Source organism: Corvus cornix, chromosome 3 (assembly GCF_000738735.6).
Source record: "Corvus cornix cornix isolate S_Up_H32 chromosome 3, ASM73873v5, whole genome shotgun sequence".
Classification (NCBI taxonomy): domain Eukaryota; kingdom Metazoa; phylum Chordata; class Aves; order Passeriformes; family Corvidae; genus Corvus; species Corvus cornix.
In genome coordinates, this window is record NC_047056.1 from 80,246,946 (window position 1) to 80,384,148 (window position 137,203).

A 137,203-nucleotide genomic window follows, 5' to 3' on the forward strand; every position below is an offset into this window, starting at 1 on the left:
ACACCAGCAGGTCAGGGGACTATCAGGCTGGTGAGCTGCAGGAGACTGATGACCCTAATGGCAAGGCTCCAGACAACAGGTAATAGCACAAAGTGAGTTGAGAAAGGCCTTGACCTCACATGTGGCCCAAAATGTCTATTTTCTAATCTCCTTGGTATGCCTGCAACAGGCAATGAGAGAAGCCTCCAAAGCTAGTGAAGAGAGTCTGCCCCAAGCCTTCTGTACCATTGCTCAACCCTGTCACCTCTTCCCTAGAGATCCCATGCCCTTGCTTCTTTCCTTTCCTGTTTACTCCTTACTCGTCCCTCCCCCAGCCTTACCTGACTCCTGCCCTCCAGATGGCCTCATCAAGCTGATGTCTTTATAAGCCCTTTACCCAGTCCATTATGCTCTAGCCCCAATGGCTGATGGATATTTTGTAGGGACACAAGGAGGGAAAATCTCTAGGCATATCTTCAGGGTATGAAAGTGAAGGAGAGAAGAGAAAACATCTTTCTCCTAAGCCTGAGACCCTGTGGCTGCAAGTTACACTGTCTAATGGTGGGAAGCTCTGTTGAGCAGGAGATACTTGGGAGGGAGAAGAGCTATTTAAACTAGAACACAAAGTTGATAGAGACATGAAAAAGAAAAACATGACCACAAATTAATTTGGGCTGGAAATTAAAAACTTTCTAAGTTTCAGAGAGGCACAGGAGAAACACAGGTAACACATCCAGGTAACTATTGTTGGAATAAAAACCAGTAATCAGGTTTTAAGATACAGCTTCATCATTTTATGAATAGGATTACTTCACCTAATTGCATGAAAATGTAAAAATTAGGCTTCATGGCATACAACCCTATGCAAAAACCTATTCAGACTGCTAGGTCTTCAAAGTAGCACTGGTCCCATCCCACGCTTTTTCAAAGTGTCAACATTCTTTATCCATGACTGTGGTAGGACCTTCTATATGCTGCTGCATTTAAAAAGGAATAACCTGAGGGTAGGGAGGAGAATTAAACAGTAAAAAATAAATGTGTCACTCAGAAAGGTTATTTGATTTGGGGGGATATACAGAATCGTGTCTTGGAAGAAGCTGTGACATTTCTGGCACCTCATGGCAGGCAGTCTGTTCGCTCGGGCTGCCCCAGCTGCAGCCTCAGCCGGCTGCTCCATCTGTAAGAAGGGATTGCTCCGCTCGTGGTTGTTTGGTGCCATCTATGGCCAGAGACTGGCTCCCACACCCCAGGATCATTTTAGGAAGACGAGCGTGCATATATGGATGAGTTTAAGGAGATCAGCAATGAAACTGATGTACAATACACTTTATATCTGTCTATGGATATTAATGTGTCGCTTCTCTGCCAGCTTTTTGATGCTGCAGGTGAGCTCCTAAAGGCTGTTAGTACCTTCTGGAGCAGCTAAATACTTCTCAGATTGGCCTTTGTATACAAAGCACAGAGTATTAATTTGGGGCATGGAGTAAGGAAACTTCATAGGAAGTTAGGAAGTTAGTTTCTTCTTTACTGAAGAAAAGGAAGCACGGTGCTAGAGAAGATGCAGCATTTGTTTTTCGACACAAATGTTATGTTCATTATAGACATCAGTTGCTGTGTCATCCCCTTTTTCCTCCCATGCATCCTCAAGGACAGCCAGCCTTCAGTGCCACAGCCAGAGATCGCTGTGTTGTTTTAGGAGTGCTGTCTGGCCATGCCCATGGCTTTGAAAAGACAGCTCTCAGATGTAAAAATCACTGAGTGGACAAGCACATCCCCAGCTGTGCTGCAGTGTGTCTGTGGTCTGTGTGTTCATCTCTTGGCAAGCACTGCTGGCAGTGCTGCCTATGGGATCCTGCCCCAGCAGCAGCTCCTCTGGGGGGAGCAGTCAGTGGTGCTGGCAAGGGCATGTGCACAAATCCAACACCGCCTGGAGAGCTTGCCCAGCCCAAGGCACAGGTCTGTGTCTTCTCTCTCTTCCCTCTTGGTTCAGGGTCTGACTCTGAATTTGTGGACAGCTGTGAGACCTCCCAAAGTATTCATGGAGAAATGTGCTCTGTAGAGCACATGAAAGCTAGGACCAGCCCTAGGTATGTCTAAACAACCTCTTGAAATGAATCTCTCTCCCTCAGTGGCATACAGGGAAGGATGCAAACACCTGCAGATAGATGTCTGCATATCAAAGTCTACATGTGAGACAATTGTCCAAACTCCCACAGCCATGGAGAGAGAGCAGGAGTGGGATGTAGCACCCACACACCAGCACCTTGTGCTTTTCAAGATACCCCTGTGTATCTCACTCGTCAGACAGAGCTGCCACATGCAACAGCAATGACAGTCTCTGCAGGAGACCCAAACCCTTCTACAGCAGGAGCTGAGGGCCCAGCAGGATGCCCAAGGGATGTTCAAAAGGCTCTAGATGCTTGTGTGTGGGCAACAGTATGTGCTTGAATTCAGATGTATTGTCCTGAGCTGGATCCCACTGACTGCATTGCCATCTTCTCTGAGCTACTGACAACCCACAAACAGCTGGTGCAGTCTACGCTAAACAGATTTCAGAATTTCCTCCAGTTACTCATAATATTGCACCAATAATTTCTACTGATATGATTAATGGCTGCAATGATGGTTAGTCAGTTTAGGTTGTGGGAACTGCTACTGAATTTAAAAGAAGGGTATTTTAACTGGGTATTTAAATGGCCAAATTATTAAAAAATTGTCTACAGATCCATATCTATAGTTTCAGTCACCTGATGCTTACCCATGCAGCACATCTCCTGGCATCAGTGGGGTTTCTAATGAAATACTCAAGTGAAGGTGTTGTGCATCTGCATATATTATGTGTGAGCCAGAGAAAGGGGATGTGTTGCAGTGGGACTCCTGGTTTGATATATGCGTGTTGCAGGATCCCCAGGGATGTGAGATGCCTTCCTGTGTTTTGAGTAGGACCAGCTGTGTCACATTGATAGTAACACTGCTTTAGACTGCACATGAGCCAGAATATTACTAGTCAGGAGCTTCAAGGTTCAGAATTTGAAAGCCCCTCACTGTTTGTGACATTTGCTTTGCAAATAAGTCCTAAATTACTTTTCTGTATTTTAGAAAATGATGATACTTAGAGATATGGCTCCCTAGTACTCCAGGATCAGTAGGAACCAAATGCAATGAAACAATGCTAGTTGCCTAAACTGTTTAAGAGATATACATGTAATAGAAAACAATAAATGTAGCTGGGGAGTAGGAATTTAAAAAAAAAAAAAAAAAAGAAAAAAAAAAGAAAAAAAAAAGAGATGTGTATCCACAACACACAAAATATACAAGAATATTAAAGAGAAATAAAAGCCAACTGTGAATACACGAAAAGTGGGTGCAGGGACACTGGAAGAGAGGGTTTAATATGATGAAGCTGTCAAATGACAAAAAACATTGTGGTATTGGGACCTTTTCTTCTCAAGGGGAGTAGATGTAACATTACAGCAGCGCCTATAAGGACTTTTGATTGCTTTTGTAATATCAAAAATACAGAAAATAGGATTGGGTATGGTGCTGTCATGAGTGTCTGAATTTGGTCAGTGATGGTAAAACTATCCCCTAATAGTCTAGCAATCACAGAAATTTCTTAAGAAGACTTTTACTCAAGTATCCTCTTATTGTCCAGTTTAGCCCAGAGGTAGAAGTACAGCTGGACAAGCCAGACATGCTGTCATTCTCCTACCACCTGACAGAAAAGGAAAAAAAAAGCAGAAGGGGGAAAAGCAAGGGGCAAGGAACTTTAAAAATACAAATATTTCCATTGAAGTGACTCTTGGTGTGGTTCAACTGGCGTTGTTTGTGGTTTTAGTGTTGTGTATAGATGTCTTGAAAAGATGTCTGGCTTTTGAAAATGAAACTGATCAACACATAGAGAAACATTTTAAGAGCAATTATTGTAAGGGTAGTAAACATTGCAGCCAGCCTGAGCAACTTACAGCTGGAATAATAGGTTTGGTCTTCAAATGACAGGATTGTAATATTTGGCAATTACAAGTCCATTTACTTCAACAGGAGGAAAAACCTTTTTTGGTTTTGGATAAGGAGATGATGAAGCACTGAGAGTAAGTGAATCCTTTAAAATGTAGGTCATGCCAGAAAAGAGCAATGCAAAATTCGTATGTCCCAGTTCCAACTATCATGAAAAAACAGTGCAACTCAATGCAAATAAAATGTGGTGCAAATAAGCCAGTTTCTGAAGTTGAAGCAATAGTCAACCCTGCTGAAGCAGAAGAATTTATCTTTTCTCTTGGCTCTTTGACAGAGATGCAGTCATCTCCAGAGTCCAGAATTATCCACTGCCGTTAATCCTGCTTCTCTTCACTGAGAACGCAGTTGACCTTCAATTTGACCCATCTTTGACAACCTCCCTCGCCTTCAATTACCAAAATTGCATCCATTCTTTTTGCAAAATCTGGATCACTAGGATCTCCCCCTCTCATCTGCTGCTTTTCAAAGTCTGCGATGCAGCTCTGGTTCCAACTGGATGCAGGGTTATGTCCCAGAAGTGTTCTATAATTAGAACTGACCACACAGATGTGCTTCAAGAGACTATGCAGCTGAAATGCAGAAAATACTCACTAAAAAAAAAAAAATAGTTGGTTTCAATTTGCATCATTGCTGCTTTCTGTTGGCAGCTTTTCTTCATGGTATTGCACATCACTCTGACTCCTTTCATTTGGGCAGAGGTAATTAATACCTTTTCTATTATTAAAGCCTCGGGAACAGAAGATGAAATCCTGCCTTCTTTAAAGTCAGTGGCAGAACTCCTGTGAACTTCAGTTCCTTGAGTGTCAGGCCAAAAGGGATCATTAGATTGTCCTGTATATCATTGATATTGATGTTTTTGTCTTGGACTACTGCCTATCCTCCAGATGGCATCCAAGCTGTGACTCCTAAAGGACAAAAAATCCACCACTATCCTTGGTGGTGACATAGTCCCATGATTAGTTACCAGCCCCCTAAAAACCCCCTGAATTTTACCCTATTAAGCTTGCCTAGTTTAAAATTCCAGGCACTGGCTTGTTATAGCTTTCCTTCCCAATTGAAGAGACTTATCCCACCTATCATATTTTCTCCAGAAAGATACCAATTTAGAGTAATTTAATCTCTTTACAAAATTCTAACATCAACTCCAACAACTGTGATTTCTGACCCTTTGCCAGAAATTATTTTGTTTCTGTGCCTTTTGCTTGCATTCTCCCCTATGTTCTAAAATGATCAAAGGACTCTGTGGTATTTCGATATCCATCTCACCAGCTCCACCTACAGCATTATCTTCTCACACTTCTGCTGCTTGCAACCCCATTCAAGCACATCCTGTGTGGTGCTGGGTTCTCCCGGAGAGCTGCTTGTCTGCTTGTCCCAGACACATAGCCCTCATAAAGACACAGCTTGAGTACTTTGTTCTCAAGCTTGGGTACTTTTGTTCCTTGTATAAGATTGTTTTAGGCTACATCAAAATATATTTTGGTGCAGGTAACCAAGTAGTTCAGATTAATGTGTAGGACAGCCCAGTCCCACACGTGTATTTACTTCTTGTTCCTGGTAGTACAGCTCTGAAGCCAGGCAGTGATGCTGCACATTTTATATTTGCCATCAGGGCCTTGGTACCAGATCATCATGCTCAGGCCAAGGAAAAATAGTGATATTAATAAAGAAATCTTGCACAAACAATTTTTAAAGGCTTATCTCCTGATACAATTATGCCATTGTTAGTATTTCATAACAACACTTTGTGTTTGACACTTCTGTTGCAGCATGCTGTTGCATAATACTTCACACTTTCATAGCACATTCCACCCTGAGAATCTGACCCTCTACCAACAATAATGAGTTGAGCTCCACAAAACTACCCTGAAGCAGCCCTTGTGCTAGTCCAAACCTCAAGATGATGAAAGGGAATGACAGCAAGGATAAGGAGTGCCCAAGGTCACTAAGAAAGACTATGGCAGAAATGATTCTGGAAATAAATTTCCTAATTTATTGCCTTAGGCTTTCACCACACGACCATTCTTCTCCGGAACATAGCAGTGATAAGAAATTAAAAAAAAAAAAAAAAAAAGGGTCCTTTTATTAAGAAATTATTTCAATATTTTGCATGGAGATATTCCTGTTGATGTACTAGAGAAGGCAGACTTTGCAAAGTGAGGCTCTTAATAGGTGGGAAATGCATGTGCAACCTGCTCTGTTTGCATTACAGTGTTTTTCTGAAGATGGTTCTTTCTCTGCACTGAATAAGCTGGGAAAAAATTATCTGCAATCAAATAATTAAAGAGGGTTTCAGGGTCATGTGTCTGTTCTAGCTGCTGTCAGCATGACTCCTGCTTCACAAGCTCCAGAAGTTATAAAATGTGCAGAAAATGAGGCAGGGGACTGTGGGCAATTGAATGCTGCCCTCGAGAGATTGATGCTATCCCTGCCTCTGTAATTTTACATTTTCTTGCGGCCCAATTGGAGACATCTGGGTCTAAATTAGAAAAAGGCTGAACATTCACAGCTGCACTTAAAATTGCTAGCTGCAATTTGAACAGAAAAAAAATCAGGCTCTGAATTTCTAAAATTGGGCACTCAAATTTAGATAATACTTGATAATTCTGGGTTTGACATCTGTTCCTCAGGTCTCTCTGTCTCTGGTCCCTGGACATAAAATTAAGCGAAGCATAACCTCAAAGCAGAGCTGTAAGAATACATTAAATAGTGTTGATAAACAGTGATAATATTGCAAAGAGATCATCACAGTAAATCTCATGAGGAGATTAGTATTTCAATAGAGGATTTGAATAATTGTGTTAAAAATGTGTAAGTAATACTTGAGCTTACTGGAAGTGGAATATTTGATTACTTTCCCCTCAGTGAGGTCTGTCCATCCTCCAGACAAACGAGGCAGGAGCACTGTGGGAACGGGGTGTGACTGTGCCATTAGGTATATTACCAACTGTACTCACAAGTGAGCTAAATTCCAGTTGCTCTTCTAATTTTGGCACTCCCTAACTTTTAAGAGCCTGAATAGCTCTTTAAAAACATCCTTTTATTACATGCCTCTGCAAACTAAATTCTATGTATACTAATTTTTCAGTGCAATTTGGGTGTAATTGCCATATACCCAATGGTAAATTGCAGCTTCCATGAACTTTCAATTTATGTGACAAGTAGAGGGAATTATGTTTAGAGAAGATAAGGCAGATTGCTGTTGCAAGCAGACTGAAATACCATGTACAGATAATAATGAATAACTCCCCTTTGTTTTAAAGAAGTATATTTTTGCTGCCTTTCTCTGCTTGGGCTTATTTACTATGAAAATCACATATTCCTGCTGCTCCTGAGAGGCAGGTATAGTTTCCATAGAGAAAAGAATCTTTGGTCTCGTGGTGGGAGCACAGGCTCTTGTTAGACACGACATACAAACCACTGCCTTCAGTTCCACAAGTGCCGCCTTGTGACACTGCATTACAGAGCAAGCTGTAAGGTCCTGGACATCCCACTGGTGGGGTTTGGCAGACCCCATCCCAGGAGTGCCCTAACAGGCAAAACCAGAACCTGCTAATTTACAAGGGATTTTTGCAAAATGATGCATGGATGTTGTGTTTCAAGGTGCACGTGGTGGGCGGATGCTGCCAACTGCTCACAACCTCTGTGCTGCTGTTCCTCCACCCCAGGAAAAGCCCTTGTAAGGCTTTGCCACCACCAGCCTGATTTTGTCTCTCCTACAGTACCTTCCCATCGCCAGAGGGAATTCCCTGGCAGCTTAATGTTGAAGAAACACTGTCCCACTGTCAGAAAGCACTGATATAACAAGGGTGGAACTTTTTTCACTGATAGTCATCAACTTACCTATTGCACTGCCCTCCAACTGCTGCTGGAAAATCAGGCTATGCAGACCTGTGGCCACAACAGACCATGGCGTAATATATAAAAGGGATGATGTGGCTTGATGAAACACAGCATTTTGGGTTAATCTTCAAAGAATCCAAGCTCCAGTTGAGTCTTCTGAGACCACCAGCTGTCTCTCTTCAACTGTTTTCAGGTATTGGCAGCCCCAGCTTCATTTTGGAGTCAGACCTTGCAAGACCAACTTCCACATCACTAGGAAATAGTGCTGGTACTTTTAAAAGTTTACAGCTATCCAAATAAAACCAGAACTTTTTCTTTTAAAAAACAGGGTTTTATCAATATACAAAATTAGACAATCTCAAAAGCTAGAATCCTGTTATCTATTCCAACACCAATCCAGACACATAATGCAGCCTAATTCTAGTGTAATGAAAGAATCTGTTTTATATTATTTCTAGTGTAACTTCACACAACAGATTTTAATAGTTTGGCATTTTTTACAGTATGTGTTTTAATTTGGAGAGGAAGGACTTTTCTTCTAGCTTCAGAGAACTTCTAAGGCAGTCAGCCAATATAGAAGGTGTATTTGGGAAATTTCTCTTTGTTCAATTAAGACAGCTGGGAGCAATCCAGATTCAATGCAATGCTTTCTTTAACCAGCTCTCATCGAATTTATTATTCATTTTTTTTAGCCTAGCTTACAAGTAAAACGGATGAGGATATTAAACTATGAAAAAACCATTCAGATGAAGGGCTGACTTCATCTCTCAAAAAGCAGGAGAGCCAAGGTTAAAATTGTCACTGCTAGGAGACCTCTACAATATTAAAGAGACACAATGGGAGCAAGCTGAAAATGGTATTTCAGGATTAACTCAATTTTTTGGTGTGTGTTTGCAGATTTATTACAGAACCAACTCCTACTTATGTGAGGTGACTAATCTCATTGCAATGTAGTAACTCACATAAGCAGGAAAATAAGACTTAGCCTTTACTGATTGCTAGCTTGCTGAATTAAATTATAGCTTATTTTAATAACTCTTGAAATATATTATACCCTTAGCTACCTTAACTACCGCACTGGTTTATATTTTTGATATTGTTCCTACCAATGACAGAATGAGCTGGATTTTAGAGAAAAAAATAGGAACATGTGAATCATGTTAAACAAGTATTGCCTGGCATGCCCTGAGCACTGCTATCCTGAGTGAGCAAGAGAGCAAGAATGTAAAATCAATGTCATATTTAACTCTGTTCCTTGGTCTTACAGTTTTTTAATTTAAAAAAAAAAAAAGAGAAAAAAAAAGATTAGCCTCTCCCACATGTGTGCAGATTGGGCTGAGTTAAGGTTTAGAGTGGTGAATTGTTCCATAATTGGTTTTGATAGTAGAATTAGTATTGTGTCTGGTTGGGGCTTCAAAATCTGTGGCAAGAATGTTGGCTAGCTGGTAATCAAATACCAGTTAGTTTTATTATAGAAACATGGCATGGTAATCTGGAATGAAATATTTACCTTATCAGTCAACTGTTAGAATTTAAAAAAAAAGTCAGAAGGTAGAATATTTATTAAAGTTTATTCCCTGACAGTGAAAACATTGGTTTTTCTTAAGCTAAAGAACTAAATGCAAGAAATATGTCTATTTTCCAGCAATCAGACGCATCTTGAAGTCACAGAAGGTGCTGAATCATAGAGAGAAACATTAAATGAAATGACTGTTTTCAGTTCTGAAAGATTTTGTATTGGCTCTTGATTGCAAGAGAGCTGGAGCAGTCTATGTTGTGATGATCTATGTCTGGCACTTCTAGACAAGTTCAAAAACTGGGGAAGGGAAATCTAAACATATTCAGGATGCTCTCTTAGGTTCAAATTCTAAAACTTTTATTCATGTCAAAGAATAGCTTATTACCTTTATTACCAGTGCTCACGTTCCACAAGGAGGGACTTGTCAGTAGATATAAACAATGACCTGTGTCTTTCCTACCCATTGTTTCCCTGGTGCCTACATATAAGAAAATTAATTCTATTTTACATCAAGGAAAGATTTTTTTTTTCCATTTTTCTAAGCTAAGAAACAGCACTGAGGGCTGGGATGTGAGCACATCTTCATACACTTCCTAGGTTCTGTGGCGCCTTCTTGGTTTGTGCAGTTGTGACCTCTAAAATTTCTCGAACATTACATGTGCTTGTCTGCACATTTATGTTCATGCACACACACAGTCTCTCACTGTGTCTCTTCTGCCAGCCTTGCCAGCTGACAGACACAGAAATGCCACTGGATCTAAGTGTCACAAAACTGGGTACAACAGCACAGAGTGACTTCCTTAAATTTTGCAGACAGTTTCTTCTCCTGAGGTAAAACAACCCTGATTTAGGCTGGATGAAGATCTTAGTGTTGTATTTCTAGAAAAACCTGTCATGTTAAAGTCTACTTGCTGGAATGGGATGCTGATATTAAGGTAAAACTCTTTTACCCGTCCTACAGTGTTGCATGGGCAGGGGGGCATCTGCCTGTGTGATGCGGAGCTGTGTGAGTGGGAAGTCCCTGAAACAGGTACGCAGACAGTACATCATAACTTTCTCTGCTCTGGTAATACTGGGTCATGTAAATAGCAGGAGATAAAAGCACATGGCACAAATAGGTCAGAAACCCTCCTGACGGTCTCTTCCATGGAAGCAGCCACTACTTCAGCCCGCTGGAGAAGCAGATGTCCTGTTCCTTCTCCATCTGCGTCTACGAAACAGAAGGAATTTCCTTTCCCTTGTCTTTCCCCACCTCTCCCACTCAGTTTCAAGGCAGAATATTAAAGCCTATTTACTCAGGATTTGTGGAGAGCTCTAAATTCACCCTCTCTAAAACCGTTTTTTCCCCATAAAAGAGGGCTGCAAAGGAGGATGTTCTGAAGTATTTACAGCAGCTCAGCAGGTCTCAGGTTTTTTGACCTTTGATACAGCCCGGAGCCTTTATTATTGCTGAAGACCAGGTGTTCATCCTGCGCTTGAGCAGCCTTTGAAACTGTCAGCTATAAGGAATTACTGACACTCTTGAAATCCCTGGTAGATGGATACAAAAACACTGGACAAAGACACCGTCCAGATTCCTGTATGTTATGTGTTTTGCACAGCTAATACTTTTCAAGTGCCCTATCCCATTGTCTCTGCTTTGCAGGATTCATTCAGCAAAAAACCCCCAGTGTTAATGGGGAAGTAAAGGCCACAGAATTTAAATTCAATTGGTAAAGCTAGGACTAACATTTGTCTTAGGTCATTTTAGGTGCCCACACCACGGATATTTGTGTGTGAACTCATTACCTGGCTTTCCTTTATTGTCAGGGGAGAAATTTCTGCAGGATTTGTCTGATCTTTATGAAGACATCTGTTTTACAGTAAGATAGAGTGTAGCTCGGAATTGCCACTTCTTGGCTGGAAAGCAGATAAATAGCTTAGCTTAGTGTCCAAATTTCAACAAACTATTGCATTCTTAGAGGTAAATCTCCATCTCTTCGCACTTTTGGCATTGCTAGCACAATGTTCTCTGTTGTAATAGTGACATGTGTAAAAATGAGAACTAAAACCACATGTAGCTTTGAAGAAGTTTATGGAATACAGGAAATACAGCCAAAGACAAGGACTTCACCCTTCTGAGTAAGAGCTGGAGAACAATGGTTCTGCAATGATCTCGTGTTTCACCAGTTGCAGTGGGACATTTTTTACCCTTTTTTCCCCCAGTGATTATTTTTCTAATTTTTTACTATTTCAAGACAGTACTTACAAGTTAGGTACTGTAAAAAGCATCACAGTCTTGTCTATTTAGGAAACCTCCTCTTAAAATACAATCCCCAAAGCACCTTCCACTGATTTCAAGCTGAGTATATGTCAACACATCATTTTTAGATCATCAAATGTTAAGTAACTGGTTCACTTGTTCCTCGAGTGGGTGCTTAAAGCAGATTCACTGCAGTTTTCATTATTGTTTTAAGTGGGTGCTTGAAGCAGGTTGACTGCAGTTTTTGTTATTGCTTTAAGAAAATGCTGTTTTATTTTCTTTGCTATGAATCTTATGTTATTTAGTCTTGTCCTTTTGGGAAAACAGAAATATAATGACCTAAGCTGAAATATATCTAAATCCACTCAGAAATATTACCTAATTCTTTATTTGCTATGTATGTTACATGGAGAAACAAAGTTTAGTTACCCTTGCTTAAAAACCCGAACAAACCACAACCTGAAGATGCATATGCACTTGAACAGATACCTCAACTATATAATTTTCCTGGAAAAGACTAAAACAATTTTATTGTTGCTGTGGATTGAACATGAACCAGAACCAAGTTGACAGACTCACAGTGCTGAGAGATCATGAAGAATCCACCTCATCCAATTGTTCAAAATCAGCAAACCCAGTGCCAAAATTAAAGATGTCTTGGTGAGTTTCAGAGGGAATTTTTATTTGTTTACACCTTTGTGTGTGTCGGGACTGACAGCAAAGGTTATAATGAAACCTGACTTCCAGATCTGTGAATAGAGGCATTTCTGAAAATCTCCACAAACCCCTAAACAATGCAAACGACAAAACAGTAATAACCACCCCCGCAACATTACTGTACCCAGTTTATTTGGATTCCTGCACTTATACTTGATTTTCCTGGAGAGTTCTGCCTTTCTTAACCCCACGCTCTCAGAAGAATCCTGCCATTCTTATAGAGCCTTTGTGCAAGCTCTTACTGTAATGAAGCCTGTAAGACCCAGGTTCTTCTTTTACATCTGCATCAAACACATGGGGAGAATCTGTCAAATGTGAATGATTTCTATTCTGTACTTTTATATACTCTTCTCTTATATTCTATGCTCTCATAAAGCATCTATATAAAAACTATCTACATGAATAGTGAACCAGAACATGGCTGAATTGTAAAACAATGCACTCAGACATTAACCCTCCAAGGTAACTAGAGGGAAGGTAAGTGTGTGAGGGATGCATGGGGCAAGACTGGCTGCATCTGATTTATTTGGGCAAAAATGTGTTACCTCGTTATCCTTTTCTGGCACTGCACAATGGAAAAGAAAGTTTAAAGAGTTCTGATTTTGTTTTTTCCAGTTTGTGAGCAGTGATACAGAAGAAACCTTTTTTTCCCCTTCAGACTGTTTTTGAGGCAGTTCAATAACATTTCAAGGACTTCTGAGCGCAGCAAACAACCAACACACCAAAAATCAGAGCATGCAGGGACATTCCTGCATTGCCTTGTATCATCCAAACAGTCTAAACACTGAGGTAATCTCTAAAGTTTGAATTAACTCTACAGACTGCTCTACCATTTTAAATAAAGGCTTACCACATAATTTAGGCCTAACTTCAACACTACAGCTGAGCTAGGGTCTATTTGATGCATTGCAGTGACCACTAAAATTCTCTCTGGCTGATGCAGGTGATGAAAAACCATGTTGAAGGGCTGCAGCATCCCCATTACTGTTACTCATGATTGAGATTAGCCATCTTTTCTGATGAGGGGCTGGAAAGAGACAGCATGCTATCCATATGTCATTTTTATTCCACTAAAAATACTTGTGGGATGATCCTGGTAGGTTTTCAGATCATTTATGGGGCAGGAGTGGCATGAAAGGGCATTGGCAGCTCCATTATTCTGCTCAGTTATTCGTTTGCCAATCCAGATCCTCAAAAACTACTTTTAATCTTCAAAAATCGATGGTTTAAATCAATAATGATGTTGACAAGATGCAATGTAAATGAGTTATTCCACTTCATTACATCTGTTCCAATGTCAATATTGGTAATTAGAATGACTATCAAGCATTCTGGATATGAAACCTTCATAATTGATTCAGTGAACTCCCCAATGTCAGTATGGAGAGAGAAAGACCAGTTTACCTCACTGAAAAATTAATTTATTTAATGATGACTCTACTATTACTGTACCTAACATGTACACATGATCTAAATGAAAAGTATGCACATTCTGTCTTTTCATGAGTAGTTATCAAACAGCTTTATAATCCAGGTGAAATTCTGTGTAAGTAAAAAGCAGTGTCTTCATGTTATAGAGAAAAACCTGTTTATTCTATGAATGCTTACTAAAAGGACATATATGCATATGATCTATTATTTGGAAAGACATGTAAATATGTTAGCATTATGCAGTGAGCTAGCCTCCCTCTACAGTAGTCCCACTCACACTCATCAAGATGAAACACCCACAAATACTGAGTGTTCTGCCCTGATCTGCCAAGTCTGACACTGTAAATGCAAAAAAAAAAAAAGAAAAAAAGATGCAAAAGGATGAACTTCCATACTCTCAATTGCAAAGTACAGCGGTAAGGCTTACTGACTGCAATTTACACCTGAAAGCCACATGTATGTTTGTCCATGTGCTTATCAATAATGTTTGTGCACCAAAATATAAATGGAGCATAACACAATATACATATTTTCTCTATCACACCCTTGCTGCATCTTTTTTAAAATTTATTTCACTCAGCTGCATTTTCCTGACCACTTTTAGACTTAGTGCCTAGAGATTTATTACCAGAATTGTTTTGTGTGGAGCAAAGATAGTCTTTTATTGGTTCTGCTCCTTAGGTGTCTAGTGCTGCAAACAGCTTATTATGGAAGGTCTGTAGCACCACCAGCAATGTGGTGAGCACTTCCTTGACACAAAGAGAAGGCAGTCCCTGGGGGTAATAATACTTACTTTCCATGCAGAGAAGCTGGGAGGTTAAATTAGCATTTGTGAAACACTTGGAGTTCTTTGAGTGGAAAACACCATAGAAATGAAGGCTAAAGCAAATTACATTGTCAAGCAAAACTGTCAACAATCAGTATTATTCAGTAATGGCCGTAATTTTTCTATTAACAACATGTAGAAATGAGGCTCCTGTTAGATGTGGATCAGTTATTATTTTAGACTGAAATTTTCCTTATAGGTACTTAATTGTATACACAGGGATATAAATAAGTAGCCCAGTAGACGTGATCAGTTAGCAATGTCTGTCTACATAGCGATCTCAATCCATGTTTGCTTCTAGAGGATTTTCCTCCCTTTCAAGCATAAAAATTCGTAATCATCTTTAACCTCTTGCTCTTGCAGGCTCTGCTATGCTTCTTTTTATGTGGCCCCACTCAGGAAGTACTGGATTATCACTTCCTTTATCACAGTTCCTTCTGGAGATCGTTTTCACTGTTCTGCCCACTGGAAGCAGCATTTCTTGATCAAACCATGCAGGCTACATATACAAGTGTGCATGCTAAAAGAGCATTGCATTTTTCTAGTTATAGCCTTGAATTCTCTAAGTCACCCCAAATTTAGCACATTATTAGCTCTCACACATGTAATTTCTAATCTGAGGTAGGGTCAATAACTTGCTCCTGTCAATCTTTGAATCTTAAAAAAACCAACACTTTCCAGAGCTGTGAGATACCCATAATACCATCACTTTCAAGGAGAGTGCTGGCAATCAGGGCTTCTAGAGAACTCTCTCATCAGATACCTAAATAAAGATTGGAAAATGTCAATAATATTGGGCTTATTCTTCTCACAGGATAAACCCAACTTGGCATCAGGAAATACTTGTCTCTCTTTCTGAACTCAAAGTAATTAACAGGTAATTGTTTTCCTCCTACACTGAGCATTCCACAGCAGCAGGATAAATGCAGTCTGGCTTTGTTAAGGATGATGCTTAAGCACTCCTTACTGTAATTAGTATTTTTTTTATATTTTGAGGACTCCACAATGTGCTTACCCAATTGCACTAAACTCGAGAAGAAATCAACTTTGATGCATATTCTTTAAGTAGTAATTTGGTTCACTAAGGTCAGGTGCTGCACCTCCTGTAGAAATTATGCTTTCTTGTGTGTCACCTAACTGTGTAGCATGCGAGGAAACATTCCTACCACAGTCTAAAGAATAAAATGAGCTCACCTCCTCAATGCCAAAACAATGAACCTGTTTTTTATAGTTGAAATTTTCAAGTTGAGGATGGCTTTTCTGGATTTCTTTTCAAGTATAAGCAGTTTTGATGAAACAAGAAAATCATTGCACAAGAAGATGCAAGGAGAGAAATAAGGAATACCCCATGGGAAAGAAAGCAGGGTCTCATTATAAGGAGGACAGAAAGAGCCTTCTAACACTCTAATGCATTTTCTCAAAATTCCATTAAGAGGACATGAAAATAGGAGTTTAAGCAGTCTTGTAGTGCCAGTGTTATTCCAGTCCTAAATAGAAATGGAAATGACACTCCAGTGCTGTTGGGGGTATCTGATTACAAAGTCTTAAGTCGGACAAGGTCTTTCCACGCAGCATCACACTGAAAGTTCAAATATGTTGTTTGCCTGCAATGACCCCTAATCCTTTTTCAGAGTAAAAGCTTTCCAGCAAGTAATCTTATAGGATTTGCTTCTAGATGTATGCACTTGACTGCATTAAAGTATTGTTAGTGACCCTAGTTTATGAAGCAATCCAAAATCAGAAGGGCTTAGTCTTTTATATACTTGTGACACAGTCAGTATTGTGCAAGAAGGACCAATTAAATGTGAGAGTCATAAAGTCAAGCAGGAGGAGTGAAGGTTTGATTGACTACATCCCACCACCAAAATGGTTCTTAGGTTGCCACTGGAGGCCAGTGCAATCAAAAGTGTCCTTCTGTGGGTGTACAGATTCAGTTAAAGAGCAGCTTCAAGCCTGGAAGAGTAGGAAGTGAGAACTCACTAAGCCATACCAGTCACACTACCACTTCAAACGCATAATAGCTGAAGAATTTGATCTTACATTAGCAGACTGAGTTTTAGGCTCACAGCCCTTAGCAAAATTATAATGTGCACTGAAAATACCAAACTATTAAAAGATTATGGATTAAGTATTGCTAAAAACAGGAAAAAATCACTATGGTATACATATTTGCATATATAAGTTTTAGCATACATTCATATATCTAATTGCCTAAACCAGCTTTTTTTCAAATGAACAGAGGTCATATTTGGTCATAACGTATCACAATTCATAATCTCCCTTTCCTATTAAATACATACTTATCTATTTTTGCTTAAAATTTATTTTACCCTCTGGGTTGAAAGTTGTACTCTTATTTGACATATATCTGGCATCTATTGAACTTCTGCTGAACAAATCTGTCACTGAAATTATAACTTCAGAAATTTCCTAGAAGGCTTTGACTGTCACTTTACTATACAGCTGGGAATTTCTGAGCCTAGAGCAGCAGCACACAGGGCAGGGAGTGTGTGCTTGAAAGCTCAGTCCTGAACTTTGGGTGGTACCACACTTCCACAGACCGAGAGGAAAATTATTATCATTGTACTGAATTCCTACAGCCTCCTTCTTTTGGTCAGCTTATTTCTATGACACACCAAGTTCTTCTTTGGTTAAAATCTGCTTCTAGGATGTCAAAAAGCTCAAATAAACAGTTCACATCACTTGGCAGAGCTCTTAAGGAGAAGGTAGGTCACCCTTCCCGGACCTGGCTGAAGGCCCACTGTCTTAATAGCTTTTGCCTAACTCTGTGTCTATCACAACATTTACTGTAAATTACGTGTAAAATTAAAAAATGCTGTAAATGCACATAATTTGCAAAGTACTCATCATGTTAAAAGTTACTGTTTAAAAGCAGCACCTCTTTTGCAGAAATTGGGGATTTGCCAAGAGGCAGAGAAGCATGTGAGAGACAAGGCTTTGGCTTCAGGATGGCAGCCTTTACTGATTTAGCAGAGCAAAGAAATGGAATTTCCTTCTCTTTACAACCTTTTCTTTTTGGAAGAATGTAGAGAAGTTTTCTCCTTTGCAAATCATTTCTAGCTGCTTCTCAGGCAGAGTTTGTACCACTTGTTCTCAATGTAAGAGACAGCATTTAATGCTTCTGCTGGTAGAGCAGACAGAAATCAGTGAAGCATCCCTGGTTCTATACATGATGGTCATAGTCAGGATACAACCACTGTTGTATTAAAATACAATTATTACAGCTATACAATTATTACTGTAATTAATACAACAATTTACCATTTACAGCAAAGTGCTGCCACTTTGTCAGTATGAATAACAAAATAATACACCTTTACCAAAAAAAAAGGGGTTTTGCTTGAAAAGAAAAATTGAATGTCCAAGGTAGCTTAAAAGTCTGTTGTTCCATGGATCAAAATTTCAATGGTAGATGAAATTTAGATTTTATTTCAGGCCGCATCCTTCTGTCTTTGAGGAAATGATACAGTTGGGATCAATGCCTTCAGAGTTACTTTGTATTCAAAGACAGGACTGTCAATTAGTCAATGAGTAATACATTTAAAATGTCAATTAGTACTAAATTATCTGTTTCTTTATACTCCTGCAAATCTGTTTCATGATGTCTGTGAAGCTCAGTATGACTCCACCTAAATTTTTTGATAAACGTTCCCCTTTCCAATATCAACAGCTTCAATGGAATACAAAATATTTGTATTGAGTTGACTTGCAATTTTCTTAAATTAATTCTCCCCTCTGTCTTATATCAATAGAAAGCTGCTATTTCCACATTATTAGAATACATATTACCTATAGAAGCAGTAAGTTAGGTAGCTTTTGGTACACAGACTTGTTTAAATAAATCTGTAAAAGATTAGTGCTCAATGTAAAAGAAAAGGTTAAAAAAAACCAAAAAGACAAATTTAAGCCTCGCCAGAATCTGTTGTGTGGAAGTGCAATATACTTCATACCTCCAGACTTTTGCATTGGAAGCTCTATCAGGACTACAAAATTAATGACCAAAATCAATACTAAACAGTGAGGAGTTTCACAGGTACTGACTTTCATGATTACAGGACTTTTTGCTTCGTTTCTGATAAATGTGTCCATCTGTCCCCTTTCTGGTCTGTTAGCCTCAGTGTTATTGCCAGACATAAGCCAAAAGCCACTCCAGCAGCTAAAGCTATCCTTGTGATGTGGATGATGGGGTCCATTAATACATCAGTCAAAAGAGGTCTCTAAGATAATACAGATTTTAAGATTGTCCTTGCGGGAACCAGCATGCAGGATAAGGGGAAGGAACACACCTTTTTCCTCTGTACAGAACATGCCAATTACCACCTTTCTATAACCATCAACTCTGTAATATGCAGTCACTCCATATTCTGCAGAACATGACCTCACTCTGACATGGCTTAACGAGCAGTAAGAGAGCTCGTTAGCTATTCTTTGTGTAACTTTTCTCTTCTATTAATTCTCTCTCTTATCTAAATTAACTTTTTAATTTTCAAAGTCCTTCAAAGACACAAAAAAGGCATTTTCTATGGGGTGTAGAGTATATACTCACACCTCCAAGCCTGTACCCTTACCACTGTGTATTGCTATTCTCTTAGATTCAGTAGCTCAAGTGGTTTTCCACCACTAAGTAATGAACCTTCTACCTGGGATGTACAAACACATTGAGGCTACATCCTTCTCAGACCATCATTCTGACTGGAAAATTGACAACCTGCTTGAATTTCTTATTGCTGCGTTATACCACAGCAACCGAAGGAACTACTGGAACAATTGCCATTAAAGGAAGGTGAGTACAGAGGCTGAATGAACTGTTGTGGACAGAACCCACACAAGACCAAGCAAAGAGGTTATATTTAACAGCAGAAGCACAGGAACTCCTGAGTATTGCATGATTTGAGTACCAACTGTTGTTTTGCAACTTCTGTTGCATGTGCTGTAGAGGGAGCATAATGCAAACTACCTGGCTCCATCAGCCTGATACAAAGTCAGGAGGATGCTTCTCCTTCAAAAGGTCTTTTTTTTCCCCTCCCCAGAGCTAAACAGATCTGTTCAGGACTGCTGGTATCACTATGGTTACAGCCAGCCTCTCCAGGAGCTCTGTTTGTACCACTGGCCCTAAGAGTAAGAGGGAGAAGCAGAACAACAGCATTGGGCCTGAATGCAGGCTCAGGCACAGGCAGGGTGGGGTCCAAACTTCTGCCTGGCCTCTGGGCAGGAGGAAAGGGCATCAAAGCTGGCTGAAGAACTGGAAGACTTGACAAGAGAAACCAGGAAACAAATGGAAAAAAAGGAGGATTGTGGTGAGAAACCCCCAGCTTTCAAGTGCACCTTAGTGCATGAAAATAGTCTACATGCTTTACATCATCCAAGACATGAGCACATCTGGTGCAGAATTCAGGTGTGAGGTGTGATGAATCAGCCCTTCGACATGCCTCCTTCCCTCCATATGTGTCCTTGAATGTGAGATTAACACAGGCCAATTCTATTTTTCTCAATTCAGATTCAATTAAGAATGATCTTTGTGTCTCAAAATGACTGTTCAGTTTGTCATTAATATATCTGCTCTTCTTTAAGGTTTTCATTATGAAGTTGAAAGCACAGTTACAGTAAAGAAAAAAATCACTGATTCTGTGTTATTTTTAACAGCAAGAACCCTTTCCAGCTGTTTATGTGGCCCTCATCTAGACCTCCAGTGCATTCCACCAGCCGAGCTGTGAACCTGGGTTTCACAGAGCCAGCACACCAGGCAACTTCTTGGGACTTCATCTAAAGCTCTCCTGTGAAATGGTAACCCCAACTCTGCATCTATTAAGTCCCGGGCAGCTCCCTCCATGGTGCATCCTTATTCAAGATGGTTCCTACTTCCTGCACAGCTTTTACTACAAACATGAACTCCTGTTTTGTGGGGTGGGGTTATTGTTGGGGAGATGGTGGTTGGTTTTAAATCCAAGAGCAATACAGCTTCAGTAGATCACATCCCCTCACTCAGAATTTAAAGAGTACTAATGTTGTCTTGTCTTACCTTCTTAAAGCACCTTAGGTTTTCATTGAGATAATCATGCACCAAAAGTTCAGATAACATGCTTGTCAAGAATGAGATTTGCCTGAAATACCTCAAGAAACTTTCAGGTCAAGTGGTCTTGGTTTGGCTCAACAAAATCTTTGTATGCAGTCAATGGAAGTCCATCCATTGACTTTAAGAAGAAATAGGGGAGTCCTATGTAGAGCAGTACTGAGCAAATGCAACACAGATGTAAATAAGACAAATTTTCACAGTGTTTTTTATTCATTACCTTCATTACTTGTTGAAGAATATGCAAGTAGTGGCAGATAAATTAAAATCTTAAAGGGCTTCTGTAATTGCACTCTGGTGATTTGTTCCTTTGGGTGCTTGAGACCGTGACTTGCTGCCTTATAACCAAAATACTGGAAGGCTTCTTTATTACTTGCATTTAAATTCAGCTTGCGCTGCATAAATTTTAAGGCAATAGTACAGATTATCTGACTTATATTTTGGTTCAATATTTTGACAACGTGAAGATATAAAATTAGCTGAGTATTAACAATCACATTTTTTTGTGACACAGATGAGAATCTCAGTGACAGTAACTGTTGATAACAACACGGACTAGTTCAGAAAGTATCCAGACCTTCACACTGAAGATGTACACTAGACATTAATAAAAGTTGCATCACTAATTAAATACTTTGCCTAGCATAAAGTTGAAAACTATCTTGCTTGCAGGAAATAAAACCATTCTAAATTTCTGCTGTGTAGATTCAACAAATTATCAGTAGATCCCAACTGTTTTTTTCCTCTGAAATCAATTGGGAGTATGACCCCAATAACTGATTGTGAAGTACAGAGGAAAAATTGTTTGTGTACCTCTGCTAAGACATGCTTCTAGCTGCCACAAATCACTCCATTAATGACAAATTCCTAGGCACTGAAGTTAACATTTCTGTGGTAACAGGAACAAATTCCAAGTATTACTAAAATTTGTCTGTACTTGAACGTGTACTACAGTAATGCTAAAGAATAGAGTATTATCTTTCTGTGCAGCTCCAGGGTTTATTTATTTGCTACTCATTACTGAATAGAGCTGAGGATCACGGACACATTCTTGCTATTGGAATATGAGAGTCTCTCTTACAGGAACATTCAAAGTTTGCAGACTCCTAATGCTGACTGCTAACAGCAATATACACTTTAACATCTTTTTTTTTTAAATTAAATCCCTCTCTATATTCAAGCACTGCCTTTGAGAAAAATTTTGAATCTTGAAATCCAAAAATCTCTATCTGCTCTGCAAAAATGAAGGAGATTTAACCAATACCGAAAATGTGAAAATCCTAACACCTTTCTTCAGTGGTCCAAGGCACCCCATTTTACAGCTATTTTGGAAGAGATTTCCCACAGAAAAGATAACTTGAACTTTTGAACATTATTTTAACAGCATTCCCAAGCTTTCAGGCTACCTAGGATTTTTAAAGCTCTGTGTTGTTAGGGAAAAAAAAAAAAAAAAGGAATGAAGTAGTGAAAAAGCTGCTGTTTCATACTGTCACAGACCATCCCTTGTCAGTGTTCTGCTCCTAGTGTAACAAATGAAAATGGTGCCATATGTCTTTGTATGCAACACAACCCAATTATCACTTGGTGTGCACAACTCTTCAATACTGACTGTACATAATGTTTTCTCCAGCTAATTAATAACATGCACTGACATTGTCTTCTGAAATTTGTTCTTCCGGCAGCTCGAAGTAATTGCTACCAGTGCCATTTCGTTTAGACCCCACCCACTTAAATCACTTTACTCCAAAACTAAGTTCAGCCAATTTATGGTAATATATGTACGCCACATTTCCCAATACTCCACGGATCACTCTGGTATGCTTCAATTACACAATAAATTTGTAGCAATATATCCTCCCGAGTGCAGCTGGGTTGTAACCAAGACCTTTAGGGTATCTTAGATAACAGACAGAAAACCCTTCTGGTGACATATTTCAGATGTTTTTGATAGCAATAACATCATAACAATATTCTGGAGAAATCTCGTCTATGTGCAGTTTTGGGATCCCTCAAGGCACTATTTTAAGCGTTCACGACAGGACCATGATGCAGACGGGGGAAGCATCAGAGGCTTCGGCTCCCCCCAGCCGCGGATCCACACCGGGACAGCCCCCGCGTGGGAGCAACTCCCGCCGGCCGTCCCCGCCGCCACCTCCGGGAAGCGGGATGCGGGTGGGGGAACGGGGTCACCTGACTGCGCCGGGCCACCGATCTGCGGCGGCAGCGGCAGCGCCGCTCGGCTCCGCTCCGTCCCGCCCTCTGCACCGGGGTAGGGGGCGGCGCTGCTGCGGCAGTAGCGCGGGGATTAGGCTGCGGGAGGATTAAGCCGCCGGCTGGAAATAGCAGCGTTGGCTCCCGGGCGTGGACGCCCAGCGCATCCCCGGCGGCGGCGGCGGGAGGGGACAGCCCGCCCGGCACCTGGGGCTACCGGGGCCGGGGGGACGGGGGGGGGTGCTGCGCCGCGGGGCTCCTCGCCAGCGGGCCGGGCCGGGCCGGACAGCGGTCGCGGCGGGGGCCGGCAGTGCCCTCCCCGGAGCGGCGGCAGGAGGACGGGAGGGAAGGACGCGCTGACAGGTCGGCCGCTGGCGCTCGGTCCATCCTGGTGTCCCCCCGCGCCGAGATGCTGCATGGCGCTGGGCGCCGCCGCCGCCGCATCCAGCGGCGCCCCGCTTCCCGGCGCAGGGGGGGTCTCTGTCGGGGCCGGGGGTGGCGGTGGGGGAGGCACCGGGAGGGCAGAACATGGCGCAACGGTGCCATAATCTCCCACCGGGGAGGCGGCGGCGCGGGCGCTGCAGCGGGGCCGGGGCGCGGCGGCGGCTCCTCCGCGGGTCGGCTCGTGGGGCGGGCGCTGCCGAGGCAGGTGCGGGAGGGCTGCCTTCCCCCATCCCGGGGGCTCGCACCGTGTTTGTGTGCAGCCTCCTTCAGCTGCTGTCATTATTTCTCCTTCATGCGTTCCTTGCAACGCCTAAAATACCCTTCTTTCTGCCCCAGGCGGCTTCTAGCGAGGCAGAGGCTTACACAACGGGCGGGGGGGCTGCGCCTCGGGAGGGGCCGGGCTGCCCGAGGGACCATTGTGCGTGTGGCGGGGCTGTGTGAGTGCCCGTGTGCGTGTGCCCCTGCCTGTGCGCGTCCCTGCCGTGCCTTCCCCCCGGCCACAAACCCGGCATCTCCCCTTCCCCTCCCGTGTCTTTCGCCCCTGCAGAGCAGGCAGCAGCCAGCACGCCGTTCGAAGATGTCGGGTCAGACGCTGACAGATCGCATCGCAGCTGCTCAGTACAGCGTTACGGGATCGGCCGTAGCCAGAGCCGTCTGCAAAGCCACCACGCATGAAGTGATGGGGCCCAAGAAAAAGCACCTGGACTGTGAGCATCGCTTTTTGTTTCCCCAGTGAAGGCCCGGGGCTGAGGAGCCTGCCCGCAGGGCGCTCTAGTGGGCCTTTGAGCCGGCTGGCTGTCACGCTTGCTCTAATCCAGCTTGCAGAGCGTAAGGGTGATGGGAAATCTCCAGGAGAGGATGAGTTATTATTGCATTTCTTCTCTTATTGCATAATACTGCTCTTTCGGCCATTTTTTTTTTCTCATGACCTCTTGCCTTTTATCCAGTAAGAAAGTGGAAAGAGCACCTTATGGAGCAGGGGCTTGGGAAGAGGGGAAGGAATTGGACACAGGGAAAAATGGACGCACACTTGTCAGTGCCTACTTCTGTCAGGATTAAGCTAGGATGAGACATACATAAATGATATTCCCAGAGCTGGCCAAGCACCAGTGGGGCTTGAGTGGGGCCATCTCCACAACCTTCTGAAGAGGTTCGGATGATGGTGTGCTTAAATGGCAAGGCACTGGGATAACGCTGTGCTGTAGATTGGGACAACCTTTGGAGAGTTTAAGGGCTGTTGCTGAGGTCCCAAATATCTGACAGCAACTTTGTGAGCTATCCACTAGTTTGCATCCTGTTTTATTAAAGATGTCTGTTGGCTTTATCTCAGATTTATGATGTATTCTGGAGTGACATAAGCTAGTTAAGGCATGAAACAAGGTTGAGGCAAAACATTTATTGGAAAACAATGAGCTAGTCATGTTTCGTCCTGACGATTTCGTTTCAACTGTCAGTCCCTGCTTGGAGACAGCAAGTAGTAGAATGGTGAAAGAATTTTGTCATATGATATTAATTGGCCTTGTTTACCACTCTTATCTCTGTCCAGCATTGAAGTTGGCAGATCAACAGCAGGTGTTAATATCTAAAACTAAGTGGGTTTCCCGTGGTTTTTTTGGACATGGTAAGACGTACTTTCAAGTGAAGATCAGCAGGTTTTACACCAGGCAGTCTCTTGGCTGCTGGCCATTACTAAATATTGCTGGTGCAGGTGTTTGTGGGTACAGTTCTGATGATGCAGTGTTTGTTAAAAGGAGGTAGCATTACTTCTGGAAAATAATTCCAGATTTCACTTTTAATGACTTCGTAGCTTACCCTCCAAGGGCCAAAGGGTGGGCTGGTCTTTCAGTATATCTAGATACTCTTGCATATATGTCCAAGAAATGCTGATGTAAGCAGCGTTGACTGAAGACTCACTGGAGTCTAAACTGTTGTTTAAATAGATAATTGGTCATGATATCATGTATTCTGTCATGTTTTCTTGTATATTTTAAAAAATCATCTTGGTTATTGATGTCTGTCCTATGTTGTGTGGTAGCTGTCAACACTCTTTAATCTGTAGGCTCTGTCTGGACTGTCCTATACAGACCGTATCTGTTACTAGAAGCTTTAGCTTAAAAAAAGCATAGCTCATGTATTTAAAAGCATGCTGTGCCTCTGTGTTTCTGTGTGTATGTACATATATATAAATAAAAGTACTATCTGGAATAGGCAGGATTAAAGTGAGGTAGAAATAATCTACCGGTGTTATATTAAGGACTGTAAAGGGTCTGTGTTTGGATATTGGTGCTAATATTACTACTTAAGAAAGTGGTTGTAGTGGAGACAGAAGCCAGTAGAATTCCACACAATTTCATACCTACCCGCATGTCACACATACAAGAGGAAGAAAAGTTATAATTTCTTGGGAAGACATATGCCTGCTCATTTTTCTTTCTATTTTACAAGCTGTAAATAACAGTTCAGAGTTTAACTGGCTGGGTGCATTTCAAGTTGGATAAGTAGCATTTGAAGATGTGAAGGATGAAAGGTAAAAACTTCCCAGTGCCTTACAGTAAGTTTTATGTCAAGGTATGAAGGATTTAGATGATTAAAAATTCAGGTTCATCACAGAGAGTGATGGTTGGAGTGGTACTTCATGAAGAGCTCTAATTCTGGTATTAATGTTGGGATTCTGTGTCCTTAGGGAACTCCATAATTTTATTTAGTGTCTTAGTGGCCAGGTGTCAAGTCACACAACCTCTCTTCCACTGCCCTACTTAACAACTGGGCTTTGTAAATGAAATTGAGAGATCAACTATTTCACATGGGTTAAGTAGTCCTGTAAGGATAGGACACAATGATGCCTGTCCTCATATGTTTTCTGCAGAAGATACTAATTCCAGAGGGTTATAGGGAGATAATAGGTGACAAGGTGAGAGGTGGTATGTAAGGAAGGGAGAAAAGAACAGAATTAATGTCTTCAGTGTAGAAAAGCTGAGCTGCTAAGTGTTTACTTTTGTGTGGTTTTCTGTACTTGCTGTAGATTTCAAATACAGACTGTAATATAGATGCTGCTGTCCTTTGGTGTGGGCTCTGGGTGCTGGACAGGCTTGTCTTGTAAAGAAGTACTAAAGTATCATTTGGTTGCTATCATATGCTTATTAACAGGATTTACCTTTTGCTTGAACTCCAGATCTCCTACTAGTGAATTTGCAGCAACTGCTGGAAGTAGTGCCAGATGGCATTAAATGAGTTTCTCAAGTCCCTGTGGGGGGAAAAGGAATGTAAAGCTAGGATGCTCTGATGGTTTGGGACAGTTGAGCTCTGACCATTTTGGACTTATAAAACTGTTGGCATCCAAAAGTTGTCTTAAAATCACCACAATGCTATGGATTCCTATCCCTCAGCTAACCAATGTTTGTTAGCTAAATTATTATTCCTGTGAAGAAGTGGGGAATTAAGAACTTTATTTTGATGCAGTGAGAAGGGCCATTGCAGAGTGGGTGAATGAGGCATATGGGCTACATTAAGGATATATAAACTTATAATTCAAGTGGGAAGGCAATCCTTGTGCACAGCATAGGAGTTTGATTCTTAGAATTGTTCTGAAAGATGTGTTAAGGCTTCACCAAGGGTTTAATTGTGTGGGACAAGACTGCTTCCAGCCTCAAATGGGAATGACTCTGATGGTATCAAGAGGGAGATGCTTTTGGAGAAAGGAAATAACATGACTTCCAAATGTGAAAACACATGATAGATGAGGGGAAAGTAGTTGATCTCAACTCAGCTCTTTTTATAGAATCTCACTCAGAAACAGACCTTCAAGTTTTCATTTAGGGAAGTGAACTGAAAACTAGTGAGGCTGTTGCATCTGCAGGTGGTTGTAACAAGTTCCTGTTTGTGAAAATGATAAAAATGGCTGGGATTTTCCTTGACTTATTTTGCTGAGTGAATTGCTTTGCAGCAGGAGGAAGTTCTGCAGTGTGTATTCTGAGAAGACCACATGTGTCTCCTGACTTCTTCAAAATAATTCTCATAAGGTAGAAGACCCTCCCAGAAGCCTGATCAAGAGCTGGGAGATGTTTGTGAAAAGTGGAAGCAAAGCAGATGAAGATCAGGATTTGATTTTCTGTGGCTGTGGAGATGACCTGTGTATCTGCTGTAATTTATTTTCATCCCAAGTTTAGTTTTGCATATTTGCATGTACCTGGCAAGGAGAGGCTCTAAAAAGAAGTTTATGGTTTAATTCATGGTGGTAACTGAACTTGCAGGGTGGTGTCTGTATTTTGCTTATACAGACACTTCTTTCCTGCAGTGTTCTACCTTCTGCAATCTCTACGGCTGACCTAACAAGTTTGAGTCACTGTGGTCTTCAGTGTTGAAATAGAAGTGTCTGTTGACCAAAAGCAGTGCATCAAACTTTTTTGCCTAGGCTTGTAAAGATGAAGTTGCTAGGTCCCACAGGTTAGCCTTAGAAACCTCTGTCTTATTCGTGATGAATATCTGTCTTTGTTTTTGGGAAAGGTGGGGGTCACTGGAACTGCCTTGAGTCCCTAGACTTCAGTGTCTGTTGACTCGGTGGGTTAAAGGATAAGGTTGACCAGGGTGTGTATATTTCAGAAGTAGTTTGCTGTTGAAGTGATTTGGGGAGTGTTCCAAGTGTGTTGGCACTTGTGGCCCTTTCCTAGCGGGAGGAGTGCAGATGTACTGCATTGCTCTGCAGTCCAGGTGACACTCGGTCTTTACGGCTGTGGGAGAATCGTCAAGAAAATTGCCAAGCACGGAGTCCCTGCACACAATGGGCTTAATCCTTCACACTTTACTAATGCAACTGCTTTTATGTCTCACTGTATCTTGTACTGCAGTAATTTGTCACAGTTTCTGTGTGTGAGAAAACTGACTTTGTTTAAATGTTACCATTGAAGATCAGCTGGAATACTCTGTCTTGGCTTTTGTTGTCATAGCTGGTGTGGATGTTATAGTGTGAGCTCCTCTGTCACCCCAATGAATTGCTCTCACACCTGAAAAGAAAAAAATCCAAGCAAGCAGTTTTTTTCTTTAATTCTTTATTGGATGTTGGATTAGCACATTTATTGTGTGTAAGGAGTCATCATCAATTTTTGTGTTGAATGGCTGTTTCTGTGGGCTTCTACCATGTCCTTTCCCAAAAGGGTATTGAAAACACACTTCATTTGGAGGCATGTAGATCTCTGAATAGGAGTAGAAATGTCTGTCATGGGTAAGGGGAGGTAATAAGAAGGCTTTTTAGATTAGGTGTTCTTGAGTATTTAAGTGGCATTAACTTTCAATTCCTCCCCCAGCCTCATACTGTTTTTAAGGCATGTGTAATTCCAAGAGAAGACTGCCCTTTTAATCAAGCTAAGACTTAGCTAATTTTTCAAAATATGCTTGAATCAGAGTAGAAGTTTGAATTCATGTTAAGATCCAGATGTTGAAATATGGGCAGGATCACTTGATCCTGTGGATCTCAACTGTTCTGTGTGCAAATTGCCTTATGGTGCAATGCCTAAGAAAAGGAAGAGGGAAGATGAGGGAACAGAAAAGTGAGTAGGCACTGTAATGTTAAACTTTTTTCATCTAAGCAGTGTAACTTGATAAAGATTGACTAGTCCTGAGGGCATGTATTCTTAGTCTTTTTCAATAGTAAGAAAGATCTTTCTGTTAAACATGCTTTGTCAAGGTCATGGATGACAAATTCTGGGACAAGTCAGGTCTTTCTATTGTATTGACTTCCACTGTAGACCTTGATGGAGTAGCTGTTTATGAGATGGTCAGGATCCCAGTGACCAGAGACTTCTATTTAGTAGTTGAGTGTGTTTCATAATAATCTCATAGTGTTGCTCTCTTAGATCTGAGGTGGCAGCAGTTGAACATCTTCTAAATGACAATAACAAAAATATGCGGATTTGATTGATTTTCTGTGTTTTGATTTCATCTATGTCTCTGATTTCCCAGCCTCACTCTTAAACCCTGTATCTTCTGTGCATGCCATACATGGGCCTGTCACTCTAGTGAGGAGTTCTGTGAAGTCTCCAGGAAAATGCTCAGTAAGTGTGGTCAGCCCATGCTTCTGTGTCTCTGCCGTGTGAAGGATCCCCTGAAGCGCTTAAAAGTAGATGACAGCATAGTTTTGAAGGGCATAAAGCATTTTGAAGGCTACTCATTTTCTCTGCTTCTTGCTGGATTGAGAAATTGGTAGCCAAAGAGGAGAATTTCCTGCATCACAGTTCCTACTTTTGAAGAAATGGTAGTATAGTAGAGGCACACTGCTTCTAGTATTTTTCTACTGCTGCTCAAGATTCTTGTGACTCCTTTGCTCTTCCTGCCCTGCTTACCTTCCCCAGTGCTGGGTGTCTGTGACAAATTGTTGGCTGCAGGGCTGGCCTCTATGAGAAGAGACCAGGACCTGCTCTGTGCCAGACACAGCCAGCTCCATGGTGGATCTGCTGAAATACCCAGCTAAGCCCATCCACCAAGTTTGTGGCATCGTGAGGAAAACAAACCCACGAAAAAGCAGAAAATACTTGACAGACAGAGGAAGTGGGAAAAGGAAATGGCAAAGGGTACACCAAGGTTAGAGGTAGAGCAGAAGGTACAGGATGCACTCCATGGTGCTGAAGCAGATATCCTCTGAGACCTGTGGAAGAGACCCCTGTTGTCAGAAGTCACAGCTCCAGCATTTCCCAGTGCTACCAAAACCTTGCCTTGTACATTGAGTTCATTCCCTGTCACCGAAGAAAATAAAGGGATAGACCTTCCTCAGTCAGCTGTGGACATACAGTATTGCTGAAGGAGCTGGCTCCAGTATTTCTGAGGATGGGGAAAAATTGGGGCTGGAGTGATGACATTACATCCCTTCCCTCAGCCTTACTGTAGCCTAAAGGTGAGTCCAAACAGTACCAAACAGTATCCTTAAGTTACCATGCCCTGTTCCTTTTTTGGAGCACAGATCAGGATGCTGGTAAGGGTGGAAAAGCACAATTTCTATTGTGTGCCTAGCGTAAGTACAGGGGTCTCACCAGTGAGTGATAAACCTTGCATCTCCACGCTTCAACACATGGCATGCAGATTAGGAATAGTATCCTGCCTGGTTTGGAGAGAGGGGTTTCAAATACCCTAAAAACTAAACAGCAAGGAGTAAAGCAAGGCAGGAAATCAGGGTCTGAATCTCAGGGCAGGACATATAAAGGAAAGGATGGGTCACCTGGCACAGGACTGAACCCTGAACTCAGACTAAATGAGATGATAGAAGAAGCCTTCTTGGTAGCCTTGCGGACAGTGGTCTGTAGCGCAGGGTTTGCAGCAGTGCTTCTGTTCCTCTGAGTCAGCAGTACCAGCAAGATTGCAGTGTGAAGCCTCACTGGTAAGCTGATATTAGAGTATCACACCCCATCAGATTCAGCACGGATGCTTGGTTTTCCTTCTGTCCAAAATTTTGCTTGAATGAGAGCTGGTGGCTTAAATTAACCTGAATAAACCAGATGTTGGAAATTGCTGGAAGACAACTGGAATACTTGGCACAGGCTAGCTTGTCACTTTGCAGAGTATGGTAAGGTCTGCTTTTTCTGGAATCTTGCAAATAATATGCTAGACCCTTAAAACAGTTTTTAATGCTTTTAATTTTGCTATTTTGATCCTGTTTACTTCAGAGCTGGCTGAAAATACTCAAAATCAATACAAAACATGTTTTGCTTGTGCTCATAAAGTCTTCTCTTTAGATTGTGAAACATTTACTGAAGCAGTTGAGAGCTGTAGTTCAGTAAGAGAGGGAATATACTATACTATCCATCTGCACTAGCATCACAAGTGATATTGGACATCAGCCTTGAAATGAATGTAGGTGGAATACTAGAACAGCATTTTCTAGGCTGCTGGCAAATGGGGCATTCACTGGGCATCTGAGGCTCACAGTTTAGTTGTAGGCACAGGAAATGACAGTGCACAATATTTGCGCTTCCTTCTGGACCAGCCACGTCTAAATGCCCTCCTGTTTCTCTTTTCTGCCCAGGATAATGTGATGTCATGCTTTGTTGTAGGTTATATCTCTATCTTAATTAGTTTAATGAAAGGGATTGGATGCTAAAAGGTCCTGATGTTATGCTAATGTTGTGTGTTTATGTAATTTTTACTCTGGCCATCTGAGCTGAGGCAGCATGTCAGTCAGTTGCCTTTCCTAGAGTCTATTTTTTCTAGCTATTGATAAAACTCAAATGTGTTACGATGGTTTTTGTAGAGGGGATTTTGTGAGTAGATAGACATGATCATGCTTGAAGACCACCAAACCTTGCCACCCATGTGTACTGAGAACTGCAGGTTGCTGACAGGACATGTCTGCTTGGGTGTGACTTGTGGCAATCAACTCCTTTTGGTCGTAAGCCAATATGCAAAATTACCACAGGTAAAAAGCAAATTGGCAGGAACTCCTGTGTTGCAATTGGACCACAGAGCTCTAACAAAACAGTTAAGCCATATGCTTTGACAAGGTTGCTCTACTGACTCAGAGAAGGAATTGAAAAAGAAAACAATGTTCTTTGCTCATTGTTTCTAAGTGTTTAGGAGACTAGGTTATGGCTGAGATGCAAAACACTGATAAGGGTAGATTGGAGAGTTTGGTGTCTACTTGAGCTAAGATTGTTGTACCATACAAATAAAGGACCAAAGGACATGTCTTTTCAAGAAAGTGTCTTAAACTTTTCTGTCCTAAGAAGTGATACAAGGCTGTGGCTTGACTACTGACAGTACAGTACATCACTTCAAACTGACTCTTGGCTTGCCACGAGCGCTGATGACACGATGGCAGCAGGTGCTTCCTTAGCAGATGGTCAGGGGTTAGCCTGCAGAGCCTGGCAGGCTCCTGGTGCCTCTGGCATAGTTTTGTTATATATCTTAAATCACTCTGATAGTTTACAGAATGTTCTGAAATGGTCGTCCACAGAAGTGAGAGAAAGACATGACTGCTCAAAGCATGAATAAAACATGCTGACTTGTCGCCCACCTTGTTTAAATGTATGCAAGTTGACAAGTTTAGAGGAAGGTCCTCAGAAGAAGGCAGTGATCGGGGATCCTGCCACAGTGCAGGACAGCACTAGGAGGGTGCACGTCTTAAGCATTATTGAGGAGCCGACGTAGATGCACTTCAGTGTGAGTTCAAGCTGATTTTAACGGGACTCTTCCTTTCACTTCTTCCTCCAGGAAGTGTAGGACTTGTGTGAAAGGGACAAGCCAGCTGGTCTGTTTCCTGCCTCTGAAGGCTGCTGTTTCTCATTACATATAGGTCAAATATAGATGAAGACGTTAACCTGTCATTGCATCAGTCCTTTAGCAACCCTGAAGTTTTCAAATCCAACCTTTTCAAATGGAGACTTGGGTTTGGATCCTGTTGTATGACTCTGGAATCCAAAGTATGTTTATTGTGCCTGTAGCTCTTAATTTAAATTTTACAGTTTCATCTAAATGCATTTATAGGAAAATGTACATTCTGTTAAGAGACAGCAAGCCAGAAGGAACTCAGCATATTTAGTGTGCCAGTGTTTAGAAAACATTTACATTTTATCATGAGTTGTGTTTTGTTGTGAGCAAGTGAAACAATGGTATTTTCATGTGTGAGCCTTGCCTGTGGCTTTCTGATCTGATCTTTCATTCTATGAAATGACTATGAAAGACTACATTAGAGTTTTTCTGGTTTTGCTAAGTTGATTTAAATTTCAGATTGCTTTTTTGTTTGTGAATGGCAAGAGTGTTAACAGGCAAGGTTTGCTGTGTTTGTAATAGGTGAGTTTAAAGAGCTGCTTCTTGTTAATCCAAAAGCTGGAAATTGCTTAGACAGTATTATGAGAAACTACCTTTCAAATATCATGCTCTATATCATGCTTAGAAATTAAATTGGCACTTCTGGGTATTCCAATCCAGAGATCTGACTCGGCAAAAAGCTTCACTGCCTGGGTGTGAGCCTGTGTGATGGATTCCAACTTCCTCACTCATCAATAGCTTGATAGGAGACTTCTACTGCCAGTGGCAAATGCATCATCCAGAGGCATTGGTGACTTCCAACTGTTGATAGCTACTTAATACTGTCAGGTTTTTTTAAATGTTAGTAGTCCTCACTGTATCTTCTACCTCTCAGGTGGATGTTCCATTGAATTTAGCAGATTTTGGGTTTTTTTGCAACATCAGGAAATCTGCAGTATGTGAAAGGCTGCTGGCTCATGTTGAAGAGTCAAGTCTATTGGAAGTAGAATTTAGTTTTTTGAGAATTTTTGAGACTTAAACTCACCTGTGTGGCAGAAGCAAAGGATTATTGTTTAGCTGATGTAGTACAAGGGAATGGACATCAAGGAGTTGCACGGTTTCATATTTTACCTTTTTTTCTTAACTACGAAGGATCAGTCATTTCGTTAAAAAGACTGTTTTAAGGCACAACATTCACATATGAGGCAGCCATCTGGTTTTAGGAACTCTTCTGCTTCATGGTAGATACCATGGATACAAGACAATGGATTGAAATGATAGCAACCGTGTTAGAAAGTACTTGCTTCTTAGTTGGAGCTGCTTCAGTGTGCTTCCAGGAGGTCATACTGTTGCACTGGCTTGTGCAGAGGTTTGCATGACTCTTGGTTTCTTTTTCCTACATGTATGTTCATGTTTTCAACAGGGCTGCCTGCATGGTTGTGGGCATTTCATTCCTGGTGAAGAATTTCAGGTTGTGTCATTCTGTGGCATCCACTGATGAACAAACTGACAACTCTGAGAATAATCCTGCTGAGGGAGTAGGAAAAGCATGGACCATGGTCTGGGTATTGAGTAAGATGTGTCATCTTCTGAGGCTGCCTACCCAACTGATCTCTTTCTAGCATAAAGTCTGTAGCTAATTACCATGGCACTGAAGTTGCTTGCACATTTTCTCATCCCCACCCAATTTTTTTTGTTTTGTTAATGTATTCCCAACATGTAACAGCTAAGTACTGGAGCTGGAACATCAGGCTTCTTGCAATATATTTTCAGTCTTGTTCAGCTTTTTAGGGGATTACAAATTGCTGTTCTGGGCAGAGTTGATAGGCTAGTGATAGTTTCATTTCTACAAGTTTATTAAAAACAAATGGTCTTCTGAGGAAAGGAGATAATTTGGGTGTAGAATTCTTCTCAGATTCCAGCATGGCAACTGAAAGAGCTCTGCTACCATGCCTCAGCTGATTACCACTTTCTGACAGATATGCTTGGAGTGTAAGATCAGCCCAGCATGTAAAGGCTGATTAGAAAATGCCATAGTGCAGAGATTACAGTAAATGGCCCAGTGCAACTGAGGCAAACATGAAATCCTTGTGTTTCTAGTGTAGCTGTACTCTCCGCTAAAAGGTGAAGTTGATCCTGTTACTGCTATTCCAGCAAGCACCCAAGTGACAAGAGTTATGAGTTGATACAACCAACAGGTAATGTTAGGGGTTGGTCACTTTCATGGAAGGATAATCATAGGCCACAGCTGGAATCCTGATATCAGGTTGTGGATGTCCCTAATGTCAGTAGGCAATTGACAGTAGTCGTTTCAGTAGATTTTATTGACTGTTATCCTTCTAAGCAATAATCTTGTGACTCTACAATGCCTTTAAAATTGCTTTGTTGTTTGCAGCAAGAGCTAGGATGCAAGAGAACTGTCACTTTAATGCTTGCATGGAGGGAGAGAACAATTCCCTTAGAGGAAATTGAATAAATGATTTGAAGGCTTGGCAGAAGATTGGCTGGTGGTTGCAGTTTCGTCTCTAAATTAATGTGTATTTGGTTAAGGCTTCCAGGTTTGAAGTGTTGAAGGAAATGTCTTGTAGAATGCGGTCTGAGATTTGCCATGCAGGATGAATGTTCCTTTTCATGCAAAGTTATTGGTCAAAAGCTATTTGTAATGTTAGCACGGTTTTTCCATGTCTCTTCTCCCCCTAGAGTTTGGCATCTAAGATGCCATATTACAATAGGATGGGAAGTAGCATTTCTCCAAGACAATTGCTATTGTATTTTAACTTTATAACCTTTGGTTGGTGTCCACCAAATGGAATTTTGCATATCCTAAATTATTAAGGGCTATACAAAAAAGGTAGTGCAACGATGATTTGTGGCTCAGCTCTTACTTCCAGTAAATCAATAAAATAGAGAAGTGGCACATTTAGCTCCAGAATTACTTGGTGTTTCATATCAACTTAAGCAGAAATGCTTAATTCTTGTATTTGAGCAGAAAAATGCATGTTTCTGTTGAGCTACTTGTGGAGCAGGATTTGTATGGAAGGAGGATTGGAAGTGGGTTCTGTGGGTTAGAGGAAAAGATCATTAAAGCTGTGATTTCTCATCTTTCCTCCACTTTGCTGAACTTGTATTTTTGCCTGAGACAGATTCTTTGGTATTCAAAGTGAGTGAATTCTGTACAAACGAGGTTCAAGATTGAGCTTCTTATGACTTTGGACAGGGAAAAGTTTCCATGCTTAATAGCTAATACTTTTCCTACAGTGATGATGCTTAAAAAAGCTGTGATAGCTGTAGTTGGGAAGAAAGCAGGCAGAATTCTTGGACCATGGGGCTTCTTCCCCTTTGTTTAGTGTTCTGGCTTCATATGTGTGAGGTTAAAAAGGTGCTTTCCATAGCATGTTTATAGTAGAAAGTTTGTGTAGCCTATCTGCTGTTACTCCAGATATGTAATTCCTGAGTAAAAATGAAACTTCTATTCTTCTGACTGGTTGGGTCATGGGTGTCAGCAAGGTCTCAGACTTTATTCATAAAATATATTAATCGCTAATTAATTAGCAGTCTTAATGACTATACTTAAAACCTCAGTGACATCTCCTTAAAACTGAGCTTCTGCAGGTGGCCTGAATGTCTCCTTTCAGTTGTACTACTCCCCTTGTAAACATTAAAGGTCATGTGTGCTGTTCTCCCCCAGAGGCAGTGGAGCTCTGAGTTCTGGGAACTTCTCTTTTACGTAAAAAATATTCATAGTTCATGAAACTTGAAGGAATTGCTTAAAGCAAGATCTATATTTTTAATCACGCCTTGCCCCCATTATTAAGTACTTAGAGAGACAGCTGCTGTGGTTGCACCCTTTTAGATCCAGCAGAAGACCATCTGGTGATTGGCTTTTGTTTCCTGTTTCCAAGAGAGCTGAACCTGAACCTCTCAGGAGGAAAAGCCATACATATAAATAATTAAGGACCAGAGGGAACACAAGTGCAGCATAACTGAGGTAACACTGCTAATCAGCTAGGGTGATTTTTGCAGGTGACTTAAAGCCAAATAACTTGCCTTGATATGTTGGTTAAGGAGGGGTGCAAACCATATGGAAGTATGTTGGAATAAAATCCAGCAATGTGTATGGGCAGTAGATTTTTCACTTTGTTTCAAAATAGGTATTTGATACTATAGGAGGTGGTGCAACGTTGTATTTAAAAAGGAGTAGTGAGATAGTAAGATGATTCTAAGGCTAATTAAACTCTCAGGCAGAGAAATTGGAGGATGCTTCAAGAGAAATTTGCTCGTACTCAGTCATTTACCCTGTCTGCAGACCCTTCATGTGATTGATAGGTTCTGCAAAACACTTAATACTATGGGTAGTAAAATATGCCTGTGAGTAGGCAGAAAGGAAGAAATTGTATATAAAAACTTGGTGTGGGGTGCTGTTGTGTGGTTCCAAGATTGATTTTTGTGACCTCTCAAACTTCAGGATCTGCAGCAAGTATTTGTCCTCACAAGAGTCTGAGATATATTTTGGAAGGAGGAGATCTTTGAAGTAAGGCTGGAGAGAGGAGGTAGCAGTCCCCCGAGGGCTACAGCTGCATTATTGGGAGTCTATAGTACCTGGAGAGCACGTGCTCAGTGGAAGATTGTGTTTAGGTTTGTTGAGTTGTCATAGGCATGGAGGTTCCAAGGCAATATCTAAAAGATGCTGGACTTTGATAAAGGGTAGGCTTGCTGGCATCAAGGTGAGATGCAGCAACCCTTGAGGCAGACTTTTGGGGAGGAAGGAGGAGACAGCATGGACTGCTGTTCTGCTTGGGGTGATTGTTACAAGCCAGATCAACTTGTGTGTTTGTGTAGACAGGGCAAGCTGGAAGTGAAAAGAATAAATGATAAATTATATTCTCAGAAATGAATTCCAAACTCTTTTCTGTGGAATTGCCTGATAGTCAAAGCCAACAACATTCAAATTATCTAATGTTCTTATGAGCAACTGTTGTAGAAGCAGAAACTGGTAACTTTGTTCTGCTTTCCAGTACTGTTTTATGGTCAGGTGTCTGTAGATATGGAAGTTCAGCTCTTGCGCTGGTTAGCACCATGCGGTAGTAGCTTCCTGATACAGTTCTGTCTTGCAGGGGAGGAACTGTACTCTTACTTGCCTATTTAACTTTCTTAGTTGATGCTTGAAAACTCTTACTCTGAGCTACTTCTTTCTGTTCTTGGCTAGCCTGAATTTGGAACAATCCTGCATTTCCTTTTCAATGGGTTCAAGGCATTATTTAAATACTTACAAGTGAGAAAAAAACATCCTGAAGACTATTTGCAGCATTTGAGTAATAGCTAGGAAGGTCTGTAAGGGGGTTACTGTTGGAGAGATTTGGCAAAGTTTGGGAACTGAATGTATGACACAGCTCAGATGCTGAGGCAGCTTGTGTGTTAATTCAGTCTGGAATGACAGCTGCTCTTAAGCTGGCACTGATATTCCTCTGAACAGGGAGGTCTTGTGCGCTGCTGCTGTTTCTCTGCATACTGAAATGTAAATTGTGAATAATTAATCATGAACTGGAAATCCCAGGTCTGCTTATTAAAGAATTGGGGGGCGGGGGGGAAGGCTGAAACAAACCAGGAAAAATCCCTGCCCAGATCCAGAATACAATCTGGAAAGGAAGAGGACTAAGAGAGATTGTTTAAAGTATTGTATAATCTCTCTCTTTAAGAAAACAAAAAACTAGAAACTAGTTTTTAATGAGACTGAAAGAGTCTGGAATTCTGAAATCTTTGAAATGTTCTTACTGTTCCCTTTTTTTACCTTATGGGCTTAATAAACACTAAGCTGGTCCCATCTTTTAGTGGGCTCTTCAAAATGCCATGAAGAGAGAGCTTAACTTACTTCAGTCTGCCTCACTGAAGCCTCTCCCATTCTTCCTCTATTAGGCAGGTTCGTCTTTTTATTAATGGAGGTGTTAATTAGGGAAGAGAAGTAAACCTAGAGTATGATTAAATTTCAGTTGTCTTAAGTCTGGGTGTAAAAATTGGCCTGTCCAAGAGCTTAAAGATTGTTGTTTAGATTTAAGTTATGGTGTCAGAGAATTGACAACCATTTATTTCTTCTGTGGGCATTGATTTTCCATCTCAAAACTTAACTAGAAAAAGTATATCAAAGTAAAATTATAATTTAAAAAGGTATCTTTAATTGAAGAAGTCTTTAAAATAACAACTATGAAAATGTGAGGAGAGGGAATAGGAGAAGTCATGTGCTGTGATTTGGCAATTGTAATTTAGTCCCACAGTAAACTAATGGATTCAAATAAAGCATATATAGGTCTTCATTCTCCAATCACTTCTGTGAAAGTTGTGATAAAAGCACTTGCTGCTACTGCAGTACAATTCCTGATTTCTTACTGTGCTTGGAATTGGTATTTGAGCTCGGTGTCTGGGTTTGGGAATTAGGTGTCAGTGTACTGGATGCCTGCAGTAGCAGAAACTGCTTCAGGAAGGTACCTTTAATCCTTGTTTGCCCTACTTGTGTGTGCCCCAAATGGAATCAATTTTGCAAGATTGCTTCATATGGCTTCTGTTGAGTTGTTCTTCATCTGTTACTTCTTAATATTCCCTATTTTGTATTAACAAATGTACCTGTGACTTCCTTGGAAAACTAAGCTTTATTGTCTCTTTGTAAACTGTCCAACCCATAAATGTCTGAATCTGTGTGTTTTGAAGATGTAGTTTCTAGACTTTTTTCCCTGTATATGCTTTCTTTTTCCTTGTGTCTGTTCTTCCTTACCATGTTAAAGTAAATTAATTTTTCTGACTCTTATTTTAAAATTTAGCTTAGCCACCGAACTCTGCTGCTCAGTTTGTTAAAGTTAGCTGTGCTGGTGCTTCACTCCAGATGCTGATGGTTGCTGGTTAAGCTGAGACGCTGTGGTATTCGGGAAAGAAATCCAGGAAACTTGGATACCTTATCTTTGTGGTGTGACTAAACGGGAAACAGTTCTGCAAGAATTATCCCCCCACCCTCAATCTTCTTTTTCTGGCCTCAGATGACAAGTGACATCTTCATGCATGGTTTAATTCTTTTCTGTGCACTGAAAGTAGTAGATTTAATTTTAATCATGCCTCTCTATTTTGTACACTATAATTACTCATGTCCTAAAACATTCAGGGCTGCAGTCTGAGATGCTGTACCCTCCAGCATTTTGGAGAGGAGACAGGAATGACTGAGTGACTTCAGAAGCAGTGCTGTGGCATCATACAGCAGTGCCTTGTTGCCTCCATTGCCAAAATTTCTGTGGGTGAATTCCTCTGAGGTTTCATTATCTAAAGTGCACCGATGGAATACACAATTTATAGTGTCCCTCTTTCACAGAAATCTACATACTGAAGCCCAAGACAGAAAGCTTACAAATTTGATGCATTTCCTTATATTAATAAGACAAATGCTGTCACTTGCAGTAAAATCTCTGAGCAGGGTAAACAGTGAGCAAGCCACTTGTGACTTGCTTCTAGGTTTTTACAAACCACTGTCTTCTGTAATGCATTAATCAGCAGTACAGAGTGAAAGATCATTGGCCTGTTTGTACAACAAGCTCAAGGAGAATTCTTAGAGCTCTGTGATCTTGAACTGTTGTCATTCAATAGCATGGCTTTACTACTATAATACTTGGTCTGCAGAATTTCCTCCTTCAAGGGTAGTATTGCTGAGGTTATAGTAATAAACACATTTCAGAAGGTGTTCTGCAAAAAACTCAAACCCAACATCCATAACCAAGACAACAAAATGCCATGACAACAAACATCTTCAATTCAAACTTAGCAAAAAGATCATAAAATTTTTTTCTCCTGTCTCATCCCAGAAAATCATTCCCCTGGCCTAAAACTGAAGGCAACTTGCAGCTTTTATGCCCATGCAATAGACAGTTTTATGTGCAAGCAAGCACTGTGTTTTTCCCAAGCTTGTGACTCTGAGCTAGAGATTTCTTAGTAAGAAGTAAGTAAGTCTGTGTAATAGAAGGAAAAAACCCCATAAAGATTACGTGCTAGGATTTTAAAAAACACCCAAACCAACCAAACAAAACCTGAACTTTGGAATGCTTCTGCTGCAGCAGTGTGGGTTCTTTTACACACCAGGTGGGTCTCCGTATCTGATGTGACTCATTGATCTGTTTAGACAGACTTGTCCTCTGGGCTTCTCCTGTCCTGCAAAGGCAGAATCAGTAGTTTAATGTTGAGCCTTGACTTTCCACTCTTGGCAGTATTAATGCTCTCCATTGCATGGGATTATGTAGGGGAGGGAAAGGAAGTCTGCAAAGTGGTGACCCTGCTGTCCTAGTGGATTGAACTCCTCTTGTAGACTCACATAGTTTAGGTGTGCATGGATCAGTCATAAAATACCCTGTCTGCTTTTGAGGTAGAATATCTGTAATCACTGAAAGACTTGAATAGTTGGAGGAAAATTTCTAGTCTGGGGGTGGGGAAGAAATCATTAACAATGATTCCTCTGAGGAAAAGTAAAAGACGAGTATTTTCATTTCAGATAATGCTTAGTCTAGTAGTTAAACTTTTAAATTTTTCCTGCTTAGGCCTTCAAACTTTAAGCCTCGGCCCTACAATTAGATCTGTGTTTGGTGCTCTTGTTGTTGCATAAAGTTGTCTCCTGAAGTCTTCCTAGGGCTGTATGTGGCATCACACGGGTTTTGGTCATGCAGTTGCAGTATGCAGTATGCAGTTTCCAGCTGTGTCTCAAAAATAGGTGATAGCTTGTAGAAGGTAATTGCTGGCTGCCTAACTGGAGTCGGTAGATGACAGGTGATGTAGTAAATCACAGACCCTATCAGTAGATGTGGGATATAGAGGATAGTGGAAAGCTTACTGCCCTACTGTTTATGATTTAACTGCTTACCTTAATTTCATGCACTCTTCTGTGCAAGTTTACATCTTCTTAATGTCCAGGACACCAAGCTGTATGTTACTGTTCCCTAAGACAGTCTAATGCCTTATTTCTTCTACGTAAGGTGCAGTTGCTTCAGTATAAACTAATGTCATTCCTGGTGTTCTTTCTCACTGTTGAGGAGGTCTTAATGCATGCCTGAATGCACTCTTCTGCTTTCTGGGTCTGTAGAAACTCTAGGAGGTGTGCTGGAGCTTGCTGATTAAAACAACCTCTGGGTGACGACTAGAGTATCTGTTTCTGGAGATACCTCTTTTTGCTGATGTGACTGGGTTCAGTGTGCTTGACATGTTACCTGTAAGTGAAGAATTCAGTTGTACTTATTCCTCTAACCCAGAGGTAACAAACTGTGACAATTAACTTAAAAACCTGCAAACAGTAAAGTCATACGATGATGTGCGCCCTAACTTCATCTGGGATAAAGATGGAGAAACGTTTGGTCATAGCTCAGGACAGAATTGTTGGATGAAAGAATTAGACCACTGTTGCTGTCAGCATGTACTAATATAATTTCAGTTTGGGTTTTTTTTGGTTTTGTTTCTTTTCTTTAAATGTGGAATGTAGTCACTGAACTTCCTATTGTCACAACCACGGCCTGCAGCCTGGTGGGCTGAGAACTGGTCCATGCTGCAGACTTTCTGTCATATTTTTAGCACCTAATGCCTTCCTTTTCTCTCTCCTACAGACTTGATCCAAGCAACTAACGAAACAAATGTGAATATCCCTCAGATGGCTGATACGCTTTTTGAGCGAGCAACGAACAGTAGCTGGGTGGTCGTATTCAAAGCCTTAGTCACCACACATCATCTAATGGTCCATGGCAATGAGGTATGTGTTAACAGCTCTCGCAAGGCCACATTGACACTGAACACACTCCAAGCCAAAAGTGTTAGTAGTGCAGAGGCATCTTGTCTGAACCAGTAAGGACCTGAGAACAAAGGGCAAGAATGACTCTTGATGAAAACTTACCTTCAGCAACAGAGTTGGACTGGTTTTCTGTCTCTCCATTTATAAAACCATAACATAAGACCAAGATGCAGCCTGTGCCAGGATGCTGACAATTTTTGCACTGAATGTGAAAACAGAGCTAAACAGGATTAAACACTACCTGTGATTTTTTGACTGAGGTCAGAGTTGGTGTTCTGGCACGTGTATACTGCCATCCAAATAGTTGTTTTTTCTGCATAAATGTTAAAATCTTTCTAGAGCTGTAAATTCAACTTTAGCCTTTTGGATCAAGTTCTCCTTATCCTTGCTTTTCATTGACCTGAATGGGCACATATGTTTGCATAAAAGGAGACAGCATGTTTAAAGAATTTCAGTATGACTGTGAAATAATTCCTCCCTGCTGTATATAAAGTGTTTTCATGCAATGAACTTCTCACAGTGTAAGTTTTTACTCCTATTTTTCCATTCCAAGTTTTGGTCAACATTCTTATCTGATTTCTCTGTTTCAGGCTGTTAGTCCCTGTATTTGATGGGGGGCCTTGCTTGTTATTAAAACAGGCCTTCAGCTTGGCTGAAACAGAGGGCTGATGGATTGAGAAGTCTGGGACTAGCCTGGATATGTGCTTTGTAAGCAGATAAATTTTTGCTCCCTCAAATCCCTGAGCATTAAACATTTCTATTGCTCCTTTTGCAATGTATTTTGTATTTTGCACATAATCTATTTTTTATATATACAGTAGAACATTTACTAGAGATTCTAACTAAAAGTAGTTAATGTGAATGGACAAAAAAAAGTTTTGAGGAAGGTATTGCAGGCTAAGACAAAAATCAGTGATTTCATGTTGTATGCTGAAAGTAATCATGCTTCTAGAAGGTACAAAACCTTCAGATGCAGCATGTGATAAGAAAAATGACTTTGTGTTGCAGAGATTTATTCAGTACCTGGCATCTAGAAACACATTGTTCAATCTCAGCAATTTTCTGGACAAAAGTGGATCTCATGGTAAGCCTACTTATGTCTGTAATCTCAACAAGATTTTAAATAAGATACTATTGTTAATTTGCTCCTTTGTTCTTAAGATGTAAATAATATTAAAATGTGCTACTGCAGACTTTTTATGAGTACTTAATAAATACAGGAGCACAAGTGAACTGCTGAACAAATTCAGAACAATATTTCTCATCTCCTGCAATATTTTTACTCAAAAGGTGAAACTGTACAAATCCTTCAAGTGCTGGTTGAAATCTGGGCTGGGTCAGCTATCTCCTTAGCTCTTATGGGTGTTAAAAGTTGAAATGGATAATTTTCCATTTAGTTTTTTGGGTTTTACTCAGTCTTAAATAGTGATTCAGTTGCTTGGGGACACTGTGCTTTTTAGGCATTATCTGTAACTGCTTAGTGGTAGGGCAGTTGGCACCAGAAGAACTGTTGGTTTTGATTTGATTTGAGTCATGAATTTAGAAAGGTCTAGGCAGAAATTAAGGACTTGTTCCCTCTGAATCTTACAAAGCCTGCTTTTCTACTTTTCATGCTGGAATTATTAGTGAATTTTCCTGTGCCTCCAATTAACAGAGGAAAAGCTTGTTTCATGGTAGCTCTACCAGAAAAGAGGGAAAATATAATTCTTCAGCTGTCAGAGAATATTTGTAGATTGTATGCATACTACAGGAATGCTACAATAATGGGAAAATTCAAAGCAATGCCACATTACTTCATCTCTTGATGTAGACATGTGATGCCAAAAAAACTTTAGCATCTTTTAGACATGGTAACAGGGCAGGAACAAAGCTAAACAAATACTAAGAGTGTGTTCATCTAAGCAAAACATGATATATGTGTGTATATATATATATATATATATATGCTCAAAGACACTGGTATTTGGCAGCAATTAATTCTGTTAAATTCATGCATTTGTGTTCTTCACTACTTTCTTTAAACTTGAATTGCCATTTCATAGATAATACATGGTATGTCATAGATAATGAGGCATCAGATTTGGTAGTGTTTTGCCTGAGTTGGCAGGGTTACTTAATGGTGAGAGATATTAAGGGAGAATATAGTCAATGACTGAATTGAGAGGTTTGGATTTTTAGAAAGGTAACAAAAAGGGACCTGAATCGAAGAGGAAGATGAGTTGCCTTCTGCACACATCTCTGTGGCTTAGAGGAAGAAACACTGCTGGACAGGCTGTAAAACTAACTGCTCAGATATCATAGGTTTAAAGGGCACTGAAGCTTGAGGTGCCTTGTACGGTATTATGTGCCTTGAGGATTTCTGATTTAACAGTTCAAGGAAGGCACTAGTCTCTGTGGATTCCATCATAATTTCTTTGTTCTGGTAAACCTAGTCAGGGGAATTTTGAAGGTCCATGTAAGAGTCAGAGTGACTAATATACATAAAATAAAAAGTGTTTAAGTTGAACTTGAGCTTTATCTTGGAAGTCCAAGAACTGTACCGGTTCAGTACAAACTTTTGCTAAATTGGTATTTTTCCCTGTTAATAGAGGGGTAACTTTTTTGCCATGAAGTAATATTACCCCATAACTATGTAGAGACCTCTATCAGGTTTCCCCAGGAACCATGCCACTGGTGCATTGCATGAATCTGTTGGAAGTAGAGGACAGTGGTTGTTTGTTTTGGTGAACCACTACTGGTTTTTCTTCAGAAGCTGAAAGATGTCTTGTGCTGCCTGTTCTGTATGTGAAGCTGCATAGTGTAACAGAAATCACACAATCTTGGGGTCTGGCAGCTGTGTATTATAATTTACTAAAGAACTTCCAAACAAGCATGACAATCAAATGTAAAATTCGTAACTGTTTTTTGCAGGTTATGACATGTCCACCTTTATAAGGCGTTATAGTAGATACTTGAATGAAAAAGCATTTTCCTACAGACAAATGGCGTTTGACTTTGCAAGAGTGAAGAAAGGGTAAGCGAAGTTTAGATACATAAATTAATAGGGTTGCCTGACCCATGAAAATCTTATTTGTGGCATTACACTTAATTTTAGTTTCTCAGTGACTTTGTTGTTATATGCTTTGTGTAGCTACAACAAAAAAACCTGATTTTTGAAGTACTTGTAATTGGTTAAAAATTGCCCAAAGAGGATAGGAAGTACTGGCTGGTAAGGCAAATACGGAAGACTAAAGTAGGTGCCTTGCCGAACTGGGAGCTTTTAGTGCTAGCTTTAAATCTGACCCTAATTAAATTTTGCAGCAGTGAGGCTGTGTTTAGGATTTGGAGAAGGAAACACTCTAAAACTATGTTTAGGATGTTTCATTACTCTCCAGACACTTGCCCTAAGAAAGGTGGCTGATTGCAAACAAAGCCTGAAGTGAACTCCTGAAGTTCTTAGCAGGCAACAGAGGAAACAGTTACAAACTGAACAAAATAACATTGCAAACTGCTTGCTTTATTTCCCACAAGAACTGTGTTAAAAAAAAAAAAAAAAAAGGTTAACCCAGCCCAGAGTAGTATGTTGGTATTTATGAGAACATTTTTCTGGTCTCTGACTCTGCTAGCTGGGACTTTATGGGCTCTAGATTGTCTCTTGAAGCACAGATGACACAGCAAGTGGCTTAACACTCACTGAAGGTGCAGCTTAATTGACTGCATATTAAAGATGCTCCTGCTAATCATGAGTTGCATACAGGATCCTTCTGGCAGTTCTGGTGTGTTCTGCAGCTTGGGATTCTGACCTGTTGATGCAGGCATCAGTACCAGGCTGCTCTCTCCTGCTTCTCAAACAGCCAGAAAGTGTAAGGCCTACTGTGGCAGCTTTGCTGTGTAGGTGGATGCCATTCCCTTAGTGGGGATCATATGAGTTTGCTCTTGCACACTTGATGTTAAATAAAGGTAAGTTTGGGCTGCTGGGGATCCTACTGTTCCTGTCTTTCTGTAAATTCCTGGAAAGGCTTTCTATGCCTGTTATTTCTGGTGCTCAGAACAAGGTGCTGCTTCAGAGTATAGCATAAAATAAGTAAGAGTATGTATGCATTTCCAGTCTGCATATGTACACCTGTCTGCAGCCAGAACAGGGCAATACATAACCATGGTTTTGCAGGTTTGTCATAATCAGAGGTAAAAATGACCATGCTTGAAGTCTGCTATGAGACTATGGATGACTCTTAAGAAATGCTACACATCCATGGACTGGTCAGCAATGAGTTGTCATTAGTTACTCATAATAAACTTTGTGCACAAAGTGTATCAGTCTAAGTACTTCTGTGGTAGTATTTCTAGTTAGCAATTTAAGCTCCCAGTGTCATCTTTCCATAAAGAGATCAATCTCTTGTGTTCATTACTCTAACACAAAACCTTTCCTCACCTGCTGTCAGAAAGGGTGGCTGGATGAAGTATGCTCTCATGATGACATGAGAAGAAGGAGAATCAGACTGTGCTTTTGAAATGGTTTAAAATGAGTTATAGGTGCTTCAAGCATAAATTTTAGACAACAGATCAGTTTTGGGGAAGGGAGAGAGGAAACAGCATGGTTTCTAATCTGTATTCCCTCTTGCAGAGCGGAAGGTGTAATGAGAACAATGGCTCCTGAAAAGCTGCTGAAGAGTATGCCAATATTACAGGAACAAATTGATGCACTACTTGAATTTGATGTATGTATTGAAGCTGACCTAGCATTAACACTGGGCAGTTACTTATAAATGATTCATTATAATGAGCACATTTCACCTTGTAGGTAATGCTTTACTCATCATCCCTTATGGAGGGCCAAAAAAATCCCCTTTTCAGTGTTCCACTGAGGTATTGTGGCCAAAGAATGGCCCTTGCCCATATGTATGAAATGTAAAGATTGCACTTTTGGTTTTGTAGAGAGGGAACTTGGAGTTTCATCTTCTGCATAAGTGAGGGGGAAGAAATGGACAAAACAAGGAGACCGAAAACTCTCTTTTCTGTCTTTGGCAACCAGCTTCTTTTGGGGGGAGGGAAAAGCCCATTACAATACCACATGAACACTGTTTGACTTCCTCAAAATCTTCATCTTGTTTTCAGCTGTGAACTAAATTGGCTAAAGTTTCATCTAGGCTGTTCATATAAATAAGTGTATGCAATATATTTATCATGTCATGAATGCTGATGGGATTGTTTATTTGACCTAAGGATAAAAACAGAAATCATTTGTTGGGGGAGGCACAGTGTGACATTTCAAAGAGGTTTTTGAAGGAATTGCTTCTTCTGTTGGTGGGCAGCAAGATACACTTTGAGGTGGAAGGCAGAGCCTACTCCAGCTCTCAGAGGAAAGACTTAGAAGTACATGTCTCACAATGTGCTTTCCATTCCTTAAATGGCATAGGAATTGTGATAGTGCTCTCAGGAGATATTTTTAAGAAAAGAAAGACCTTTTAATAAATGAGCACATATTTCTTTCCTAAGTTGATGTGAGAAAGGATCTTGACATCATTAATCCAAATACATTATCTCATAGAATATTAAGTTTTTGTTAAGCTCTGCTGTAAACTGACATCTTTTGTCCATTTCATTAAAACCATTAATAGCATCTCTGCCTTCCTCGTCTTCATGATTAAGTGAAGGAGACAAGACTAAGATGTTGCTGTGGATACTCCTCTGCTGTAGAGGGTTGTTTTGGAGTGATGAGGAAAGCAGTCCTTGATCTGCTAACCAAAGCTTTTGTTTAGCGTCTTAGCATGAAAACTTCAGTGCTTGGTTCTGTCTGTGACAGCACCAAATACCTGGTGTTAGCTGAAATGTTTGATTGCATTTGATGCTTGTTTTGTAAATAACTGGTATTTTATTTGTAGGTTCATCCAAATGAACTGACAAATGGTGTCATAAATGCTGCATTCATGCTTCTGTTTAAAGATCTCATCAAACTTTTTGCTTGCTACAATGATGGGGTTATTAACTTACTAGGTAAGTAACCTGGCTTGTATCTCACATACCATAAGCGAGTGAAGAATCAGTTTCAGGTCTGCTTCAGTTTTTTTACTTAACTTCCATTAAAGCTACATTTATCTTGACTGTTCTACTCTGATTTTAGAGAAAATTTTAAGCTGCACCCTCTTACATTACTGTTCATCTGCGGCTGGATCATCACATGCCCTTAAAAGTGTGTAGATGCTTACTTTAAAGACACTGACTATCTCTGTGCTTAAAGAAGTGTACTGTGTTGTGTGAGCATGCATAATATGTCCCGCAAGGTTAGACGCTTTTGCATTTTTAAGATGCCCACATTCTTCTGTTATATATCACAGAATCAATTAGGTTTGAAAAGACCTTTGAGATCATCGAGTCCAACTTGTGACCAAACACCACCTTATTACCTAGACCATGGCACTGAGTGCCATATCCAGTTTTTCCTTAAACACCTCCAGGGACAGTGACTCCATCACCTCCTTGCGCAGCCCATTCCAATGTCTAATCTCCCTTCCTGTGAAGAAATTCTTCCTAATGCCCAACCTAAACTTTCCCTGACACAGTTTATGACTGTGTCCTCTTGTCCTGTTGCTGGTTGCCTGGGAGAAGACACCAACCCTCACCTGGCTATAACTTCCTTTCAGGTAGTTGTAGAGAGTGATAATGTTATGTGGTAGCCTTGTATGAAGTAATACACTCCTGAATAACATTCCTGATCTGCCTGAAAGCATGACTTCCAAAATTGGATCCCCTCCAGAACCCTACCTACCCTCAGCCTACAAAGTGTAAAGGAGGCTATGAGCATGTTCTGAAGCTCAGGCAGCCTGGTGTGATCACCAGCATAACACAATGGGTTGGGCATAAAAATTCAATTGAAATTTCACTGTCTACTGCTGCTTAAAGCTTAAGTTCAGGTTGAAATATGTGGCAGCTGTGTTTAATAATGGACACAGATGGACCTTAGAGAGCTACTTCAGTGAAAAAGTGCAGTTCTTTTGAGTGAAGACAGTTTGGAGAGGACATATATTAATATATGTTTAAGTGTCCTTAATTATTTTGAACTCTAAGTTGGGTAGCTACTTCATCTGCTTACTTTCTAGTCTTTAAAAAAGTGGTTGACATCACACACAATGCTGTGGCTAGTTGGGGTTCAATTTGATGGTCTGTATAATTCTTTAGCAGCTCAGCAAGCCCAGCTTCTAAATTATAGTAGGCAAGAGGGATGCCACTAGATTAATGTCCAAGCAGTAAATGTTAATGTAGTGTCATATTCTTGAAAGGTGATTCTTCTGAAGACTAGAGTTGCAGATGTAAGACCATATGTGAGACATTCTAACTGAAATTTACTGCATTATTTCTTTAGAGAAATTTTTTGAAATGAAAAAGGGACAATGTAAAGATGCTCTTGAAATCTACAAACGATTTCTAACTCGAATGACCAGGGTATCAGAGTTTCTTAAAGTTGCAGAGGTAAGTGGCTTTCAGTCTTCTGGAGTCTGGCACTTAAGTACTTGGTGATTTTTTTTTTTTTTTAGCACCAATGTAAAGTATTAATTGCACTTGTTAAGCATCTGTCTCAGTGCGTATAAATGGATCTGGATCTTGGATCTGCTTGTTCAGGTCTTGTAGTTAAGCCCTGCTTAAGACTTCTACATGGCTCTGTGGTGCAGCCAAACTCAACTTTCCTGGTTAGATTAATAGATGACATGACTTCAAATGTACCAGTATTTCTGAGAAATGCTGTAATAAATGCATACTTCTAGGACAGGTTTGAATATTAGAGGAAGATACAGCAATTGGGAATAAAAACATGCAGATTTTTAAAATCTGTTTTTTTAGTTTTTGCAGCCAACATTAGGTTAACTGTAATGTGAGATTTTCCTGGTTTTGTTCCTTGTTATCATCCTCTTATGTGGATAATAGGAATATTACATGGTTAATTAACTCCTTTGCTGGGTTCTCATTTGTGGTAGTTGGCTCTTTGGCACAGGGTGCACATTTTCCACATTTCATACTTCATTATAACGGACAGCAGTAATGAGCTTAATAAAAAGTTTGTTTCTTTGCTAATTCACTTGTCTATGGAGAAGCCTAATAGACTCCCTAATGACTTGTAATGTCAGATATGAATATTGAACTTGAGGGAGTAAAGTACTTTAGGGACATAGGTCAGCTTTTCTGGACAGGGGTTATAGTGACTGCTTCAGGATTACAAGGTGCACAGGAGCTTGCTGCTCTGCTGCAAAAGCTGAACTAGCAGTCACTCTGAAGAACCATAGTGAAGCAACAGGGCAATTAATAGAAGATTGCAGACTTAACTTCCTGTCCTCTGAGACAATGGTATATGACCAGTGTATTTCAGTATAGAGTATGAATTTCACATGTGGGAAATCCTGCTCCATCTTGTTATCCTTTTATTTTAAATGGATTTTTAATTTGTGGGGAAAAAAACCAAAAACCTGCTGCAGGTTATGGAAGGTAGCTGCTGGAAAGATAGACATCTGCTTTCTAACTTTGTAGTATTTTTCTAAAGACAGAGTGCATTATAGCTTGAAGAAAATTAATGCCTGCTGTAGTGGAATAATGCACTTAGGTTTTACCTTTAATCTTTTATCTCCACAGCAAGTTGGGATTGACAAAGGTGATATACCTGATCTTACACAGGTAAGCTTCTCTTGCAGTCTTTTTGGATTTGTGTAATAAATAAAAGTTCTGTAATTAGGAAAGCACACCAGGAGTGCAAATGTTGGTGAAGGCATGCCACCTAACATGCTGTAGCTGCTGGTCCATTTTAAGTATCACTTGCAAATTGGCCTGGGTCCCTGGCTTTGTGTTTGATGTGAAGAGGGTATTTACTTAGAGGAAGAGGTCCATGCTGAAGAGTTCACCTGTGGCAGTTTTGATGCCAGTAAAACTGGAACATAAGAGCAACCCAAACTACTGAGCAGCTGCAAACCCCAACTGTTCATATAGTTTTTGTTCATGCAGTTTTCGATAGCCTCTTGAAAGCCAGGTTTAAATCAGCATCAGAATAGTGTTTCTCTTAGTTGAATGCCACTTAAAAATTCTGAAAGTGAGAAATTATGAGAAGGTGGAGAGTTATAATCTTTGTGGATTTCATATACAATGGGCCTATAAAGTCTGGCCACTCCTTCAGCAGAGAAAAGCAGCATGTGCAATACCAGACCTAATCCTGAAACAGCTGCCATAGTATGTTCCCCTAATTCTGTACCTCAGGGGCTCTTTTTTAACACAGTCCGGTCAGTGATGAACTGAGTCCTTAAACCAGAAGAGATCACCTTAAACCCAGTTAATGAAATATGCTTTATAAATTTCTGTGGCATTTGTATCTGCTTCTGCTTGTGTTGTGCCAGCCTGTTCTGCATCATCAGTCAGTGCCGCACTTGCTCAGCAGCACCTTAGTTACGGCTGCCGGATGGTCCCTTCCACCCTGTGAGCCAACACTTTAAAATACAATGGTTCTTTTGGAAGGAAGGGATCTACTGTGATAATCTCATCCAACTTCCTGACCACTTCAGTCTCTGCTCAGGTAGTCTGTCACAGCTGTGTTCTCCCAAAGGCTGCTTGGCACTCACTTGCTAAGGCTAGCCTGAAACATGCTGTATAGCTTATGTATAAGATCTCAGCAGCATACTTCAGAGAGAAATAAATAAAAGGTGAATAATAAAACTAAATTTCAGTTAATAATTAGTACATAATTCTGCATAGTATCAATGGTATACCTAAATTTCTGTAGCAGGCCCTGGCAATAGTTGGTATTCTGCAGAAGTTGGCTGTGTTGAAACTCTGTGTGCACATACTCTGTAAATCCAGACAAGTGGTCCCAGTAGTGTAATCCAAGTTGATAATTGTCTTCTTTGGACTTCATAGTTTGGCTACAAAGTTTTGGAGACTGAGAAGGCATATTTGCAGAAAAAAATCTTGGTTCATTTTTATTTACTAGCATTTCTTAAAGTATGACAGTTTTGCCCCTAGTAGCTAGTAGGGAACCCATATCTAAGGTTCCAGCACAAGGCTGACTGATAGATTATCTAATGTTAAAACAGCATCTAGAAGGCATTAAGCAATGTTCAGTGTTGCAAATTGGGTACTAGATAGTATTTCCTTTCCAAATTGGTGCATCTGGGTAGAAATTTTCTGAAGCTTCTTCTCTGAGTTCTGTTTGATAGATAAGTTTTGTATTACCTTGCTGGTTTTTAAGAAACCTTTGACTAGTATATTGGAAAGCTATCTAAAGTGTCTAGAAGTAACTGGTAACAGTAAATCATGCAATCCTTTTTTTTAATTTTTTTTTTTAAACATAGCTTTTACTTACATATTAAAGTCACACAACTTGTATCTTACAATATAGCCTTTTTGAATATGTAAAAGCCTGAATCCGTCTGGATTTTTTTAGTTTGTTTTACCGTTCTTCTTTCATTTTCTGCTGGAGAATTCTTATAACTAGGTCACTCATGTTTAACCAATTCTTATTATGCCCAAATGAATTGAAAGTTAATAAATATGCCTGTAAAAGCAGCAAGGTCAAGATGTCTCTTCACTCCTTGTGTACGTAGGACGTATTTAAACTCAATATGTCATTTAAGATTATTTTGAGCGTTTTAAATTTCTGGATGTGTTAAGTTACTGGTTTTAATGCTAAAATCAATATGCAGACACTGCATGCACACTGAGCTGTGCACTGGTACTAGCAGGTGCTATGCATCCTGAAATACCTGATGCAGCCAGTCTGCTTGTTTTTCAGTATAGGAGCAGTGAGTAGTCTGTTTTCAAGCATCACAAACTGACTTGTTTGATAATTATGTCTGCCCTGAAATTAAAGATGTTATTTATGAAGAACATCATAGATATTGCTGTCAGGAATTGTGGTTGATCTGAAAGAGACTGATAAAGAGAATTCCCTGTTTAGAGACTGATGAACTGATGAACTTGTAACGCTGATGAAATATTCAATTATTATATGCTACTGTATCTCTCAAGGGTTTCTTCTCTGCTTGTAGATCTTCTAGGAGTCTACTTATCCAGACTCTATTTTTATACTGGAATAGCTAAGCCCAGTGTGCATTTACAACTACTTTTTCTGTCTGCCATTGTAACAGCAAGTGCCTGTGGGTATTGGCTGCTGACCACAAAAAAGTTGCTTAAAATAAAACCTAAAATCGGGGAGGCCTGAAAAAGCTTAGTTTTTTATAGATGTCTAAAATAGTAATCTTTCTGCATTTTGATCTAGCTGCACAGTAACCTGTGTCAGGGTACCATTTTGCTAAGAACAGCTATAAGGTTTTGTGATGTTGGGGGTCTTGAGCTAAAGGTAGCTCCTTCTGGGGGCATTGGAAAGAACTTTGTTTCATTTAGGCTGCAAATGCTTTCTAACCCTCTGGTCATGAAAGAGGTGTTGGGGGTGTGACCTTGAACCTGTGAATCTTGACATTAACCCTGTGGATGCCTGTGCTGTTGTCAGTGTTTAACCCTGATTTTAAAGCATGATGAGCAGCACATCCTGGATTTAGGCTTCAGGTGCTGCACAGTAGAGGTAGACGTTTTCCCTCTGCAAATTTGGATGCAGTAACATCTTTTTAAAACTGGCTTTGCCTGAATACTTCTAGCATGGAAATGCACTATTTCCACACTGATGTAAGTAAAGTAACTGAATGAGCACACACAGTGGGCTTCAGGGAAGTTGATGCTGGATTTCAAAGTATGGTTAGATCACTGCAATACATTGAGGTGTGTATCTTTCTTTTCACTTTCAAGGCTCCCAGCAGTCTCATGGAGACCCTTGAGCAACATCTAAACTCACTGGAAGGAAAAAAACCTGGCAACAAGTAGGTATATATGTTGTACCATGTATCTAGGCATAGGAGTGACAGGGTGAGATTAATTCATGTTTAGGTTTGCCTCCACCAACCTCCTTCTGTCACTTAGCTGGAAAATAAGTAAGACAAGGCTTTTCCTTCCCTTTAAAAAGTCATCTTAATGGCAACCTTTTCTTTAATTACTGGTAGTGGGGGAAACACACAGAACAACTAGACACTTTCCAAAATTAAGTAAAATTACTTCAGGAAAACTTGAAGGAACTGGGGGTTTGCATGCTGCTAAGGCTTTTATCATCAAAATCTATTTCTTTTCTAATGGTTTTGCATCTTCTTGCTAGATACTTGCCATGGCTAAATCTAGGAAGGATTAAGCTAAACCTCTGTTTTCTCTTTTACTGTTGCTTTCCTTGCAATTTAGCGAAGGGTAAGTACATACCTTTACGTATCACTTGCTTACTGGCATGGTTATGTGTATTTTTCAAAGATTTTCTTGAGCACTTAGATATTTTCTTTGAACTGAGATCAACTGTTCTTTGCTTTTGTATATAGTCATTAAGTTATTTTTTTGTCATTTCTGTGATTAGAAGATCTGCAAATCTTGTAATCTGTTCTACAGCTGCTAGGACTTACCCAATTCAAGTAACTTATGGGATGGATGCTAGTTCAATACTGGTGCAGCTTTATCTTCAATTCCTCCTTTCATCTCTTAGATCAAAGTAGCTCTAAAAATATGTAGCAGTATTTTCATACCTCATAATGAAAGCAAACAGATGCACTGACGTGCATTTTAAGTTATGATTAAGGCTCTGTCAGTTACTGTTAGTGTGATTTTAGTGCATGTGGGAGAACTTTCAGCTTGAACTTTCCAACTCACTGTTTTCATACTTTTAAATGCAGTTATTTTCAAGTAACTCTGACTTTCTTTAAAAGAAAGCAGACTTTGAAAATTTGCTGATACATCCTCAGAAGACTTATGTTAGATAACTGCTTCAGTATTGGTGGTGTTCTGATGCTGTTGCATGGTTTTCTAATATGGTGACACCTTGCCCATGTAACTCTTTCCTACCGGGTCCTGTAGGCACCGAAGCAAGATACTTGCATGCATCTCTGCCTTTCCTCCATTTAGTAGAGCTTATTTAAAAGGCAGAATAATCCTCTGATGCTAGTTAGCTTAATAGATTAATTTAAGATTTGAAGTAAAATTTGCATTCCTTGTCTAAAGTGGCACATGGAAGTTTGAGAAACGTAAAGGGCATGCAATTGAAGAGGTCTTCAGAAAGCTTTCATGATTAGGTTTTGGTCTTTTTGCAGGAGTTTTGATTACCTAAACTATACTTATCTGAAAATCCCCTTTTTTTTTCTAGATCTGGGGCTCCTTCTCCTCTGAGCAAGGTAAATACTGCCAGCTGCTATACTAGATAATTCTTTTTCAGGTGATATGGTTTAGAACATTGTAAGGGCATAAAGAGTTAAACTTCCATCTCTTAATCTACTTTTTAGACTTTGCCACCTAATTGACAAAATTGCATCTTTTAATGGCTTTATAAATAATGGCCCTGTAAGAGCATGTCACTGATCTGAAGGGCTGCAGTGCTTGTACCATCAGGATGCTAAGGAACTTTACCTGGGTGTGATGATTGCTCCTTGTGAAAGCATAAAAGATACACATATTTTTATCTCAGTTTCCTTTTTTTTTTTTTTTTTTTCTTGCTTTCACTCCACCTTAATTCTCATGTCACTGAGAAACTTGCTCCAGGGTATTTCTCCTCCAAATATTTTACTCCTTCACTCCCTCTGCTCTGCAGCTTTTTAGGAGGAAGTTCTGACTCTTTTAAAACCATGTTCATGTGAAAAGCCAGGAAGAAAGGAGGAAAATTTTCATCCAATATATTTAGTTTCAGAAATGACCTTTATTAGTGAGACTGCTGACCTTAATTTAAAGCAAGGGTTGCCAGTGAAGATGCCTTGGTTTGAGTGTCAGATAAACTAATGAGCTTTATGGTGTTAGTAATAGTATTTCCTGGTATCCCTGGAGCATTGCCAGGTGCTATAGCTGTGTCTCATAATGGGCGTTGTGCAGGAAAAACTCAATGAAATCTTCTGAATCTAAGGCAGGGGGGTCAGTGTCTGATTCTAGAGAAAGTTCTTAAATTTCTTTCTGAAAAGCCCTTTACAAAAAACCACAACAAAACCAAGCAAAAAATACCCCCTCCAACTCCCCTGTTTAATACGAGAGCAGTTGGTGAGAACTACATGGTGGCTCAGAAAGTGTTCTTAAAACTTTAACCACATCTTCCTTGATGCACATGAGGGATTGGGACCCTTATAATCTCAAACTTCACTAAAGCTTTGAGGAGAGTCTAGAAAGCTTACACCCGTCTGCTAGAGTTATGATGATGAGATGGCAGTAGAAGAACTCAGAAGAAAATCTCTTCACCTTTGCCATTCTTTTTCCTTCTTAGAAGTGGTCAGAATGGCAAACAGTACTAAAATTAGGACTTGTTTTCAGTTTTTAGGAAAAGTCTCTCTCTAGCATGAGAGATGCTGTACCAAAGCTTATAGTATCTTTTAGAATTAAATAGATGCTCTACCAGGTAACTTGAGTCTTCAAGTTCACAGAGGAATTGCGATATACTCTCCTGGGTGGCTGTCCTTGCCATACTTGAAGTATCTTTATCCAGAATTGGAGGAGCTGATGAAGCAAAGTCATAGGCTGAGCTGCCTTTTGTATCTTCCCAAGGACTTAACCTTGAGTGCTGTTGATGGCTCTTTAAGCGCTCTTCTGAAGATTTACAAGCACACTTTTAACTAGTTTCTAACCATTTCTCTTCTCTCACCGTTTCTGTGGTTAGACTACTAAGGTGCTGTTGAGGGCAAACAACTATTTAATTCCATAGACAACATGAAGAGTCTGACAGTTATAGAATCAACCCCTTTAGAATAAATCTTGTAGAAATTTTTTTCCATCTTTGGAGTCACCCTGGGGTTTCTCAGCTCTACGACCATCTGAAAACTTAGCCCAGTCTTCCTTAAATTCTTTCAGAGGAGAAAACAGCTCACAATAAAAAGGCCTGATGTCAAAATTGGGTTTTTAAAGTATGTGCATCTGTGCATGAGTTGGTTGTGAAGAAATGTTGGGATATTGAATGTATATTTAAAATATTTCTCCAGTCTTCTCCAGCCACAACTGTTACATCTCCTAGTTCTACTCCAGCAAAAACTATTGATACATCTCCTCCAGTTGATCTTTTTGCAACTTCATCTACAGCTGCTCCAGTCAGGTAAGTTAAAAAGTGTATTTCAGTTACTGAGCTTGGTGTGGGTTCCAAAGTCATACAACAGGAGGCTTGCCTGAAAGGCTTTGCTTCTTTTACAAGTAGTGTACATCAGTTTTCAATGATCTACATTATTCTACCAGTATAGATCACAAATAAACTCTTAACACAAAAAAACCCTTACAAAACCCAAAAACCGAAAACCAAAAATACTGTACAGAAACTTCTAATTGAAAGACTGAAGTAATGTGCAAATCCCAAGTAGTCTTTGCTGACCTTCAGGAATCTCTTTCTAAAACTGCTGAATTAATATTCTCTTTTCCTGCTTTTCAAATCAGTTAATGAAGCACAAAGGTAATGAACTTCTGAAGGTTAAAATAAAAAAAATAAACATTTTACCTGTGAGAAAATCTGAACCTTGCTTTCTATTCAAAACCAGAACAAAGCACTCTTGCTCATTGTAAAGAGCAGGTGATTGAACTCCAGAGGCATAAAAACTCTAAGCTTGACCCAAAAGTCTGTAAGATGTAACTAATTTAAGTGTCAGGTGAAGAACTTCACTGAAGAAAGAGCTTCTGTTGTTTGTTATTTAAATGTTCTAGATGAACAAGGTCTGGTTTCCTAAGACCTGACTGCCTTAACCCACAGAAATTTTGCCAGTTCTCTTCTACCTGCAGCCTGTTTATAGCCTGGAGATGCAGGTTTCTTGCTTTCTGACATGGCATGATGTAATAGGGAAGTAGAATGGTGCTGGTGTCAGTCACAGCAGTTATTTTCTCTGTTTTTAGGGACCACCTGGGATTTTGCATTTTCTGGTTTGGGTGTTGTGGTGGGGTTTCTTTTGGTTTGGTTAGTTGGGTTTGGGTTGGGTTTTTTTTAATTTGGTTATTTGGGTTTTTTTTAAATAATTGTACGTCTTGTAGTCTGTTGCAAGGTCATTATCAGGAAATGGAAGTAAGTTAAGGCTCCCATCCTGCGTTGTAATGTATTCTTGGGACTCACTACACTAGAGGTACTTATGACGACTTCTCTAACCCTAAGGCCTGAAAAAAATGTCTCTATTTCATCCAAACTAAGGTTAATTCCTATAACCCAGTCATGACTTTTTAAAAAAATTTGATTGAAATGGCAAATTCCTCCAGTATTTAATGTCTCTCTTCCTTTTCTTGGCAGCTCTTCCAAACCATCCAGTGATCTTTTGGATCTTCAGCCAGATTTTGCTGGTACTGGGCAGGCAGCTCCAGCACCTGCTCCTGTGGGTGCTGCTGCTGCTGCTGCTGCTGGAGGCACTTCATGGGGAGGTAGAGAAACCTCACTATCAGCATCTCTTCTTGCAGTCTCCATCTTCTTGCCTGGCTGAGCTGAAGTCTGCCTCTTCCTCTGCTAGCGCAGGATGTTCCCAACTCACTCCCAGGCTTCTGCTGACCTGACAGTCAGGCATCCCTTTGCAGCACAAGGCTACTTTTTCTTTCCAGGCATATGCATAATAGTATAATCTGCTTATAAGGGCCTGACTTCAAAGCTGGGGGAGCCAGCTAAATGTGACTAAAAGTGAGCAGGAAGGGACGGATGAAGGTGAGCAGGTAGGGTAGGCACTTCAAAACAGAAGAACCAGAACTGCTTATGTGCTTATTGGCAAGGTGGGGGCAGAAACCAGCTCTTCTGTTCAAAGAGCAAAGCCCACAGATCAATAGGAGGAGGAACAAAAATAGCTTTTGAAACAAAAATGCATGTAAAGCAAATGGTTGCAACTTAGTTCTGCTGCAAGTGTGATTACCTCTGAGAAGCTGTAACATATTTTAATAAAGTATCTTCCTTGTGTACTTAGAATAATAATATGGAAATAGAAGTAGAGGGCTAACTGCTTTCAAACAGGAATAGCTAACCAGCTCTCTTGAAATCTGACCCTGTTGTTCCAGGCAGTACTAGCAGCTGGTGATCTGGAGGACCACAGTAAATGTAGGCAGTGTTCACTCCTGTCCTGTTAAGACAAGGAATTAGGCCAGTAAATGTGATTTAATTTGCACAGTTGTAAACCCATTGTGGGGTAATCTTAGGAGATCTGTGTGGCAGCTTAATGAACTCATCAGCCCTCTGCCAGCAGGAATGCAACACTGAGTCATGCTGACTCTGCTGTCAGTGCTCATACTGGGTACTGGTGGCTTCTGCAGTCCCTGCTTCCGTTCTTAGTTGTAGTTCATTACAGATGACATTGTACTTCAGCCACTTCATTATGAGAGGATAACTAGGGCTGCCATTGTATTGCATATTCCAGTTTAATCTGTTGAATTAATTTCTTTTTTTTCCCCAGCAAATGTCGATTTTATTAACAGAGAGGTAATCTTACCCAGAAAGCAAGACCAAAGAGTCATCTATTCTAAGATGCCTGGGACTAATTATTCTGCAGTATTTTGATTGTGTCCTATTTGTCTTACTTTGTCATTGCCAAGCACTGAAATACAAGCTTTTGAGATGTTTGAAAGAGCATGAAAGAACTAATTTTTTAAGCAGTTGCTCATTCCTGCAATAATAGAAGTATAAATAAATAGCCAGTAATATTTAAAGTACTGCTTTGCATGGAAATTGTAGGCTGATTTGGTTTGCTTTTTTTCTTTTTTGGACAAAACACCCATAGTTTGGAACTTAGGTTTTTTTATTCCTCTGAATTACTAAAACTTTAAAATTGATTAGTAATGCACCTAGTCTTGCTCCATGACAGAAAAGGACAGCTAACTATTTTCCTGTGGCCAGAATTGTCACTACCCTCATCAAGAGTACTTATCTTTCAGAATAGCATTTTGGTAACTTAGTAAGCTTCAGCTTTGTCTGCTGCTTTACTGCTGGCAGTAGTCCAGGTATGATGACCTGTTACTGCCCTGGAATCTTGCTTGCCTTTTTTTTTTTTTTTTTTTTACCTCTCTGAAAGAATAAAAATATTTCACTGGGAGGGTAGGGCAGTACTGAGGCAGATCCATGATGTGAGCTAGTGAACTCTCCATTCCTGGAGATTGTTCAAGACCTGACTAGTCAGAGCCATGACTGACCTAATCTGGTGTTGGGAGCACTGTTGTTCTGAGCAGGAGGCTGGACAAGATGACCTTCCTTCCACCCAGGACTTTTGGGAGGATGTGTAACCATGCCTCCCTGCCACTTGAGCTGCTTATTCTTCTGGGCTACAGCAAGTTAATGTGGAAACTCATGAGAAAATAGTAGTAGAGGGAGGAAGCTGGAAGAAGTGCTGCAGTTCAGAATAGCCAGGAAAATGTGAACATCAAATACTTCATGGTGCAGCATCAATACATGTCAACAATAAATAATCCTGCTTTTCTCAGTCTCACTGGCAGTGTTGATTCTATGTGTTTTGGCTGTATATTCAGTATAGTGGACTATATATGGGTATGTACAGTACACTGTGTATTTTGTTGTATACCTACTGTATTTCTGAATGCACAATATGTCATCTAGCAAATGAACTATAACGTGAAAATCTACACTTCTATCAAGATAGGGTAATATGCTGCCTGCAGCATACTGCAAGAAGAGATAGGTATTTGGCAGGCAGAGTAGACTATAGTATTACAAAAAAGACAGTAGGTTGAAGTCTGCATCTTTGTGAGGTTTGACTCTTGGATGTAAAAGCAAATTGACTTGAATTTCTGCTCTGAACTACCTTACTGTGTGCCTTAGAACATGGATTTGCTAACAATATTGTTCCTTTAATATTACTATACAAAACCCCACTGGTTTTAATCATTCCCATATTAAGACTAAGCGTAGATTGCGGTGCTGGATAATTGTAATTCCACTGTATCAAGTTCTATAACATAACTGAATACTAAGAAGGCATTGAATACTAAGCTGATAGAGCTTAAAAGTTTGCCAACAGTTGTTTATCTCAAGTCTAACTGTGAGACATCCACCAGGTGTGCAGTAATGGGATACCAGAGTGCTGCATTTTTAATGTACTGTTCTGCTCTTTCAGAATGGTGTTTTGACTTAGTTCAGTTGTGCAGTCAGTCTCAAGTAGAGCTTGCCCGAGGAACTAATTATGAACATTGTAAAGAACCTAAATGTAGGTTTTTCCTGCCACTTTTACAAGTGTTGTAAAATAAAGACAAATTTGTGAAGATAGGGCTATGCCTGCTCAAATAATTTTGCTTCCAAATGCTGACCCACAGTCAAGCATCAGGACTCTGCTTGCTGTTCAGTGTGGATCAGATGAACCCATGACCCTGTTATGTGTGCAATGAATCTAGGAGCAGCACTGAGCTACTGGTTAGTAAACAAATAGTTGTTGAACTCAGACTATCCTATCTACAGAATAAAAATTTAATAGGACAGACTCATTAGTTTTCACATGTTTTTATATCTTGTAGTTGATTTTTATGTAGGCAAAACTTCTGTGTTTGAGCTCAATCTGGCTGATCTCAGAGGACATCAAATTGTAGGAAAGTCTGTCATTAGAGATGCTTCATTGGCTTCCAGAAACAGTTGACTAAGGAACCAAAGCTGGAGCAGAGCCAGTCTGCTTATGCTTATCCTGTCAACATTCATACTCCTTATAGCAAGTGTTAACAGAGTTAGTTGTTTCTGCAGAGCATGTTTGCTCTATCATAAATGCAGAAAAAGCTTTCAAAGAGGAGCTGCTCTACTTATTTATTTATTTATTTATTTAGCACTTAACAGTTGTCCCAAGTCCAAGAACCACCACCTGTTTGTCTCTCGGAATATATTTCGGGACTAGGGATGCCATGTATCATATCCTGAAGTAACTTAACACTGTATTTGCAAGCTGCTCGCTGCTAAGGTACCCTTGCTTTAGTGCCTGTTCTGTGAAGGGTTCTAGGCATGTACTGGTTCTGTTTTGAAGAGTTGTTAAACAGATTGAGCTTTGTCATGTCAGAATAACTTCTTGAATGCTAGAAAAGCAAGTGTAGAAATTATGTTTGTAGACATAACCTAGACATGTAATTTAGAATGAACATTTGGCTAAAGAATATCTTCAATCTGGCAGTTCTGCTAATTGCTCTGTTTTTTTATTCTGCTGTCATTTTAATGGACAATCACTAGACCTCTTGGGAGAGGGTGAGTAGTATTTTTGATTTCTAAGACCTTTGTATGTGAAGACTCCTTACTAAAAGCTCCAGCTTTCTGGAGCTGAGTGATTGTGGTCTCTGCCTTTCCCCTTACCTTTCCTGTTTGATCTTCATTACATGGTTGCATATAGATAATCTGGCTGCACTTTCCGGTGTTACCTCTGAGCCACAGATTTCAGATCCATTTGCCTCAGAGCCTACTGCAACTACTGCTCCAACCACTGATACTACAACTACTACGGCTGCTGCCGCTACAACTACCACTGTCACTGCTGCCACTGCTGAAGTGGATCTCTTTGGAGGTTAGTTGGGTTGCTGTAGTCCTCTACACCAGTTCATGATGCAGTTGAAGCAATACTGAGCTCAGCTGTGTAGCAAGGCCTCTGGTTTAACCAGCTGTATCAGAAGTGCCTGTGTGTTGGGTGCTAGATGGAACAGGAAATATAAACTGCCCAACTACCTCTGTTTGCTGTGCTTTTAGCTAATAGACTCTGCATATATATGGAAAAATATATGGGAAACTGTAAACCTTAAGACTGAGTTACCATATGATTGAACAGCTAAGAACAGTAGTTCTCAGGTCCACATGGGAGTAAGCAGGAATTTTTTTCCACATTATTCAATAAATATGCACTGTACTACAATTTCTAGGAAAAGCAGCTGTGCTCTCATAGTTGAAGAGGATGGATGTGACAGTGTCCTGCCCCTTTGTTACTTGTCATGCTTGGGCTGTGTTGTGTTTCTTTTGGGTATCTCCTGTAAATCGAGTATAGAGCCAGCTGAAATTACTGTACTTCAGCAGTCTTGAATCTGGGTTTTATTTCACAAATATTTGCAGTAAATTGAAGTGCTGATGAATTTGTACTAAATGCCACCTATGCAAATAATAATATGTAAAGGAAAAAAGGAAACATATTCTTAGTGTTTAGTCCTGCTCATTCAATTTCTAATGTTATCTGCTATCCATTTGAGTAAGAATACATTTCCCACTGTATGTTGTCAGTTTTCTTGTTACTCTTGTGGAGCAGGAGGCTTCCCAACAGCATGCCAAAAATTACATTTCTTTTGAACAATATACTAGCCCAGTAATGGAGAAGTCTTCTCGTTTACAAGCTGTTAACATGTTTAAAATCACCTGACCACTCTGTTTTTCTAGTTTTCTCTTCTCTCATGCATACTTCCAGTATGACAGGGGGATGTCAGGAATAAGTAATAACTTATTTGCTATCAAGACTGAATTCCAGTATCTTCTCTGTGGGGTTTGTTTATCTATCACTTCTACTGACAGGAATGCCGGAGAGGTCTCATATATAAACAGCTTGACTGCAAAGGTGTTTCCTAAAGACTGAAAGTTCCCAGTTAGAAGGTTGTTTAGGACTGGCTTCAACAGACAGCACCAAAATATCCCCCATTAAAGTGCTGAAAAGCTGTAAGAAAGGAATATAGCTCCTACATGCTACCTACCCCTCCTTTTACAAAGATTGATAATATTCCAAGTGCCACAAGATCAGCCAGTTTAGAAGTAGCTTCAAATTGTCATGGGCAAGGTTCTGGATGCCACTAGGAGCGAGAGAGAGTCTGATGTTGGTTGCTCTCAGGAGCCTGTTGCAGAAGCCAGGGCCTGTGCTCATTAACAACCCTGCAGATGCATAGAGTGTGAAACTTCTGGTAATGTAAGCACTGAGGTTGAGCCAGTCTTGGATACCACACCTTCAAATTGCATTATCAATTTAGTAATTTAGTAATTAATTTAGTAATAGGTATAGAACTTTTTGAAAAATGAAACAATAGTTAAATGGATAGAAATCACTGTGAACTTGAAACAGGATTAGAAAAACACCTATCTGTGCTTGTTGTTCCAGTACCACAGCAACAAGATGCAATCTTCTTTTCTACCTTTTCCACTACTCTGTGCCTGGAAAAACAGCTGCTGCCAAATCACATGCCTGCCTCCAGGCTTGTCAGGCAAAGACCTGGATGTGTTTAGTTTCTAGTGATTTAACTGATCATTAGATAACTTAGTGACACATGTTAAGAAGTGGAGCTTCACCCTTCAGTGGGGAAAGAATTTCACTTTTGTGGTATGCAGACTTCTGTGACTTGATCTCTTCCTTTAAAGAGAATGTATTTTGTCTCTCAAATGCTATAAATCTCCAGTGGAGTATATATTAGATGCATACTGATTTTTTTTTTCCCCTGGAACACTTCAGAATGAAGCAAGGTTCTGTTATTTATGATAGCAGAAAACCTCTGGTTCTCAAGAAGAGAAATCTCTAAACACACTCAGCAGTAAAGATACTTTTGCAGTGCCTTCAAGACACCCACTTTTCAAAAAAACTTCAAGACCCTTTTAAGATCCATGAGTCTACATTGAACTTCCATCTCTCTGCTCATGGTTTGAGGTTTTTTGTTTCTTTCTTTGTTGGTTTTTTTTTTTTTTTTCCCCTGAAGGCTGTGCTGTAATTGTATTCTAGCATCATATACTAATATCCTTTGTTACCTTAAGACTGTGCAAGAAGAGGTAGTTTTGGGGCAGACACTGCTACTCTCTAGTTTTTGTGATGCTAGACATGCTTACACTTAATCCTATTAAGTAGGTATTTCACCTTTGAGGTCTGCTGGAGATACAGTCTTCAAGGTCACCTTAGCTTCTTGCAGCTTGCCAGTGCTTCACACGATTTCTTGTGGTAAGGTGTGGTAGGAGAAGGTACAGGAGCAGTGATCTCAGGAGAAAGAGTCTTCAGGGAGTGTCTGTGTAGGGAAAGAAGCTGACAGCTGCAGGAAGGAGGTAGCCAAGCTGAAGGAAGAAGCAGCAGAGGAGGCTTTGGAATAACTGTTGACTGCACTGTATGGCTGACACTTCAGCTGATAAAAGCCTGCATGCTGCCTAGGACTGGGCTTTGTCTTGGAGAGATAAGCTCTGCATTATGTCTTCATTGCTAATATGGTATTGGAAAGCAGATGAGAAATGCAGGATTGATCTAGCACAGCTTTTTTAACGAACTCAATCTGATTAATAGACAAGCTTTCAGTTACCTGGGCCAACTTGAGGAACTCCTTACTGTGTTTCAAAGATAGGCAAGAGGAGGCTGTTTTCAAAGTGCAGCTGGAATCATTCCTGAGAGGGGAGAAATGCAAAGGTAGAAGAAAGGCAAAATACCTTGATATGGCACTCAGTAATAGAATTTGGGCACAGTATTTTTGCACATGTGTAGTGTGCTCTTGAGTTACATTTTGTTGTGGGATTACTCTGTAATCAGTGCAAGTAACAAGTCATGGCAGACACTGTGCAAATGCCAGTTATGAGGCATTAAGATGACTTGAATTGTAAGTGGACAGAACTATGGTCTTCCCTGTAAAGAAACTACAGGCAAAGTGATGAAGACTTTTGGCAGTAAAGGGCTAATGAATGTACCTTGTGCTGGCACATGCTGGTATAGCAAGCTAGCACATAGTTAAAAAAACCCAAACAAACAACAGACACTTTGCATAATTACTATTATTTCCTAGCTCTGAGCATAGTGAAATAATTCTTTTTAACTCAGGTCAGGTTTTCTATATCAAAAAGTAATGAAGAGGGAGAAAACTCTGGAAACAGTTTCTTGTGTGCACTTTAGTTCAATGATCTTTCCTCTACTTGTGACTTCCACAGGATTGTTTCACCTGTTGCATAATACATTGATGATTATAAGTCAGTGGTATCATCTCTGTGAGTAAATTTGTCATGTATTGATGCTGTGGCATCAAATGAAGCCTGAAATTATGAGATGAAAGAGATCACTCTGCAGGAACACTTTGTCTGCAGACAAGATGTAGGGAAGCACTGCTTCAGTATTTAACAACTTTGAAAAGCCCTTGTTTGCACATTATTTCAGTAAGAGCTATATTTATGAATTCAAGTGTAGTGCAGTACATAATACATACCTGTCACTCCTGGTAGATGTTCCATGCAGTGTGAACTTGCAAAGGTTTCAGCAACATCCCTTTAAGTTTTCAGGATGTCAAGAAATTCAAGTGAGGACCATATGTTACTTGATTCTAGAAGTCAAAAGCTGAATTCGCTTTTGAAACAGGAGATGCAAAAATGTAATGAATACAGTAACAGCTTTAAAGGGAGAAAATCTCTTGCATGCTGAATGTGCAAATGTAGGGTTACTACACCAATATGGAGGAACAAAAAAGAAAATAAACTGTCCCTTTTTTTAATAGTAAAATATGCAGATTTAATTGTATCCATTTTTGCATGTTATGCTGGACTTTAGCAGAGAGCAACTGGGCAGGAGCAGCAGAGCTTTTTGAAAAGAACTTAATAAGTGCTAACTTAAGAAAAACCCAATGGCAAACCCTTGGTTTAAACTGCGGGTTGTAGGGTCACCTGTTCAGGTTGGTTTGTTGCTATGTTCATGTAGGTTTCTTGAACTTCTCAGAGTAACTAATATTAAGAGTTCTTACTATGACATTTTTCATTTAGATTCCAGTATGAAGTTAGGTGTTTATCCCAGTTGCCATTTAACCCAAGTCTGATGCTATAAAAAATTACAACACTTGGCAAGAACCTTACTCAGAACTGTCAGTAAATAATAAAGCTGGTGCCAAACTATCTGTTTCCTTGCATCTGTGGGCTGGAAGGAACTTGTGCCCACCTGAATATCTATGACTGTTACATGTGGAACTTCAATAGCCTACATCTGGACAGGAATAGGTGTCACTCTGAGGCTGAAGTGATCCCAACATAGAACTAATGACTAGCTCTATGCATTCTGATTTTCTGCCTTAGATGTCATCTGGAGTCTATCCTTTCATTCTGAGAAATAATTATAAGTGGGGTTGACCAATGTCTGTGCTGTTGGCCTACAAGCTTGTGTGGGCACAAATATGTTTTTTCAAAAGAGCCCACACTGCCCCTTCATCTGAAAGCTGGCCCTGTAGAGCAAAACTGAATGCACATGGCGTTACACAAAACATCTTCTTGAGCAGGATGATGCAAAACTCTTCAGTTCAGTGCTGAATTCCTTCCCTGTGGTGCACGCCAGTGTCTGGTATACATACAACACTGGGATGTTCTGATGTTTTTACTTGGACAACTGCCATCCAGTTTTGTTGTTGAACAACCCTGTTACTTGAAAAATAGAATTATATTTGAAATGGCTTATTAGCAGGCCTTTTTTGCTACTAACTCATTTTAATTCTATTGTAGAAGACTCGTGGGCTTTCTTCTCTTCTGTTGAAGTTTCGATGCATGTTCTTTTGAGCTTTTTAGATTACCTGGCACGACTTTGTTTTTAAAATTGTTGTTTTCATTTTAAAATTGACATTCAAGTTAAAGCATGTTAAGCTTTTTCCTGTGCTAATTTGACAGTGCAATTGCAGTATTCTCTAACAGATTTTTTTAAACTTGCTAACTTTTGTAGCAGTAGAAAAATGTCCTTTACAAGCATCTTGAAGTATTTAATCCTCATGGTGCAGGTTTTTTTTTGTGAAGAATATGCTTGCCTATGAGGATAGTCCAAATGGCACTGTCCATTAGGGCTACTTCATAGAATTAAGAGCACAAATGCTGGTTTAAGCCTAGAAATAATGCTGTTCATAGCTTGAAATGTAAGCATGCCACTTAGGAACTGGCAGACAAAAAGAAAAAAACAGGCAAAAAGCAAGTGGCAGACAAAAAAGACGTTCAAAGAAACCTCATGAGCAAGTCATTCCAAAACCTCAAACTAGTTGTTTTCCCTAACTTGACTGGTTGGCCTAGAAGTGATCCTGAAAGGACAGACAGGCTATGGCTGGCCAGCTGTCAGTTAAGATGAACAATCTTGATCTGTTTGAAGCAAGCTGAGTAAATATAACCTATACATCAGGTTATGGCTTCAGAAAGATCCAGTTGGAATACTGTTAAGAAACAAGAAAGTTCAATTTTTCAGATGTTGCATGACTGACTTGGCTCAAAGACTAGAAATGGTAGATTCATATATCTGCCAGAGTAATTGGATTGTTACTCATAACAGTGCAAAGCACTATGCAAGTAAACTCACAGTTGCAGATTAGTCACATGTAATACAGGCTTTGAGCATGCAAGTTGTTAACATCTGCTCTTAAGTTTTAATTTTGTTAATTAGTTAATTTTGGGTAGTACATGAGCATGCTGCTCTGAACCCTTATACAATGAGAATAATGCCTTCTTTTACACTCACTGTGCTTATTGTGGGCAACCCAAGAAGCTCCATCTGCAAACCCTGTCTAGAACCTGCTTGTGTGGGGTTGGGGGAGAGACAAAGCGTTTTGCGCTGCATGACTTGTCTTGCTTTGGAGTAATTCATGTTGTATAAGGGGATCTACCTATGCAATTTAACTTGGTTCTTTTATTATATTTTTCTTGTCTTTATTCTTTTTTTTTTTTAATTTCTGTTCTTAAATTGCACCCAAGATGCCTTTGCAGCTTCTCCTGGGGAAGCCCCTGCAGCAGCTGAAGGGGCAGCAGCACCAGCTACCCCAACCCCTGTAGCAGCAGCTCTTGATGCATGCTCAGGAAATGGTGGGTTTTATGTCATTAGATAGTCTCTTGTTTTGCTGTTTTGTTTTTTCTTTTTTGTTTAAACTACATGGCAGTGTGTTTTCCTGAAAATTTTGTAGTGTTTGCAATTGGTAAAAACAAACCTTAGACTGAAGAGCATGCTTAACAAAACTGCCTGTTTCCGAGTCCCAGTGACTTTGTGTTTATTGGTAGTGCTAATGAATGGTTCTGTCAGTGCTGAGTTGTAAGCAGTAGCCTGGATAGTCTTTTGCTATATTTGTTTTTTTGGCCTCATCAAACAGCCTTTGAAAGTTCTCCCCTCTAGTAACTAGAACTGCTCAGCCTTTCAGACAGTCTTTATTTTAGAAAAACTTAAGTAACATGTCTGGATAAGTAAGCTACATGTTAGAGCGACCTCCTCCGTGTGTGTGTGTGTATTTGCAGTATGTGCATTGCCTATAGTTGCTTTGTTCTTGACTTCCTCCCTCACTGATCCTAAGTATGCATACACATATATTTCCCCTCTCCTTTTTACAAGACCCCTTTGCCCCATCCGAAGGTAGTGCAGAGGCTGCTCCTGAGCTGGACCTCTTTGCTATGAAGCCAACAGAGACTGCTGTTCCTGTAGTTACCCCTACAACTAGTGCAGCCACTCCAGTTCCTGCAACAACTCCTTCTCCAGCTGCTGCTGTTGCTGCTGCTGCTACTGCTACTACAGCTACTGCCACTACCACTACTGCCACCACTTCTGCTACCGCCACCACCTCCGCTCCTCCTGCTCTAGATATATTTGGTGGTAATTTTGTTTTTAACTCTTTGATTCTGGTGGATTGATCTGTCAGGAGTACCAAATGAACAATTCATTGTTGCATGCGTGTTGTGTGCTAGGCTTTCAAACCAGAGAGCCTATTAATTTCAAATATGATGTGCAAAATTGGAAACTTCTGTTTTCAGTCCTGCCTTTCAAAAATGAGTTAAAGATGTGTTGTGTTCTTGGCCTTAGATTTATTTGAGTCTGCTCCTGATGCACCTGCAGCGCCTAAGCCAGATGCTACTCCTAGCATAGATCTCTTTGGTACAGGTAAAGAGAGAATTCTTCTGATACTCTGCTGCTTTGAGGCTGTGCAATGGTGTAAACTGAGTTGAGTGATACTTACTTCTTGTTTTTTCTTTCATTTCTGGAAGATACATTTTCATCTCCACAACCTGGAGCTTCTCCTGTGCCTGAGAGTTCTCTCACTGGTGATCTCTTATCTGGTGAGTGCTTGTTTTCACAGGCCATTCCACAGACTTCCTGGGCTTGGATTTTTTTCCAAAAATAAAACAAAAAAATCAACTTACTGCCAATTTACACCTTTAAACTGAAATACTAGGAAATATTAAGTTTTGGGTTTGCTGCTTTGGTCACAAGATGTGCACTTGCTGAAGATGCAAATCATGAAGTGGCTGACACTGAAGTTCAGTAAGTAACTGATGTTGTTGAGAGAGGAAATCCTCCTCTGAGCATAAGAAAATGTTTCATAAGCAATGTTTTCTTTAAAGTACTGTGGTTTTCAGTTGCTGTGTGAGAAATATAACATTTTCTGTTTGCAGTTCTGGAGACTCTTACCCAAATTTACCAAATCTGTGGTTCTAACTGTTGGAGCCCATGTAGCTTTGAAATATTTAGCTATCATTGTTGCCTTGCTGATACTAAATATTATTTATCCTATGCTTACTGCAGTGGATGCATTTGCAGCCCCCTCTCCTCTACCCGCTGCCTCTCCAGCAAAGGTGGATTCTTCAGGTGTGATTGACCTATTTGGTGGTGGGTATTTTTGTTTCCTCACCACTTCAGAGTTGAATCACTTCATTTCAACTACCTTTGCGCTTTGCGAAAGCTGCGGCTTTCCCCTTCTCACAACTTTTCTGTGTGGCCTTAGGGCTGAGTCTGGCATGTCCCGTTCTTACAACTGCACCATAATGAACTGCAAATCAGCTGTCAGCATGGTCATTCTGTTGTCATGATACTTGCCATTCTGTTCTCAGTCAGTGCATGTGTGGCTCTTCCTCAGCTGTCCATTGAAAGTCTGCTCTGTCCTTTTCTTCTTTGCTAATCTCTGTGGTCATGCTGTTTTCTCTCAGTTCCGTTTCTCAAAGCAGCTGAAGTTTTGAGGGTGACTTGTCTCAAAGTGGGTATATCTGAATCACAGGATCTTTGTTGGATTTGACAAGGTGGAAATTAGGATGGGCACCACCAGCTCTAGGCATGTTAAAAGCAGAAGTGGTGCTTAGAGGCAGTGAATTTCAAACATTAGTGAGAAATACCTCTAAAAAGATTTCATGTGAACCACTGGCTTCTGGCTGGAATTACTCCAAATTTTCAACCAATCCATTCATCTCCAAAAGACTTAACCTTGTTGTCTTGAATGCTGGGATTTGTATCTGAGAAGAGGCCCAAATAAAAGAGAAGAGATATCTTTCAAGTGCTGGTTTGTTGCACATCCTTTTTTCCACCTGAACTTTGCATCCATGGTACTGCTCTGCAACAAGGATGGCCAAGCAGTTTCATTTTCTTCTTCTGATTTATGAAGTGGTTATTCTTTTGTCATCTTTTGTTTACGATAACTGATGAATTGATGTATTTAATATTGAACTCCTCACTTTTTCTTGATGCTTTCTGGAATTCCCTTTAGATGCTTTTGGAAGTAGTGCTTCTGAACCCCAGCCAACAACCCAGGCTGCTTCTAGTTCCTCAGCTTCTGCAGACCTACTTGCTGGTAATAAAGAATTCGAAAAATGTGTTACTTTAGAGCAATACCGAGAAATGTGTTTGAAATCTTTTATGTTCCTTGGGTGTAGATAGTGGAATAAAATACTTGTTCACAAGATTTCTTAGTACTTTAGATGTTTTAGTTAAAACTAGAGTGATTTGTAATGGAGGCAATATACTGAAGTACAAGCTAACTTCCTATCTTCTTTCCATGTTCTTTGTTTTCCTACCTCCCACATAGCCTTATTTTTTTGTACTGTTCACTGAGTATGAGTGTCTGCCTAAAGTTTCTTTTGCTGTCTTCAGCAGTACTAAAGTTAAGCAATATTTCAGGCTATGCTTCTTGTTCCTTACTGCTACTTAAACTTCGAGTTCATTCAATTTGGTTGCTTTAATTGAGGCAGGTTGAACACTTAAATGTTAGTAGCTTAAATGGCTGACAGCAGCCTTGCATTTAGCCAAGGAGAGTGGGACAATGAGAGCACAAGGGAAGAGAAGTGATAGAGACCCTCTCCTTATACTGGGTGAGATGAGGTCTCTGCTAGTGCTGAATGTGGCATCACTGTCACACCCTTTATCAAAGGCTGGATAACTGTATTATTTTAGTCTGCATCCTACAGATAAGCAGCCTAAGCTGAATTCTCCAAAATTTGTGCTATACCATGTATTGGAGTGGCTACAGTGATTGTGCTGAACAGCTGTGACTCATCCCCATCCCAGTTTGAAGTTTGTAGAGAGCAAAATCCCAACACATGAGCTCCTGGTTTGTAGAAGACTTGCCTTAAATTCTGCCATGTTTCTAAATGGTGAATTTGTGTCATGATTTAAATTAATGCTGCCCCAGCCAAAACCAGCACAATCTGTAGAATTGGTGGGTAGGTTATCACTACATTTTCAAGTACCTGCTCAAAGTGTAGAGATTATCTATTTGTGCCACAGGAAGGAAGAAGTTGTCTGGATAATAATAAGGCACGCATCCATTCTCAATCAGCAACCCAGATTCTTAAATTGGGACATAATGTGTAAATGCATGCTAAAGCTTTAGGACAGACTGCCTCAGATTTTAAGGTAGAAGACTACTTTTTTTTTTTTCCATATTGCTTCAATTGGTCTTTGTATTAGTTAGTTTATGGATGGCTTAAGGCCATAGATTAGGTTTTCACTATTAGATTCTGAATCATGACAGTCTTTTGCAGTTACATGTGTTGTCAGGAGACTGAGTGCAATGAGGTTGTAGGACAGTAGATAATTCTGCTTATGCAAACATTACAATACAAAATATTTTATGTCATTAACCATAACTAAGCTTAAATGCAAGTAGGAATTGTGCTCCAGATGGCTTAAACTTCAGCAATGTGCTCTCTGAATCTGATGAGTTGCATTAAATCAAAACCTAAATTATAAAAGGGATGTTCTAAGTCAAAATACTCAAGCAGACTTGAAGCAGTTGGGGTTAATAGATGATTTTTTAAAATTTATTTTATTTATGCTTTGAACATACATTCCAAAGGGCTCTAAGTAGATTTGGTTTTTGTTTTTTTTTTTTTTTGGCAGACAGAGAGAGTCTATAAACATTGCAGCATATTGCTAAGCATTTGTTCACTCTAGATAATGGCAGATGTATAGCCTGCAGTGTAATCAGTTTTAAATTTAAGAGTGTCTGGAGTTCATATGGTGGCTGAAGGCTTGTCCTTCATGGTTTATGACTTTTTGGTTATACTGTGTGTTTATATGCATAATGTAATGAGTATACTTACTATTCATAATTTTCTTAAGTGTTCTGCTATCAATTAAGTTCCTGCTCTTTCTTGGCTTGCTTAGGAAATTTCGAAGAAATGTTTTCCTACTCCAAGCCTTTCAGCAGACAAAACTAGAACTATGCTGATAAATACAACAGTCTAGCCATTTTCCTTTCTAGATCTTTCTATCCAATTAAACTGTGTCCTTGTGTGTCCCACTATGTACTCTAATAACGTGTTCTTACATGAAATCTTCCTTGACTGTGTAAAAGCAACCTCAAAATCAGGCAGTTGGGGGTGTCCAGGCAACACATCTGACTCGATTGCTGCTGTTTCTGCAGACTTTCTTGGGGTCTTCTGCAATCTGTAGACAACTAGGAACTTTGTTTGTTAAAGAATTTTTATGGCTTCTGTGCCTGGTATTCCTGTTTAATTCTGCAAGGCTAAAAGCTGTGGAATTAAGACCAGTCATCATACAAATATTCACCAGAAGCTGGGGAGTCCTCTCTTCTATAGCTGGAAAAGCAGACACTTTCTGGGGCTTTGCAAAAGCTTACAGAACTTTCTAAAAAAAATCTTATTAACTGGATCATACCCTTCTGCCAGGCTCCTTGTTCTCACTCAGGAAGTGGAAAGACAATCTCTTTAGATGGCTCCTGTGGTTTAGGAATAGCTGCAGTGAACTGCCTTTGTCATCCTTGGGTCTGGTCAATCTGCTTCTGGTCTGATTCTGTGGCAATTAGTACTTTTGTGCAGATAGTTGAATGCATGGAGCTTTGCTTTGGGGCAGGTGATGATCTAGTGACATGTCAGTCATGTTTCAGCAGGTATGTGCTGCAGACCACCTGCTCAAGAAGAGGTAAGTAGAGGAAGCCTTTTTTAGGCAGCTAGAGAAAGCATCACTATCACAAGCTTTGGCACTTGGACAACTAGAACCACCATAGTATGTGCTGGAAGGGAAATAGGGAATGTGGCTGGGCACAGGTAATCTGGAAATGTATTAGGGAATCTCTTGATGTGGGTGATCAAGGCATGACAGAGTGAGTTCAGTGGAGAGCCACATAGATGGTGACTTGTGCATATGACATATGCAGAGAGGCTGAACTGGGCTCATTCAGCCTTGAGTAGGCAAAAGGGAATCCTTATAGACGTCTAAACTCATGGGAGTATACAGAGAAGACTAGCCAGGTTCTTCTTGGAGGTGCACAAAGATAGTAAAAAAAGTCAATATATGTGAGAAACTCATTAAATACTGTAATGGTCTGATAGGACAACAGGCCACCCAGAGAGTCAGTAAGATCTCTTGGAAGTGCCAAGGCAAATCTCTGGGCAACCTGATTTGATTAGACTGACTTTAAACAGGTTGTGTGGCTGGCTGACCTCCAGAGATCCCTTCCAACCTACATTATTTCATGACAAACTCATGTCAAGAACAGACCATGGAGAGATGAGGGCAGGTCTCTGATCCCAGTGCATTTTTCCATATTCAGGGTTAGCAACTGTGAGCATGAGACTTGCTGTGGACTGGGATTTGGGTTATAAGGGCTTCTTGGTTCCATTATACTGAAGTAAGCCTAATAAACACAGGGAAGCTCACCTAGGCTGCTGACATATCCTTTATTTCTGAGTGCAGAAAGCAGGCTGCTCTGCTTTTCCTCCTCCTGGTTCCCTGGCTCCAGCTGGTGCCCTTGGTTGGTGGCATCTGAAGGGACCAGTTCAGGTTATGATCAGGGTGTTTTCGGTCATTACCTGGAAGCTGGAAAGCTTCAGCTGAGAGGTGCAATTTCTGAGGTGTTTCTAATCGGGTTGCCTTCTCCTGGACCTGCAGTGCACAGTCAGGTTTGCATTCCCTCTCCCAGCTGTGTCTGGGGCCAATGTGTTTGTTCATATGGGCCAGGCATTCCACACCTAAAGCCTGTCTCTGATGGTACAGCAAGTTGCTGGGCTGCTGCCCAGAACCCAGTGATGGCACACCACTCTCATTTCCCCATGGAGGGTTTTGGTTTGAGTACAATTGACCCTGCTTTGGCATGGGGGCAGAGGGACAGCTTGAAGACATCTTGACCAGGAAAACCAGGATATTTTAAGATGGTGAGAAAGGCTAAACTGGATTAGTAAAACACTGCCTTATGAATTGAGATTCCAAAGTAGTTGATGAGCGATCATACGCATTTCTCAAGTTACTCTTCTGTTTATTTTTTTTTCTGAACTAATAGTTTGTTGCATACTGCCTGTGATATTGTTTCCCTAGAACAATAGTGTGTAGAGACAGAAGTATTGTGTTCTCTACTCTGTTGGTCTGCCTCTCCAAAAATCTGAATTAAAATCGCTAATGTTTTTATTGGTGACTGTCAGAAAATCTTTGAATTCCCATGGTCATACCTGGCACACCAAGGATGCTTGTGTAGTACTGAGTTATTTAAAATGATCTAGTAATAATTGTCTCTATCATTCTGCCCTCTGTAGACTGAGGTTTTGGTAAACACAGTCTAACAAGGCTGACTCTAATGTCCTCACCTCTCTTAATGTGTTTTTTTAAAGGCTTTGGAGGTTCTTTTATTGCTCCCTCTCCATCACCATCCCCAGTCACTCCAGCTCAAACTGGATTACTACAGCCTAACTTTGATGCAGCTTTTGGGACGACAGCTCCAACAACTGGCAGTTCGTTTGATGCATCAGGTGAGCCACAGGGTTTCTTCCTGTGAATTTTCTAATGTGTTTTATGTGGTAGATGAGTTAATGACATCATATTTGGGCTCTGAGTACAAGCAGTAGCAGTGACGTCCTTTTTCTTTCTCTACTGGAAGAACCTCAGGGTGGTGATAAGGCTGGTGTGTGCCCAAGAGCTCTCTATATCCATTTTTTATTCTAGCGTGTCAGTAAAAAGCAAACTAGTCTATACATCATCCTTGCATGTGCTTGATAGCATGAATCAGGAGTTACCCAAGGAAAAGACTACTCTGTAAATCAAGTATACAGGCAAGTCATCTTGCCACTGCTGCTGAAGGTGCTCTGGAGCTTGCATGGCACCTGAGGGTACACACAACAGAAGCTGGCCTAGAGTTCTTTGCCTGACTATAAGCTTAAACTTTTATCATTGCTATCATTTTGTTTGCATCTCTTCCATTCTATATTTTTCATGCTGGGTCCTTGCTACAAACTTAAAATTGGTGAGTTCTACAACCGTACAAGAAAAAAGATGGAAATAGTACTGCCGCTTGGTTATTTGGTTGCTTGCCAGTGCACATGCTACCCCTCCCTGTTGACTTAACATTAGCATGTACCTCAAATACAGATCAGAAGATAGAACTCAGGCATGAGATGTACCAAGCAGTTTGACTTCAAGGGATCTAAGAAACAAACTTCTGAGTTAGATGACTGGACTAAGGAGAACAGCACTGTCAGTGTGGACGGTTCTGGTTCCTTCTGATCTCATAAGATGTTAATAGGTTTTCCTGATTCCCTGCTGCTTGCAAGTGAATAGTAACATCTTGAGACTGCCAATCCTGTTGCTGTGAGATGTCAAGGTATAAGACTGCCTTTGCCACAGTAATTCTGACTGGTGTTTGGAGCAAGATGTTCATTTTAAAAACCTTTAAATGAATATCTCCTGACAAATGTGTGTGTATCTGACATCTCTGTAAGGATGGTTGTAAGAAAAATAGTGTCATGTGGAAGTGGTGCTGTATCTATGTAGATTCAACGCTCCAACTAAATTCCTTTTAGGCATGTCTTCTCATGTTAGTTTTCATTGGTATACCTTTTTGAGGATTACTGTACATTCAATGTCTAGTAAAATGACATGCATGCCCTTGTTGGCATTACTTTTAATGTCAAATGGTGTTCTGGTAAGACTTGTGATGTGGTTGTCTGTGCCGTATTCATTGACCAACAGCAGAGTAGAAGGCAGTGCTTTTTTGATCACAGCTGCTGTTCTAACTCACTTTCCTTTCACTTCCAGTGTTTGATGGCTTAGGTGATCTGCTTATGCCAACTATGGTTCCTTCTGGTCAACCTGTAGCACCTACAGCCACAGCAACAGTCACTGCTGCAGCAGCAAGCAAAGGCCTTGGAAGTGATCTTGATTCGTCTCTTGCAAACTTAGTAGGCAGTAAGTGAAAAATTTTGGTTTTAAGTGGTGTGGCATGCAGCTATGTTGCTTTTCCATGGAGCCAAATACCTGTCTATTTTAGCTTGCTTCAGTCTCCTCCTGTTCTGCTGGGGAGATTGGGGAAGTTATTGTCAAGAATAAGGCTTGGTTCAGATAGCTGATTCACATAGTCTGGGTTTGTCCTTCTTTGAGCCCAAGATCTGAGTCAAATAATGGCATTTTTTTGGTAGGTATGATTTGTAATGTGTGACCATCCCAGGTACATTCCAGAGGCACATCAGACTCTTAATGGATGTGCCCCTCTGTAATAGAAAAATTAAAATTGTCCAAAGTGTCTGATGGCATACTGGAGTTTAAGCAGCAAAGCTGGTGGACACAAATAGCTGACTTCATGTTTAATGAGAGAAAGAATAGCAGTGGGGGGTGATGAGTGCACTCAATAACAGGCCTTCTCTCAGACAGAGAACTTACCAAACAGGTTCTTGAAATTCTAAACTAAAATATGTTCCTGTAGTAGGAAAAGGCCTAGGGCCTTTGTAATTAGAGATCAGTAGCTGCAACCCCCCCAAAACCTAAGAGAGGCCCACCTAGGCTAAGGTGTAATCCTGCTGAAGTTGTATTTTGGAGGGCTGTATAGAAGGAATGCTCTCTTAGTATATGTAGACACACCACAATAAAGGTAAAACTGATCTTATGATGCAGACATGGCTGTTAGGTATAGGAGAAAATACTGTGCTTAGAAGTTAGCAAGACTTTTAATCCCTTGAAACGTTTTCTGCAAGTCATTTGGTATATCCAAGTTTGGAGGAGAAAATCAAATAGCAATTTATGACTTACAGGACTTATACTGGTCCTGTGAGAAGAGTACTCTTTAAAATTCAACTTAAGACTTCCAAAGGGTAATTACGGAAACCATTTGGAGTTTCCATGTATGACAGAGCAGATAAAACAGTTCAAAACTCACAGGCAATGTCCAGATTTATGTGTATGTGGAATACAGCTTCTTATTTCCATGTGTGTAATGAGGAACAGAAACTAGTGTTGTCATTCATGGTAAATAGTTTGGTGCTCTTAAAAAACTTAGCATTTTGTAGACCTAAATATAGTTACTTTGGTTTGCTTATGAAGCAAAAATGACTTTCTCAACTGCAAGATATCCACAGGGTTTCTCAGACGTTTGTCCTGAAGAATAGGTAGATGTGGTCAGTCTTCTGATGCTGTCTGAATGAAGACAGCCAAAAATTTTTCGCTCCTGATAAGCCCGGGTGCAGTGAAATCTAAGCTTTGACAGGCTTCAATTTACTAAACATGTGGTTTCTTTTTTATTTCCTTTTTTTCTTACAATTTTCAGATCTTGGAATTTCTGGTACTACTTCTAAAAAGTAAGTTCAACTTTGCTTAAAGATAAAAGGAAGTTTTCTACTCTGCTATATAGCCCTACATCTATTTCAGTGGTTATTAAGAAACAATGAATTGGTTATATGCCCCAACCTCCCAATCCAGAAAAATTCTGAAGAAAGCATTCTATTCTATACAGGTTCACTGAATAATTAAGGTTCAGTGTTCCTGATACAGCTTATAAACTTGCTGCCTTTAATCTGAGTCTTAGAAATATTTTTTTCTGTAATTACTGCCTTCATGTTGGATAGCTGATTTCCAAGCAGCTTTTAATGAACAAATAGTCCAGATAATAAATTGTATAGCTCCCCTCAGTAATCTATGCTAATATGTAATAGTTTTGTTATATTTTACAGATGCTGGATGTACTTATTGTGTAGGCATTGAAATACTTCCAAAATAGAAAAGAGGTTCATTCCCTGGCATGATAAGCTTCTTTTTGCAAAAAGAAATACTTACAACATTGCATTTATTTTTTTATCTTCTTAATCTAACTGCTTGCTTCTGCCCTGAGTCTTCCTCTGTATGCAAGACTTCAAAATGGTTTGTGCCTGTGTGGAGACGATAGGAGGAATATGTACAAACACATCGTGAAGTTTAGCCCCAAAATGTAGCTTCCTTCCTTCTACTTTGTTCAAATAGTGTATTTTATTCTGGGTAGAGCAGCCTCTAACAAAACCTGGTTTTGCAACAGCCCTGTTATTCTGTGAATGATTTGTTTGTCTTGTATCTATCAACTTTTTGCAGAACTGAATACTTTCCTTCTTCAGCTGTCTGAGCAAGATTTCCAGCACTGAAATGGCCTTTCAAAGACATCTAGCAGGCAGCTCTCCTGCCTGGCCCCAGTAGAATAGGCAGTAGCAGTCCCTCTTCCTACTTTGCAAGGGTATATGCGATATGTTACCTTCAGTCAATACTAAGTAAAACTTCTCTTTAATTCTCACCACAAAGGCCATAACCATGTAACTGACTTCAGCATAGAGTGTTCTGGTGTCCACTGCTAACAACCCTTGAAACTGAGTGTCACTAAAAGTATATCTTTCTGTTAATAACTACATACACCATAAGCTAATGTAGCTGCACGTCTAATGCTAATGTGTGCTGCAACTGGTTTTGATTTTCACTGTGGAAGTATGCAAATAATAGCCTGCCTCTCTCCCTCTCTGTTAGGGGAGACCTTCAGTGGAATGCTGGAGAGAAAAAGTTAACAGGAGGAGCGAACTGGCAGCCAAAAGTAGCACCTGCAACCTGGTCGACTGGTGGTGTCCCAGGTGGTCCACTGGTAGGTGGTTAATCCATAGACAACACTGGTATTGGACTTGCAGTATTTGATGAGACTGTGCAAGCATACATGTAGGCACTGCTCCAGTCTACTGAGGCTAAACAGTTTGCCTCAGTGTAAATTATATGAGTGTTTCAAGTCAGACTTTTTAAGAACAGATTTACAGCTGGTATAAATAAACCCTCGAGTAGTAAATGAAAAATACACTAGTGTATGTATCAAGATACTGCTCTACATGTACATTTAATACCTGTGGGCATTTCCAAGTGTGTGATTAGCCATGTAAGCCTTGCCAGGATCAGGCCCAGGTCAAGTACCCAAAATAAAACACTATCGATCCACAGCTGACGTATTATAAGGAGAGAAAATAGATAGGTTTTTCCCAAGTTTTATTGAATGAAGTAGATCAAAAGACTACACAGTATTCATACTGATCAGGTAACTGATGTAGATCAAGAGTGGGTAGCTTATTTAGGAGGGTAAAGCAGTTGGGAAAGGTGAGATTACCCTGTAAAAAAGCATCAGAAGGCACTAATTTTGAGAGAAGAGGGTCAAATTGAGCTAAAAATCTAAAATTGGCACAAGAGCAACTTGATCATGAATAAGCTACAAAAGTAATCTGAAGAGGGGTCGTAACTCATCAAATGTCTCACAAGGCTTAAAACAGCCTCCATTTGAACCAGGTTGTGTTGGCAAAGGGAAGAAAGAACTCTGAAGGGGGGCCATGACCAATTCAGTTCCTTGCTGCCACATCCAGGTGTTAACAAGACCCTGAGCATGTTCCATAACCTTATGGAAGATACAAGAATTCCCTGTACTTCACTTAATGTGTTAGTTGTAACGTCAACTTTTTTTTCTTAATAGAAAGGCTGGGCAGTACTGTACAGTGTAAGTGAATTTTTTTTGATCTCTTACTGCACTTACTAAACATGAAGATACTAACAGCACCTCACCTGCACTACAGTTATTACTGCTGGCTTAAAACTAGCTAGAAGCTTCTAACATGGCTCCTCTTGGACTGTCTGTCCAACAGGCAATTCTCAGCCAATGGGTTGAGTATGGTAGTAGTGATTAACCATTTCTGTACTGTAAGCTTGAAAATGATGTCTCCACTGCTTTACTTGGATGTGAACTACCTGATGACTTGTACTGGCTGAAATTTCGAGCTTCTGTAGCATCAGCCTGATCTTGTAGTGATTTTATCATCTGATAAGTAACTGGTTTTTCTGGAAGCTGGGTGGTTTTGATAGCATTTCATGAAATATATGTGTTGTATATATTTCTTAAAAATCATGCACTTAGGTACTTTTTGAATCCAAAGAAACCCACGTCTGCAGGCAGAGTAAATATGAAGGCAAAAATGAAGCTTTTCTTCATGTCACTGTTGAACCACTTAAGTTTTGGTCTCTTCTTCCCTTCCTTGTGACCTTTCAATTCCAGGTTTAAAATCAGCAGAATCACATCAAAGCCCATTCCGTCAAGTGACCTAGTGCTTAGAGGCAAAAGCAGATTCAGTTTGTGTGGCCATTTTCTTGGCATCTGCCTAATTGGATGTTGAGCTACAATGTGTTCCTGTAAAAGCAGTCAGATCACTGCATCTGATAGCATCAACCTGTGTGGTTTAATTTCTTGCTTTACATACTTGAATGTCCAGATCTTGGTTTTAGTTTGGGGACTCTCTTAGCACAGTACACTTTTTAACTGAAATGCTCCCCAGAAAACCTTCAGACTGGAATAGAGTTCATAAACTAACAGTTCTCTCTTCCTGAATTCTAGTGGAAGATAAAATTTTTCTTGCCTTGTATTATTTGAATGAAAATCATAACAAGCCCAGTGTATGAATGAAAAGCATATCAAGATAAACTAAACTGTCCCTTGTAAAGTATGTAATGATTCTGATCCTGGTTTAAGTGTGTGAACTTATTCTTTAACTTCAATGAATCTTGGTACATAATTATTCTTTTTTTCACTGCAAACTAATTATAGCAGCTATTTCCCTTAGCTTTACAATCTGCTTAAGCTTCTACTAAAATACAGTGCTACGATAAGTGCCATAGTGTGTTAGCTGAAATTGGGATGCTTTCTTACACTCTTTAGAAGGAGGAGCAAAGTGTGCATTTTCTCGGGCCTATTTTGAGTTGTAGTCAGTAAATGCACTCTGTTCATGAAGAGAATGGAGTCTGTCATCCTTGCTTTCTTATGAAGAAACAAGCTGTGCGTAAGGACTCATTCAGCTCCCTCATTCTTTGAAGCATTGTGGTTTTGAGGCTGCATATGTGCTGCATAACAGTCCTACTTTCCAGAACAGCTTTGAGAATGCTGGAGACTCTGTGTGGTTTCCAGATGGTTGGTGCTAGATTTTTGCTCTTTTTTTGCCTTTTTTTTTTTTTAATTACTTTTTAGGCGGGAGCTGTGCCTCCAGCAAGTGCTGTTCCAGCCGCAGGAGGTACTCCACCTGTCCCACAGCCAGGAGCAGCATTTGGGATGGTGAGTCTCTTTCGCTACACTGCTCTCCTTCCCTCCCCCAGACCCCTGCTGACTCGGTGTTGGTTTCCAGCCCCCAGCAGGTGCAGGGGTGCCCATGATGCCCCAACAGCCGGTCATGTACGGGCAGCCGATGATGAGGCCCCCCTTTGGAGCCGCCACTGGCCCTGGTGTACAGGTGAGCCTTGCTGCTACATGAATGTTTAATTGCTCTCCACGTCACTAGGAAGTAGCTTGTGTGTGTGCATTGTCTCAGCTCAACTCTAGCTCTAGGTCTGTAAATGAGATGTAGTAAAGGATCAGCTGCCTGCCTTGCTGCAGATCACATGAACCACCTTGATTTTTTATTTCAGTTGCCTTGTATGAGACCAGTGGAACGAGTTTGAAAATCTCCTACAGCTAACTACATCTAAGATCTAGTTTTGGGTGATATTTGAGTAAAGCTCAAGGTGGAACTCATGGGCATTGCTGTTCTGTTCACAGCCTACCAAAATTTACTAAAGCTACACTCAGCAGGTGATGCAGCATAAGCTATGATGCCTGTTCCAGGCTGTTATTTCAAAGTAGAGTTTGGTTTGTAATAACACTGAAAAGGAAAGGCCCTTCCAGAGGAGAGGCAGGAAATTATTTAGCTGTAGTATTTTGCTTTTTTTAAGTCACAAGTCCATCTTGCCTTTCAAGTAAGGAGGGAGATGGAAGTTGATGCTGTAGCTGTAAAATCTCACTGGTAACCCTGGAAACCAGGCTACCCCCCTTGTATTGCAAATATTAGGCAATCAACATCTAGCGAACCACACTTCTTAAGTCAGGAACTACATTCCCAATGAAGCTTGTCAACGTTTTCTGTGTAGAAATGGAAAGAACTTGAAACTGCTCTAAGTAGGAATATATTTAGTCTTGCTTTTCCTCCCACCTTAAACTATATGTGCACTTACCAAGAATAATATTATGGGACACAGAAATTTTTTTCTAGAAGAGCGGTCATCAAGGTGCCAGGGCTACGTATAAAATACTTCTTGTGCCCTGAGTTGAGGTAGGAATGGGGAGGAGTAAGGACAGAATGGGAGAATCCTTTGACCACCACAGCCAGAAGTGTTGCATGGAACTTGAAAACTGACATTTTCTATGGGGTAACTGATGATTTTTATACCTATCAAAGGAGGAACCTAGTATAATCTAGTCATGTTTCCAGTTTGGTTTGGACTCTTATTTATATTATCAGTGTCAAGTAATTTGTACTTAACTGCCAGTCGCAGGGATTTTCAGTCGCTCCCTGCAGGATGCACTCTGCTTGCTCTGCACCTTGGTTTTTAACATCTAACAATTGTCTTGTCTTCTGTCTGGGTTGAAGATCCTAACACCATTTTGTCCTACAGGGACAGAGTGATCTGAAGCTATACTCATTCAGATCTGCAGTGTCTATAGCCTTACCTATTAAACTTGCCAAACATTGTTAACCCTGTAGTAAGGATGGAACCCAAACAATGCTTGAGCAAAACAGCACCACGCTGAACTTGCAGACAAATGAGAACTTTGTATGCTTGCAATGTGCTTGTGTGAGAACTGCTTATGTCTATCTAATGCTTGGGTATTCTTATCTGCTTTGTTTTTTTCTCCTGCCTTCCTGGCTGGCGTCTGTTAGCTTTCTCCAAGCCCAACTCCTGCTACTCAGAGCCCCAAGAAACCTCCAACAAAGGACCCATTAGCGGATCTTAACATCAAGGATTTCTTGTAAATGATAAGGTATTCTGTGACTGCCTGCTCGAGCATGTCACACTGTGGTACATGTCTGGCACACAGATGTTGTTTAGGATGAATATGACTGATAAAATCGCAGCTGTGGAGCTAGGAACATGCAGTGTAATGAAAACCAAATTCTCTGTCCACACTCTTTAACTTTAGCCTGAAAGCTTGACTCATAGATAACTTTTCCTGACAGTTGCTTTTGGCAAAAAAAAAGAAGTATCATCAATGTATAACTTCAATTTTTACCTTGTTTCCATTCAGTCCAAGGATTCATGTTTGGTTTTTTTCTTGAAATTAATACTGAAACATGTAGAATGATAACAGGGTACAAATACTGGGGGGTGGAAAAGGTGCTGAAGAAGCTTCTTCCAGTCTTGTGGGTGTTGAAAAAGATTTGGTATCATAGGTGTGAAGGTATCAAAAGGGGAAAATGTATTCTTGTCATCAAGGGAAGGTTGTTTGCATCTCTTTACTGCTACCAGCTGATGTTCTCCCCTGCCATACAATATTTCAAGGCACTGCTTTTCTGAATGCTAAGGCCATGAGGTCCTGAGCAGTGCTGTGTAGAACAATAATGGGGAAGAACAGAGGAGTAAATGTAAAGAAAAATGGAGGAGAAGCAAAAAAACAGTACTGCGTAATAGAAGGAAATAAAGGCTAAGACATTATTCTTACAGTTTTGGAGGGCCAGGTAAAAATATCAAATTGAATTAAACACTAATTGCCAATTAAAAAATAACGATGCAGAAGTAAGGTATGCATTTTATAATGAAGGCTAGAATAATGTGACTAGAATAAGGTGAGGAGAGGACAATCATTACATAACTTTAAAGCCTTCTTCATGAGTCACTTTTCTTCCTTCCTAGATCTTAATTCTAAAATTTGTCTTGAGCCCACTCTGCACTGGAGCTGGCAGCAGTGATTCAGGCTGCTCTTAGGCATCTCCCAGTCCCCGCTCCACCCTTCCCCAAATTCCAGCCCTAGGGAGGTGTACCTGGCACTTGGCAGGTACACCTCCAGGTGATGGCCAGGAGTGGAGATACACCTTCACTGCTGGGACTCACTGCTTTCAACTTGTATTTATGATAGAGAGATTCATAAGTGGCTGTGGGAAGACTGCTGCTTCACTAGAGTCTGATAGCAAATCCCCTGAGCTGTGAAGGGATGAGCAGATTTGGTGCTCTTTCTAGAACATGCTTTACTAACTCATTGTATCAGTTTTCATCCAATACTTTTCTATATTCACAGCTGCGGTTTTTCTGACTGGATGCTAAAAACGTGAGTTTGGAGTCTACAAATGGATGCTCAGAGTTTCAAAGTGAGCCACCAGTACCAAACCCAGTGCTTACTCAGACTTTCTCTTCCTCCTGAAACGTGTAGCACAGCTGTGAAAGTGAACATTAGGAATGTGTACTACCTTAGCTGTTATCCCTACTCTCTCGAAATTTGTGTACTTGGGTTATTTGTGTTTTACAATTTAAACAATGGATGTATGTTTCTGATGCCTTCTAGTGCTTTTCTGAACCTATCCCACGGGGGCAGATTATGCAGCTGTTGTTTGGTGAGCCATTTGGAGCAATGTCTGTGGTTTTGAAGGTTTCAATGTATATAACTTTTTGAGGACACCCAAAGTTTCCCTAGGCCTCTATTTCTCCTTTATCTGTTACAAAACATAGTGTGATAACACCAGATAGTAAAGAAAATACTTAAGAAATTGTGCAGAATACTTTTTTTTCCAGTCACAGGAATCTCAATTGTCATGAAAAAAAATGTTTTATTTTTGTGGCACTGTATATGTTAAAATAATTTAAACTAATATAAAGGAAAACTTCCATGACAAATACTTTTTCAATGATTTACCAAGAATGAAAAATCATATCTGAAAGAATACCATATTTATTGCTGTTTTTATTTTAAAATCTCGTTTAATTATTTAAGTTTTTGCATTTATAATTGGCATATTTATCAGTTCTTGCTAAATGCACTGAAAATTAAGTAAAGGGTCAGTTTCTATCCATGTATTTGGGAAAAAGCAACCATAGTTGTGCTGGCATTAAGGGATTTCAAATACGAGAGGACTTTTTGGTATATCTGTAGTCAAAACATTACAAGTGATGTTACCCATCTCTGTTCAGTTCTTCCGTACATCTCTTAATTTAGTGCTTACCTGTGTATGCCTTAGGATAGTGTTTTCTCATTGCCCCGAATGCGCTGTGAGTAGCTTTTGTACTATTGGTGATTAGATTTAATTCTGATCCAGAGATCCATGCCCTTTACTGTACATACTGTGTTTCTTTAATTTTTATTTGTTCTCATACTGTTTCTGCTGATGGCTTGGTGTAAGATCTTGACTCTTCAATGAGGTCACTGTTGATCAGTGTTACAAGTGGCTTGGCAGTTCTCTGTAAAAGCATATTGGGTTGGAAAGATTCACCTAAAGTCTTTCAAATGAACTATTTAATCAATGTATGGTACCATTAAAAGTGGTTGTATCTGAATTTGCTGTGGGGATAACATACACTGTAATGGGAAAGTTCTATAAAAAGCTAATTTCAAAATGGCTTTTCTTTGTATTTCAGTTTAAAAGAATCCCAAACAAAAAAACCCCCTGAAAAACAGAAAACCCCAGTGCATGTGTGCCCTCTGAGATGCAATAAACACCTTGATCAAAGTAAATATCTTGTTGCCAGTTTCATAATCATTAAGATGTTGAACACAATAATATACTTTGAGAGGAGAAAAACGTGTTTACTGATTGATGAGTCTGCTGCATATGGGTATGACTTTTATAGAATCATAGAATCATTTAGATTGGAAAAGACGTCTAAGATCATGGAGTCCAACTGTTCACCTAACACTGCCACCTCCACCACTCATCCACGTCCCTAAATGCCACACCTACAGCTTTCTGCACTCACTGCACAAGTTTTGTGGCCAATGAATTACCAAGCATGTGCTAGAGGATTGTTTTTTATGGTTTCTTTTACCTATCTGAATAACCCCATCAGTAGTTTCATTTCACTGCCATTCCCAGCTGTTTTCAGCTGTGCCCCAGTGTATGGCAACCAAGAGTAAGAGCACACTCCTGGGCACAGGAACTGCCCTGGGACCATAAAGGCCTTCCTTGGAAGGGTGCTGGGTGGAAGGGTGTGTGGGGGGCAGGGCTGCACTTGGGGGACCCCAGAACCCCCGTGTGACAGTGCCACCACCTGGCACTGCAGCATTCACAGTGCCCCAGGGCAGGAGAAAGGGGGCATTGGTTTTATATCTCAGCCTTATGATGAGCTCACAGTTGCAGCCCAATTTTCTGGATTAAAAATATGTAATGCTGAGCAAATCGCTGTGTTTCCTCACTATTGGAGCATGAAGACCCAAACAAGGTCTGTAACTGCACCCCCAGAAAGGCTCACCATGGTTTTTCCTACTCTGCCTATGTGCTGTGTCTTGCCAAATGCAGGGAATGCTCAACTTCTTAGCACTGTGTTGTGCGTGTCTTCTCAAAGTGAGGACAGCATTTTCAGAGGAGAATCATAACCAAACAAGTAAATACATTTAGACCAGTTCATTAGTGTCCTACTCAAATTGAGATAATGAGCTACTACTCACTAAATTGCAAATGAATGTTTGCAATGTCACGTGTTTCAAGGGGCCAGACCTCAGGGTGAGGGTTTTCTCCTTGCCAGGTATGTGCCCCTGCTGCAGAGTAATTGACTTTCTGCATTAGCTTCATCCATGTCCACAGCCCTTGGTCCTGATTTTGGTTAGTTTTGTCTAGATCTCATGGCCAACAGCTGTTCATGTGTGTGGTGTGTGGGGGGTGTGTGTTGGGGGGAAGGGGGTGTGTGATTTGTTATTCTGTAAACAAATAGAAGCCTGGACAAAAAGGAAGCTTGGTGGAAGAGCATCTAGAAGCTTGTTTACTGTGGGGAGTAAAACCTGTGTATTTCCCCAAATGCTGACTAAGGCTAAATAAAAATGACTTGCTCTCCCTGGCACAAAGGCATTATAAAATCTGGCTTGCAAGGGAACCACGTGGTTTTCTCCTGGCCTGTAGACAAGAACATGTTCTTGTTATCATCTGAGTTTCATCACCCAGGCACGAACGTGTCTGTGTCCTGCTATGACTAACCACTTTTCAATACAAGCTGTAGGAAGAGTGGGTGGGAAGGAGTGCTCCCATCTGTGGAGAGAAGAAACTGTCTCCTTCCCCTGCATTTTTCATGAGGGGAGGACAGATTTCAGACAGCTGATATGTCCCTTATCCAAGTTCTTGCTGTCCTGTGTGCTGGCTTCTTTAAAAGTGGGCACCTCTGGCCACTTGAGGATTTGTAGCTCACCCTTAAGCCATGAGTGCCTTAAGGAGTGGTAAACACCTGAAGAACCTGAATTCAGCTTACTGCAGAGGTTTGGAAAAAAAATCCAACTCATTCTGCAGAACTGACTCATTTTTTTGAATGTTTGGAGTTAGAATTGCCTCCTACTCCTCTTCTTTGTTCATTTGTTCATTAATTTTAATTGGCTTTATTTGAAAATTTTAGCTGTAAATGTACTGTAGCTTGAGTTGATGGCCTCTGAATTGATGCTGGTGTTTCCACAGATGAAAGCTTGGATGGTGAGAGCTAAATTGTTGTCTTCTAAGATCTTGGGAACCACCTTAGCCTTTCAGGCTGGTTGCACAAACAGGCTGCTACCTGAACTTCCATTCTTAAGATTTGGTAAGGCAGCTGCAAAGGCTAGCAACTTGCCCTAAAAACAAGCAGGAAAGTCAAGAGCAAAAGCTGTTTTGGGGTGGGGGGAAAAGAGAGGGAAAGAAGGGAAGATTTGCTTTGTAAATGTACTTGAGACTTCAGTATTATGAAGTACTACTTACTGGGGGCAGACAGCATCTAGTTCATTAAATGTCCAGTAGCCACAGCTGACATTGTTATGTCTTTGTGGCATGAACATTTGCTCCTGCCCCCCTTCCCCATCACTCATCTCAGAAAAAGAGCTGCATGCTCAAGTAACTTGCTCTGCATGGGGGAGAAAAAAAAATCACAGTAATTCTTAATGCCTAGACAAGCCAACTGAAACTTGCTGTGGTAGGAGTAGTGGCAGCGACACAAAGATAATACACTGAGTAAGTGATTCAGATCTTCCAGGACCTGAAATATAACAGAAATTTTATTAAAGTAGAAAATCTTTTTTCCATGTGTTACATACTGCTAGTGCTGTGAGCAGTGTGGGAAGTGGCAGACACTGGGTGATAATGGAGGGTTGAAGTAAGAATTTCAGAGATAGGACTACAGAAGGAGAGAGGCTATACATATTTTAAAGCAGACAGCACTGCTATTTTTTCTGCTCCAGATCTTGGCTCCTAAAGCTTAACCACCTCTTCCCTTTCCCTTAATTAAACTGTGCAAGTGGTGTGGGCAGCAGAAGCCCAATGCTTGTTTCATTTCCCAAGACATCTCTGCATGCAATTAGAGGTGTAAGAATAGTAGCCTTTGGGAGTTACCAAAAGTGGTAGATCAGAAACAGAAACTGAAACAAGTGAAGAAATGTGTGTATGGGTGTGACATCCACTGCAAGGACTAAAGAGAGCAAACATCTTCTCTGATGGTGTTGGAGAACCTGTGAAAGGGTTGGTTAATGTCCACCCTGCACAGCACTGTAAAGCACCTACATTCAAATGCTCATTCAAACATGATGAAGTTTGAGCTATATTTTCAAAATATAGTTTATTATGATGGAAGAGATTTCTCCATTTACTTCAGTATCCTAAAACCCTAAAGTAGCCATCTTTTTAAGAGGTCCTGCAGGTCCTGCCAAAGCACTCTCCCACTCTGTTGGAAGCAGAGATTTCATACCTGTTACTGCACCGGTGAAGACATGTCCTGCAAAATCTGAGCCAATTTTTCAGACTTAAATTGGTAGTTGGAGATAGGTTAGTTGTTGCCCATGAAAGTATTCAGGGACTGATGGGATCTTGGTGACACAGGGTAGGAGGGATCCTCCTCTGCCCTCTCAAGAACATCACCTTTCCATGGTCCTTGTCTGTACTTTTGCCTATCCAGGCCTGGAAAGAGGCTGACTGTGTGGGAGAGGGGATAGTATTGCATTAAGGAGGGGAAGGAGAAGAGGGCCAGGATGGATGCACTAGGGAGTGGTGTGGGGGATAGATGGTGTGTTCTTGCTCTTGGGGCTGCTGGTTGTCTGTAATTGAGGAAGACAGTGGGCACAGGAACATTGTGGGTACAGAGTGACCCCAGGGAGGGGGCAGCTCTATGCCCTCAGCCTTGTAAGCTGCTGCAGGCCTGCAGTGTGGATATTAAATGTCAGCAAAAAGATTTTGCACACAAGAACAATTTACAGCTCCATGCAGACGCTGAGCTTTAAAAGAAATAGCCTTCCATACTCTGTGTCTGCATATAAATAAAAGGGATTTTTTAAAATGCTACTGAGATGCAAGAGTAGGACAAGTTAAATTCTGAAGATAATTTTAAGATTATGCCTTATGTGTCTACGATGAGTCTGTAATTACACCTTGTCAGTCCAGGTTGATCAATCTGGAATAATCCCACTCTTGTCTCCAGCCAACTGAAAGAGCAGTATTGAATTTGTTTTGAAAAACATCAAGAGAGAAAATAGACTACTTCTCTTTTGAAACATGGAAAAACTAAGTTTTTAACAAAGGAAGAAAGAGAGGGAAAAATAGTAATACTGAGACCAGCATACTGCATAAATAGGATTGTCTTACTATCCAAATTCTGGCTTAGGTAATACAGCATCTTTGAATCTGCCTTTGCACAAAATTCACAAGGCTGCAGCCACTTTGAGATTTTGGTTTAGGATCTATTTCTGTGGACATGCCTTTGGAAGATAGAGCACATCATCCGCTTTGTGCTTGAAAAGAGATGTTTCCAGCAGTGTATTGAAATCCCCATTTCCCAGCTCACCTCCATCCCATCCTGACAGTATCCAACAGCTTGTCTAGCATCCCTGCTGCTCAGGGGTGAACAGACACACTGAGCTTTCCCACCTCTGTGTTTTGTGGGACTTGAGCTGTCCTGATTTTGAATATATATTTAATTACACAAATAAATATAGATGATTAAATACATTTAAGATTGCAGGTCGCTGGTGACTTTTCCTTGCTGCCTGGGTCCCAAGTATTGCAGTTCTCTTTGTGAAAGTTTGCGGTGTTGTGCACAAATTACTTTCCTGTCACTCTCATTTCAGAAATGGTATTGATGGAAATCCAGCTGCTTGCCTCTTTTTGTTTTCTTCAAGATTTGCTTGCATAGAATTTGCTTAAAGAACCTTTGGCTCCAAGGCAAATTGTGCTGGAAATGCACTTCTCTCTCAAAATATTTGACTGCCTGTGATTCCTTTAGGATGGCTGAAATGTTTTACTCTTTAAGGCATGGTCGAGGCCCAGACAGGGAAAGAGGCAAGGCAGCATTCAGCACACTGAACCTAATTTTGAATTGACATAAAACTCCATTAACTCCAGTTGTATACACATCACCCAGCAGTGCATCTGGGTTCATGCATGGACAGTTTTTAAGCATCTTCCTAAACTTTCGTGAAATTAAATTAGGCTGGTTATTTGGATAATTTTCTTTTCTCTTTTGAACTTTATATTTTAAAATCCAAAATATTCCCATGAAAACACTTTGTTACCATAGTCCTTGTACAGACAAGTGAGTTGACTCTCATTGATTAACTGAGACCATACAAAAAATACTGGTTTTTTTCAAAGTAGCATAAAAAGATTACAGTGACAATAAGCAGACTTTTCTATTTAAATGCTCAGCTATTTTTTAGGACTGTAAGTAGTAATTATAAAACTAACATGTGTGTGTATAATTCTCTAATGCTCCATACACTTCTTAGTCTGAGATACTAAATAAACCTATTTCTTGTGAGTAGCTCTTTAACCATGTTATGGAGGACAGGTAATACTTGTGTCCACGTACACTTAAGCCTACCTGGTTTTTCCAGTATTTTCAGTTATCTAAAAAAAGTGCACCTTGTGGCTCCTAAGTGGAGAGTGTTTTCCTGGAGGTTTTAAAACATAGCCTGACAGATTACATTCTTGATGATTACCAAGATGTAATATTAGGTCTTGATATATATGTCTTGCACATATACATTCAGTGAAGGAAAACGTAATTTAGAGAAGTGTTACACAGTTCTGTCCACCCAAAATACCGTATTTTGCATCTAGGATTGATTTCCCTGGGATTTTAGAATCCTGGAACTTATTTATTGTAATAAAGTGGCTTATGTATCTGTTAAAACATTTTGTTTCTTTAGACATTTGGCTTCATGACTGATCATCAAGATTGACTCTAATCCTACACCATCATTTAGCCTGGCTTGTGGATTTTTCAGACAGCTTTTTTTTTTTTTTTTCCCCCAGCAGGTGTTGAAGGCTGGATTTGGTGGTTTGTGCTTGTAACAGCTTTTAGAAATACCTCCAAGAATTTGCAAACATATCACTAACAACCTCCATCTTTCTTTAGATGAGGAGCATGTACTGAGAAAGGGGAAAATCATCTACATTCCATTCAGCTGGGTATTTTAGAGAAACAGAGAACTGCAGAAGAGTTGCAAGCCCTGGAAACAGTGACGCCTAAGCCAGGCTGTATCCCATGGACTGCTTCTGCCATTAGCAAGGAAAATCTCCCATCTCAAACCAGAAAATGCTGTCTTTGCTGTACCTTTACCCCTTTGAGGCTAACACAGGAATAGTCCTAACTTATATTTTAACAAATTTAACTTGTCACCACTGTAGTGTTACAAGTGGTTGCTCTGGAAATCTTATCATGAAGTAGCTGGTCTCATGTATGAAGTAATTACAACCCAGTTCAGCACAGTTTGCATGAAGAGCCTGTCATGGATGTGCTTCTGTCATTTAATGACCTTTAAAATAGCTGGCAGGCTTTGCGAATATTATTTTTCTAGTAATAAAGTTCAGCATGCCAGCTGTGCTTTTCCATTCGAAACTGAACTTACAGTGGCTGGAAACTTGAACTGTAAATCCGTATTTTGATAGATCTGTCAGAGATGGAGGAGAGACACAACAGAAATGAAATATTTTTTCCCTAGCCAAACTAAAGAGCTAAGCTGATCCAATCTGTGCTTTCCTGGGACAGACTCTAGTGTGAAATACAATATTCTTCTCTTAGCCAAAGCATTTTATTGCCAATATAAAAGATCAGTATTACTATGCATACTGTTTCATTTAAAATTTGGCTTTCTGCTACAGATAAGTGAGACCAACACAGCTTTCTGCATTCCACTGCAAAGGCAATGCATTCAGAGCACATGAAGTATCCACTTTAAGACTGCTAGGCAGAATGATAAGATAGAAATCACATATATCTACTCTATTCCCCTGCTCTAAAACCAAAATTGGGTAATACAAAGCAGATTTTTCTAGAACACCTCTGTCATTCCACAGCCTTTCCAAACACCACTGAAGAACATCATCACCTTCATCCTGAGAGAGCTGCTGGGTTTTTTTTGCTCTATTACCTGGCAACTCCTTGCTGCATGTTGAACTGTTATTTCTTCTGTCCACAGGGATACCCTCTCTGTTCTTTGCAATAGCAGTGATGGTATTTGGACAGTTATCATGGTCATGCTTTTGGTTTATGCCCTCTGTCTTCGAACTTTCCTTGCCAATCAAGTTTTCTAGATACCAGTTCAATCTTGGTTCAATCTCTGCACTCTGTTCAACTGTGGCACATTGCCTTCCCCAGCAGGATTGAACTGTTGGGCCATGGTCATCCTATGCCCCTCTGTGCTCTCAAAGACCTTCCTGGTGGGCTGTGGTTTCAACATACATTGGTTCATAGTGTGTAGCCATTTTGGAAAAAAAAATAAAAGAAGAACAGAAATAAAAATTCTAAAATGAAGTAATTTAAAAAATTTTTAAAAGAGAGAAATTTGTTTAAATAGTACCATTATAGAGCATTACTGTTGGGCTCTTTGTGAGATTAATAAGACTCAGTGCACTGCTAAATCTTTATAGAAATGGAAGAAATTTGGGAAGGAAGAGGGAAGCTGTGGGCTGACTGTCTCTCCACATGCTGCTTTTCATCTGGTTGTATTTCTTTCTGCATCAAGAATTGTCCCGGGAGAATTCAGCACACTACAGAGATAGCAGGGCAGAGTGGCTCTGGAGGAGATGGGACTATTCATCCTCCTCAGACCTTCAAATGCAGGATCCTCAAACTCTGTTTCTCCTGTGTGTGGCTTGCTCATGCACCTGGAAGGAGAGACAGAAATAAGAAGCAGCTACAGGTCTCTGGAGAGTGATGGGAGACGTGAGGGAGGAGACAGGACACAGCAGTGCATGGGCACAAGATCAGGGTCTCACAGGCTGTGACAGCATCATCAGCTCCTCTTGTGTTTGAGTATCACACTTACAACTCCACTGCTGTGTATGTCTTGTTTCTCTGGATTGCAAGCTTGAGGGCGCCCCTGCTACAGAAGCATCTGGAGCTGTGCATTTGGTGTGAGAAGCCCAGCTGTGCACTTGGGGGTCAGCAGCAAGCTGCTTGCAGGGTGATGAATGTGCCCATCTGGGGGTGTCTCCCAATAAATGTAATGATGCAAGTAGCTGGAAATGGCAGAAGGAAGAGTTTTGGATGCTTTTGATAAGGATGGTGGTAGCATTAACAGATTGAGGGCACAGGTCTCTTTTCCTTGCTAGTTGCACTCATTCATGGCATGTGTATGTGACACAGGTAGCAAGGGAAAGAAACCTGTGCAAGGAAGAGAACCATGCTGTGAATATGGAAGGGGCAATAACGAGAGGCAGGACACAGCCCTGAACTGCTCTGCTATCATGTAAAGTTTTGTGGGTATTAATGGCCAGAATACCTGGATTGTTTTTTGTTTGGTTTTTTTCAAAAACCAGTCCCATCAGTAGAAGGTTGATCATCATCAGCATCACTACTGCCTTTGTATTGCCCCAGGGCATGTAGTATTAACTGCTGAAATCCTAATACTGTAATTGGTGGAGCTGCCTAAAAATCCCTCTGCTAAGAGATCACATTGGAATCTCACTAAAAACCAAACCAAACCAAACCAAATTTTTCCATGCACACAGTCAATAGGTAGTAGAAAAAACCACTGTCAAATCTTTTTTAAGAATGGCTGTGAGTCTTCCAGTTATTTAAGCAATTATCTGCTTCATAGGCAACCTTGTTTCTCACCAGTCTTGTATCTCTGAGCTGTATCTTTATCATGTTTCTACGAGAGGCTGGTTCCACAGTGATGTTGCCAGACAAGCCTAAAAATTTAAAAATTTTGCTTTCAAATTAAGAAGAGGGAGCTGGCTTCTGGATCTAGAAATGTGACTTTTTATGTGTCTAAAAATACTTACCTGGAAGCCTAGTCTTTACCAAATTAAACAAAGAAAGCTACGTTGTGGCCTTGAAAAGTAGGTGGCTGCACTCCTCTGTCCCAAGACTGTGTAATTCTGGCTCTGTATGTGGGCTCTGACAGCTGTGGCAAGAGATGAGCATGAGGGCCAGCACAGGTGTGGCAAACAGGCTGTGCTCACAGCCCTGGCTCCACCTTGAGTGTTAAAAAAAGGCTGGAATAGGGACATAATGAAGCATGGCATTTCCTAAGTTCTTTCCAAAACTTACAGTGTTTCAAATTCGTGCTGTTTAATCGTGTCGGGGGGAAGGGAAGGGAAGGGAAGGGAAGGGAAGGGAAGGGAAGGGAAGGGAAGGGAAGGAAAGGGAAGGGAAGGGAAGGGAAGGGAAGGGAAGGGAAGGGAAGGGAAGGGAAGGGAAGGGAAGGGAAGGGAAGGGAAGGGAAGGGAAGGGAAGGGAAGGGAAGGGAAGGGAAGGGAAGGGAAGGGAAGGGAAGGGAAGGGAAGGGAAGGGAAGGGAGGTGCATTGCATATACTGGAGTATGAAGACTCTGCCTTTTCTGTAGAGTGGTGATGTTCTCTTTGGCAAATGGTATGCGAAGAAATGCTGCAGGCAAGACCTATCTGAAACATCTATAGCTGTCCTTTTCCAGGCTTTGTCCTTGGATTAGCCCTAGAAGAGTGTGCTGCTGCAACAAGACATTAGCTTAGCAGTAGGCATAAATAACTGGTCTAATAAATGTCACCCACAGCCAGCTACCGAGAAAGTTTCTGCCAGATTTCTCCAGGTGTTGAGCAGATGTGGTTCCCACACAGGCAGATATCCCTCTCAGGGATCATTTGCTTTTTATTTGATACTGTCATTACAGTGAATCTTGTGATAGGAGCCATTTACAGCCCAGTTAGTATAATTTGATTAATAGCATCAAATCACTGCTATTTTTGCAGCCATTTAAACCAGTGAAATTAAATCAATTTCCTCTGGAGAGCAGGATGTGCCTAGGAAATTGAACCCTGTGCTTGCTGCTGGGGTGCAGAGCCTGTGGCCTCTCCCTCAGTCAGCATCGGTGGCAGGAGGAGCTGTCAGGGCAGCCCAGAGCTGTTCTCTAAGGACGTCACAAGATTGTTCTTTCGGCTGGCATTCTTTCAGTGTTTACATTGACTCAAAGCTTACAAAAGCATTTCCAGCTCCAGATTTGATTTGTTGTCTTAGACCTATAAACATTGGTTTGCTTTCAGTAATTTTGCCTTTCATTCTCTGTTTGCAGCTGGTACCTTATTAGCACTTTGAAGTGGCTTCTCTTAAATAGCAACAAAAGTTCCTCATTATATAGCAATGGTTGGGCATTATTTAATTTACTTTAATTTAATTTTAGGTGTTTGGTGTTAGAGTAGAAAATGAGGTGGAAATCCAAAATGAGCACAATTTAAAAAATTAAAAAGTGGAATTCTCTCTCAGAGATAATCCAAGATAGGCAGAAAGAATGAAATGAAGTTGGAAACTGATATGAAATAATGAAATGCAATTAGTAGCAGCTGTTTTTGTGGGGTTTTTTAAGCTTGTGAACACTGGTTTCACACAGATGCCTGATTTTATCTAGTTTGAACTGGTAAGGAAAAAGCAGTTTCAAGAAGTGAAGGACTCAAGCACATCAGTTGAATGAGCAGCATTATTGGATCACAGATCACTGTTGTACCAGGTTAATTGGCAAGCAGTGAAGTAAATTGAGCAGTAAATTGAACACTGACAAAGCTACTTTCCCTTTTGAGTATTGGCTTCCTTTTTATTTCTTTGTGAGAGAAATTTACAGGTCAAAAATGGCTGGTGTATAATGTTCTATAACAAGTAAATATGTATACTATGCGATGGGTCAAATTTCCCTTCAACACTGAGCATTGTGAATGAGAGAGAATGTGATGCAGTGTTTGGTTATAAGAGCTTACTGTTTCAACTCACTGTTATTAAAAATGGCATCATACATCCTCCATGTAGATGCAGAGCAAAATGTATAAAACCTGAATTGTCAGTGGCCACATCCTTGGAAGCCTCTGTTCATATCCACTGTTTATGAAGGCCAGGTCTGAGCCCAAACTCCCAACAAGCAGCAAGAGTTTGGTAGTACAGTAGGTCCCTTTTGCTGTGGGGTGGTGGGATGGGCAACTAGCAGGTGGATTTTCTTTCACCATGTAACTCACCACCACTCTGGAATGGATCAATGTCCTGCACAGACAACCATGGCAGAAAAACCCATATGCCACGTGTAGCTATAAAGTCTCCATTGCCTTCATGCATCAACTTTTTCCCCAAATATCCCGTTGGTGCTTTTCTTAGAGGTGACTTTTGCCCCCTCTTTGTATTACTAGTAATTCCCTTTGGGGTAATCTAGCATTCTCTTTTATTATGTGTGTTTTTGGGAGGGGAAGCCCCTGCTGGTGCTCAAGGCAAGGTTGTATCCTCACCACCGTTGGTTCATTCCTGTACACAGCCAAAAATATTTAGCTGATGAATCATTCAAGAAAACACAAAGGAATTGTAAATACAAAAACTAGTGTTGCCTTTGACAATAGGAAAAGCAGAAATCACATTTTTTTCCGTTCAGTAAGGCACTGTGATTTTTTTCTGTTGTTCATGGGGTTCACCTTTGCCTTCTCTTGTCCTCTTCTTCTGCCTGTTTCAAAATGTCCACAGAGAGATACAGCCAGAAAGGGTCCATTGCTGTGTGCTGTCTCCTGGCTGCTTTCATCCTTGATTAAGCAAAGCTTTAAACAGCATTTAATCCATAAATTTGGAAATTAAAGTGGAGGGGAGGGGTGGGAGAGTGCTGCAACTGCAACCAAAGGGCAGCTGAGTAATTTGTCTGCAAACCAGCCAAATTTGGTTTCATCCAAAGTTTTCAAACTCTTTCACATGGAAAAGAAGTAGAGCCATAGCAACTGCAATAGGTATGGTGTGTTCATAATTACCAAGAAGAACAAGTAAATATTTGTGTGGCTTTTCCAGTATATCTGATCTATTTTCTAAGCAATAACAACTGAAGGATTAGCCATTATCCGGGTCTAAAGATATATTTGAAGCAGAAGGAATGAAGGACTCATCAGGAATACCTGCGTAATAAACAGCGTAAGATGCCACTTCTTTGGAGGATTTGAGTGTCTATTATTTGGGGAAGGCCTTCTGAGCATTTGTCAAAGACTATGAGAAATGGGAGTATGACTGGCAAATACCTGCACAAGAATCTGGGTTGTATGGGAACATTTTAGGGCTGAATAGACATTTGGGTAAGATTCCAGTTCAAGCCCCCCAGGGCCCCTGGGAGTGTGCGATCCATAACATTTGTTGGAACATATCTTCCACCAAAGAAACCACATCCGTGCCAGTGGCTTGGGAATGGCCTGCAGAGGACACAGCTGTCACCCCTGGGTCTCTGTTTGTGTTCCCTGAACGAAGGCTGAGAAACATTTCTCAGGCACCAAGACATTCTCCCAGATGGTGGCACAAAGTAGATTTCAGCAATGAAAAGATTTAGATCCTGTTAGCAGCCCCAAACGGACTTTTTTCCAGGTCACAAATCTTTCAATCCAATTTATTTCCCTGTGGCACTAGCTTCTCCCCCATGTGAGGACCCATATAAGAGCTGGTGGGTAAACCCTCCCTGGTAAATATTGCTTGTATTAGACACATTGTTAATCACAGCTGTAATAATTTCTTAACTTTCCATTAAATATTTCCAGCAGCTCTTGGCCTTGCCAAAAATCTGTCCTTTTACTGTCAGAGATAAAATCAGCACCAGTTTCAAGGGCACAGATTTAAGATAATTCTAAGAACCAATATTATAATATTTTACATACTTTTAATTTGGCCTGGCTCAACAGATCTCTGAGGCAGAAAGTGTAACTATAGCAAATAGCAGAAACAGAACTAATTACTTATTTCAGAAGTAATAACTTGCAGAAGAGACGATGAGTCATTTCCTTGCTGAACTAAATTTTTTACTCATCAAATTTGCTCATGGAGTAATAATCTTGAAGACAGGGAGGTTTTTTTCCCAGAACAAATTTATAGAGACATTAATATCTTATAAAACCAAGTCCCAGATGATTCACTGATAAATCATTACAGGCACTTAGAAAATGAAGTTTGTGTAACACAGCCAGAGCTAACAAACTGCATCATGACAGAGGAAAAGAAAAACAACAGAAAATATTTATTGACATAATAAGTGCATCATATAATATCTTAACAGAGCAACGGTTTGCATTTATTTTCTCAAATGGCTTGTCATTTTGCACAGTTAAAAATATAAAGTTTTCTGTCAGTCTTAAAAAAGCAAAAAACATGAAAGAATCCTCACAGCTGCTTCTGGTTTTTTTTTTAGGTTTTTTTGTTAGGTTTTTAACCTAAATGCTCTGACACTTGGAGCAAAAGGCTGGTGCAAAGGGAACCCAATATACTTCCAAATCCTTTGAGATTAGAGTGAAATTTTAAGCTTTCAGTTTAATAACATTCTTCCCCCCCCCACCCTGTCATTCTTTAATCCAGGAATTTGTAGATGGAAGTATCTGCAATAATCTGTGCTTTAAAATTAGAAGGAGTTGATTAAATTTCTACAAATGCCAAACACAAACAGAAGACATTTGAAAAAAATTTATTACCTAGAATTTCTAGATACATGCAAAAAATGGAGCCAACATTTAAATGCCACAAGTCTGAGATTTTTTGTTGGATTTTTTTTCCAGTGGAGAACAGCCTTTACAGGAATCCCAACAAAAGGTTGGGTTTGAGAAACTCCCTTTACTCACTCCACTCTTGGTGATCCAGTGTACTGGGAGGTTCATACTGCCAAGACTTTTGGTCAGGACACAGATCTGCTGCTTTCCAAGGACCCTAAATGAACAGAAGCATAATCCCTGCAAATTCAGGCATGGATTGTAGATCAGGGTCAAAACCCCCTGCCTGCTAGTGTTCCCTGCCACAACCTGAGTCCTCTCACAGCCCCTTCCTTGTTGCTATTGGCTGGGAAGAAAAGCCCTGTCTTTAACGGTGAAAAATTGTTGATGAAACTTGTGAATTTCACATCTTAATTCATACTATTAAGTCTTGACCAGCTGCCTACTCTTTCTCACAATGGGTCCCTCTGCTACCTTGCAGTCATTTCATCTGTTACTTTGCACACTTTCTTTATCCCTTGCATACCATCTCCATCTTCCTGGTCTTCCATACCATCTACTTGTTCTTTCTTTCTGTTTTATTTGCTGTTTGCTGCCAGGTCATCCCTTATCAGCAGACTAGAAAGAACTCCCCAGCTGCTTCTTTCCTCCACATGTGGATGAATTATTTTTTTTACTTAAGCCATATTCGTGCTGATTCATACTCCATACAGACACATCAATCTGCAAAATTAAGATGGTAAGTTATAAACTGAGTCAAGGAGTTTCTTTAAGCAATTATTACAGTATTGGGTACTCTATACCTCATATAACAAATAATTTTCCTATGTAATGTTGTGCTTTTCTTTTGCTAAGTTAGTAAAAACTTAGACTAAATTTTTCACACTGCAGATAACCCCCTTGACTTCCACTGTGTGTCTCAGAGGCTCAGATTAAACACATCCACAAATACCTTGCAGAACCTGGTCTGGCTGTGTTAATAGCTTGCATACAAGGTTTATCTTTGGCCCCGAAAAAACTTACTTGTTCACTTTATAAATTCCAGTAGCCCTCTAGAAGAAAAGAGATTTGACTGAGTTTGTTTTTACCTAAAGCCAGGAATACAGTTAAATAAAAAGGTCTACTATACCAACTCTTATAGAAAAGCATTAGTACTGATGAAAACAAATGATGTACAGCCTGGTACCTGAGAGAGGAAAAATCCTTTAGGGAAACATCACAAGGGCTGGAAACACAGCCTTGCTGCTAGTGTCCTAGACAACAGCAAGATCTGATCTCTTGAGATCATATTTTCCTCCTCGTGTTTTCTCATTGATAACTAGATAGTAACTGCCAGTCTTTAAGAAAATCTGAGATGGTCATGGCTCAGAAATTCTTGTCCCATTTGCAGTGGTGGGTACCAAGAGCTCTATGCAGCACAATGAATTCCTGGGATTGCGTGTAAGTACTTGATTTATGAACTATTCCAGAAGTCCTTGTAATAGATAGTCACAATGCCTACACAGAGCATTTCCTTCTCTAATAGACCAACTGGAAGACTGAAATGTTGCCTAGCATGCAGAGACAACAGGAAAAACATTTTGTCTGTGTCTTCTTGTACCTGCATTCCCTGGCCTGAAGGTGCTGACTCAATCAAAACTACGTGTGTTCTCCAAGCCTGTATATTTGCACGTGTTTGTGCATGTGCACTCAAGACACAGAGGTTGGTTTGTTTGTTTGAAATTAATTTTCATGTTGCTCTGGCCAACCTCTTTAATCTCTTAGCACCACAAAATTAAGCACTGAGCATCTAGTGTTTATTCTCTGAAAACAAAGGGTTTTTATCAACCTGGTATGAGAACCTCAGGTTGTGGCTGAGATATTTACAGCAGATGATTATTATAACAAGACCATTTGAAAGCTGACATCAACATTTTTCATTCTTACCTTGCTCCCAATTCCCAAACTGATAGAGAAATAGGTTTTATTTCTTCTTCTAAGGAGCACGCTTAAATAAGACTCAACAAAACAAGGAATTTACTAAGTCCCCTTATCTTGATCAGTTTTAGACCCAAATCAACAATGATGATAATTGTAAAAAAATCCATGGACTTGGGTTGTCTTGTATTAGATTAATAATGTGGTACCTTATTTGTCACAGTAACTAGGAAAAAGGCACTTAAGAAAAACATTACAGAGCTGACTAAAGAATATTATAGGTCTGTTGCATAGAGTAAGAGTATTAAATACTGTAATGAGGTGATTTAAAATTGTCAGCAAAGCCACGTGTTAATAGAGATGTTAACAACAATAAAAAATAATTAACCCTAAAATCTTAGAGATTTATTTCTAAACTTTAAAAATTATTATTAGTTTTCTGCAAACAATCACACAAAATAAAATTTAAAAATAATAAAAGAAGAAAAGTTGAGTGTTCCCTGGAAAGGTTGACATTAAAAGAAATAGTTTCCTTTAAAGTGAGATCTCTTCCAATTAATGAAATATTGTTAGGGTTATGATATGGAAGCAAGTCTTAAATTTTTATGCTTTGGCAATAATAGGACAAAGTTGCCTGCACATTCAGTGTGTCAGGTTATATACTTTCAATCATCTACAAAAAGAGTGGGTTATTTAAAATCATCTTATTCCATCAGAAGATATTACAAGCACATTTTAAAGATACCAACAAACAAATAATATTTTTAAATTTTGTTGTATTTTTTTCTCCTGCACAGGAAGAAAATGTATTTTGGTCAGCATAAATTTATGGTAAAAAAATGAAAATATTATGGTGGTGAATATTCTAAAAGTATAGAAACCCAAAGGATATGATCAGAAAGGCACAGTATCTTTTTATGTTATTAGAGTAACATAGCACCATAACAATTCTGTGTACTTCAAAATCTTGACATAAAATAAAAGATATAGACTTGTATAGCAATCAACAACAATTTTTAAGAAGGTGGTTTGTGTTTAAAGATGTGTAAAAGTCAAGCTCAGATTGTGTCTTCATTAAATACATGGTTCTGCAAACACATTGAACCAAATTATTTGCTAACTACTGCTTCTATCTAAGATACCTTTTATAATGCACAGGATAGTTCTACCATTCAGAAGGTGCTATAATTTTGTTGGGAGAAATTTTTAGTTCACCTTGTAAATCATGTTGAGGTGGAGTCTGAATATAATGTGATTAAAACCACCCACTTTTCAAAAGTGTATAAAGCCAAACTAAAATACTGATTTCCAACTCCCAGTCTAATACATACTATCCTATCTATGAAGCTGAACTCGTATAAAAGTAATTTATAAAAACTGAAGAAATGTTTAGCACCCAAAAAATATATCATCTGTGAAGCTCCAAATGATTGTCAAGTAGCCACTTCAGGAGTCAGTGACTTCTCCCAATGGTAAAGCTAAACATTTGACTAGAAACTAAACCTACAACTCTCCAAATACTAATTGGAAGGCAAATGCATGTGTTTAAGATTTCTATAGCTTCTCAAAGAATATTTAAAGGCATTAAACTATGTCCAGATGTGTCTTCTTCTTCCAAGCATAGAAACTTTTGTTTGTTGATTTCTTTTTTGCTGTTTTACTGAGCAATGAGGTGAATTTGTCTTTAAGGTGTAACCCTCAGCTACATAAATTTGGATTTTCCATCGGAGTGTTCCTGCAGCAACCAGAAGAGCAAGTTTTCCAAACTAACAATCATTAACTATAGTGCTGCTTCTCAACATGGACCTGTGGTCTTTAGAGAATGCCAGAATAATGTCTTGTTCTCATGCAGTTCTCTGGATCATTCTGCACATACAGTAACATGCTATATGCACAACTTGCATTTGAAGAATTGGAACAGAACCCTGAGAAAAGTAAATCCATTGGAAAAAAATAGATATTGTTTAATAACATCAGTTTGAGATGTTTCAACCCTTCCCCTGGGGAAAAAAAAATGACAAACAAGTGCAGCCATTTTTTTTTCTCCTCATGAATGACTTGAATTTATCACAATTGCAAACATAAATATAGTTTGGGATTTTAAGTGCGTACTAGGTTGATTACAATTAGAAATATTTTGTCTCACAATTCTACCCCTCCCCCAGCAATTCAGCATTCCTCAAGTCACCATAGCACTACTTGTGAGCTTTGAGTCCAAAAACGTTCTGACACGGAGCGATGTTCCTCCAGTAACTGTTGCGGCCGACTTTCACTCTATGGCAGTGCGGGTGCTAGGCAAGGGAGGTTCAGCTCTCTTCAGCCTTGTGTGCAATTCTCATCGTTCCCATGTATCCAGAAGCAAATCTGGGCATATTTGAGAGGAGTAATTCGGACTGCTACATTGTAATCCTGCTGTTCACCATTGATGTCCACCCACTGATGGCCTGAGTAAACAGCGATGATCTTGCGTTTCCACTTCTTTTTGTTCGGCTCCTTAAGACGGAGATAGATCCCAGATCCTGTGGAGCCAGGCTCAGCATCACAGTACTGATAAAACAGATCATTGGACTCATCAGAAATGCTACAAAATCTGTAGACCAGCTGCCCAGACCGATCATTGTCAAAACCTGAGAAGTGGATCATGCTCCCAGGCATCATTTTGATTGTTGGGCTGATTCCCAGATCCATGTATTTCCTTTTGTGGGGACGCTTGAGCTCAAGAACAGCATAATCATAATCCAGGGCAATATCCCCAGAGACACCCTTAAACCAGCCTTTCGGGATGTGCGTACTCTTCACCCGGGTCCACTGGAAGGAGGGCATGCCATCTGAAGTCCCTTGCTTCCTCCCAGATCTCCTCTGCTTTCTCCCATCACCTTTGGATTGTCTTAATTCTGTGGCAGCTTTGGGATCCTCTTTGGCCACAGAAATTTCTCTCCTACTTCTTTTAGCACCTTTGTGTTTCCTGCCGTTGCCTCTGGATTTCATCTTCATCAGGCCCACCCTCAGTCTTTTGCTGCCCTTGACATAATCCTTGCCATTGTGCAGACAGTGGGCTGCTGTCAGCACGTGCTTGGGGGAAACGAGAATGCCACTGCAGCCGGTGGAGATCTTCACAGCTGTGTTGAACGGAAAGTTGGTCATAAACCTCTTGTCATAGATGCTGAACCTGCTGTCTGTTCCATATATCTGCCTCTTCTTTCTCGAAGGCCTTCGTGTGGTTGTGTTCCCAGCTGGGTCAAGCACTGCTCCGAGGACATTCACTTCAGTCAGGGTTCGTGTGCCGTTTTCAAAAACAGTCTCATAGGATAAGAGGTTCTTCAAGTCAGACAAGCTTGGCACTGGCAGTTTTCTTTGACATTCAATTCCACATACACTGTTCAGCTCTAATTTGGTTTTTGCTTCAAATTTAGGGCTGTCAAGGGAGAAAGTTCTTTCTCTCACAATCTGGGGAATCTTCTTTAAGTGCCAAGTAAAATCTTGTTCCGTTTCTGTTCCATTACTGAGACCCAATATAGGTATGAAAAATATGAATAGCAGTAACATGTGCTCCATTTTATTTTATTTTTTTCTAAAACAAGAAAGAGAGATTTGAAAATACACTTTGGAAATACACACAGTTATCTTAACATCTTCAGGTGTAATCATGCAGTTTTAGAACTGACATTAATGGAACAGAATTCTACACTCTGCTCAAAATAGAAATGCCTCATATATTCCCTGTATTGCCTCTGACTCTTCCAATGGTTTCTAGCAAGATGGGTGCAGATAATTCAGCCAGCATCCATGCTGAGTTACCTACTGGAAGATGAAACCTCCTGTTTTTCCCTCAGTGGACAGCAGTCTGAGTCATTCCACTTGGTCAAGCATCCTGGTTTTATTTATTCCAAAGGAATGCAGTTATACATTATGTTTCTGCTTCTCTTTTCTATAGCTATATAGTTGAAGGTAGAACATAGTTGAAAACCCTCAGTGTATTCAAAAGCTGGCAGCCGAGCAGAGATGGATAGACAGACTACACTTGTGAGACTCAGGAACTCTTGGGAAACCAGACCAATTGTGCTCTTTCATGAAGTGGCCAAAAAGTGGCTTTAACTGACTTAAAAGTCACCAGTGCTTCTCCATTACCCACCCAGCTGAGAATTATGAATCTGTCTGTATGAAAAATGGCACTTTGCTAGCTGCTATCCCAAGGAAACCAGGTCTTCTAGGACAGACAGACAAGTGAGGAAAGCAGAATGTTGCTGGTGTAGAGGAGTCTCCTGGTTATATATACATGCAGCAAAGCTCAGCCAAGTAGGAGGGACAAGCCTGGTTACCCATCACATGCCTTTTTCAGGATCCCACAAAGGCTGTAGGAACTGTGCTGTCTGTGTCTTATGGTCACATGTGGAATGCCCCACCTACATGGGGTGATGCACCACACCAAGAGCTAATATTTTAAATGGGAAAGACAAAAAACACTATTATTCCCATCTGTAGTTGAGAAACATGCAGGAAAAATGTAAAATTGTTAGAAGTCTGAGGCAGAGCCAGAAACTGAACCCAGATTCTGAGCTCAAAACATTAAAAGACCATTTTTCTCCTTTGGCAGCACTGATGTCAGTGGCATTATCCAACTACTGGCGGCTGCCACTGGGAAACCTGTGCTCAGTTCCAACATCCTTCATTCCAATTACATGGAAACCTCAGCAGTGAAGAAAGAAAGGGTCTATGATTAAACTTTAAAAGCCAAGCAATTCAAGGATTTGTATGTGGTTAAGCTCTCTGGTTAACATTGCAATGGCAGTGTAGGCCAGGCCAAATATAACCACTTTCCTTAATTTTAGTTTAGAATAATAAAAGTGGTGCTCTCCAGTGAAACAGCCTGTCTACAGGCTAGCTGAAGATCTAGCATGAGAAATAGGGGTATATGTGCAACATATAAAAAGAAGAGGGAATATCACTTTCAAACTTGTATAATGGACCAGTGACATGATTTTTGAGGCATCTTTACTCTATAGACAGATTTGTTGTCTATAGTAAGTAATAATTTTAACTTTTAAAACTTAAAATAAGCACTACAGTTCAACCACAGCTTGTTGCTTCTGATGCGAAAATCAGAGAGTGGATTTGTTTTAGCATAGTTTTGACACTTTTCACCTTTGCCAGAATGGAACACCAACTTTGAGCTGGAGTCCACTTACTAGGATAGATAGATAGATAGATAGATAGATAGATAGACATATAAATCACTTTTTACAACACAAAGAAACGCTCCCTGGCTTTAAAGTAGCTAACTCAGGTTTTGGAGAAGATGTGTGGACTTTCCTAGAACTTCTGGAGATTACAGTGATCACAGGTCTGAGTTCTGGGGTGTAAGTGGTCACATGAAAAGATATCAGGAAGTTTTGAAAGCAGAGCAGAATCACCCCAGGCACAAGATTTTGTAGAGGGATGCCAGCTGTTCACACCAGTCTAGCTAATCGGTATAGCAGAAATGCGCGCATTTAAACATTAACTTTGATATACAAAGTTACCTTCAAAGTGTTGGTTCGGTTATCGCTCAATTAGCACTAAATCTGAGGAAGAATGACTATTTTACATATCTATGGGTACGTTAGAAGGTGCCAAAATAAAAAAATACTATAACGAGAACATTAAAAATACCTTCCTGGCCTGACCAAAGGCTTGCCTGTCCTAAAATCCTGTTTCTGACACTGGCTAAATGTGGTTGCCTAGGGTAGAGGACAGGAAGAGTGCAACCATGTATGCCCCTCCTCCCTCATGGTTTCTTAACTTACAAGCAGTTGTACCTGGTGGACTTTAAAGCAGAGGTAATTTCTGTAGTGTAAGGAAACCTTAGTTAATTTCTCTTCCATAGTTTGACAGTCTTCCCTTGAATACATATAAAATTTTGTAGCCATAATGTTCTGCATCCAGGAGTTCCACAGCTTAACTACACGTTGCATGAGGAAGCATCTCCTTTATTTCCAGCCTGTCACAAACTAGCATGGTTTGAGGATAACTAATGTTATATTAATGTAGAAAAGCTGGTTTAAATTTGCTTTGCCCTGATATACCTGCTGAACAAGACAGTTCTAATGTTAGGCTTGAGAATGATTTTTCTATTTTTCCCTAGAATACTCCTCCCTTTCTCAGCTGTTCCTCAGGGTCTGGATATTTGATTTCCTCTGTAGCTGAACTTTGTGAGCCCTAAGGAAAGTTCAGTCACTAACTGCTTGTTCATACAGAAAGTCTGGGTTGATGTCATTCCACTGTGATGGCTGAAGTCTTCCCAGATGCACTCATAACTAAGTTTATAGGGAAGTCCATGTTTTTCTCTCTGCTTTATAGAGAGACTTTCTGCAAGGAAATGAGTGGAGTACTATGGCTCCCTTCTGCCACTCTTTAGAAAGAAAAAAACCAGCCAAAGCACAGAACCTTCAATAGATGCCTTGGAGCCTTCCATTTGAAACACGATACTCAAGTGCTCACTGCTTACAAAGGCAGTCTTGGAAGCCAAGATTTTCCTCATTTATAATGAACCACTTGTCACTGGGAATGAACTAACTACACTTCAGGATAACTGGAAGAAGTTCAAGGAACTTAATAAACATGGTAATTCTCATTACAGACCAGAGCAGTGGTCCTGCTAGGCAGCTTTGTCGTTTCCAGCCATGCATTTAAGATCTGTTTACTAACCCCATCCCTACTGTTTAAGGGAGGCCGACTCCAAGCATGGGCAATGTCAGCAGCTGCCATGGTCCAGTACAGGTTGCTGGCAAACGGGAAACACAGGGCTCCTCTTGCCAGATGATGAGGATGTAAATGTGTAGATGGGTGCAAAGACAGCATTGCAGGGTGGGAGAACAGGAGAAATAATACAGCCTCCAGAGGAAGCAGGAAATGTTCTGAGAAGGCTTCAAGCTGATTTCAAGAAAAAACCCTCAATCTCAGTATGTTACCCATTCTGCCATGCTGTTCTCCACTCTTCCTCCAAGCCCCTCTGCCCTCTCCTTTCCTTCACTCCTTTCCCATACAGATTTTGGGTTGTCTTATAGTAATTGGAATTCTTGAGTCAGCTCTTTAAGGTAGGATGAATTGCTTCAGAGAAGACAAGATGGAAACCAGAAAGTGAGAGACATTCCCAGCTAAATGAAAATGCTGAAGTTCTTCCTCCAGTTTCCAAACCCAGCTGATAACAGGACTCCCTGTTTGGTGGCATTCCAGCTGCCAGGCGTATCCATACAAGTAAAACTATTTTCAGTTCTTTCACTTCTTGCTTCCAACATTAAACCTTTCTTGCATCCACAGGACAAGAACTACCTAATTTTTCAGGATATGCTTCAAATATTTTGTCATTATAACCTACCTTATTCCAGCTGAATGCATCTCAGATGCTCAGGAAAAGACTAGAATCAAGCAGAACTAGAAGAGGTTTCTCTTCAGGCTACCACAGAGGGAATTTACGTATCAGTGTAGCTCAGAGAGAAGAAAAGTTCTGTCCAGTTTCCTGGCAGTGTTTTATCTTGGTCTGTTCAGTGCAGCCTCTACTCTGGGGTTTCCTTCTTCTTGGAGGAGAGTTAATGCATTTCAAACTAAGCTTACACAATTTTAAATGCAATTTTCAGGCCATAAAATAACAGAGGCTGCTACTGTAAATATCTTCTTTAACTGCTTTTGGTCTTATTCTTGAAATGACCTGAAAGTTGGAATTCAAAGTTCTACTCTGACAAAGCAAAATAGACAACAAATTTTTGAAATCTCGCACTCCCTGGAAGAAACCATTGCCCTAATCTTACCTGCCACTTCTCCTCCCTTCCCTCTTCCAGGTGTGCTCACTTAGTACAGCAGTGCATGAATGTTGTCCTCCTCTCTGACTTGCGGGAAAAAAAACCCACTGCGGCTCCTGGCTCTTACAAAACTTAGGCAGCTTCAGTACTCATAGGAAGAACTAACTGTACGCGGCAGGCGTCACAGCTCGTTTCTGAAACCCCACACGCGGGGGAAATAAAGGCCCGTGGCTGAGTGGCGCTGGCGCGGGGCTCCCCTCTGGCGCAGTGCCCGCCGCGGCCGCGGGGCGGCGCTCCCGCAGCGCCGGCAGCGGCTCCGTGCCCGGCTGCAGCCCCGCTCCCCGGGCGCTCCTCCCGACCCTCCCGCGGCCGGGATCCGCTCCCCGCTCCTCCGGGCCGGCAGGAGGCGGAGGGGAAGGAGGTCGCGCCCAGGCCACTGCTCTGCTGCTGAACGGCTCCGGGGGTCCAGCGCTGCCAGGCGGGCAGCGGCCCCGGGACGGCAGCGGGCGGGCACTGACCGGGAACCGGTCAGAGGAGCGGCGGGGACGGGAGGGCTTTGCCGGGATGGCGCCTTCCCGCTGCCCTCTCCGCTGTTGCCGGCCGCTCCTATGTGTTCGCGTGTTAAAGCCCAGGGCTATCCTGGAAGAAGACGAGGATTTGGGGAGTAAGCATTTAACTATCTCTCCTTAGCCATCCCCGTGTCCTGCTCTCCGTAGGAGGCTCTGCTTTTCCGCGCTGGATCCAAAGGAGTTTCCCTCTACAAAGCCTGCAAGTTAAATACCTTGGCACGGCTCTTTCATTTTTGCTATTCCAAGATAAATCTGCTTCCAGCAGTGACGAGTCTGGATGAAATTAGTGTCAATTCCAGAGGAGCGCGGAGATGGTAGCGCTAATACTGAGGGGATGAATCAGAATTAAAGGAGAGTTTGTTTTGAAGGGTGAAGAGGCTCCTTGCCTGCTCTCCGCAGAAGGCACAGCACAGAGGCAACCCCCCGAAAACCCAACAAATATGTCCCTTGCCTCAGTCCCGTTAAGCCGTCTTGTGAAACTGGCTCCAAATATTGAAAAACAAGGACCAGAGAAACGCGTGGCGTTTTAGTCCTATCAAAAATATATGCATCAGGTTAAAGAGGCAGGAACTTTTAAACAACACATCTCAGCTGCCAAACTCAAGGTATTTACATCGCTCAGCCCCTTCATATTTTAAAACGACCTGCGTAGGAAGAATGACACCGCAAAGATCTATCACTTTAGAGACACTGGTTACCTCGGACTGCCCGGTCCCCGGCACCGGGCAGTCCCCCTCAGCCCCCATCCCCAGCTCCCCTCCTGCTCCCTCCAGCTCTCTGCCTCTTCCCCCGAGGCCGACGCCGAGAAGGGTCTTGGTCATACCTGGCACCCCGCAGGACGGACGGAGGGGAGGGCGGCCGCAGCCTCGGGGCTCAGGCTCCCGGCTCCCCGCTCCGCGCCGCTCGTCCGCCGCCCAGCGCCCGCGGCTACTGAGGACGGGGCGGGGGGAGCGGCCAGGTCTTCCCAGGCGGGGGAGGGGATGGAAAAAGGAAAAAAAAAAAAAAAAAAAAAAGGGAAAGAAAAAAAAGAAAGAAAAAGAAGGCGAGAGGGAGGAAGCCGGGAGGGCGCGAGGGGGAGGGCTGAGGGGAGCGGAGGCAGATCCCGGTGTCTCCTCGGATGGGAAGGGAAGAACGGGCTCTGCCTGCGGGGCGGGGAGGCGCATCGCCCCGGCAGCGGCTTCTTCTCGGCGCCGAGCGCAGGGCCGGGGTGACCCGCACAGGAACGGGGCGGGAGAGGCTGCCGGGCCGGGGTGGCGAGGCGGAGGGACCCCGCTCCAAAGGAAGGGCGGCGGGGTTCGCACCGCTCCACCTGTGTGGGTGGCGGGACCGGGCGGCAGCGGGGAGGGCCGCTCCCCTGACCCGCCGGAGCGCTCCTGGGGAAGGCGAGGAGCGGGGAGTGGCGTTCCCACGGACCGAGGCTACCCGCTCCTCCCTGCCCTCGCCCCTGTCTCCCAGCCTCGCTCCTCTGGAGCGCCTCGCTCCTAAGGGACCCTCCCCGCCCTCCTCCTCTGGACCATCCCTGGCTCTTCAGGGCCTCAGAGCCCAGGTGAGAAGCACCTTCCTCCTTTCCTCATCACTCTGTTCCTCTTTGCCTTCCTCCTTTCCCTCGGTGTCCCTGTGGTCTCCCCTCCCAAGGCAGAAAGCTTTGTGTGGTGGTCTCTTCTCCTTGGATCACCCCCTGGCACTACAACAGGGTCCTCCCCAAAGCCATGCTGCCACACAGATTAACAAAGTGAAAAGCACCCTCACTAAGCACTTCTGCAAGTGCTTAACCCGAGCACTTCCATTGAGCTCATCTGCTGAAAACTCATTTCACGCTAAATGAAGGACCATTGATTTGCCAGAACCAGCAGGAAATTTGTGGCATTGCTGGAGATCAGAGTGAGTTCTCCAGAGTGCTGCTTCGTTGTTTTAATCCTAGGCATATCCTTACTTTAAAAGTCTTAACTTCCAAAATTTAGTGGAACCAATTATGTAAACAGATTGGAAAGAAGGCTTTGGCCAGCAAACTGCAGCCTGCAGTTTCATTTTGAAGACTGAGGCTCATTTCTTCAAAATGTAAATTTCGTTTGCAGCTCTGGTTTTGTTGTTGTTTGTATCCACAACCTAATAACAAAGTGAAATAATAATAATAACAACAATAATAACAATAATAGTAATAATAATAATAAAATTCATGTGCCTAAGTAAATGAGCTGAAGAGTTCCCAATGTAATTAACAAGGCAAGACAGGAATGAGGGTAAGTTAGTTAAGTTTTACAAGCAATTTATTGAACATAAGAACTTCCACACTGCGTGAGACCATGGGCTTTGCTAGACAATATCAGGCTGCATTACTGAAGGCAATAGTCCCCTCCAGCACTTTCACTGCCACCAATATTTCAAACTCAGAAATTTCTGAGGCAGATGTAGTTTCTATGACCTTAGTAACCTTCACTGGATTTCTCTGTCAGGTACTTCCTCTCTTTAACCTACATAGATCTGTAGCATCTACAACTTGCTCTGGTAAAAAGTTCCCCAGGTCAAACATATGTTGTGCAAAATCTTGCCTCTTTTAGTGTCTTTTCAACCCGGCTACTGCTAGCTTCATTTGATGCTCACTAGTTCTTTATCATATGCTCTGTAACTCCTCTCCCACCCTGAAGAATTCTATTTAAGTTAGCTGTGCTTTACATCAAAAACGTTCCTGTTTTCCATCCTATTGCTGGAGTTCATGGACCAGAAAAGCATCTGAAGGAAGGTGCAGCCAAACACTTCTTGGCAGTGGCAAGTAGAACAAGGAGCAACAACTGCTTGCATTGGGCAGCTATGTTGAGCAACAGCAACTGCAGCTAGGGAGGTTCAAATTGGACATGGGGAAAAATTTCTTCACCAAAGGGAACATGCAACACTGGAACAAATTACCCAGACAGGTTGTGGAATCACCATCCTCGGTGGTTTCCAACACTAACATAAACAAAGCCACAGCTGATCTGATCTAGTGTTGGCAGTAGTCCTGCTTCAAGGGAAAGGTTGGGGCTGGGTGACCTGCAGAGGTCCCTCTCAACCAATATTTCTATGATTCTTTACCTATACAGAAGCTGCAAGCAAAATATGGATTTTTGTAGCAGCAAAAAGACATTATTTGTTTTGTTCTCAGCTGGTTTCTTAACACTTAGCAGTTTTTTTGTTTGATTGTTTGTTTTCAGCTAGTGATCACCAGGCTGATGTTTCCATGGGGCCATTTTCATACTCCAGAATGCTCTTTCGTGAAAAATAATGACCAGATCAGATCTTGACATTTCATACCTGAAGTAAGGGCCCTTTTCTTCTTGTGCAGCACTTTGCATTTATCTACTCTGAACTCCACTGCCATTTTATTGCTCAGTCACTCCCATAAACTTTCTGCAGATTATCAAGGTTGTCTCATCTTTATTAACCTAAATAATTTGATAGCATCATCAGGCTTTGTGACCTGACTACTCATCTCTTTTCCAGACCCTTTATGAATACACTGAATAGTGCAGCACAAAGCAGGTTGTTATTGGTAACCTGTCACCCGTAGAAAAACTGATCCCCTTGTCCCATACTTCCTTTCCTGTTTTTCATAAAATACAAATGGTGCAGGTTCTTTTCTTGAACTCTGGGTGACGGGATCAGTGTGCTTTCAACCCATCAGTCCCCTCACTCTTGATTTTGGAATCTAAATTTCAAATTTAAATTATTTTAAACAATTTTTTCTTCAATTCTATTCCATGGTTTAACCCCAGCCAGAAACAAAGCCCCTCACAGCTGCTCACTCACTCTCCCCACCCCAGTGGGATAGGGAAGAGAATCAGAAAAGTTAAAATCCATGGACTGAAATAAGAACAGTTTAATAATTGAAATAAAGTAAGACACTATAGTAAAAATAACCATAATAATATTCATAATGAGAAAAATTGAGGTAACCACAAAAAAAAAAACAAAACAAAACAAAACCAAAAAAACCCCAGAGGAATAAACCACCAGAAAGATAAGTGATGCACGAGACAATTGCTCACCACCCACTGGCTGAAGCTCAGCACATCCCTGAGCAGTGATCTGTGCCTCCAGGCCAACTCCCCCCAGTTTATACTCTGGGCATGACATTCTGTAGTGGGGAATATCCCTTTGGCCAGTTCAGGTCAGCTCTCCTGGCCATGCTCCCTCACAGCTTCTTGTGCCCCTCCTCACTGGCAGAGCATGAGACACTGAAAAGCCCTGGGCTTAAAACAAGCATTGCTGAGCCACAACCAAAACATCTGTGTGTTACCAACATGATTCTCATACTAAATCCAAAACACAGCACTGGACCAGCTACTAGGAAGAAAATTAACTCCATCCCAGCTAAAATCAGGATGCCCCTCTCATTACTAATATTTTATTTCTTGTAATAATAAGATTATACAATATGGATAATTCTTCATAAATAATGAGATATTTAAAAAAATAATTATCACATAAAAATTTTCTTCAAAATATACTTTGCAGAAGACATAAGACGTATATTTCAGAGTACTGATTCTTTAAAAATACACTGTATAATATACATGGTAGGGCTGTAAAAATATAATTGTTGGAAATTTTCCAGCATGCTAATTTTATCCTTCAGAAGTAATTTTATCTCATCAGAAGATTAGTGAACCCTTTTGGTATTTTTCATGTTCCAAAAATAAATTTGAGATCATATACTAACTGAGAGATGTTCTCAACTTTGAAAAGAGTGACACCTAAAACTAAAAAAAAAACCTGGAAGTCAGAGAAAAAAATAAAACAAAATCTGCATTAACGTCAAGAATGCACTAACTTTTATCAAAATTCTTCCTGCATATCTACAAAGAACATAAAGAAAAATCCCCAAGTTTTTACCATCAGATTTGTAGCCTAGGTTTGAGTGAATTCACAGAACTGTTGTATTCTTATCTTGGGGTAAATCATCCATAAAATGGGTAACAAAATGTTTCCAAGTAAGATTCTCTGAGATTTTTTTTTCAGGTAGAAATTTGAGATAGGAACTTCAACTTTCCCTGTGGGGAACATACACTAAGTGTGGATGCAGTGGCTGGGCAGCTGCTCCTGGAATGTCATTTGGCCCTCCGGTGCTGGATGAACACGTGGGTCTTGCACACATGCAAAGAATGTTTGATCACAGCAACAACACGCCTTGTCTGCAACCTCCGGATTGTATTCCTTGTAGTGCACCTACCCACAAAATATTCTTCCACATATTACTTAAGGGAAAACAGGCAGGTGCAACTCAGGAAAACTGAAACAATGTTCATGGATGTAAAAAAGAATGCAAACGCCTATAACCAAATTAAAAGTTAAATGCATTGTCCTTAGCCAAAACCCACAAAAAGTCACCGTTAATCTCTTCCTTTTTTCTATTCAGTCCTTCTTCTACTTATGTACCCATACACCCATGTACTTCACTCCAAAACTAACGGTTACTTGAATAGTGCAGGTAACTCCCTTTTCTTCACACTTTAATTCCCAAGTTGAATCTTGAATACTTGTGGGTACTCTTCCAGTTCAGCTGATACATGTTTCACTTCCTTTCTACTCTTCTTATCCCAGGCAGACTATTTTTGGTGAGTTTTAACACTTTTCCCGTTACCAAACTCTAAACTTGGGATAACTCATTGGCTCGTGATGAATGGACGTGAGATATTTCCTACTGCTTTCAGAACAAAGGGATGTGAAATACAATGGATCTTTCTTGCAGGATCACGAATAGTCTCCATGGTAGTGTCTCTTCTGTGGCAGCTTGTTGCCACAGAGGCCCTTTTGTTTTGTGGACCAGTGGGGTTGGTTATTGTGCTGTTCAGAGGTGCCTGTGACACAGTGCTGATCAGTTAGACTAAAACCCTGAATGAAACAGACCTCTGTTAGAGACCCTGCCTTTGAGAACTTGAAAAAGATGCAAAACCTGCAATACATTGTGTAATTGTTTAACAGTGCACACAATGGGGACAGAGAGGACGACAAACAGCATTGCTAGCTCTCCTCAAACGCTAGAATTCAGGAGAATTCTGCACAGACCAATGGACTATAGCAGTACAGGCTGGCGAGGTATCCACTTAGGATTGAGTGTACAAAGTACTGTGGTGCCAGACACATGGATATGAGCAATGAGAGCGCTGTCATCAACACAGGAACTACAGATGACCAAAAGAAGGAGGGATGTGAAAGTTGAGGCCTCTAATTGTGACCTGATTTTCACAATATGAGTTTAGGAACTAGATATATGGGTAAGTAATAGACATGAATAAAACCTCACTTTGTAGTAGCGCAAACAGATGAAGTCCCATTTCTGAGTTAAAGCTCTCAAGTTTGTGATCAAATCAAGTGGACACATGGAGCTCTGAGCAACCTGGTCTAGTGAAAGGTGTCCCTGCCCAAGGCAGTGTGGTTGGAACAAGATAATTTTTAAGGACCCTTCCAACTCTTGTTGTTCCAAGGCTGTTCTATGATTCTACGATTCTTTATTCAGTGAGGCAGCAAGCAAAAATTAATGTGGTTCTGCCTAAGTGTATGACCCACAGGAGAGAAGCTCTTCTAACTGTGCAGAAAGGAAATTAGCTGACAGCCCAGTCACCACCCAGCTCCTGCCTTTTAGCACATTTTTATCTCCCTCTAGAGCAGCAGTTGAAAATGAAGCTGGACAGGCTCACTGTTCTAACATTTGCGCGTTTAGTTGAAAAGCAGAGTCAATTGTTCACTCATCATCACTAAACAAACAAAACCTACCGTTCTTGCCTGATGTGAATCATCATGGAAATGATATACATATGTATATACTTAAAGTGGACATTTTCCTCAAGGAAAATTTCCACAAGAAGAGGTACTTCTGGAGGTGCATCAGATGGCAAATATTCTTATACATGCAATGTGTTGGCAGGTTGCAAGCAGGTACTGTTAAAGAAAAAAAATCCAATCCACATCATTTTTGTAAGCACACTACTTTGAAGGAAATAGTTTCCTCCAACTGCCATTCCCACTGTGCAGCCCATCAGCAGCTTTACTGGAATCAGTGAATTAGAGATGCTAATGCAGCATACCATGATATGAATAAATGACATATTGATGTGAGGAGAAAAGAAGTGCATGAACAATGACTCTGAGAAGCTTTGGAAGAAACCCCAAACTTGCCTGGCTAAAGCTGGGTATTCATCCTCTCCCCAAGCCTCTAAACTCCTATAATTGAAACAGCATACCACAGAGGAAAGTTAATAGAGTGACATTGACATGCTAGATAAAATTAGATTTTAGCTACCTTCAGCATGATTGAGCCAAGAGAGGGGAAAGAAAATCCAGGGAAAGATGAACTGGCAAGGGACATGCCACCTAATCTCACCATTCAAACCAGCAGAGGGTGAGTGGAAGTGAAATGCCTATCTTAAAAAGTCTGAGAAATCAGAGGAATTAACAGCAATATGTTACTGGAAAAAACGTGACATTCAGCATAAAACTGAGCTCCTGTGGAACTTCCAAACAGAATATTGAAGCAGTTTCCTCTAGAAGTATGGACAAAGTAGGGAAATGTGGAGTAACAGAAATCGCATTTAAAAAAAAAGAAATTAAAAGAGGGGATGTTGGGCTTAATTCATGGGTACTATGTAGTATAGTCTTTATTGTCAGTGTTAACTGAAGGTGACCATAAACCATTTACTGCCGTTGTAAACATGCCCAGGAGAGCACAAGACTCATTTTTCAACTATAGCAGCATTAATTTAAAATTAATACAAACCTGAGAGGAAAAAACCACACTTTAAAAAGACCACTTACCAAACCAGATTCCAGAATGTTATTCCATCACAAGGCAAACTTTTTTTAATTCTTAGTAAACTGTAGGTATGAAGTCAGATTAGAAGAAAACCTGGTGACACTATTTTAAAATTCCATTCACAAGCTTGAAATAGCTGGACAGTTCTGCTAAAATTATTAACAGTGTAATAACTAACAATGGTGGAAATTTTAAGGTTTCACTTTAGACTTCAAACTTGATATTCCACTGGAATGAACATGGGCATTTTATGCCTCTCAGAGCCATAATTACTATTAGGAAAACAACATTATATTGATTGACAAAATCCATGGTGAATACAGCATCAGGGTTGCTAAGCATGCCTTGTTGCCACCCAGATACACACATTACCTTTGTGCCTCTGAAGCTGGCATGGAAAACTAGGACCAAACAACACCCAGGACATGTTTTCAATGCAGTCTTCCATCTTCCGTTTTGCACACCAAGGAGCTGTCTCCTGTGTCTTCCTGTTCATGTACTCTCACCTGGGAGCACCCCTGTGTCAGGCAGAACTGGTCACGTTGGTAGCTGTGGGAAAGTACAGCTGCAGCTAAAGAAGTGGGGGATCTTTTCTGTGGGTGATACAGGAGATTGAAGTCATCACTCATAACCATCCCTCTTGGATATTGAAGCCTCTGCATATTTCAGATAGTTTTACAGCCGTCTGTAGGTTTTCAGTTTGCTGCTGGAATCATTTCCACATGCTAACAACCCAGTATATAGTTCAACAAGGAGAGGGAAGGAAGAAGTGCCTTGCCCTCATCAGACACCCCTTTGCACTTTCTCAGTATGGATTTCTGCAGTAGTATTTGAAAAGAATCGCATCTCCTGACTGTTATTGCAACTGCACTAGTGCCCTAAGGATTTCTGTAGATGTAGCATCGTTCTCAAGAGGCTACAGGCAGAAGTGCCCTCAAAGCCAATCCATAGACAAACAGGAATATCTATTGAGGGATGATTTCGCCTTTTTTCTTTTAAAGTCTGACCTAAATTTGACTTCCATCTTAATAAAGACATGTCTTAAGACTGTCTAGCAGCCTTTCACTCTCATTCATGACATGCCCAGGTTCAGGAAAGGTGCATCTTCATGCAGTCCCAAAAAGACTCATTGGGGTCTCTTGCAGAGGAGCAGTATTTTGACAAAGGAAAGACAGAAGAAGGAAGATACAGCATGCATTTTTTCCCCCTGTGGCAGGCAAATTAACAAAATATGTTAACTTCTCTGACAAACGAAAAAAAAAGAAAGATGACAGAAATTAAAAAACATGTTATTGTTTTCTTTTTCTGATGTTGCTTGGGAAAACTGTAAATTTGGGCATAAATCTGGAAGGTACTTGGAAAAACAAAAACTGAATTAACCGTGATATAAGCTGAAATTTTTGGGAAAAAGTTCTGCTCATTCCTGTCTCACAACTCTCTAGCAGATTGTCTCAGCTATAACACAATAAAACATGAAATGCAAGCAGTGCAGAGCAGGACACCAGTAGCACCTGGAAGTAGTTTAAATCAGACCAATACTTTCAGACCAAAAGAAATCAAAAGTAGCATATTGGTTTATTTATTATCCCAGAATAACTGCACTTCTCATTTTGAATGGCTTTTGACTTAAACATACTAGAGAGTGCATCTTCAGTGGCATCTTCAACAGTTCTATGGATTGTTTGATACCAATGTCATATTCATCCCTATTAATTTATTTGGTCTGCTTGCTGATACAATAAGGTAAGGGAGACAAGCCCAAACCTCAAAGTAAGATAGTGAAAGGATTTTTTTCACTTCACTTTGTAGCAGGTCTCAAGAGAGAAAAACAATGGTGGGGATTCAATAACCGCATCGATTCTCCTCCTTTACCCATTACAATTTTTGCTTCTGATTAACTCTCTAAACCGCAGTCTCCTTGCAGTGTGTAACAACATTAAAACAAAACAGATGTGAGAAGATTGACTTTAGAATGAATTTCATGCAAGTTAAAATAAATGGAAAGTTATAGCCCCAACTTGTAATGCAAAACTGATACTCATCAGAATTATCACCCATCCACATACTTCTGCTCAGCCAAGATTTCTAAACTAAAAACTGTGTGCGATTCAGTTACTAAATTCTCCTTAGCTGTATGTTTTGTCAATACTCCCTAAGAAGGGGTTTGCCTGCTTCTTGTATTTCTATAAACTTCACCTTGCTTGCAGCAGAGGCAAATGTTTATACACAGATTATTACCAGAAGTCATGGGACTGCTCAATGTATAATCCTTCCCCACCACAGCAAGCATAAGCTAAATGTCTTCACCCGTGGCTTATGGTTCTCCATTTTATATTCATTAAGGTGCTGCTTGTTATGATGCCAGCTCCTCCCACTGCCTGTAACACCATCCAGTGTTTTCCACACTTTGTGTTGGAGCAAACACCATCATGCTTCACCTGCTGCTGCTGTTGTCTCTCTCCATTTCACTTTAAAAGGATCTTCTCTTTTACTTCATAAGGCCCTTTCAAATGCTTCCTTAAAGCTCTCCCTTTCTGTGACACACAAAGAATGCTTATCACGCTTAGGCTATTGACCAGCAGAAACCAAGCAAAACCAAGCATGCAGACCATTATTATTTTATTATCTCTTTGTAGTCTCCTTTCTGTCTGTATTCCATTTATAATATGCATCAGCAGGTGACTGTAGGGTCCTGGTTTGAGTTGGAGATTATATAAGCAATCATAATACAAATAATAAATTAATTTTTTCAGCATGTGATGAAACACATGTACACATGCATTACTTCAGTTGTCACAATACTGTTTTTGGAAGAAATCTAAATATATGTAGTTGCTCTGCTTGTGCCATTACCTATTCTGTTTTAATCACAATTGCTGTTGGCACACTGTTGCAGCAACAGCTCTGCACTTCCACTTGAATATCTTGGGTTTAGCAATTCATGAACTGCATCTAAAAATATATCCTCATTTGAAAATTGGCATTCAAGCTACAGTCTACAAGCAGTTCCTGTTTAAGCATACTTATTTAGTTGAGCAGCTTTGTCTCAGAGGACAAAAGATACCTTTGTTGTTCCAGAAAGCATTATTTCATTTTTCTGTGTTTAGAAGTGACTGTGAAGATATTCTTCTGTATTTCATTATCTCTAATATGAGCCTTAGAAAAAAGATAGTCACTTACCATGTATCAGCTTTGTACTTCCTTACCCTTTGACAGTCAGTGCTAAGTAGGAAGCCATCATTTGTAGTCACATGGATTAGAAAAACATCTTTTAAATGCCAGAAATATATGGAAATAACTGGTCCCTTGATTTCTCTATGCCCAATTGAAACACTTACTAGAGAACAAAATGGCTTTGGCCTTCCAAGTTAAACAACCATCCAGCCAGGAGAAAGGCTTTCCAGTTGCTAACAGCACAATAAAAGGGAGTTCTCTAGGATACTGTAAAACTCTTCCAGAGAAAGAAGGTCCCAAGTCACTTAGATCCTCTCCAAGCTTATTTGTAATTCCTTGTTCCAGTTATTTACCTTTTTCTCAAACCCAGGAAGATTTTACAATGTGTAGACATTTATTCCAGCCCATGGTGGACTGTTTGAACCTCAGAGTGGCTGAGCAAAGTTACAGAGTTTTCAGTGACTCCACCAACTCTTCTGCACTTTTCCTACAAGATATGTCAAACCACAGGAGAGGAATTAAAAAGGAAGGGCCCAGTCTGGCAGGCTTGGGATTTTGCACATGATCAGAGATTTCTAGATGTCAAAATTTTCGACTAACGGATACTTAGGACTAGTTTGCATCGCTTCCTGGAACCTGCTAAAGTTCTGAATGGGGGTCAATATTTAGAAAGGAGGCATCTGCCCTCTGTAAACCTCATAAACTTAATTTCCACTGAAGTTTATTCAGCAATTTATTCAAACATTCCAAAATGTCTGGTTACACAAGCCTAGAACAGCACAACCACTGTCCTCTTAGCTTAACTATGCATAGATATGAGGTGTTGCTCGCAATACATATGTGTACTTTTGCCTTCTGCCAAATAATGCAGACATATGCCATCTGTAAGGATGTTAAGTGCATAACTTAATAGCTATTTGATTAATTTGAGTATCCCATGGCAAAAAAATATATTATTTACTTACTAAAATGGGTGATGTAAAACCAAAGAAGCAAAAGTAATGGGTCAAATTTCCAGACAAAATTCACTACAGATTATTTTCAAATTATGTGTACAGGTAGAACTTATCAAAAATATAATTATATGTGCAAACTGTTTGAGTGGAGGTCATACCAGCTTCTGCATAGGAAAATTCCCCCAGGGAGGTAGACTGCTCATCTGGATTATTAACTGGGCTCAGGAAGCCAAGATTCTTAAACAACAGTTGTTAGTGATTTAATAATACATGAATATGACTCTGAGGTTGAAAACTAAAGCACAGAAAAGAAAAGCCTAAGGGAATAAGATATGACTAATGGGAAAATTCACTGTCTTTGAATTTTTCTTTACATTATCACAGTCATGCTTTGTTGACTTCAGCAAATTGCATTGCTGCTTAGCAGCATTATTATCTTAACTCTAAAATATTCAATTAATGCTATTTGAATGGAATTAATTAGAAAAATATGATGGTATTCCCATGGTGTGATCCTGACTTCATTCTTTACTTCTTTATTCTTTCACTTGCCAGAAAGAATTGGAAACACTGCGCTCAGTTCCACTGAATCAGCTCTTTCTTGTAAAACATACAGAATCATGACTGGTTACTCTCATTTATTAATTCTAGAATGAGTCTTTTTCGAGATGACTACAGAGAAATTTATCCTTATACCAAATATTCGTATTTTCCTTCAATAAAATATTTTTTTTACTTCTAAGACATGATTCTAAAAAAAAGATGATTATTAATTACTGTTGTGAATTACTAAAAGTGTGAAATACTACTGGAAAAAGTTTTTAATCTGTAGAGTGGGCAAGCTTATGTACCTCTGTTAATTTACATAGTTTTTCTTTTTCAATTCTGCTATCCAAAGAACAAACAAATTCTGCTAATGTTTGCAGTAGCCAAATTCCATTGCTTTGCAACAAGCAAACGTTACAAAACTGACATTACTGCTTAGATTTGATGTACTAAAAACGTCCGTAGTCTATGCAGAAATTAAGTTAATTTTAAAATCAAGGTTTTAACTAATATTTAATCAAAACGTCAGTGGGTTAAAAATACTACATCAGTGGGTTAAAAATACTACATCATTTGTCCAGGTCACCCAATTCAAAAAGGTAGTAATCAAATCACAGCAGTTAAAAGAAAAAGATTTAGATGCTAATAGAAAATTAAATTTGTTTAGTCAAAACCTTCTTATTCTTCTTTCATTCCCAGCACACAACAGTGAAATTGAAATAGTTGGCAGAGATCTTTCTACCCATGTTGATTTTAGTCCCTAGTTACAGTTACTAGCTAGAGCTCTAAAATCAATTTAGCTTGTCTTACATAGCTTCCTAGACTTCATATGCAGTGCTGTTACACAATTGCAAAATTAAGCTTTGTGCTTTGTGGTTGTGCAGTCAATCCAATACATCTCACAGGATGGAGAACCCACAATGGAGCCCATTGGGCTTTCAGCCTCCCTTACCACTGGCCCATCTTTGTGTTTCTCAGGTATTTTACTTGATGAATCTTGTAGTGTGTTTGATGAAATGTCAGCAGGTTTTGGGCATTGCTGACTGACAGAGTGATGAGGTCCTTATGTATGGGCAGAATAATTTCATAAAGATCAGACAGATTGTCATTTCTCCTGGAGATAGGAAAGTAGTTAGAGAAAGTCCTGTAGAGGACAACTTCTGTGGGATAGTCACTATTGCAGTCATACGGTAGAAAAGGTGAAAAACAGAGTCTAGGACTGCCTTTTCAGAAAAGAAGGCCACTTATTTTAAATAAATAGACAATAGCCATATGATCTGCTCTGGGTATTTTTGCCCAGTTTGGGCATTCACAAGCTCACAGAAACAGCTGCAGGCCTCATTGTTAAGACTTTCATTCCCCTCAAAGCATCTTGTGCTCCCTGAACATGCTGGAAATCAGCTGAACAAACCCACAATCAGTAGCCCTATCGCAGCACCAGGCAGAATAGCTAGAGGCAGAATATACGAAGTTTTGTTAATTTTTACCCTGTATGGTTTATACCCATTCAGTAAGAGAGAACTAATAGCAAAGATCTGCTTTCACATTTAATTGACCTAAGCTCCACATAATAAAAACCCATTGAAGTATATGCCACAGAAAAATTACCATTTATTTCTCTCACAGCCCATTGTTGTCATAGCCATCATTTTTTTCCAGTGCATTCTTTAAAAATTAAATTGCACACAGATTGACATCATGGTAGTTTTAGCAGCACAGACTATGAGCCCATAGAATTTATATAGCTAGAAAGTAATAAATTGCAGCTTGCATAAAAATACTAAAATAACTGAACTAATACTACCATAATGAGTTTCTTAACAAAGAATATAATAAAATAAATTGTGTGAAGTAACCTCCATTTGAAATCAATGGCCTATATCGCCTCATTTTGTTGACTGTTTTCATAACATTTTAAGGCATTCACTGTATCAATATCAGTGTAATGGAATAAGTGCTACCAGAATGAGATGCCTCACTGTTATTATTGTTCATTCCAGTCATTGTTCTAAATCAACTATTTCATTTCAAACTAAACCTTCAGACCAACCTTAAAACTGATATGTGTCCATTTGTTTATTGATTTCAGCTAAGACAGGACCAGGGTAAAGTAATTGCAAATTATTTTCTTCTGTGTATTCCAGGTATCCAATTTGGATTTCTTCCTGTAAAACATAGATGTAAGCTACTTCAAAGCTGTCAGTACCTCTGACTCAAAATGTCTGTATCTTTCACTAAGTTAATTGTCTTCCTCTGGATTTTCTCCAGAAATTGTATTTAGCAACGGAGGGAAAAAAGCAACTCAATTTACAAGGTCACAGTATTCTGTAGCTTTGTCCACTCCATCTGTTTTAAGGTGAGATGCTTTTTGTTTCTAGCATCTATCAAAAGAAACTATGACTAGAGTGAAGACAAGGAGGGCTAGTAAGGCATGTGGGACAAAGGAGAAGCATTTTACTTGAGCTTTCAAGGCTCATTGTAGAGCAGTTAGGCTTTTTGGCTCTGAATCCACTGAAAACTATAGAGGCAGCCTAGAAAGATTAGCTTGAATGGCTAAAGTTACCTTTTTGGAGTACTTCACAGTTGCCAAAATCTTAGGTGGCTAAATTTAGATGAGGTAAATCCCATTCTCACTGTGGTGCACTTAATCATGAGCTATTTTATTGCAACTGTCTCCTACTGATGAAAATTAAAGAAGAATACAATTATTTTTTTCTGGATATGGGTTGTAAGTATAATTAAAGATAATTTTGAAATGTAATTTCTTAAAAAAATTGTCAACATTTTAGAATTAGAACATTCATTGAAGAATAAATTATTTTGATAGATTTAAAGAAAAAAATAAACCCAAACAGCAAGGTAATAATAACTTTTTAGATTATATATCCTTCAAATAATACTTGTGTTCTTGTGGGGAAATAACTCTGAATCCTTAATTAAAGGATTAAAGTCCAAAGATTTTTGGAATAAAGTCTGAAAGCTTGGGATTTGTGGTCCTAAAGATTCCTTTGTAATTTTTTAGGACACTTTAATAATGAAATATTTCTGTAAATAGGAATGGTAATCCAGATCTTTATTTAAAGTGGAATCTGTCTCTCCAAGATTTCCAGAGTTTTGTCTTTTATGGGAAGATTGGATCCACACTGTTCTACCATTTTCAAAATACGTATCAGAGATTGTGTCTTGAGACTAAATATCTCACAATATGCTTAAAATTTTATCATTCTGTTTTTCCCATGCCACTGCTCTATACTTCTTTGCAAGAAGGAACAGATTAAGAAGAGAAAAATTCCAGTACTTGAGGGGTGGCTGTTTACACAAATTCCTTTCTTCACTATATCAATTACAAAGAAGAGATGTTGGTGTTGTGTACTGTCGTACTCCTTATCAAACAATGCATCCAAATGAATTACAAGAACTTTGACTTTTGAGCAGTTATATTTGCTAGCTTAGCAGAAATGACAGATTTTTTCTTTCTTATTCTCTTTCTTTCTTTCTTTCTTTCTCTTTCTTTCTTTCTTTCTCTCTCTCTTTCTTTCTCTTTTTCTTTCTTTCTTTCTTTCTTTTTCTTTCTTTCTTTCTTTCTTTCTTTCTTTCTTTCTTTCTTTCTTTCTTTTCTTTCTTTCTTTCTTTCTTTCTTTCTTTTTCTTTTTCTTTTTTCTTTCTTTCCTTTCTTTCTTTCTTTCTTTCTTTCTTTCTTTCTTTCTTTCTTTCTTTCTTTCTTTCTTTCTTTCTTTCTTTTTCTTTCTTTCTTTCTTTTTTCTTTTTCTTTTTTCTTTCCTTTCTTTCTTTCTTTCTTTTTCTTTCTTTCTTTCTTTTTCTTTCCCTTTCTCTCTACCTATCTCTTTCTCTCTTTCTCTCCCTCTTTTTATCTAATAGTTCTCATGATAGTTTCATATTTCTCTTGCTCCCTTGTTTTCCACTGTTCTGGAATTCCAGTACAAGAAAATCCTATGCACAAAAATTGTGAAAAGTCTATATAAACTTCAGAATTGTAATAACCTCCAGCTGCTAGCAGGACAGTTAAACAGCAATCTTCATTTTATAGGCCTATCCTGTCACTTCTTGATTTTGGAGAATGCAAAAAATCCACATAAATGTCATTCATGTTTGACCTGCTTTTACATAAATGAATGGCATAATAAAGAAATCTGCAAGATATCCCAATTCAGATTCTACCCATGCAAAAGGGCACTTCTTTCAGCCATCACCAATAGTAAGACTTGCTCATATCTTGTCAGATCTTTGTGCTGTAACACATATAGCTGAAAACAAGACACAAAATTAATAAGTACAGACAATTTCATGAGCTGGTATAATCACATAAGTGTTTTACAGTCACTGTTCCTTTAGCTGTCTGTGTGAGTAAGTATTTCCTGTCAGACTTGTAATTTCAGGTTTCAAATGAAAACAGCATTGGGTTTTGATCTGATTTTGGAACACCTTCATATTTTTACTGTATCTGGCTGTCAAACTCCTTCTCATAATAATAAATGATATGAAAATATATAAAATTCTTTAGTAATTAAGGGCAAAAGCAGAATATCATAATGTATTTAAACATTTTGTATTTTAATGAACTAACCCCAATTCTGCTAATAGCTATTGCAATCCTGGCAGAGATATCAATCATATGAAAAATACTCCAAACCCAATAATTAACTAGAAAAATGACATCAGCAAATTAAGACCCTTTAGAGTTTTGCCAAGGAAAATGGTGACTAGTGAAATTAGATACAAGATCAATCACTGAATGCAGCAGGCTTGGCAGAAGGGAGTCAGAGAAAACTCTTGAGTCTGCGAATATATGCCTGAGGACATGGACAGGATTAGTAAATGAGAACCCATGCCTGCTTGGGATGAAGAGGCAGGAAATTCCCCATGGGCTCCTGTCCCTAGAGGAAAGAGGACTTCTAGTACTAGAAATCTTTGGCATAGTGTTTAGGGTTAGTTGTTGATGGATAAGAGAAGAAGATATATGAGGAATCAGCTTTTCTGTACAAGGCCAGTATTAATTCTGTGTGAGAAGGGAAGGGGACTGAGAAGCCTGGTGCAAAGAGTAAGTAGGGAATCAGGGAACCTGGATGCTGAATGATAAAGAGAGCACTCCATCATCCTTGTGCCTGCTTGGGAGAGGGCATCATTCCCAAGCCTAACCACTGCATTTTGTCATTCATTAAAGCAAACAGCCAAATCCCCTTTTAATTTACTGAAGGCAAGTTTTAATAACCTTAGCCCTTAGCTTTTTGCTACCTACTCTCAATATGGCATTCAGCACCCTCAAGTCTAGGCATCTGGGAAAATGGTTTGATTTCTTAGGGAATTTTCTGAAGTTAGATAATAAACTTCCCTTGCAATTGAGCTCATGGAGATGACATAAAAAAACCTGATTTATTAGGTCTCTCTAACTGCAGAAGACATTCAATTACATAGGGAAGAAATGAGAAAGGTACACCACTAGTACCTGAGCATCCCCCTTTGAGCCTTATGAGGTCTTCTGTTTCTAAAAGGAGCTAGAGCCCAGCATGGAAGGAGAAGGAAGGGGAACATTTTCCTCCCATGACCACAGGTTTCTTGAAGATTTCCTCTCTCAGTACACTCTCTTCTCTCAAACTCTTAAAACATAAGCTAAATCCAAGAAAGGCCTTCCAGGACAAAGTAGGTACTACAGACAATGTCTGCTGATATACCACCTCATGGTTAAACAGCCGTCAAAGCAGACAGAAAGAATAGAGGGAAAAAAAGGAAAACAGTACTATGCTACCATAAAATAAATTTATAGTGTCCCCACATCTTGAATACGACATGTAATTATTTTCATCTGTCTCAGAAATTATAAAATAAATCAAGAGAATGGCAGTAAAGAGGGTGCAGAGTATCAAACAGGTTCAGTATGAGAAAATGAAAAACTCATTCTGGACAACAGCTGATCTAGAAGAAAAAGATAAAGGTTTATAAAATCCTGTGTGGCATGGAGATAGGAAATAGGGCATGAATTTCCACTGTCTTTTTCAACAGAACCAACTTCAAATGAAACAAGCAGGTAACAGATTCAAAATAAACAAAGGACGTACCTTTGCATGCATACATAATTAACCTGTGAATCTCCCTACATGTTGTGGATTCTAAAAGTTTACATAAATAAAAAGTGGTTAGGACAAACTCATGGAAGCAAAATCTGTTCCAGGCTTTTAATGTAAATGCACCTCCTCTCTTGTGAGATATGGAAGATGTGAGACATCACGAAGGCATCAAGCCATGCTAGGATGAGAAGTCAGGTGAGCAAAAGGCTCCAGATTACTTGGTAGCTACTGTGACCACTAGGAGATTATGTGTACACTAGGAGATTATGTTATGCATTTTAGGAGCACCCAAATTTGTAGCTCTGACTGGACTCAGAAGACTCAAGCAGAACAATGCTCATTGCTAGCTCCCAAACTTTCCCTGACCACTCCCAGGGACAGAGAGGTGTTGTTCTGGGAGAGGCCAGAAACCACCCTGTGACCTTTTCTGGTCCAATGGGGAGATTTTGCAAGTTTAGGCAAAAGCTCAGTGTTGTAGGGTGGAGTCATCCTCACTTCATGTTTGCTTTTGATGATGAACCTTTGATTAGCTGAAGTCCTCTACCATTATCTTTTTTTAGTAATGAGAATTATAAAGCAAAGATTAGGGAAAAATACACATTTCTCAGGGGAAGTTATGTGGCTGTTCCCTAGATACATTCTTAGTGGGGCACTGCTCTTGTAACAAAGAGGTGTTTCTGCTCCTTGTGGAAAATGCAGTTCTCAGAAGAGTCAAGAACTGCAGAGGAAAGTGCGACCTTCTTTAGGGAGCCATAACAAATACCATCCCCAAGGCCCACAGAGAGAAGCAGGGATTCAGACACTGTGTCTGCAGAGCTTAAGTCAGACTAGCAGCAGTGCACAGATAGCCTGTGTGGTTTCTACAATACAATCATGGTTTATTTGTCAGCTATAACATTGATCTACTTTCCATTTGTACTGCTTTCCTATGATCTGCATGTCCTTCTCACCTGCTAAGAAGATATTTATAAAAAACTCCAGCCCCTATGCTGAAGAAGTCAACAAAAAAAAGTACATTGTCCTTAATGGAAGGTAGAAATGATTGAATATTATTGGTTGTACAGGTTATTGTCTCTTTGTCTTCCCATTTCAGTGTGCCCAGAAGCCTAGCAATACCTTTTATTCAAAGTTTAGAAGTTTAACTAAAGTGTTTAGGACTGTCAAAATATATGGAACACAATTAATATCTACTTGAAGTAATTGATCTGGAATATATGAACACTTCGTAACACTTGAATGCAACAACCTAAACTAACAATACCCACAGATATAAATATACATAGACTTCTTGGAACAGTTTGTTTCTTTACATTTGCAGTGCTCAAAATTATGCTGTTGATCCTGTTGATACAGCAAAATCACAGTCAAATTCAAACAGACAGTACGTGGCTTAAATGAGTCACCACTATGGGTTTCCTACACTACTGTAAAATAACAAATGTCACCAACATAAACAAATTAAGAACATGTAGTGTTTCAGGAAGCTAGATGCCAACATAACCGTAGTATTATTGACATTAAAATGGAAAATACTAAAAGTTTGGCATTAGCAGCTATTGTAATACAAATTAATTGTACAAATCCCAGGCTGGATACCACCATACCATGCCCTAACTACCAAGTATAGCATGCCCTTATACCTTCCCTACCAGCGGATTTCTTGGCCTATAGACTGTCACCTACTGAAGGGACCAACTGTGGGGTGCAGTGGAAGTCAACCCCTGCATTCTTAGTGAGATAGATCTTAGCTACAACTCCTGGCATTGTTTTTACAGTTCTCAACCAATTATTTTTTCATTGCTTCTACAAAATTTATTACCTACCAGGTGCTTCTGTGTTCTGAAATGTTCGTGTAAGTAGCTTTACATTCATTTGTCAAATAAATTAACCTGGTATATTCTTTAATACCTTTATTTTTTCTAACTAATTGTAAATCATTCATCCTCAGACAAATTTAATCCTTAATGCTCTGCTGGATTTTAATCAAATAATAAAACTAGTGATACAGAAACTAGAATAGGATTTTAAATCACTACAGATTATCTGGATAACATTACAAATGCCCTCTTGTCACATGTCCAAAGATTGCACTTACAAAATGTCTTTTTACTGACAGAGATGGCTTGAGCCTGGCTGGACACCATTTGCCCACAAAAGTCTTTCTATCACTACCCTCCTCACCTGGGCATGGGAAAGAAAACACAACTAAAGGCTCCTGGGTAAAGATGAGGACAAGGGAGATCACTCAGGAATTACTGTCATGGGCAAAACAGGCTCAACCTGGAAATTAATTTAATTTATTGTCAATCAAATCAGAGTAGTATAATGAGAAATAAGAACAAATCTAAACCCTACATTCCCTCCACCCCTACATCTTCCCAGGCTCATCTTAATTTCTGAATTCTCCACCTGCTCACTTCTATCAGTGCAGGGGGACAGGGAATGGGGGTTTCGGTCAGTTCATCACATGCTTCTGCCACTCTTTCCTCCTCAGGGGAGGGCTCTTCACGCTCTTCCCCTGCTGCAGCATGGGGTCCCTCCCATAGGAGACAGTCCTTCGCTAACTTTTCCAGTGCGAGTCTTCCCCATGAGCTGCAATTCTTCACAAACTGTTTCAGTGTGGGTCCCTTCCACGGGATTCAGGCTTTCTGGAACAGACTGTCCGAGAGTGGGGCCCCTATGGCACCAGCAAACCTGCTCCAGGTGTGGGTTCCTCACTCCACGAGGCCACAGGTCCTGCCAGAAGCCTGCTCCAGCACAGGCTTCCCACAGGGTCATAGCCTCCTTCAGGCATCCCCCTGCTCCAAAGTGAGGTCCTCCATGGGATATCTGCTCCACAGTGGATATTTGCTCCACCGTGGACCTCCATTGAGGGACAGCTGCCTCACCATGATCTCCACCATGGGCCGCAGGGGAATCTCTGCTCCAGCACCTGGGAAATGTGAGATCACATGCAAACTGAAACGGAAACTGGAGAGTGAAATTAGTTAGCTAGGGAACAAGTGCAATCACTGCAGAACAGCTAGGAAATAGTGTTTGCGAACACCTGCAAGCCACTTCCTAAGAAACAAAATTATATACATAACATAGTGTGTTACGCCTTAATAACTTCAATGATTTTGAGTGTTTTTGCTTTTCATTCCAGCCCTTCTTGCCTGTCTGGCTTTTCTCATGCAACTTTACAGACTGAAGCAGCATATCTTTGGAACATTCTCTACAACAATGTATTTTCCGACAAATGGAACAGCCAGTAACTGCAAGATTGCTCATGTCCACAGGCAGTGTCTCTGGCAGAAGGTCAAATTCTTTTCAGAGTCAACTACAAAGCTCTTCTATCTACCTAGAAAGGGTCTTTTTAATACTTGTTTTCCATTTACACTGAAAACAAGTTTTCAGGCTTCCACTGGTACCTCTGGGACAAGCATATAGTGCCACAACCAAGTGAAGTTATTGCTGGCATTCCACCCCTCCAGCCTTTTTGCATCACTTCTACATGCTGGTATATAGCTCTGTGTGAATCATACAGAGTGCAGATAACTACTTCAGTTAGCAAAAAACTGGAAAAAGTTAATTTTAATTAAATTGAGCTGCTGATCTGCTTTACTGTGTTCCCTCCACAGCTATAGCTACAAAAGTGAGTGACGTGGCATGGCACCACTGCCACATTTGAAATTTATTCTTCTTTTTCACACTAAAATGCAGTGTATATATGAGTGCCAGTTAGATGATCCAAAATTTTTCCTTTCCTGAAGAACATAACCCCAGTATGTTTGAGATAGTTTTCTGTTTTCCTCTCAGTTCATGGACTAAATTACTAAGTTCTAACTCGAAGTTGCACTGCCTTCCTGCCTTCCAAGAAAAGGTTTGTTTTTAATTGGTACACTAGTAATCACATACATGAATCAATTATTTCACTGTTTTTCTGTGCAGTCCACATACATCTAAGTGCTTAATTCACAGAATCACAAAATATGCTGATTTGGTAGAGAGCCACAAGGATAATGTAGGATTTTATAAGTATATTTTTACTATACTGGCCAAATTCCCAGTTCATTATTGCTTGATGAAAGAATAACAAAGCTAGAATGTGTTAGATTATTTTTTGGTATTATTTTTGCTATTAATTTAACTTTTACACAGAAATATACACCTTATCATAACCTTAACATCATTATACAGCAAAGCAGATGGAATATTATAAGTTGAACTGATTTTAAAGTCCTCCAGTCTAGGTTAATAGTCTCTCTTCTGCCAAACAACCAAATCTGAAAGACAAGATTATTTGCTTTATTTAGGACCCATCCTCTGACCGGAGTAAAGGATGAGCAGTCCTTTTTGGAGCAAAGCTATATCCTGAAAAGTGTTAGACTCTGATCTTAGTCCAGCAGCTCAGTATCTAAAGACTTCGATGAATGAGGGCCAGAGTGCTCAGCACCCTGCAGGAGAGACTGCATAGTGAAGCAGCCTCTGCAGGAGACAGGATCACTGCTCTTTAGAAATGAGCAGGTTGTTACAATACATGGTTCAGTTACCAGTGAAAAAAAGGAAGCTAAATATAGACAGATCTAAAGTCTTCACTTCATGCAGAGTCTTTTTAATATATCTTGAATTAAACCTATGGTGTTCAGGAATCTGAGTTGCCATTTGGAAGAAAGCATTTTCAGACAGCAAACATATTTTTAGAAACTACAGAGAAGGCTCAACATGCTAAAGATTCATATGAATGCCATCTATAGGTGTAAGGGAGAAGATTCAGAAGCTAAAACTATGAGACATGCTGTACCTTAACCAAATGAAATAATAGACCTATTAAAGAGCTTGGGGTGAGAAGAGAAAGGGGACTGAGAGCCACTGCAAGGCTAGCAAGAGCTGTAGAGCATTCAGTCTCATCAAGACAACTGCTAACAACTTTAGGACATAAATAAATAATACATACCATGCTAAATCCACTGATGTCTTCATACTGTTTGTCATCAGAAGTAAGTAAGAAAGAAGAAATTTACAGCTGTAGCATGGAGTCCACAGGCAAGATAAAGGATATATATTTTATACATAGTGTTTTTCTTTTGTAAAACACGACATAGCTTCTTAAAAATACATTGTAGTAGATTCCATGAAAAAAATGTGGCCAAAGGAAAAAAAAAATTAGAAACCAAAGCCATGGCTGAGATAGAACTTCCATTTTATTTCTTTTAAGCATCAGTATTATATTCTAATATGATCTGTCTCAGGACTGCTTGATTCACAAACCCCTTTAGAAATACTTGCTGGAACACAAAAAGTTCTTCCCCATTATTAAAGAAAGTGGGTCACTGGTTTCTGCATTCAGATACATTCAAATAATGTGTCTTTTTAAACTTTAAACATGTCTCATTGTATACAGCTCTCAGTAACAAACACCCATGCACTTTGGTACATATGAAAATAGTGGCTGAGACACCAAATGTTTGATATATTGCACATGCACATTCATTAATCTCCCTCACAATTTATATGCAGAGCTTTCAGGTTATCTAAATATAAACGCACATAGCTTCAGAGCATGGAGGGTTCACACCGTTTTTAAATGCAGGCAACTTTTCTCTTCCATGAATTCCCAATAGGCCTCTATAGTGCACTTGCCAAAAGGCTGAAGCTCAGCAGGTGTGGTCTTTCTGTAAATATTTCCCAGTGGAAGTTTAATGTGAACCTCTCACATATATAAAAATCTAATAGGCAGAGAAATGTTTGCTGGATAAGGATCTCAGATTTAAAACTCAGAGGGGAAGGGACTATGTCTTTACATATACACTAGCTAAGTGTATTTGAAAGCTGCTAAATCATTTAAAGGCACAGTTCTAGGAAAGCCATGGGCTATTCTGGAAACCAAAGGAGATTCGGGATACTCAACACCCAGCATAATGTTTTGCAAAATGAAGGTAAAAAAGTGCAACTACATGTTTCCAGGTAGGTGGCATGAAGATTATTCACTCGGTCTTTACAAAATAGTTTGTAGATTAAATGTTGTGCAAATGCCATGTGTAATTGAACATACCCTCAGTGCATCTTGGCACTGTTATGCTTGTTAGGATACAGTGATTACAGTGGTGCTCTTCTGAGAGGGAGATTACATTTCTCACAGATTCTGTTCCTGACCCAACCATAGTATGACCTTATACCTAAAACTGAACATACCAACATCTGGCCTGAGAGCAACCACGTTATACCATTTGAATTGAGATATCTTTTAAAGAGAAGTTGAAATTGATACCTTCTAAGTTACCCTCCCCCTTTCAGCTGAACAATCTGTTCAAGGGTCTGAGCCTGGACTCACTGCACATCCCACGTAGCTGATTCTTAGAACAAACAATTCCTTTGGGGTCTAAAACGCACACTGAATTCTGACTCAGTTGGAATAAATTATTTCTAACAGGAAAGAATCAAATTAGCTCAGTTTTGAGGCACAGATGATCAGAGAAGTAAAAGCAAGTATGTAGTATAATTTCATTACAAGTAAACTGTCTGTAGTCAGTTACAAGAATAACAGAAAGATGCTGCCTACTCAGCTACCTACTTTATGGAAGCACTGCATGGACCATTAACTCCTGCCTTCTGCAAAACTCCTTTCCAGTCTACCTATATTTCACTAGTTAATGCTGTATCTACATCACACAGTGAAAAAAACCCCTGGGGACTCTTGCACTGGAGGCAATTAATTTTTTTTTTTAATTCTTGTAACAAAAGGGGAAAAAAGCCCGCCACCTTTAGGTGGCTGCTTAATGAGGAAAGATCTGTCACCTTATGATGGAGAAGCACTATTTCATGTGATAAAGAACACTGACATTTCTCTTTAACATATGCTAATAGTGCAACATATATCTGTTTTGGTTTTCCTCATGTCCAAATCCACCACCTGCAGTCTGCATTACCAAGGATAAATGGATACTAAACCTTATGCCAGTGGAACCTGTGCTACACTATGATTTCTGGGAACATAGCCCATATTCATTGTGCCACGATGACTGGACTTGCTTTGGGACGGGCCTGCATTGCTAGAAGCCTGTTGCCCCTCCTCATCCTTCATGCAGATGTATTTGAAGGTATTTGTCAAAACCCTTCATGTTTGATTTTCTATTTGCCTTTTTCAGTTTCTGCTAGAGCATCAACTGTTGTGATCTATTCCTGCTGAAAATTTTGGTGGAATAAGCACCTAGTGAAGCTGCAGCATACAGGGCTTGAATATGACAACCACTTTATTGACAGCCACAATAAATTCATAACTGTCTCTCTGCAGACCAGTGCTCCTAACGCATGGAATTAGCACAGTACAGTAGGATCACAGCTATGTTTTTAAATGACAAGCTGGTTGATAAATATGAGCAGCTGAGTAGTGCAGAGGTAAATTTCCATAGTGCTCCACAGCACAGATATGTGCACATTGTGTCCATCTCCGGCAGGCCTGGTTAGTGTTGGCCAACCAACCATTAACACTGTTGGGGTAATGGAGGTTCTTTGGTTTGGCCACAGATGACAGGCACCAAAAGTAGGACAACCTCTGGCTTTCAGACAATGGGGAGCACACACTATGTAGGGAACAAGGGTTATACTTGTACCCTTATCTCAGTTACCACATGTCACCTGCAGCATTTGTTCACTGTCAGGGAAAGTTCATAGAAGAACTTTTCCATATAGAAAAGATAGATTATACCAGGATTTTGAGAAAGTCTTGTCTTTTCTGACTCATGAAACTTCTCTTCTTTGCCAAATAGAGCTTGGCAAAAGAAAGTCTGACTGTATGCTTACAGCTGCAGGGAGGGAGGCA

At 40.3% G+C, this 137,203-nt stretch overlaps 2 protein-coding genes across 25 annotated transcripts; one reads left to right on the plus strand and one right to left on the minus strand.

Annotated features, from left to right (window-relative positions):
• Nucleotides 1-22,836: 22,836 nt before the first annotated feature.
• Nucleotides 22,837-87,224, plus strand: SNAP91 (synaptosome associated protein 91). 24 transcript variants are annotated; one of them, XM_039569067.1, is made up of 31 exons: nucleotides 22,837-22,934; nucleotides 23,868-24,027; nucleotides 42,163-42,305; nucleotides 43,353-43,428; nucleotides 45,255-45,357; nucleotides 46,948-47,041; nucleotides 48,206-48,317; nucleotides 49,684-49,790; nucleotides 50,943-50,984; nucleotides 54,096-54,166; nucleotides 54,576-54,581; nucleotides 55,522-55,549; nucleotides 57,329-57,438; nucleotides 58,606-58,733; nucleotides 62,503-62,517; nucleotides 62,660-62,830; nucleotides 68,950-69,057; nucleotides 69,575-69,832; nucleotides 70,040-70,117; nucleotides 70,222-70,293; nucleotides 70,760-70,843; nucleotides 71,712-71,795; nucleotides 76,069-76,206; nucleotides 77,489-77,638; nucleotides 78,990-79,020; nucleotides 80,207-80,318; nucleotides 81,183-81,206; nucleotides 82,722-82,805; nucleotides 82,876-82,980; nucleotides 84,445-84,545; nucleotides 85,797-87,224. In XM_039569067.1, the coding sequence occupies exons 2-30, from the start codon at nucleotides 23,898-23,900 to the stop codon at nucleotides 84,535-84,537; spliced, it is 2,757 nt and encodes a 918-aa protein (XP_039425001.1). In that variant the 5' UTR covers nucleotides 22,837-22,934; nucleotides 23,868-23,897; the 3' UTR covers nucleotides 84,538-84,545; nucleotides 85,797-87,224. The 24 variants fall into 24 exon arrangements, with proteins under 24 accessions (XP_039425001.1, XP_039425000.1, XP_039425002.1 ...); XM_039569066.1 differs by lacking the exon at nucleotides 22,837-22,934 and adding an exon at nucleotides 23,131-23,239; XM_039569068.1 differs by lacking the exon at nucleotides 22,837-22,934 and adding an exon at nucleotides 23,135-23,239 and having other exon boundaries at nucleotides 23,873-24,027.
• Nucleotides 87,225-100,110: 12,886 nt separating this feature from the next.
• Nucleotides 100,111-112,161, minus strand: PRSS35 (serine protease 35). Its single transcript, XM_039569194.1, has 2 exons — nucleotides 111,681-112,161; nucleotides 100,111-106,084 (listed from the first exon to the last, which is right to left on the minus strand). The coding sequence occupies exon 2, from the start codon at nucleotides 106,066-106,068 to the stop codon at nucleotides 104,830-104,832; it is 1,239 nt and encodes a 412-aa protein (XP_039425128.1). The 5' UTR covers nucleotides 106,069-106,084; nucleotides 111,681-112,161; the 3' UTR covers nucleotides 100,111-104,829.
• Nucleotides 112,162-137,203: the final 25,042 nt, after the last annotated feature.

What these genes read in the sequence shown, in the direction of transcription:
- PRSS35 (XM_039569194.1), bottom strand. Translation starts at nt 106,068, where the DNA reads ATGGAGCACATGTTACTGCTATTCATATTTTTCATACCTATATTGGGT.
- SNAP91 (XM_039569067.1), top strand. Translation starts at nt 23,898, where the DNA reads ATGTCGGGTCAGACGCTGACAGATCGCATCGCAGCTGCTCAGTACAGC. An exon ending in TAATGGTCCATGGCAATGAG is followed by an intron (nt 42,306 to 43,352) that starts GTATGTGTTAAC and finishes TTTGTGTTGCAG; the next exon opens with AGATTTATTCAGTACCTGGC. An exon ending in TCTTGCAAACTTAGTAGGCA is followed by an intron (nt 77,639 to 78,989) that starts GTAAGTGAAAAA and finishes TACAATTTTCAG; the next exon opens with ATCTTGGAATTTCTGGTACT.